This window comes from Pungitius pungitius, chromosome 13 (assembly GCF_949316345.1).
Source record: "Pungitius pungitius chromosome 13, fPunPun2.1, whole genome shotgun sequence".
NCBI lineage: Eukaryota > Metazoa > Chordata > Actinopteri > Perciformes > Gasterosteidae > Pungitius > Pungitius pungitius.
The window spans coordinates 16,956,173-17,064,873 of NC_084912.1; the positions used below are offsets into that span (position 1 = coordinate 16,956,173).

Consider the following 108,701-nt stretch of genomic DNA (forward strand, 5'->3'; position numbering starts at 1 on the left):
GGCTCATCAACAGAGCCCGGGCCCCCCCCCTGACTGACTCTTCACACTCCACATGTACATACAATTTGTCACTTTCACTCGTCACTTTCTGTTAGCTGGTGCACTTTATCTTTTGGATTTTGTTAAGCAGCCTTCCCTTGACATTTTTCATAAATGCTGATGATCCTGTTGATCCTGATCCTTCACCAGTAAAACCAGCTGATCCTGATCCAAGCATAAGGAAGTTGGAATTGGAGATAGAAATGCTCCGTCTAGAACTGCTGTTTAAGTTTGGCTGCACTCTCCTGCTCCTTAAAGAGCAGTAGCTCCGCCTTAATGTTAAAATAAAGCAGATGAAGTTAGAAGAGCGGACTAAACGAGAGATACGCTTAAAGGAATTGGAGCTTAACCAGGCTTCTCATGTCAGTAGTGCGCAATCTGATTTTTATATTAACAAATGCATCCGTATGATTCCTCCCTTCAATGTTCACGATGTGGACAAATACTTCACTGTTTTCGAGCGTACCGCCAACGCTTTGAAATGGCCTAGGAAGGTTTGGCCATTATTTTTACAGTGCGTGCTGACTGGGAAAGCCCAGGAGGCATATGCCTCATTAACCCCAGCTGACTCTCTTGATTATGATAAAGTTAAAGCTGCAGTACTGCGGAATTTGGACGAGAGAAAGAAGCCCTATTGGACCGCTGGTGTCAATCATCAAAGGTTACAACGTTTGATCAGTTGCGTGAGCCCATTTTATTGGAGTTTAAGAACTGCCTGATAGGATTGCATCCTATGTTAACGACCAAAAGGCTACTACTCTTTCAGCCGCAACTGTCCTCGCAGACGAGTATGCACTCATCCACAAGGGCAGTCTGGACAAGACTCATTTTCTCTCAGAGCATAGTTGTAATCTATGGCGTAAACCCAACTTTTCCCACTCAGACAAATCTAACCCTCCTCAAGTAGCCTCAACAGCATTCTTTGCTAAATGGGAAGGTGAGAAGCCAGTTGTGTCAGAGGGTGAGAAGGGGGTTAAGGGAAGGCCTACTTGCAACTATTGCAAAAGGTCAGGCCACACTAAATAGATGCTACGCTCTCAAAAACAAGTCTCCTCATTTCCTTCTGTTGCTGTCGAGCCAGAGTGCGTTCTGGACCCTGAATTTCAGCCATTTCTAATGAAAGGTTTGGTCTCTGGTGGAGGGAGACCAAAAGACAGGGCTATTCAATTACAAATTCAGTTGGGCCAGATTTTCAAATCGAGAAAGGTTAGTTGGGTCAGTCATTTCAACGGCAAAGCAGCTCGTAATGACACATTTTAAAACCAACACAAACAAATTTATTGAAAAACATTTATTCATTGTTTCTCTTTTGACTTTGGTCAGTTTGCACAGCAAAAGGTGCATAGAAAACAAAAGTAACTAGTAAGCTAACTGAACAGAATCTGAGGTAGCTCCTGCTTTTTCCACTTACAAAAGAAAAGAAACTGACCTAGGCACCTCTTGCCTAGGCCTACCTAGGCTACATATCTGATGACAAAGTGCATAAAACAAAAAAGTGCACAGTAAGCAATTCACAATAATATTAAGTTTCCTTTTGAAATGAAATAAACATCTTGCTCATATTTGACCCATGCGGGAAAATCTCAAAGTGCATAAAAATAAAAAGTGCACAGTATTCTAACATATACAACTATAACTAACTACATAAGTTGTACAACTGCACAATTCATTTTTATTTTTTATTTTGTATAGCCCAAAATCGCAAATTTTACAAATATGCCTCAGAGGGCTTTACAGTCTGTACACATGTAACATCCTCTTGTCACGGTTTGGGTCCTCTTCCTGTCTTATTTTGTAGTTTTCTTGTCTCTCGTGTCTCTGGGTGAACTTCACTTCCTGCCTTGTCTTGTGATTGCCTGATTGTTTCCACCTGTGTCCAATCACCTGCACCTCCCTTGTGTATTTAAGCCCCGTGTGCCTCGTCGCGTCATTGTCTTAGTCAGTCATCGTTGGTGCACGTCCTTTGGCTTCTGTTTGATTCTTTTGTGGTGAATAAATAGCACCTTCTGGAAAACTTGAATCCTGCGTTTGAGTCCTGCCTGCCTGCCTTCCGCCTGCACCAGCACCCATTGTGACACCTCTGTCCCGAAAACCCTCACATCGGCACAGGAAAAACTCCCCAAAATATGAAAAAACCCTTCAATGGGGAAAAAAGGGAAGAAACCTTAGGGAGAACGTCAGAGGAGGGATCCCTCTCCCGGGATGGACAGACTGCAATGGATGTCATGTGTACAGAATCAACAATGTAAAATATGTATCCTTTCTGGAATTGAATGTATTGTACAAGTAACTGCAAGTAGCAGAACAAGTGTACGGCAGGACCACTGCAGGGACAACCTCCATCAGATAGAACCACCATCCACAGAGGCTTCTGTGGGGAGGGAGAGCAGAAATATGTTGGTTTATGATGACAGTAATATGAATCATATTTAAAGTAATGGTGATGCCAGCAGCAGGTGTCAGCAGAGCCATGTCATGAGTCAGAACCGGGGTCCGCACGAAACTATGGTCCACGGAGACCTGCTAGGCAAGAAAGCACAAAGAACTCCCGGAAAGAAGCTTAATTAGTGATGTACATTAATAAAACATGGATGATTGTGGAAGGAGAGTTAGAGTGAGAGAGGGGCTCGTGTGTCCTAACAAGTCCCCCGGCAGTCTAAGCCTAGAGCAGCTTAACTAAGGGCTGGTCCAGGCTAACATGAGCCTGCCCTAACTCTAAGCAATATAAGCTTTATCTTAAATGAACTGACCTGCACATTGAGGGAACATATTTTAAATCACCACCATGTGTGATTATGCATGCCTTTGTTACACATACCACATTATATTGATGTAGGTCGGCTACATTTACCCTGCTGACTTAGTGGGAGTAGTGACTTTTTTTGTTTCGAACGAGAGCAGTGACTTTAGGCTCGTAAGTTGTCAATGCAATCCGGAGGCATTGATGGAGAGTAAGGTTGGTCAGGGAGCAACAAGAGTTGACTCACATAGGTACGTTGATCCCTATTTTCCCTTTTATACGGTCTATTGCGGAACTTTCCAAGTGATCCAGGATCCGGCACAAATAAAAGGTATTGGATGAATGCCCTTATCCAAGTCTTAGGTGTGGCAACCCCCTCTGGCGAATTGCTCAATGTATGTTTTTCTTTTCTAAATAAATGTTAACTTGGCTCCGCCCACTCGGCGTGCCGATGTGATGCTCGCGCCGGACTTGCCACTGTTGCCACTCACTTGCCTTTGCTTGCCAGTGCCACAAGGAAGATCTGCGGATTTGCGAGTTTGACATATGGGAATTAAGCACTCGCTTAGGCCTTGAGTTTGACACATGTGACGTAAAAGATGAATGATAAGTTAAATTCCTACTACAGAAATAATTCAATTATATAAAACATCACACATGCAATAAATTGTACCACTCTTTTTGGCATACACTATGCTCTTTTCGAATGGCATATACAAAAGTGATTATTTTTGTGGTAGACTAAAAGCCATAATGATCCAATATTATGACATACATAACCATTAAACTAACGGAAATAGGCAATTCACTACAATTCATACTTTGAACATATATTGCTATCCATGCTTCCTTCATTTTACTTTAGAATGCGTAATTATTACAAATGCAGGACATGTTATTGTGCCCACTTGTATTACTGCCTTTGCTAAAGAAAATTATAATTATTACCCTCCCTTAAAAGTACACGAGACATCTAGCTAGTTCGATTTTATTGTCAAATAATTTCAGCTCATGATTTCTGTATGAAAATGTGAGTTAGTAGCTCCAAACAAAAACTTACTACATGACAGGGCTTGTGTTACCTTAAGCAAATACTTTATTAATACTCAGGTAGCAAAATGATCTCTAAAATTACATCGAAACACAAAGTAAACCATTCTGTTGAAAAGTTTCTTGTGTATGAAGAGGTAAAGGTTCGATACGTAAAGAAACGTATTGTTTGCAAATACGTTTTACTCTCCATCTTTGTATCAGCAGCAGCATGCAGTCATCTAGGATATCCAGTTCAAACTAAATCCAGTGCCGTCTAAAACTCATTGGACTATCATCCCGAAGTACATAAAGATTTACCATAAATAATTCATTATATTGAAATATCTCCATGCAAGTAAACAAAAGACAATAGCTTTAGAGGTCTAAAACACATCAAAGGGGTGTACAAGGGAGACCTAGGATCTATGAAAATATATTCAACAGATATACAGATTGAGACAAAAAATATATAAATACATTTACATTTACACCTATCTATTTACATATATACATAAGCAATATCACCCATGTGAATATCACAAATTATTTAGAAATCTCCTCTACAAGACGCCTCTTTTCAAAATGTGAGTGCCTTTCTGGTAGTTTGGTTATTTTCAAAGACATGGTACCCTTTGTTTTTGGTGTTTGGTACATGCAGTGTATAGCAACACAGAATGTAGTCAATGAAATAATCTGTAGCATACATTGTTAGATGGAAAGTGCATGATACAGATATTTTCTGATATTTATGACAAACTGAAAAAGGCCTTGGTTATAAATGGTAACTGATATTAACATTATAGGATGATTGATGCCTTCTAACCGGTGTTTTTTTTCTTCACCAGCCTGCATGTGTATGATATAAAGTAAACATCTGTATCTTACCAAACTGAAAATGAACAGCAGCGAGGTTGTAGGTAATGATAGATTACCTAAAATCAGATCATTTGGGTATTCAAAATAAATTAAACATATGGTTCCACAAATTCCGTCAGTTTACAATATATATGAAGGAATATTTACTTGGGTTTAATGCATCGGCTTTGCTGTTTTATTTTATTTTATGAACCGGATTATTTGCCAATAAAAGAAAGAAGTATTAGAAAGCATATGGAAGAAATACTACATTGAACCTTTTTTAAAATTGTATTTAATAGTTAGATTTTAATTAGGATAGATCAAAAGATGAGGAAAATTTCCTTTTAGTTGTGACACTGGTAACATTTAGTGTATTTTTGGACTGGTGCTAATGGGCTTCCATAATATCCTTTTGAGATGAGCAGTATATAACTAGCACCATGCTACATAGTCCTATTTAGGAAAAATTTCAAATAAATCAATTGGGAAATGTGTGACGTATATAAAAGGTTTAACACTTTTGTTTTTATGATAGAGAATGATAACCTCCGATTGTAAACATCAATGCTTCCTTTCATGATATAACCGCATTAATCTATTATGCTACGTAGCAGCGATTAGGACTCTGTATGATAATAACAGTCCTGTTTTGATTGTTTGTGTTCTCATTGACCATCATATCATTTCACGACGAATGCTGCTACAGCGTGATATATTGACAAGTGGAGTATGTTAAACTATGTTAAATTCTGCTAGTGGCATATTTACAGAATTTGTATATGCCCATAAGTATTGCATTGTACAATTTTCGAAACATTTAAACCCTGTTTTCCGGTCACAGCGTAGAGTACTCCACATGTGTCTCTGAAATAAATAAATTAATATGAATATTTACTATATATATACCAAAAACAATAATTTATTTTTACATCCCAAACACATAAAATATATTTCATATTACAGATCAATAAATTAAAAATATCCCTGAAACTAATCAGAATTGATTTTTTTTTAGCAAATATCTTAAATCCACCCCCACCAAAGATCTCTTTACGGTGAATGGATGCTGTGAGAATGGATGTCCATGTCCTCCGTGCCTGGTGGACGTCTCAGAGGAATAGTGTGACTTTGGCTCGCTCCGGCAGTGGAATAACAAAATCCTCGTTGGGGTTTTCACAAACCACATTTTACATGCTCTTAAAAACTATAGGAATATTTATACCTTTTTTTTGTTTTACCACAAACCTATTTGGACAAATGTAGACATTAAAAAATGCAAAGTAAGTTGAAACCACCAACCTGAAAGTATTAGGGGTGGGATAAAAGTCCTGGTGCTTTATACTGCACCTTTACTCTACTGCTCTACTTCATCTTTTAAGACCTCCTCCAACTTACCAATATAAACGATTCAGCCACCACTTTTAAGTTTAATTGGTCAGTCACTTTCATTAGAGAGAAAAATCTGGGGCTTATTTTCTGTCCAGCTCTCCACAAATCCCCAAACGGTGACTGAAGCACTTGCTTCCTTATTAAGACCTGAACCCGATAAATTCATACAAACCTGCTTCATATTACAAGGATGCTATCCTCATAATCAGCATGAATAAAGGTAAGCAACCGTTATTTTAAGCTCTTCAGTGCATGTTTGAATTGTGTTTTTTTTCAACAAACACACACATCAACGAGACGAAAACCTTCAGAGAAAATTGTGCTTGTTTTACACGACTGGTCGTCTATGAAGATCTTGGGTGTGAATTTAAGCAAAGCCATAAATAACACCTGCCTGGGTTTTCTGTCATCTCTGGAGTAAAAATGTGCGTATGAGACGAATAAATTTTAAATATGACATCTGGGGGATATTTACACAGGTGTGCTATTTACAGAAGGGGAGCGAGGGAACACATCTCATAATTATAATAATTAATTTCCAGTACAAAACATAGAGGCTACAGCTGTGATGCTATTGAAGTTAATTCATCAAAGGTGACTGAATAATGCCCTGGTTGGAATGTGTTCTTTACAAAATCACTCAAGAAAGTTTTTATATCTATTACCACAAAATCTCTATTATCCAAGATAGAGTAAATGTACTCCTCTGCATAACGGTTGCGGTTTGAAGCTTAAAGACACTTTGTTTAAACAACATTATCTGTCCCCATGGCCTCCCCAAAAATTACATTGTTGCTCATTTAATTTATAATTATTACTCTCAGCTAGTTGAAGCCAAAAGACACGTCTCTCCTAGTAAACAATACTTTCACACCTACATACAGGCGGTTTTCAAAATAAAGGTTTTTACATGAGAAGTGTAGTTTTTTCTGTTGTTGTTGTGGCTGTTGTCCACTGCCCTGTACCATATGAGGGCTTGTGTAAAGTCAAGTCATTTACCATCTCTGCTCCACACAGACGAAAAACAGGGGTCTGGGAAAAAAGAACAGAGTGAGACCTCTTCTCGTAAAACAGGAGAGCAGCAGGAAACTGAATCGGACCAGTGTCAAATGGTTTTTGGGAATGATTGTCACTCGGATTGGATCTAGAAATACACTTTCTGACTGTCACTCTATCGTTGGACACCGCCACATCCGTATTCCGTGCTTCACTTGGGACTCATTGCAAACACCACTTTTGCAGAGTGTATGCGACGTATTTATATCAGTGTGTTTGTGTGCGCCTCATTCATCCCGACAGGTTGGCAGGTTAACAAAGGTGAAGATGTTGTACTCGATGAGGCAGGAGAAACACAGGAAGATCGAGTAGAGGAGGAGACAAATGAAACCCAGGCGCTTGTCCAACGTCCACTTGTTTAGGTGAACTCCTAGGACCTGGATGGACAGAGGGACGGACAGGGGCATCAAGGCGGGGCGGTAAACAGGTCAGTAGTCCTGATGAGTGTGGCCATCATTTACTCACAGTCAGAAACACAGACCCGAGCAGGAGCCCCACGGAGAAAATCAGTCCTTTGCTGTTCAGTTTGATCTGCAAGACGATAAAGTGTGAGGCAGCAGTACCCCCAGTACCAGTTCCCCCCCCTCCCTGTTGACCGGACCATCCGCACCCCCCAATGACCTAATGCCAGATTAGGCTTTTTGTTCAAAATACTAGTGACCTTTTTTTGGAGGGGGGGGAGGGGAGTATTTGAGAGGATTCATTTCAAAAGGCAGTTCATTATCCCAAGTGCACCAATTTTTTCGGTGTTTATCAGTGCAACTCAAGAAAACTCCAATGTGAGATATATAAGCGTGTGCATCTCTTCTACCAGATCTTAAGACATCCGAGACTTGAAATCGGATTGAGTATCTTTTCTTTAACCAAGGTAGTCTGCTAAATTTGTTTTCACCCCCCCTCTCCTAACCAACTCCACGCTACTAGAGCCACCTCTCTCTCTCCTCTGTCCTCATCCTTCTGGACCTTTCTGCAGCATTTGACACAGTAAACCACCAGATCCTTATCTCCTCCCTTCAGGAACTTTGTGTCTCAGGCTCTGCCCTCTCCGTTCTCTCTATCCTACCTTGATGGCCGCGCCTACCGGGTAACCGGGTGAGGATCTGTGTCGGAACCTTGTCCTCTTACTAGTGAAGTTCCTCAGGGTTCCGTCCTGGGTCCCCTTCTCTTTTCTATCTATACCAACTCTCTCGTCTCTGTCATCCACTCGCACTGAAGACTGAACTGGACAAATTGTGCTTATAATGGCACTTATCTATAACATGTTTTGAAACTGCTTATTTGACGAAAATTGTATTTTCTTGTTCTTCTGAGTTTGTATACTGATTGGACCTGAGCAGGGAGGGATGTGAAGTGCATACTCACCACGGAGCCGTAGTTGATAGCCAGGGTCTTCAGGGTCCAGGGGAGGCCAAGACCCACCAAGATGTCAAACACGTTGCTGCCAATAGAGTTGGAAACAGCCATGTCTCCCATTCCTGGACGGACGCAGAAAGGTAGAGGACGACAAAAGAAACAGACAGAGAGAGAGATGGAATGAAGGAAAAAGTTATTGAGCAACTAGGACTGGAAGTTAAACTCTGGATCAAATGCGATCTGATGTCGGTGCTGTCGGACTGATACCCTGCGAAAACAACACAGCTATGAAGCGAAACCAGCTACAAAGCAGAGGACGGACAACTAAACAGCGTGGCCCGGCTAGCTCCCCCTCACATCAGACCAAACACACACACACACACACACACAGCTTTTAACTATTTGATGAGGGGAAATAAAAGCAGATGCAAATAGGGGCGAAAGGGACCCTGTAGGGCGGTCTGTCCTCATCACACAAACCAACAGCTTTTCTTTAAAGCCACGCCCATCCATATCTCCCTCATCGCCTCCCCCCTTCTCTGGCGCTTTGATAGTAGCTTTCATGCTGTTTGGCTTCCAACGGTTCGGTAGGTGAGTGTTGATGTGTGTTAACAGCTCGGTGACCTGTTGGGGTGTGTGTGTGATATTACCTTGTCGTGCCACTATTAGGCTGGCCATGCAATCAGGGACGCTGGTGCCGGCCGCTAGGAAGGTGATCCCCATGATGACGTCTGGGATGCCGAGTGTGAAGCCTATCACTGTCACCTGAGGGACGGACAAAGACTATTACTGCTCGCATGTGTTGCAATTGTGTGTGCATGTTTTCTTTTTCACCAAAAGAAGCTCCTCTACCTACCTCCTTTAGCATAGGAACCACTGGACCATGCTTTATGAGAGGAAAAAAGATAATTCCTTGCTGTGGCGATATTTAAATAGTGACATCAGAAAGCCGTTCACCAGAAATAACGATCACGCAGACCGCTCGACATGAAGAAACCGTTATAACTATCTAAACATTTTCAAGTTGCTAAGATGTGAACAATTATCTGTTAAACATGCTGGCAAACTGTTGTAAACTGTAAAGTGACGTACAGTTTACGTTGTGTCTTTAATTTCATTTTCGGGGACAGCAAATGGCTCACTTACAGTGCACCTGTTTATTAGTGTGCATTGTCCCTGCAAAATAAATGAATGAATAAATTATATCAAATTGATCTGCTGTCTAACCATCTTTCCTTGACTGATTTTTTCCAACAAGATCAAGGAAAAGTGTTTAGGAATAGACTCTGGTATGTAAACTATTCCAACCCAGCCTAGCTAATACCAATTAGATGGTCTTATGGCTCAACTTTATCAACCTTTAACTGTCATTTGTGTATAAAGAAGTGAAACTAGGTATCATTATGTTTTGTAAGCTTAGAATGAGCCCTTTGAACACCGATCCTTCACACTTCAACAATAATGAAGTTTAACATATACGATTTTATCTTTATCTCTGTCAGTTCGCCTTCATCCTCTTTTCCTTGTCTCTTAGTCTCTCACCATCCAGACCATAACGTAGGAGAAGGCGGCGATCCACAGGGTGGAGCAGGCAAATGACAGCATGAAGTATTGGTCCCAGCGAGGCGTGGAGCAGTTGGGGACAGTGAAGTACAGCAGCAGGCACAGAGGCCAGGCCAACAGCCACTTCAGCTTGTTGCTCCAGCCAGCTGCAAACACACAGGGCAAGATTCTTTATCCTTCTAAAGCTTACAAATGTTGCATATCCGCTGTATGGTACCTCGTTCCAATCTGCTAGCTCCTTTTTTTTAGTCTTGATTTAAAAGTTGTGGAGTTAAACAATACTGCCGACCACTGATTGGTCAGAGAGAATCGCCACTAGCACTACTCATGACATCCTGTGCGACCCTGACATCTTGTTCTGGGCACACGCAAGACCAAAGGGGGGGTGCTCTGAAAAACTGTGCTGGACTGTATGTAAGAAGTGGGTTTGTGGACTGCCGCTTTGAAGCCTTGTGTCATGTCGTTGCCACGTGCTTTTTTCACAACCGATACGACTCTGGTAGCAGCAAGCACCTGTCAATCACAGTAGCCCAAGCCAAAAACATACTCTGCTTTACGTTCTGTTTGACTCTAAAGGGCCCGTCATTCACTAAATGAACATCATGCTACATTGAAGGATACTTGAAACTAGAGATTGAGACCATAATCTCATGTTCACTATGGTTATTGATTAGACTCATTCACAGACCACAAAATCACACTTATCTTTGTAACCAGTTCAGTAGAGAGAACAAAAGACACTTTACAAAACTAGAATTAGCATTTTTGGTGGCGGTTACATGCTGGTAAAAATGTTTGTCCTTTAAAAAAAAAAAAAAAATTCATTCACACCAGCACATCCCACAGCAAGTACCTGGGCACTGGAAGGGCACTAAAGGCCCCCCTCCATCCTCCTCCTCTTCCTCCTCGTCATTCTCGTTGTTCTCATTGTCCTCATTCTCCGTCTCACTGCCCGCCTCCCGGTCGTCACGGTGAACACCGCTGCCCCTCTCGGCTCCGGACAGCCCGTTTTCGACTCCCCGCCTGCTTCCTCCTTTGACAGGAATTTCGGAGTCACCGTTGGTCAAAGTCCGCGTGTTGATTAACCGCTGCCTCTGCGTAACACAAATTCACACAGAGTTAACCACAAAGTGCTTGATGGAACTAGGCTTTTAAAAAGAAACTGAGCTGTGGGTGATGTGTATATATACATTAGGGTTGCCACCAGTCCCTTAAAATACAGAATCGTATCCCGTCTTGAATCAATACGGGACAGGGTTTGTCCAACCAATTAGTCAGAGGAGGGTGGGGCTCTTGGCGGAGTGTCGATTTGAAAGAATGGCAGAGGCAGCTCCCGATTCCCCCCACGTATGCAAAAGTACCGCCGAGAGTGGGAGAGGAATCACCGGGGATTGCAGTCGCACACCCGTCCCGTAATGTCTGCACCCAGCCCCCCATGCCTCCGTCGGCCCGCATCGTCCGCCGCCATCTCGACCATTTTTTTTTGTACAAAAGGTGGCAACCCTAATATACATATATGTGTGTGTATATATACATGTTTAATAGAAATTTGCTTGAATTTGTTTAAAGATAAGAAGGAAATTGTAGATATGCTCTTGATAATTCCTGTTCATGTTTTTTACACGTTGTGATAGAAGTGGGGCTAACCCGTCTGTGATGCTAATGTTAACTCAGTAAGGCAAGGCACGGACAATTTAGTTGTACAGAACAGCTTTCTGGGAGTTTGTTCCAGATATGTGGAGCAGATATTGTTTTTTACAGAGACCTACTCTGTTGGACAGACAGTCATCATGGGTTTATGTCAAAGACAAAATGCACCTCAGTTGTTAAAATCTGTACAAATCCAAACCAAATCCATCAACCTTTTGAGCCATTACCCGACCCAAGACGTTCTTGGCTGATATTATTGATGTTTAGGAACAGTCAAAGTTCCAAAGTTACATAAAACATTTTTGTTGACCAGGAGTCTCCACCATGTCCTTGAGAAATACAGTGAAGAAAATAAGTATTTGAACACGCTGCTATTTTGCAAGTTCTCCCACTTAGAAATCATGGAGGGGTCTTAAATGGTCATCGTAGGTGCATGTCCACTGGGAGAGACATAATCTAAAAAAAAAATCCAGAAATCACAATAAGTGATTTAACTATTTGGAGCTGTATGATACAGCTCCAAATAAGTATTTGAACAGCTGAGAAAATCAAAGTTAATATTTGGTACAGTAGCCTTTGTTTGCAATTACAGATGTCAAACGTTTCCTGTAGTTTTTCACCAGGTTTGCATACTGCAGGAGGCATTTTGGCCCACTCCTCCAAAAAAAGGATATATTGTGATTTCTGAATTTCTTTTTTAGATTACGTCTCTCACAGTGGACATGCACCTACGATGACAATTTCAGACCCCTCCATGATTTCTAAGTGGGAGAACTTGCAAAATAGCAGGGTGTTATACTTATTTTCCTCAGTGTACATGGTGGAACTGATTTGTCGGCCGAGGGGCCACGGTGCAGCACTAGATTACCTTCTCTGCTGACCAGGAACGGCAGCAAGATCTTTCTTTTACTGTGTGTGTGTGTGTGTATCCGGACCTCGGTGATGAGCATCCGGGAGGCCATCGTGAGGCGGGTTCTCGGAGAGAAGTGGCTGGTGATCATGATCCTCATGCCGGCCTCGGAGAAGGACAGCTGGTGGGGGTAAGCCGACAGCAGCTCATCCACCATCAGCACTGACGGCTTCCTGTGGTGGTTAGCTGTAGCCCCCCCCCCCACACACACACACACGTCATCACATGAATGCACCTGTGATAGCAAGAGAAAGCATCCAAGTACCAATATGGAGACGCAGCAGGGACGTCTCACATCTAGCATAAAGACTCCGCGCTTAGTGATTAACATGCGCTTCTTTTGTGGAGTGAAGGCTGAGTCGTAGAGGAACTATTTCTTGGTAAACAACTGTACCTTTCTTCAACAGGACAGCGGTAGCATCACAGCCGTCGTCTAGCTCGCCGCTGTTAGCCGCTCCGTTCCTCAAACTGGACGAGTTCTTCTTCTGCCTCTCCAGGAAACGGACAATGTGAGAGTTCATTCTGAAACAAAAATACATAGCAACTGTTTGACAGTTTGGTTTTATTGAGCAGCTATACAACGTGAAATGATTATCTGAAAATAAAGTAAACCCTGAAGAAATGTCTTCACATTTGGCACAAAGGTTCCAGAGTTATTGCGCTCCCAAGACATAAAAAGAGCATTTTAAAAAAGAAACCACGGACGTGTAAGAAATCAAGCTGGATCACTTACTTCATAATTAAAATGTAGACGAAATACATGAGAATCAAAGTCAGAGCTTCCCACCTGTAAAACACACATTTTGGATGAATTGACAATGTGAAGTACTTTTGTAAATTACTCTTAATTCTTGAGACTCATTTGATAAAAAAAGAGAAAAACAAACTCACCAGACCACTTTTTCGTCATATATGAACTGTGAAACGGGAGAAGAACAGCACAGACAAAAGTGAATATTGTAGATGTGAATATGTTATTTCACACAGCATTCACATATTTAAAAATATATATTTTCATTTCTCGACCCGCTCCAGGATGAAAGTCAATCTAATTACAATAATAGCTTTAATTATACGGCACATTAAAAAATGCTATGAGAGAGCAGTAAAAGCAACAGTGAGTTCCAGTAAAGGTAAAAGTAAAACCAGGATCAACACAGATAAACAATAACTACGATCAATACAAAACTATAGAAATCTGAATTTGTTTGGGTTGGCTGAAGCTGTACTTACCACTAGGAGAGCAGAGATGGACAGAGTGTAATATGTCGAGTCTCTGAGCAGAGGCCAGCGGGTGAGATGTATCGTCTGGGAAAGAACCCGGCGGAAGGAGTGAGACTGCTGTATGTGTGTGCTTTGGTATTACATACACATTAACAGCAAAATACTGTCAAGTGGGTTTCTCTTTTCTTAACGTGACAGATACCATTTTTATGACACACACTTTTTCTCCAAACTACAGTTATGAGAAGAGTGAGAGCGTCTCGTTTGCCATCTGAGGTATAATGTCAACTCAACGTTAAGCTAAGATAAATGTTGGATGGGGACAGAAAGGGACATCATTGATGGGTGGATTTGTGTCTGTGTGTGTTTTGCAAATTCACCTGTACAGCAAATATCCCACACACTCCAATGATGCAGAGGATGTTGAAGACGGCCGAGCCCACAATGGTGCCGACCCCGACGTCCCCTTTTGTGATGAAAACTCCTGAACAAGAGATTACAACCACACGGAACCATCGTTGCTTATTATTACAAACAGACTTGTTGCCTCTTGTGTTTAACGACAGCAGACAGAATATTATATAAACTTTATATCTATCGATACATGTTCCTCACACGTTTTGTAGATCTGTGAAACAGCTGGGATGGAAAAACAGATTTTCAAAAGGAAATTGATGCTACAAAAACAGACTAGTTTTATTCTGAAAATGTTAATAAACGTTATTTGTTTGTTCTCACACTATTTCTGTCCAAAAATAAATCCAAGCTTTGCCAGACGTTTCAAGATATGAAAAATATTTTTTTTCTATTTTGTTCTGTCTTTTAAGTAAATGCTTTCCCCTTAAATTCCGTAAAAATGAAAGGTGATAAGGTAATACAATACCCAAAATACAATAATACACAACGCAAAAATGTATATTAATTTAGCCTTAACACAGAAAATTGGACTTCTGACTTCCTGCTTGTTCATTCCGCTTGTATGATGTTAGATGCATAGAAGTGTATGCATGTAAATGTGTGTGTTTTGTGGGTTTCTCACCAATGACGGAGGTGAACAGCTCAGGGGCGGAGCTGCCCGCTGCCATGAAAGTTGCTCCTGCGACATCCTCACTCAGTTGAAGACGCTGGTGGAGAGATTAATAGATAAATAAAGAAATATGCATGACAAAAAAAGAGAGCGTAGTATTCTTCACAGCATCATGTCCCTCACAGAGAGACTTTCTGTCAGTGACGTAATAACCTGGAGCAGTTTTCTTACCTCGCAAATCTTTTCCAGCGCCGGGACGAAATAGTCATCGCACACCAAGGCCAGGGCATAGAACATGTAGACCGCCTGCGGGTGCCACACACACACGCACACACACTCACTGATAAGGAACAATGCACAACTTCCAAGGACACTTGCTTAAAAGAAAAGGAGTTTTCTTTCTCCGCTTACAGTGGAATCACATGATGTACCTCCATCCCCCGCCATGCTCTCTCACGCCACTGGGACCCTTCACTTTGTGCACGAGGCGTATTCACGGAAGAACAAGTAGCGGCTAAAGCAACACATCAGCTTCCGGCCTTCCTTTTATGGACTCAATGGCACCCGGGTAAGAATGCTACATTACTGTATCTTTTGGATTGGAGTGTGAACAACTACCGTAAATATATAAATGCATTTACTTCCCCTGGTGGTAGTTTCACTCTCGATGCTCCCTTCAAAGCCTTCCTTTGACAAACAAAACAATGTTGTTGGTCGACATTGACAAATTAGATGAGGAATTACATATAAAAGTTTGTTTTTATGGCGTTTTGTTTTAAGTAAGCGGCTTGCTTTCTGACATATTCTAAAAATAGCATCATTTTCAAGTGATAACATTTTATGTTGATGCGGCCTTTGTTTTAGTCGTTTCCAATCTGCTCGTTTGCTGCGCTCCGTCCTCTGGAATAAGCTCCTTCCTCCCTGATTCTCCGAGCTGGGGAAAGCACCTCATGCAACCCCACATCAACTTAGAGCAGTTTCAGCGTCTGGATCTTGTCCTTGAGCACACATGAGCCTCTGGCCAACACAGTGCCACACAGGCTGCTGCCCCGGTGGGTGGGACCTTTGTGGGTGTGTGCTCTTAGTTTAGACACTGGCTTTCATTTCTAATTTCGCCTGTCTCCATCAGTTAAAGTCACGTCACACACCCAGCTCATTTTTTTAATAACTTCTCAGAATGCACCACCAGCAGGCCAGTGCAGGCTGCCCATTGGCTGGATTGGAATAGTCCTTCTTGCTGAGGAAGGGTTAGACTCGAGGGCCACAAGGGCTTCTAAAATTTGACAGAAGGGCCAAGAACAAACGGATGAAGTGTTTGTGTGAGCCAATATAAATGACATGTGAAAAATCATTACATGGAAGGATTTGCCTTTTAACAAGTAGCAAAGCATTTATTTGCAAAGATATTTTACACATATTCAAGGGTGTAAAGCTCTGCCAAACTCATGAGGACAAGGGACCTAAACGCAACACTTTATTGTCTTGCTTTTGACATGGCCAACGGAAACGTTGTGTTCCTCTATTGTTTCCACTGTGAAATTGCTTGTCCCAACAAAGAGACCTCTTAACGTCCTACAATGGGTGAAATACATTTTTTGGGTTTGATCATAAACCAACCATTCTCAACTGGACCAACAGTCTTTTCTTTTTCTCTCCTCTTGATTTTTGGGTTTTATGACCATTTCTTTATCTTGTGTCTGTCCTCCAGGTTTTCTTCCAACTGCTTTGTGCCGCCACATCCTTCACTTGCACCAAGCAGTTCTATCAAAAACCTCCACCTGTCACGTGTGCTCTCACGTTCTTTGTTGCTTAGTAACAAACATACGGTGGCCGAGACGGTTTAACACCGTCTTCTCAAGATGTGGCGTGTGAACTGGTTGAAGTGCGCGTGTCTTACGGTCAATGTGTGAGGTTTCAGAACCCTGCAATGATTTGATTATAGACGTGTTTGGAGAAGACTACCGTAACGGACTGTCTCATCCAGCCAAGGAAACACTGGCCGCCGTCGCCAGAGAACAAAGGAGCCAGGTCCGCATGAACATCTCTGCTGGCCGCCCAGCCCCGAGCTGTGAAACGGGTCTTCATCTCCACACACATGGGTCTTAGGAGTTCCACGGCTTTAGCCTGCTGACAGCCCAGCTAAACCAAGGAAGTGCACACTCACCGAAGTGTAAAATAGTCGCGGTCCGTATCGGTGCACAAGAACCACCGCTGCCCCCACAGTAACCAAGCTTTCCGGGTTTGTGGATGTTGTCATCATGACAATTATTAACCGTCTACGGGGGCCGTACTTTGCCCATGTCTGTCAACTAAAGATTTCATCACGTCTTAGTCATGGGAAAAAGTTCGTTAACGACCACTTTTCGTCATAGTTTTTGTCCACGATATTTACACTTTATTATTCAATCACCCTTGAAGACTTTAGGGTTTTGTTTATTCTTATTGTCAAGGTTTTTTTCATTTAGACTGGTATTTTTTATTAAAGCTAACATCAAAATTTGAATGAGAAGATAGAAAATAATCAGTGTCTGGTCTGAACATACTAACCCTTATTAAAGGTTTAGGGGAACATACATCTCACAATTGCCAAAAAGGTCACGTCCAGCATTCCGCTTCCTCTTCTGGTCACCTAATCACTGACTTGCACGCTCTCAGTCGGGCCCTTAAAAACATGAGGTTTTTAATAGTATTGAACATTTAAAATGAATTTTATGCATTTGAGGTTTGTGGATTTTTACTTTTTCTTGTTTTTTCCCAAAGTCCCAGTTTGTTGTTTGTGGAGCAGCTGTCTGTTATGGACAGAAGCTTGGACAAGCAGGTGAATGAGAAAAAAAATTACAGTTTGAGTCTAGATTATGTTCATTTAGTGTGAAAATAAAAGCTTTTCTAATCTTTCTAGGTGTCTTAATTGTAAGTATTTTCCATTCCGGCCTTTTGTGGTTTCTACAGAACCCACTGGACAAGGTGCTTGTCTTCTCCAGTATAAGATGGACACATCGCAGCAGAGATGAAGCCCTGATGGAGGTATCAGAGGTATTCCTAATTAAACGTTTAGCATTTTTTAATCACTTTTTGAACCTTTTTTTTTAAACTAAGCATTGTAATTTCCTTTTCCAGGGTTATCGATTCAAAGACAAAATGACAGACAGCCAGAGTTTTGGAAATGCAGCGACTCCACAACTGTATACCACCGTGCACGGCTGCTGGAAACTCACACAAAGGACGTGAAGGCCCACTGCTCCATCAGCACGTTCCTTGGGGGTGAAGAAATCTCTCGGGAACTCGTGGATGGCTGCAGAGAAAAAACACATGGGTATACTTAAAAACTGAGGAGAAAAATATGAGCAATGATACAACGACTGTGATTGAAAGATATCCTGATCCTATTGCTCATCTGGAAACGATGTGTCATCATCTAATGTCATTTTATGAACTGGGCTCTGAGTTCCCTTCACTATGTCGTTTTTCTTATGTCACAATCTAGACGTCTTTCTAGAACAAAATAGGACCTGCAGAGTATACCTCTAGAAGGCATCGCTGTCCAAACTTCAAATATAACTTCTTTTTTTTATATGTGGTTTTCTGCCGTCCTCCACGATGAAATGTAAAACTGGATGTCACATCGCTCGCATGTCTTTATTTCCTCAGCAGAATATTGTCATGCGTGTTGTGTTTTTTTTCAGCCTGCCATTGGGTAGGACTCTGTGTTTTGGCCGTGCCCTCCAGGGGGGGATGTCCATCTGCTGCATCCCTATCTGCTGCTCAATGTGGACGAAACATAAGCCCACCCACTTTTTATGGTATCCAATCAAAGGCAGAAGATTTGACTTGAGAATTCTCTCGGTACAGAAGCGTATGTCGTTCAAATTTCAATTTCATTCTGACTTTAAGTCCATCTTATGTTTTCCCCCATGTAAAACCAAAACATTATTATTTTTATATTACGTACGGAGAATTCTGCCTGTAATAAAAAAACTATTAGGAATAACTGAGGTTTTTACTGGTCTTCCATCACGTCAATGCTGTTAAACTGCATTTTAAGAGCAAGACACAAGCAAATCATTCTCATCACTCGAGTTCAGAATAAAAAGCAGAATGAAAAGAGGGAGGTCTTGTATGCATCCAGACACACTCCGCGTGTAGCGATGCACAGTGAAATCCCGTTCTGAGGTGGCGCCACAAATCAATAACTGTGCGACATCCAATCATAACACGTCAAAATATCACACGTGTTCTTCAAGCGTATTTGCTCTTGCATATGAGTCTGCATGTGAGCGGCTGTGGCTAAAAATAGCCCAAATGTGTGCACCTGTGTGTATTTTGGATGTGCCTGGCTTTGCTTGGTGTGCGTGCTCGCCCCGTCTAGGTGTTTGTCCATGCGTGCGCTTGTGTACCGCGGAGGAAACCCAATGTGTAGTGACATTCTCTCTCTCCCCAAAAGCCAAGAGAGAATGTGAGTCAGGCGTCTCCGGCTCCACTCAGCACCGCATGCACTCAAAAAAATGACTCTTTGGCATTACTTAAAAAATTCCGTAAAGGATTTCCACATCATTTTATTGGTTTCTCTCTATGCTAAACAATAACATTACTCTAACACTATGTTATTGAGTTGGGTTAATATAGTTTTATAGAGTTTAATAGATATGAATGGTTTAATCAGTTTCAACTGGATTTAGCTAATTTAGTTGAACTTAATTTAATTGAGTTCAAATTAAACACATTTAACCTATTCATTTGCATTAACTTAACTCAATGCAATTAAGTTGGCCGAACATAACTTCTTAGTGGTCCAAGAAAGCCATTCTATCAAATGGAAATCCTTTCCATGATTTTATTAAGTTAAGTCAAAGAATAAATATTAAGTGCAAACTGATGGGTCAAAAGTTATTCTCCATATACCTCCGTGTTTTTTCATGTTGCTCAACTTTGAAAAAAGTTGAGCAAATATACAGCTTACAGCCTGATACCAGACACTATCTGGCTCTCTATTCCCAACAGGCCTTCCATGACGTTTCGGAGTGGTATGTCTACACATTTTAAATGATATTACATCCAGGTACACCTCAGCTCCACCTACAAACCACCTCTCTATCACTTTTAGTCTAGCTGTGTAACCTATGACTGACGTCCATTTCTTATACACTCCAAGAATCAAATATCTACTAAGTAGTGGACAATTCCCAAATGTTTTATATGCGAGCTGTCCTCAGCTCACAACAAGACTTTTTGTGCCTGTGTTATAGTTATTACAACGGGCAGCGTCCAGGTGTCCAGAACTAGCGCATCACCACTTTCTCATCCCCACTGATCTGCCCATGAGCAAGGCCTTTAACCTGCTCAGTGCAAATCTTAACAAATGCACCACAGATCTTTACAATTCAATTTATTTAGTTCAGCACAAATTAGAGATTTCTCCCTGAGGGCTTCATAATATGTACACATGTCCCATAACCCTCATATAAGTCAAACATTTTACATTGTGCTCTCACTAAAACTTGCTACCGTAAGAGGTTCGGCCAAACGTAGCTGTCTTTAGAAGAAGGAACAGGTTCCCTTTCGCTACCGGGCCATTTCCTGCACTTGGATCAGTTTTCCCACAGGACCTTCACAGCAAGGACAGCCTGTGCCAACAAGTAGTGCAACGATTGGACACACCGGCAAACAAACGCAGAACTTGAAGAAAACAGAACAACGGGGAGAAGACAGTTAAGTTCAGTCTCATGTATGACACATATTGTTTGCATAGCAGTAAACACTCACCGCCCCCCACACAAACATGTACAGGCCTCTATTCATCGCGATGAGACTTCAAATGATGGCGTGACTGGAGCATCTACGAGGAGTCTTGGTGTTTGCGATTTACAGATTTCTTTTCCTCAACCTGGCACTCACTGTATGTGGACACCGACCAACAGAAGGATTAACCTTTCAAACTTGAAACTCATGTTTGCAATGTTTGCTGAGGGAATAAATAAAGAGAAGTAGAGTAATTTTCTCATAGAAGAGTCACCCCTGCTGAGGATGCAAGTTTCAGGTGATATGATTAATTTTCACCTTTGTTTTCCATACCAGGACATTTTATATGGTTACTGTGACAATGGCCTCTTGTGGAAAAAATGTTATTCTCCGCAACGTCTAAAGTCTATCAGATAAACTGTTACAGAGAAAAGCCAAAGGAATACCAAGACTTGTTTTCCATGTTAAATATGTGAATATTAATAAAAAAAATAAAAAAAATCTATTTTGACTAAAGAAATGATAAAAACTGATCACCACTCTGGATAAAATGCATCAGCACTGCATTGACATCCCCATCGACGGCCCAGCTCTTATTGAATCGTCTGTGAAACAAATGCATTGCATAATCGCCGGATTTAGAGAAAGAAAAAGATGCATTAAAGCTGTTCTGTCAAAAATGCATGATCTGCGTTATCTGGTACTTTGTTGGGAGTTTAAGTGCAGACCGCCGCCTCTGAACAGCTTCACACTAGAGGATGGGACGGACCAGTCCAGTCTTTAGCACACGATTGGATTTATATAACTTAAAAGCACTCCTTTAAGAAACATTTTTTATCATTCTTGCTTTGAAGCCTCACTTATTTTATTGAAATCAAATATTTCTAAGATTTATTGTATTTTGAAATTATTGTTACATCTCAATGCTGTAATTGTAGCCTTTTACTGCATACATAATGTTCATTGTTATATTTTATGTTATATATTAGTTGGACACCTTCATTATCGCCGTTTTGAAGGTATTATCAAAGACCATCCAGAAGCAAACCGCAGTGTGGTTTCGGTTATCAGAACCCAAAGGACAAGTGCGCTGAATGTCTTCTCTAGGCTTGCAAGGAAAGATGAGGAACACAGAAATACCTTGTTGCAGTTTGACAGCATGCTGTCACCATCCAGCGCTCCTCTTCCCCTGAGTACTGAGGCCTTCAAATCTGGACCTCAAATTCCCCCCGTTTACTGTGTCGTTGGTTTGTTCTATTTTGTGTCTGCCTATCTGTTATGCACGCCCACTTATCCCTACACACCTGTGTCTGGTTACCCATCAAGCTAGTCTGTATATAGATCTGATTCCTTTGTGTTTCCTGCGAAGTCTCGTGTAGTTTACCATCACATTCTGAGCGTTATTCTGATCACCTGTTTGGCCTCGTGTGGAAGACTCCTTGTTTGTTCCAGACCTCGCTGCCTCCTGCCTGATCCTTGTCGGTACCTTCACCTATCTACCTGCTCTTGGAGTTTGACCACCTGCCTGTTAACTGGATACGATTAACCTACTCCCTTTTGTACCTTTGTTGATTAAATCTGAAAATCTGAAAAAAGCTGGAGAACCAATTGTGCATCGAGGGCTCTTCAGTTTAGCAGTGATGGCCAGGTCCATTTCAAGCCGCCCTTCTGAGGACACTGCATGGAAAGCATTGCTACACAAGGTACAGGTGCCAAAGGAGCCGATAGCAGGTATAAGAATGTTTTCGTGTGCTGACCCAAGACTTTCTTGTTCTACTCCTGAATCACGTGTGTGTGTGTGTGTGTGTTTTGCTTTGGTGTGTGCAGGTCTTTGCTGAGTCAGAAGTCCTCACAACCTGGGTTATTCCATATACACTCACCGGCCACTTTATTAGGTACCCCCTGCTAGTAACGGGTTGGACCCCCTTTTGCCTTCAGAACTGCCTCAATTCTTCGTGGCATAGATTCAACAAGGTGCTGGAAGCATTCCTCAGGGAGTTTGGTCCATATTGACATGATGGCATCACACAGTTGCCGCAGATTTGTCGGCTGCATATCCATGATGCGAATCTCCCGTTCCACCACATCCCAAAGATGCTCTATTGGATTGAGATCTGGTGATTGTGGAGGCCATTTGAGTACAGCGAACTCATTGTCATGTTCAAGAAACCAGTCTGAGATGATTCCAGCTTTATGACATGGCGCTTTATCCTGCTGAAAGTAGCCATCAGAAGTTGGGTACATTGTGGTCATAAAGGGATGGACATGGTCAGCAACAATACTCAGGTAGGCTGTGGCGTTGCAACGATGCTCAATTGGTACCAAGGGGCCCAAAGAGTGCCAAGAAAATATTCCCCACACCATGACACCACCACCACCAGCCTGAACCGTTGATACAAGGCAGGATGGATCCATGCTTTCATGTTGTAGACGCCAAATTCTGACCCTACCATCCGAATGTCGCAGCAGAAATCGGGACTCATCAGACCAGGCAACGTTTTTCCAATCTTCTATTGTCCAATTTCGATGAGCTTGTGCAAATTGTAGCCTCAGTTTCCTGTTCTTAGCTGAAAGGAGTGGCACCCGGTGTGGTCTTCTGCTGCTGTAGCCCATCTGCCTCAAAGTTCGACGTACTGTGCGTTCAGAGATGCTCTTATGCCCACCTTGGTTGTAACGGGTGGTTATTTGAGTCACTGTTGCCCTTCTATCAGCTCGAACCAGTCTGGCCATTCTCCTCTGACCTCTGGCATCAACAAGGCATTTCCGCCCACAGAACTGCCGCTCACTGGATGTTTTTTCTTTTTCGGACCATTCTCTGTAAACCCTAGAGATGGTTGTGCGTGAAAATCCCAGTAGATTAGCAGTTTCTGAAATACTCAGACCAGCCCTTCTGGCACCAACAATCATGCCACGTTCAAAGTCACTCAAATCACCTTTCTTCCCCATACTGATGCTCGGTTTGAACTGCAGGAGATTGTCTTGACAATGTCTACATGCCTAAATGCACTGAGTTGCCGCCATGTGATTGGCTGCTTAGAAATTAAGTGTTAACAAGCAGTTGGACAGGTTTACCTAATAAAGTGGCCGGTGAGTGTAGAGCACATGTGTCAAACTCAAGGCCCGCGGGCCGGATGTGGCCAGCCACGTCATTTTATGTTAATTCGCATATGTCAAACTCGCAAATCCGGAGTGTGTACGGCCCGCCGGGTGAAAGCCACACCGTCAGCGAACTGTCAGCCGGTCGGACCGTCAGCGCACACCCCTGATATAGAGTGTCTTTTGTTTAAACACGGACATTTGAAACTTCAGAAAAAGGGTTTTCTGTCTTCAGCAGCTTTAATGTTCAACTTTAAAATGTTCAGTTCTGGAGAGTTTAATATATTACCAGGTTGCTTTATTCAAATTATGATGAAGCAAAAGAAACTTACCTCAAGTGGTATGAAGCTATGCAAATAGTTTTGTTTGAATTTAACACGCAATAATCAACGTGGACTATTACTTTTGTGAAAAGTGCCCCGAAAAAATAAAACCCTAACTCCCTACAGGCCCTCTGGGATTCAGAGGGTCCATTAAAATTATACAAAAATGTGAGGCACAGCTTTAGCAAAACACACACACACATTGTCAGTTGTCAATTCCCACGAGCTGTGTGAGATCAATGAGGATTTCCTGAGCTGTGACAGAGGGCTCTGCACTCCAGGACGGAAGGACAACAGTTGACCCCCTCCAACCCAACACAGGCCGCTGCCACCCCCAACACTTACATAATACCACAACCATTATATAAGCGCTCTGCTGCTCCAATAGAGAGAGAGAGAGAATCCTCCAAATCCTATCCATCATTAAAGGGATCTGAGGAGGCCTCTGTGCTCTGAAAGCAGCAGAAAAGATGCGGCTTTATGTAGATGGCAGATGGCTTTTCTTCTGTGTACGACAAAGCACGGCTAGCATCTGTTGTGATGGAGAGATGTACACACATGCAGCTTATAGAGAGAGCTCTTACAAAAAAACATTCACCACAACAATCCCGCTGCCTCTGTGCTAGCCATTTCTAAAATGATCACTTTTCTTTACTAAAAGGCTGTGTTGGGCCGTTGCCTCTAAAAGCGCCCAACACACAAGTAAGAAGTTTTCACATCGACTGAACAGACATGGACTAGGGACTGATCAGACATGTACTTGTTACTAAACGGACTAGGGACTGAACAGACATGGACTAGTTACTAAACGAACTAGGGACTGAACAGGCATGGACTAGTTACTAAAGAAAACGGACTAAGGACTGAACAGATATGGATTAGTTACTAAAGAAACATGGACTAGGGCTGGACTAGGGACTGATCAGACATGGACTTGTTACTAAACGGACTAGGGACTGATCAGACATGGACTAGTTACTAAACGGACTAAGGACTGAACAGACATGGATTAGTTACTAAAGAAACATGGACTAGGCACTGAACAGACATGGACTAGGGACTGAACAGACATTGACTAGTTACTAAAGAAACATGGACTAGGGACTGATCAGACATGTACTTGTTACTAAACGGACTAGGGACTGAACAGACATGGACTAGTTACTAAACGGACTAGGGACTGAACAGGCATGGACTAGTTACTAAAGAAAACGGACTAAGGACTGAACAGACATGGATTAGTTACTAAAGAAACATGGACTAGGGCTGGACTAGGGACTGATCAGACATGGACTTGTTACTAAACGGACTAGGGACTGATCAGACATGGACTAGTTACTAAACGGACTAAGGACTGAACAGACATGGATTAGTTACTAAAGAAACATGGACTAGGCACTGAACAGACATGGACTAGGGACTGAACAGACATTGACTAGTTACTAAAGAAACATGGACTAGGGGCTGATCAGACATGGACTAGTTACTAAACGGACTAGGGACTGAACAGACATGGACTAGTTACTAAAGAAACATGGACTAGGGACTGAACAGACATTGACTAGTTACTAAAGAAACATGGACTAGGGACTGATCAGACATGGACTTGTTACTAAACGGACTAGGGACTGAACAAACATGGACTAGGGACTGATCAGACATGGACTTGTTACAAAACAGACATGGACTAGGGACTGAACAGACATGGACTAGGGACTGAACAGACATGGACTAGTTACTAAACAGACATGGACTATTCAATTCAATTCATTTTATTTTGTATAGCCCAAAATGGCAAATTATAGATTTGCCTCAGAGGGCTTAACAGTCTGTACACATGCATCATCCTCTGTCCCAAAACCCTCACATTGGCACAGGAAAAACTCCCCAAAATATGAAAAAACCCTTCAATGGGGAGAAAAGGGAAGAAACCTTAGTGAGAACGTCAGAGGAGGGATCCCTCTCCCGGGATGGACGGACTGCAATGTACAGAATCAACAATGTAAAAAAAAAAGTACAATACAATCAAATCCTCTAACAGAAATGTAGCTTAAGCGCAAGTTCAGTCAGGAAGACAACCAGTCTGACTCTGTTCGCCTCCTTTGCAATTACTCTATCAGCTGATTGGAGGCGGGCACATTTTAGTAACCAATCAGATTCTACACACGGTTTCCTTAAGCCAATCACGTTGTCGTTGTCAATCTTTAAAAGTGTTCTCCTCTCTGTTGGCTGTCAGCTGTCATTTCAGCGTGTAGCTGAAGCGAGGCGAAGCGAAGCAAAGCAAAGCGTTCAATTAGCGGGTCCGGCACCAAAGTCTTGCGGTAAACTCCAAACTCCGATTGGACGATGATCGATTGTGGAGAAACTAAATCAATAATCTGAGCCGTCGTGCAGCCCGCCGAGGTACCGGCGTAGTAGCACTCGCCTACGAGGCGGAGCAGGAAGCAGTCATGCTAAACGTAAGAGCGCGGTACCAAGCCTCCTCTGCCCAGGTGTGAGTGGGTAAGGCTCACAGCTGGCAGACGGGCGGAGTGAATCGGAAACAGACCATTATGTTTTTATGTAACGTCATTCACCATAAGATATAATCCAAGGCACAATAAATGCATTCAGCAGAGGGTACAGAACAAGAAGCAAGAGAGTACAAATAAGTAAGAAGCCAAACTACAAGTGCTTTATTAAGAGCCAGGGCGTAAACAGTCGGGTTGTTGTTAAGGGGTTACGTTAGATCTCTCTGAGGGAACGACAAGCACCCGCTACGCGGGCTAACCGGGAGAGCGCTACGCCCCGGACGGGCTCTCCAGCTACTGCGGGACATCGAGGACGGGACTCTCCTTCATCTCCAACGCCTGGGAAACACGCAGCATAGCAGCCTCTCAAAAGGCTAACACGCGGTAAGGCAAGTCGACGCTCCCCATCCACGTTAAACTGCTAACGTAACGACACGCTCAGCTGAAGCTCCGCGATGCAAAGCTATACCCCGGTTAGCATGTATCCGGCCGTCCTCTATGTGATGCTAGCGCAGCGTCTGGTTAAGTAAAGCACTGTTTAAAGTACCGCTCCACGGGGGAGCACGTAGCTCTGGCGTTGTTTGTTGCGGTGTAATGTAATGTATACCCTGAGGGGGAGCATGAGCTAGACTCGTACGGAGCTGGGTAGCGATCTCAGCGCGAACTACGGGAGTAATCGTTCTGCCACCAGTACCGTAAAACTTTCAAAGTCCTCAGGCCCACTCCACCGCATTGACTACAAGGAAGGGATCCTCTACACGACCATAGCAGAATAACGGCTTCACCTGGACTATTCTATAGGCTATGATGTAGATAATGTATATGTCGTGAACGCAAAACAAGGACCAGATTTGAGGCTTTAATCAAAGCAATATGACAATGTTTATTTGTGACAGGAGTATTCAGTCCTGCAGTCATACGTGCACGGACCTGTTTCAATCTGTCTAGCAACAGCAATGAAAGGGCGCTCGGAATATAAAGTCTTTAAGAGCATTCTTGATTGGTTCACTATGATGGAGGCGGCTCCTTGTTTATGACCTTCGGAGAGCCCCATTGGAGCACAGGGATGTCTATCCCTTCAGGCTCTCGGATCATCACGTCTCCTGTTGTTCATGAGTTCACTGCATACTTGAGACAGTTTGTGTGTGTGAGACATGTTGGTCTCAATATTCTGTTTTATCTACATTTGACCCTGGGAGGGCGTGCAGTTCTTTAGCAACAGGTTCACTCCATTTTAAGGCTGTTTTGCGTGTGAGCCATGGTCACCCCGTCCCATGTATGGACGTGACCCTGAGAGTGTGTGCAGCCTTTTTATCAACATGTTTGTGTGCTCCGGGTCATACACAGCCTCCACTCGTTATTAGTATTCAATTATTGTTCAAGTGTAATTGCAGTCTAGCGTGAGCATGCATGATTATATTTAATCCTCAACATATAGCATAAATAAATACACTAAAGGACCACTAGCAATAGAATAGAATAAAATAAATAATGGTATGTCTGTATGCAGGTACATGGGTTTCGAGGCTTTCAAGCAAAAGAAGTTAATAACAACTTGGACAGGAAGCTTTCAAGGAACTCTACTTTCTCGACAGTCAACTGCGCTCTCTAGCCGTGCGGCATTGGGTTACCCAGCGCCGATGGCCTGTCAGCGACGCGTCAACCACCTGCTTTGGACATGGAACAGTCATTGCGGCAGCAAGAAATCTTCGGGTAGGAGGTCCTAAAGCCTAGTTTATGGTCCTGCTTTTCAGAGAAACGCATGGGCGTGCTTGGTTCCACCCTCTTGCGAACGATGTTCTTGCGGGATGCGATTGGTTGGCTAACATCCTTTCCATCCATCCTTTTCGCATAATACCGGCATTTTAAAGGATGCTAAGCGATTAATCAGATTGAATAGCTTCTGTCGGAAGTAATGTGGAAATAGGACCACTTATTCAACCAGTCATTGGCAAACTACAAGGACACCCATAGGGACTCTAATTCATGGCGGGAGATCTCTGCAAACGTCGGGTGGCTGGTTAAGGGGTCCGATAGTTCTGCAGGAGAACACGGGACAAATATGTCCGCGAACAGCGGAAACAAATGAACAAACAAACGGCTTTCACACACCAGACGTCGTTCTCTGGGTCGTCTTCAACAAGGGACGTTGCTCCACTGTGCTGGCAGTGAAGTTCTTTGAAGCACGTGCAGGCCCCTTTAGGAACACTAATTGGGACGAGTCATCGACACAAGTGCGCGTAAGATGGAGCTGCATTGCAGCACCATGCAAGCTAAACTACACTCGCAGCATGTTGACGAGAGATTGCGTTAGAGTGAGAGGCTCTTTTGCCATATGCTTCATCTCAGGCGGACCTGCGTTTCCGTTCTGCTAGCAGGACATGGCGTCTTTGCAAACTGAATCTGGCAACAGGATCGGCACGGACAGAGCGTGGATGGCAGGGGTTTCATATGATTAGGGTAACCGCCACAACAGCGGTTCTGATCAGCAACTTGAGACAATGCAGGCCATCGTTTTTTGGGGAGGTTCAGTCAGAGCCACAGCTGGCTAGACCATGGCCTCCTTTCTTCAGATGATTGCATTTAGTGTGACAATAGAGTGCAGCATTAATATCAACTAAGGTTAAAATTCTTTTCTTAGCTGGCTGAAATATTAGATGGTCCACTTAAGGAAGTTAGTATCTACAGTACGCAAGGCATTCGTTTAGGGGCAGCTACGTTAAACTATAAACAAAGGTATCTCCTCTTCATCCCTGCCACTAATGGGACGTTGAACTGCGGCAACCCCTACAGTCACAAACATCGAGGATGGTAAGTTGGGTTCAGGAAAGCTCTTTTCGTTGGGTGGTTGCCGATGTAGAAGTATTCCTCATGCAGGGTGCTGCAGCACTAAATGGTTCCCACAATATAGGCAGGGGATCTTCTCTCGTGTCCCTAGAAGTCCTTGCACGCCCGAGGGTTAGACTCTGTAATCTGGCTCAACTTGACAAGTTTGCAGTTCTAGGAAGTAGCAACTGCACTAGCACGTCGAATGGCAGCTGCTATCTGCTTTAGCTACTGTTAAGCATTTTAAACCCCCCCTATCTTCGCAGGTTGCGCACCGGCACTGGAGGTAGATCTAACCTGCGTTTTCTGAGCGCTCACCCCGGGAACGAGTCACTGGCAGGTTGCGAAATGTCGCTGCAATTTCCCGTCTCCAGACTTCCTATTGCCGCCCATGCGGCTCCGGACCTGGCCCTTGCTCAAAGCTCCACTAGAGGCTGTCCTACACACGCTCAATACAGATAAGGGCTAGAGCTGCAGCAGCTACCCAAGTGAGTGACAAGCTCACCGCTGACAGGGCGGTGGTCGGCGGCGGCGGCTGCTGCGACGTTCCTCCAGCCTGACCATAACACGGTACTTGCAAGATCCCTGAAGCGGTAAAAGAACAGGCAATCATGCATATAACTGGTGGTGGTGGTGTATTCCCTTGGCAATGTGGGGAGGTCACTTCAGCGTCCCCTTACAGTGGACCGCCGTGGTTCCTTAGTGTCCCTTGGAAGAGAGGCCGTAGGGTCCCATCAGGAGGTCATCATGCAAAGTTTGTGGGCCATGTGTGTAAGACCCACCATATGCCATGATTCAAGTGAGGGCCGTATGTGTAAGTCCCAGCAAGATGTCATCTTTACTATGGAGGGGGCCGGCTGTGTAAGACCCAGCAGATGACATCAGTCAAGTGAGGGCCGTATGTGTAAGTCCCAGCAAGATGTCATCTTACTATGGCGGGGGCCGAATGTGTAAGACCCATCAGGTGACATCAGTCTAATGAGGGCCGTATGTGTAAGTCCCAGCAAGATGTCATCGTTGCCATGTTGAGGGCCGAAGGTGTAAGTCCCAGCAAGATGACATCATCCTAAGTTTGTGGGCCGAGTGCGTAAGTCCCAGCAAGGCAACACAAGTTTCAAGGTCTGGGGCCGATTTCGTAAGACCCATCCAGGTAACCTTCTTTCTAAGTCTCAGTCTGGTAAACCCGGTGGGCGATCGGCAGTCCATTGCGACGTCCTATTCTGGGCTTTGACTCACCAGATCTCTTACCTCTGTTTTGACATCAACCCATGCAAGTTTAACTTCAGTCATGACTAACTTTTGGCGTTTGCTTAGGAATTTCACTACGGCAGTGGGTAAGGTATTTATTTATTTACTTATTCGTAGAAAATAAATGTCTTTTGGGGATTGGGCTTATTGGACCTCACTATCCCTGCCTTCGGGGATAGTACTTCGTGATGGAGTCCAATCGCCAAAGACCTTGCACAATTCATATTTTATGCTTGTGGAATAAATTATTGTATTACTATTAAACGAGTCTCTCCTGATTGAAATGTAGCTTAAGCGCAAGTTCAGTCAGGAAGACAACCAGTCTGACTCTGTTTGCCTCCTTTGCAATTACTCTATCAGCTGATTGGAGGCGGGCACATTTTAGTAACCAATCAGATTCTACACACGGTTTCCTTAAGCCAATCACGTTGTCGTTGTCAATCTTTAAAAGTGTTCTCCTCTCTGTTGGCTGTCAGCTGTCATTTCAGCGTGTAGCTGAAGCGACCCTCCTCCACCCCTGTCACCTCCAGTTGGCATCAGCGTTGTTCCTGGTTCGTCATCAGGTTGCTGCTATTGTTTACACCACCTCCACCAGTGTCTGGACTCCAGGGGGATTGGGCTTATTGGACCTCACTATCCCTGCCTTCGGGGATAGTACTTCGTGATGGAGTCCAATCGCCAAAGACCTTGCACAATTCATATTTTATGCTTGTGGAATAAATTATTGTATTACTATTAAACGAGTCTCTCCTGATTGAAATGATACAAGTAATTGCAAGTAGCAGAACAAGTGTACGCCAGAACCACCACAGGGACAACCTCCATCAGATAGAACCACCATCCACAGAGGCTTCTGTGGGGAGGGAGAGTAGAAAAATGTTGGACTAGTTGCTAAAGACACATGGACTAGGGACTAAACAGACATTGACTAGTTACTAAACAAACATGGACTAGGGACTGAACAGACATTGACTAGTTACTAAACAAACATGGACTAGGGACTGAACAGACATTGACTAGTTACTAAACAAACATGGACAGGGGAGTAAACATAGATGGACTGAACCGACATGGACTAGTTACTAAAGACAGACAAACGTGGACTAGGGACTGAACAGACATTCTGTCATTTAGGTTTTTGTCTTGTGTACTCTTTCCCAGAACTGAGCAGCTTAAGACACAGTTGGCATGCAATGAACATATGCGTGGGTCGAGGAATATGAGGTTTAAAATGCTTGACCCGGTGGCCTTACGCCTGCTAGTGGTTACCAGTTTAGTTTAGAGCGTAAAAATCCATGCACACACACACGCACGCACACACACACAGTATGTGGTTGCATTTATTTTGTGCCACATGTGCTGGGTGGTATTTCTTAACACATCTACCATTTGTCAGCAGGAAAAGAAGAAATGAGAGAAAACCAGGGAGAAGCATGAAGAGAGGTCCGTTCACTTTACACCATCTTCCTGTACATGACTTCACGGTTATTTGTGTCTGCAGTAGTGTGAAGGAAAAGGGAATTCACATGAGTTACCTTTCAAGGATGCAGCAAAAAAGGATTAACAAAGGCAAACCCCAGGCAATAGGAATAGGAACAAGTGAGGACGACGAGATCAGATGGACTGCCCTTCGCTCTGGTTCTGTATACATCGCCCCTTCAAGTGTTTGCAGCCTGGGGCCACAATTAGTGCCAGACCTTAGGTTGCCATTGAGCTACAGTAGCTGGGCAACTGACCCCTGTACCGCACAACTTGATAGGTTGCTTAAATAAATAAAAATAAAATCAGAACTTTGCTGTGGCACTGGAACAAAGTCATACAACTTCGAGAAGTGAGAATTACTGAAAAGAGTTACAAATACTATCCTCCTGTATGCCTGAACCCTTGTTATACATCTGCCAATCACTCATCAAAATGTCCACTTACAGTCATTGTTTGGAGCTGTAAATCAGGATATCATCCGTTTTCTATCAAATAAGCACAACAAAACGATGAAATTGTTAGCCTATCGTCTTGCTGCTGTTACACATCCCTCCACCTCTCCACCCAATCTTCATCAGCTTCATCACCTCATCATTCCAGTGGTGGGGGGGTAAGTAAGGAATACGTTCTGAGGTGTCAGGTGAAAGGTGGGGCTTGAAATGACAACAACCCAACTGTCTCAACAGTTCGGCCCTCAATTGTTTTTTTAATTAAGCAAGCAGATTTTTTTAGTGAAAAATATCTGGCCACAGCAAGCATTTAGCAAATCATTAGTTAGATTTAGAACCAAATAGAGATTCAAAGCTTGACAATATTAAACCCTTGATTTATTGAATGGCCTGAAAGCCAACCTCAAATATATGCTATTATCTCTCTGTTTCAATCTCATGCAATGACAATATGTCAAGTTGTGTTCATAGCTTGTTGCTGTTCAAAGAGAACAACTTAACAAATCCAGTCAGTTAAAGGAATTCATGTTAATTAGGTTCAGTTGATATCATTTTATAATAGGTTTGTTATTTTAAACCAGATAAATAACTGCCCAGAAATATGTGGCCTGCTTGTTGAATGAATTTTACATTCCTTTTCTCCAAAATTAAATAGTTCTTGTTATAACACATTTGAAGTGTATTTTAATTAGTCCACACACAACACATTACTCTCGCTTACTGGCCTTTATTTGTTAGAGTTTGTTGTCACAGAAAAATATTTTTTCACAGCCAGTGCACAGAAAAATACTGTAGCAACCTGTGGGGAAAGTGGTATTTGTATTCTAATGGTTTACATTGTTAATGGTGCTAATGCATGAATATACTGTGTTGTAAGTAAATGTCCTCTATTAAATAAGGTAGTTCCGTATAATGCAACTATTACAAGTAGAAAGATGTCCCCTACAACAGGAATAGATAGTGAAAATAATAATAAATATTATCAAAATTACAATTACCCAGAGCCCATTCATTATGGAGGACAAAAAATGACTTAAGTATAAATAAATGTGTAAATGTATGAATAAATACAGGAATAAAATAAATATGGAAATAAGTAAATGAATTTAACCATAAATAAATAAAAATTGATAATAAAACAGGACATGAACAAATACATACAATATATTTATTTCTACATTTCTGTTTTCCTACATTTCTTCATTTATTTATTTATGGGTCTGGGTTTCCACATTTATTCATGAGTGTGTATGTATGCTAATGAGGTGGGAGGTCCTAACCTCTGTCTGAAGCAGGATTGGTCAGAGGAGTGTAATCGCTGCTGGTCTACTATTTCTGTCTTGAAGTTCGCTCCTCAACAGAAGCTGTTAGCAAACGATTTAGAAAAGCACGTTAAGAAAGACGCGCTTCAGTTTTTGCTGGATGAAGTGACGGAGGACTTATCTTAGCTCAATGAAGACATGGATGTGGAACCATAGGACGATGGACATCCATTGTTTATTTTATTCTCCTTTGGGGGCAACATGGCGCAGCTGCTCTTTTAAAAGTAGCTGTATATCGTTTTGCAAATGTACGTAATGTTAACTGATGGTAACTTTTATGAACTTTTTACACAGTTGCCATGGAATAAATTCTTCAGTATATCAGATCATTTGCAACCTTGATGACCGGAGTCCACAACCTATAAACTCCATTAGATTTGGATAAAACTGGGACTCAAATTCTGCAGCAACATCCCAACACTGGATACCAAATGGTGGTTGGGCCTTGAATGCACCACACACACGTATACAAGGTAAGTGACAGTAGTAATTATCTGTTTGGTTATTTACTTGTGAACACATTCTGATCAGATGAGATACCAACAGTGCTAACTCTATACCTTCTATTTCTATTGTGAAGTCTGAAGGAGAGCTTTGCTAAAGTATATTGTAAGTGGCAGCCAGTCATCTTATCCTTTTTTATCCTAATTTACATACAGACACCGAAATACAGACATAAATAAGATGCGCGCACACACACAAATACAAAAGCGCATCTGAGCGTATGAGTGTAATCTAGTCCTCACCCCCGAGTCTCCTGCGGGTGTCTGTGGTTTGCTGTGCCAGTGAAATGAAACGAGGCGTCTCTAGTAACAGTGAATTTAATAAATGTAGAAATACAGAAATCAATTTATTTATGTTAATGTGTAAAGTTATTAATTCATTCATTAATGTTCTTTTATATGTGTATTAACATTAACATTAATATGATTCAGTGTCCATTTAGCGGCTATAGAAAATGATTATCAAATGTAAAGTTTGTACAGGACGCTTTCAAACTCAGATTCCTGAGAGTGTCCGAAGGCGACTGGTGCAGGCAAGCAGGGAGGACTCAGAGTTCCAAAATTGAGGTTTTCCTTTAATAAATCCAAAATAGGTGGCCTAAACCGCCGACAGGGACCGAGCACTTACACCAACAACATGTAACAGGAAACAATGACGCAACAAGGGGCACCAGGCACACAAGGCTTAAATACACAAGGGAGGTGCAGGTGATTGGACACAGGTGGAAACAATCATCGACACTGCAGACAATCACAGGACAAGGCAGGAAGTGAAGCTAAACCCAGGAACACGAGACATGAAACTACAAAATAAAACAGGAAGAAAACCCAAACCGTGACAGAACCCCATGAACATGACATGAAAACGAGTTCACTGTACTCCAATGGCCTCTGAGTCACCTCATCTCAATCCAATGGAGCACCTTTGAGATGTGGTGGAACGGGAGATTTGCTTTATAAATGTGCAGCCAATAAATGTGCAGCAACTGAGTGATGCTTGAATGTCAATATGGTCCAACATCTCTGAGTTTCCAACATCTTAAAGTATTCACTGAAGAATTAAAGCAATTCCGAAGGCAAAATTGGTTCCTACGTTTTACTAGCAAGTGGACCTAATGAAGTGGCCGGTAAGTGTATATTGTGCTTGAATAGCACAAGGGAACAACTGAAGGGCTGCAGGCTCCAACCTGCTGTCTGAGGTTGTGGGTTCATGCCCCTTCATGCAGACATCACTTCTGCTTTGAAAGAGTTTTGAGGTTTGAGTAGCAGTCTCAAGGTTAAATACGAGGAACAAAAATTTTATTTGTGCATGGTGAGGTAGTGCAGCACAAGAGCAGAGGAGCTACTGTCCTTACCCTGTAGGTTGTGGATTCAAGCCCAGTCTTGGGTTTGAGCCTTTGGCTTTACTTCAGGTTTGAGTAGCAATCTCAAGGTTAAATACAACAATCAAAGGGTTGGTTAGTGTGTGGTGAAGTAGCACAGCGGAAGAGCTGCTGCCACAAGCCTGCACTGCATTTGAAGGTTGTGGGTTCAGGCCCAGTCTTGGGTTTGAGCCTTTGGCTTTACTTCAGGTTTGAGTAGCAATCTCAAGGTTAAATACAACAATCAAAGGGTTGGTTAGTGTGTGGTGAAGTAGCACAGCGGAAGAGCTGCTGCCACAAGCCTGCACTGCATTTGAAGGTTGTGGGTTCAGGCCCAGTCTTGGGTTTGAGCCTTTGGCTTTACTTCAGGTTTGAGTAGCAATCTCAAGGTTAAATACAACAAACAAAGGGTTGGTTAGTGTGTGGTGAAGTAGCACAGCAGAAGAGCTGCTGCCACAAGCCTGCACTGCATTTGAAGGTTGTGGGTTCAGGCCCAGATGTGGAAATAGCGTTTTAAAGTTTAACTTACATGCTCAAGGTTAAATAGGAAAATCAAAGTTGCCAAAATGTGACCAGGACTGGTGGTGTAGGGGTGAGTGCAGGGGCCAAAAGCCTCTGTAAGCGCCAGTGGGTTCAAATCCCACTCCTGCCAAGTTGTGAGCGCACTGCCGCGGAGGTAGTTGTGGGGGCATTGTCCCCACTGGTTGTTTCAGAGAAGTGAACCCAGGGGGTTATGCAGAAACACAAGGCGCGTTCACTTGAGTTATGATGGCATTGTCAAGAATGATGAAGAATCTTTTGAATGATGATGAATTGACTAAATTTGATGTTAATTGCTAATTAAGCTTTTATCACTTATTAGCCATGCTACATAGCCTATAGGGTTCCACCTTTTTGACGGGAGAGAAGGCCGGATGAGTCAGTAAAGATGAGCAGATGTGTCTCATTCAGTGGTCACACTGACATGAAACTTATTACAGCCTCTGAGGGCATTTTTCAAGACAATCACATGTTTGTCTACTTCAGGGCATCCTGTGGAAAGCCTTAAACTGACAGTCTGGCACAGGGTGTACATTTGTTTACCCTTTTTAGTGCATCCACCCTCCAATTCTCTGTTACATTCAAATTCAACTCACTTGTGCCTTTACCAATGCAGGAAGGATGAATAGCATGGTTGATCCTCCAAGATGCACCAATCCGTCTCTGGGGCAATATCCCATTATGATTTTTTATAAATGTCAGTTACCCAAAACTAAAGGATTTAGGAAGAGCCACCATGTCCCTTGAGGGTTGAACCCAGATAAGGTTTAAAGTACAGAAATTTGGGGCATTTGGCATTAGTGACAGGGACGTGTAGGTTGCTCCATCTAAGATCATTCCAGTCATGTCATGGGAAAAAAAATTATGTGAAAAAAGTCAAAATATGTAGGGTCAAAATATAATATATATATATTATTAGGGCCGGGACTCGATTAAAAATATTAATCTAATTAGAGGCTTTGTAATTAATTAATCAAAATTAATCGCATTTTAATTGCATAAATATTTGACCTGAGAACAGTGAGAAGTAATTTTTTTCACATGGATTTTTATTTTTGTTCAACCAATTCCAGCAGACAAGTGTAGCAATAGCATATTTAGAAATGTAGTACTTTCAGAAATTCAGGTAGCCTATAGGTAAGTAGACCTTCTGTAAACTATGTTTTTTTAAGCAGACCAATACTTTCAAGTACATTCAGAACATTGGTTATTTTTTCAGACGTGGACTTAGTTACCCTGGTCCTTAAACCAGTCATCTGGTGCAGTGTGGGTTGGGTGTGGGTCCTTGTACTCGGAGTGGGGCTAACGTCCACGCTAGCTGCTAATTGTTTTGCGTTGAGGTGATACTTGAGGCTCGATGTGAATTCCTTGTTGCATAGCTTGCACACAACCATGCTCTTAGCGACGCTTCCATCCGTGTGTTTATTATAATAAGATTTCCCATTCACGGGGCCAACCGACACGGTCTCGTCAGCTTCTTCGTTCATGTTCACTGTGGTTTGTTGTTGTCTGAAGTCATGAACGCTAGTTGGTGCTCCAGTATAATCAGTCCTCCGAAACTCATCCAGTGAGAAACGTTCCGCGGTGCAAAAAATAAGTGTAAAAATGCGTAAAAAATGTTTAATGTGTTATTTTTTGTGTAATTAATTAATCTTAATTCACATTGTAATGAATTAATCGTAATTAACGCGCTAAAGTCCCGGCCCTAGTATTAACGCATTTTTTAATTATCGTCCTCCATAAATCATTACTGATGTCTTGCAGTGAATGGAAATGCAGCAATCCTCACTTTGGCGAAGTTGCAATCAGGACATTTTGTATAAAAACAATGCTGTTAACCATATTTCACAAATATAATATTTATACATGTGTGTGTGTGTGTGTGTGTGTGTGTGTGTGTGTGTAGTGATGTCGTGGGGCAGACCTACACAGTGAAGGCTCTTGGGGCCACATTCCCAATCCATCACTCTCCTCTCCACAACAACAGGTCCACCGCTATGACAAGCTTTTAACGAGCTCTGCCCAGAAATAGGTTCTCTCTCTCCACTCTGCATCAGACAAAAAACCTCCAGCGTTCTCATCTCCAAAGTGTGTGTGTCCACGCAGCTAAAAGGTTACATGCTAATGCTGGCATTTAATCAGCGAGGCAGCAAACGTGGGCAGCAACAAATCAGATTATGACCTTACGCTGACCTGCCACTCATGATTTATACAGCATAGTACAATCAATAGAGCACTTCCTTAATGTCCCAAAGACAATAATATGTATTCTATTTTGTTCAATGCATTTCCTATGTTGCGTATGTTTCAGTGTCCATTTAGCGGCTATAGAAAATGATTATCAAATGTAAAGTTTGTACAGGACGCTTTCAAACTCAGATTCCTGAGAGTGTCCGAAGGCGACTGGTGCAGGCAAGCAGGGAGGACTCAGAGTTCCAAAATTGAGGTTTTCCTTTAATAAATCCAAAATAGGTGGCCTAAACCGCCGACAGGGACCGAGCACTTACACCAACAACATGTAACAGGAAACAATGACGCAACAAGGGGCACCAGGCACACAAGGCTTAAATACACAAGGGAGGTGCAGGTGATTGGACACAGGTGGAAACAATCATCGACACTGCAGACAATCACAGGACAAGGCAGGAAGTGAAGCTAAACCCAGGAACACGAGACATGAAACTACAAAATAAAACAGGAAGAAAACCCAAACCGTGACAGAACCCCATGAACATGACATGACAACGAGTTCACTGTACTCCAATGGCCTCTGAGTCACCTCATCTCAATCCAATGGAGCACCTTTGAGATGTGGTGGAACGGGAGATTTGCTTCATAAATGTGCAGCCAATAAATGTGCAGCAACTGAGTGATGCTTGAATGTCAATATGGTCCAACATCTCTGAGTTTCCAACACGTTAAAGTATTCACTGAAGAATTAAAGCAATTCCGAAGGCAAAATTGGTTCCTACGTTTTACTAGCAAGTGGACCTAATGAAGTGGCCGGTAAGTGTATATTCTGATATTGTAAGCTTAAGGCAGGGCTGCAGTGGACCCAACGCCCCCCCTCCCTCCCCTCTCTGAGCCACCACTGGTGCTAATTGTGACCTGGGGCTGCAGACACAGACAGTTTATAGTGGTACAAATCAGGGCAGCTCAACTTTGGCACTTTTTTCATTTGAAATAACCCCCCCCACCAGTCACAATCTGTTCACCCTGTTATCCTCTGGAAAGAGAGGAAAAAGTACAACATCCCAAACCACTAGACTTACCTCAGACTGCAGCAAAGGGTTTCTTAATGAAAGGAATTCCTACCGTAATATATTTTAAAACATTACCAATATCTAGATTTAGACTCACTTTTAAAATGCTAGTTATCGCCGTTACACCCCTCTATGAAGATGACTGAACTCTATGAACATCTAATAATAATCGTAGGCCCACAATGTTGCAACTGTTGCAGCCACAAAATAGTGGATCAACGATTTTTAGCATCATAGCCCCCCTTTCAACATAAGGATCAAGTCGAGAGCCACATGATTGAATGGATTCATCCACATTACAGTTACTACCGCTCTGAAAATCCATGATTTTATATTATGAACCATAACAGTATGTGATCGTTCTTTATATACAAGACAGCATGAACAAGAATACCTATGTACAGAACCCTTCAGTCACTCGAGTAGTCAGTGGACAAGGAATAATGGGAACCAGTAGAAAGCAACGCAACACAACGTGTAGCTCAATGAGGCCTTTCATTTACAGTGTGAGCCTTCTGCTTAATTACAAACACACTTGCGTAGGTGGAATGCTTGTAAAGGAAAGATGTTGTGAGGCATTCAATGCGAACAAAGACCAAGAGAAGAATGAGAATGAAGACAATCCTTTTGACGCTTGTGTTTTTGGTCCTAAGTAAAAAGGACTACTCTGTGGATAGTATCGTGACGTTCAGAAATGGGCATCATGGTGCAGGAAGAGACACAGGTGAATTGCAATTTATATCTCGCCCTCATCTGTTAAACACGTTTGTTTGGGATCAAAGTGGCAGCTGATTCAACATATGAGACTGTAGGATTAATCTTAGTCTGCCAGTTAACCTGGTCTGGAGCAGGCTAACTTCAAAGAATAAATCGGCATGGTTATTTGGCTTTGTTTAATTTAACCTGCTTTTGTGCAACAAGTCAAAGATAATTTCATCCAGGGGAACCTGAATATCCCAGGTAAATCCTGTTCGGGTATTTTCACCAACTTCATCCAAGGTACCGGCACACAGCATCTCTCACTTCGGAGCTTAAGTCTGAATGTGCAAAGTCTGAAAGAAATGGTCTCAGGCCAGCTCGCTCTGGATGGAAAGTGGGATGATCCAGCTCCTAGCGCCCCCCTCAGTCCGTCTCTGATTCCTGCACAGGTCGGAGCTGAGCAGTCTAGTGGCAGGGGCTCTGTGTCACTCTGTGTCTCTCACTACTTGTCTGTATGAGCTGCTCTCTATCACATCATAAATGTGGATGTGATATAGTGCCCTCACTTTACAATTGTGTTTCTTATCATTGTTGGAATGCATTGATGCATTTCAAGTTTTGTTCTTCGAATATTTATTCATCTTATTATTGTTGGAATGCAGTTCTGCATTTAGCATTTTCAGCAGGAAAGGCTTTTTCCTAGTTTGATCTGATCTTGTTTTGCCAGTGAATGCTTTTACTTTGTTACAGTATTTTATTGCTAGCTCATTCAGGAGTGGGGTGCTATGACTTTTCAGCTTTCTAGCTCTTATAATTGAATTTATATTAATTAAAATCATCAACTTTTTTAACATGGTTTCCAATGGAATTCATTTTCAAATCCTCTCAAAACTTCTTCAACTTTCAACTTTTTCAGCTAGAGACACCATTTAAACTTCTTAGTTTGAATAATAAATACTCTGTCTCTCAATTCCCCCACCTCCCTCACCCAATACCATCATTTCAAAATAAAAGCTGCAATGATTATCTGTAATTTAACCATAAAGCTGTTTCGTTGAATACTTATTGCTCTTTCAAATAGTACTACAACCACTACTAATATTGCTAGTACTTCTAGTAGTACTTCTAGTATTTCAACTTGTATTAATACTAAAATGAGTTTTACTACTATTGCTAATATTACCAGTACATCAACCCCCCATGGAGGATAGTGTAATGTTTGAGGCCTATCAATTAATAACTTCTGAAAACATGCTCCCAACCACGTCCATCACCCAATTCCATTATTTCAAAATAAAGGCCTCAATGATTATTTGTACCTTAACCTTGAAGCACAGAATAAAGTCGTTTTGTTAAAATACTAACTGCTCTTTCAAATACTATTACACTTAGTACTTCTACTGCTACTACCACTAGTACCACAATTACAACTATAACTAGTACTACTACTTATATTACTACAAAAATATACTTTTTAATTCTCAACCTGTATTATTTCAGTTATTTGAAAGTCATTCATTTATATGAATGACTTCTCCCATTTCTGTTTCTTTGCAATTCTTTCAAGGTAATTTCAGCTTTTCTCAATTCTGTATTTTCAGCAACTTTGTGAAATTAATTTCAGCTTTTAGCATTCCAACGCATTTTCAGCAGGAAAGGCTTTTTCCTAGTTTGATCTGATCTTGTTTTGCCAGTGAATGCTTTTACTTTGTTACAGTATTTTATTGATGTCTTAATATCATAATAAAAACAAAAAATAATATAACCCTTAAGCCTGGTTGCGTAACACGTTTTGTAGTGTTCCTTCGACTCTCCAAAACGATGATGCCTCGTTTTTTTGGGTTTACAAAATAATTGTTGTTATAAAGGCAAAATCAGCCAATGACCGGCATTGTGACTGGGGGAGCTCGAGGTATTCAGGAAACGCTGCATTGTGTAATCCGGAGTAATTTCATCTCACTGAAGTGCTGATAATAAGGCACTGCAGTTCAGCTGAGCCTGGCCTCCTTCTGTTGCTCACAGCCCAAGAGACAGGACATGACTGTGAGAGACACAGAGAGCCAGTGCAAAACGTGCAGTGGTGCGATGCAGAAGCGAGGTACGGTGATGATACGACATTTGGGATGTAGGCGTACACAGTGTTCACAAGATGTTACTGCACACGTAATCAATCCCAGGTAGGAGGAGGAGGCAGAGTGACAGAAGTGTTGCTCATGAACACGACATCCTGTTTTACTAACCTTGGTTTTAAGCATGAGGCGGATGCGAACGGATTCAGGATGTGATTCTGCATTTACCAAAATCAATTGATGAAAAATGAAATATGTTTTCCATACTGTGGGTGAATGGGGAGCGCTGTCGTCCTCCAATCAGAGGGTGGCTGTTCGATTCCAGGCCCGGCTAACCCGCATGTGCATCGCGATGTGTCCTTGGCCAACATTGCTCCTGTACCTCCGACTACAGTTACTGATGGGCAGGTGCCACTGTTTATGGTAGCTTCTGTCATCAGTGTATGAATGGGTGAGTGATGTCATGTAGTGTCAAAGCGCTTTGATTGGTCAGAAGACTAGAAAAGCGCTGTACAAGTCCATTTACCGTAAACTCTTCAGGTCCATCAGTTGTGACTATGACGGTGTTATAAATCAGCTATTTGTCGCACACATGCTTTAAATACAGGCTCTGCTGGGAATCATGACATCATTCTGTAGACCCGGCATGGGTCTGCATGTGCACATGAGTAGGTGTGTGTGTGTGTTGCATAACTAAACTCTGACTGATCTCCAGCGCCTTTTCTCTCCACCATTGCTCTCTTCACTGATGACCCTGTATTGCAGTTTTTGTGTGTGTGTAGCTATGGCTGAAAAATAAACAATGCAATTCTTCTAGTGGCATCCCATCACAGAATGGAGTGTAAATGACCATATTTGGACTGAAAAGGAGTGACGTGTAGATAGGGTTGGGTCCGATTCCTTGTTTCGATTCCGGTTCCCAGCGATTCTCGATTCCTGTGAAACCTCACAAAAACACATTTACACATGAGTGTATGATACTGCAGGTACTTAAACGTTACCTCGCTCCCACTGATGGGCTAACCCTTGGAGCCAGAGGAAGAGGCAGCGGAGGACGGTCGGCGCAACGTGTCAAACACGGGCCACACATTTACTTCTACTCCATGACCTCAGGGGTGCTTAAACATATTTGACGTGCACCCTCTTATGCATGAAACAATTTTGCTGCAAATGTTGCATTTTGCCGAGTTTTCGGTTTGTTTCGAAAAGTGTAACCACACTTTGGACCGCCAATGCACGCTATCCATGTTTGATCGCTCTGTTATGCCAACACTTCTGGTGGACGCTTCTTCGTTGGTGTTCAGCGGTTTCTTTTTTCCGGTCGGCGCCGGTGGACTGAGAATCGAAACTAGGAATCGGATTTTAAACTTTTGAACAATACCGGGTAAATCGCAAAGCTCCCGATTCCAATCGATACTCGATACCCAAGCCTACGTGTAGACGCCGTGTACTCCTCCGGTAGCAGCACACACCGCCAGAAAGTATACTTTGCTTAATGTTCACTCGGAATGGACCATAGTTTGACACTATAAAGTCATTGTGGTGGCAGACGTGGTTTCGGCTGCAGGGGGGAAGAGAGGGGGAGTGGTTCCGGGAACGGGGCCAGGTGGAGTAAATGAGCCTCAGCTGGGGGGAAATAAATCATTAATTGTGTCCCCATATAAGACCCAGGGAGGCGGCGAGCGGGGTGCAATGAGCGAGTGGGACGCCTCACAAGTGGAGCACAAGCTTCCTAAGAACAATAAAATATATTCCAACTGTACTTTCCACTGCCTTCTTCCGGAGCCCCTCACACCCACGCGTGGCGCCCAACTCGGCGGGGGACGGACGATGGCAGACGACGAGAGCCGAAGAAATACCGGCCCAGCCAATCAATCAGCCTGGTTCGGCCCGGGGCATTGGTGGAGGCATCGCGGGTGAGGATAAGGCGTGTGCATGGGGACGTTGAGTATCCCATAGTGTCCGTGGAACTTAGGTGTATGGGAAAAAAGCATAACGTGAAGGTTGTGGTTAGCTCCCGCCTGATGCACCCCGTAATTTGGGGTACAGATTGGCCGGGGTTTAACAAGCTAATAGGGCGGACTGCCGGGGTGCGTTCATGGCCGACAGGGACATGCGGTATGTGTGCTGTGCTCAGCGGTGACGCGAGGTCATCCGACGCTGCAGACGGGGAGGGGTGCGCCCTGACGCAGCCCGGTCATATCCGCACTTTTCATTGATTAGGGGTAGACTATATCGAGTGAGTCGTGACACTCGGACGGGACAGGAAAACACCCAGTTGCTGGTGCCGAAAAAAAAGGCTCACTGTAACCCGATGGCGGGTCACATGGGGTACAAGAAAACACTAGACCGGATAATGACCCGATTTTATTGGCCAGGCACGCGCGCCGCTGGTGTGCGTCCTGTCCGGAGTGTCAGTTGGTTAATCACCTGGCCATCCCGAGGGCGCCGTTACGTCCTCTACCATTGGTGGAGGTTCCGTTTGAACGCATCGGGATGGACCTCATCGGGCCATTCCACCGGAGCGCACTTGAGCCCCTCACACCCATGCGTTATACTCATATTTACAATAAAGTCACATAGACTTCCATACAATCACTAATGTATTTTGCCACCAATTGGTTGGTAGGGAAATGGAAGTTTAAAGAAACCTCTGTAACTGGAGGCTGCCGCCTGGAGATAACACTCATATGTAAAGCATTGTCTAAATAGCTAATTTTCCTGCAGCAGGCCAGGAGATCTGAATAAAATCCCAAAGACATAACTACCCTATATTCCAGTGTCCTTGTCCTCTGTCTCTCACAGACTGAACCATCTGACTTTGGTTCAGTGAGCTCCGTCTCTTTCGTCTCCACCGGGAGAGTTTTGAAATGTAAACATCTCCAGTGGCGCTTGAGCAATGCGTAGCGGCACGAGCGATCGCCAAGTACCCCTGCACGCCTGCAGTACGCCAACAGCTGGCACTGTGCCAGAGAGAGAGAGACCCCACTAGAAGCTGCAGCATTGAAATTTGCATTGGAGCTCGGTCGATGTGTGTTCCCTTTTTACTACTTCTTCCTTTTTTCTAAAAGAACAGACACCACACTGCACATGAGGTATACTGGCAAGGTCATACAGTTCACTGGTTACTATGGCCGCAGGTGAAAGAGGGTCCATTCCCACCAGTGGGAAGAATTTGTAGATTTGCCTGAGCTGCAAAATGACAGTTTACCTCAAACACTCACACCAACATACAGCGACAGCCACCAGTGACTTGTTATTTTACTGCTTTGCCCACAGAGTTTGCTTGTACTGGCTGCAGATCTGTGGGAGCTGATATGTCATACATATCAGTAATACATTCACTGTTTCAGTCTGCTTTTAAGAAGTAGTGATGCATCTATATTTATATATCCATGTAGATGAATTACAATTTAACAGAGGGAAAGGAGAAGCTAAAAGGAGGCCTGTATACATATATAGGGAGAGTCAGTTAGACTAGCATCAACGTACCAGAGAGAGAGAGAGAGAGATAATAGTGGCACTTTCTGAGGTTTGACTGTTAGGAAAGTTGTTGTCAAGCCAACAAACACAGCTACAGGCTGCCAACTCTCCGGTTTCCCCGTGTGACACACATGCCTTTGCTTTGTTTTCACACGCTCACGCCGCACATCCAATGTCTCACGCTAAAAAAACAATCCACGCTGGTTCATCTCCAACCTCACTGACGGTAAATGGCGCATCTATGACGCTGAATGCTGCACGTAGCGTCCACCCCCCCGTTGGAGGTAGAGCACTTAATACCCAGAGATGCTTACAAGTCTCTGAGCTCGAGTCCGAGTCGAGTCTGAAGTCTTTCGAGGGCGAGTCTCAAGTCATGTCTGAAGTCACTGTGTGTGCGACTTAAGTCGCACTTGAGTCTCAAACTCGAGTCCTCATCTCTTATCATCGTCCCTTTTACCGTAAAAAACCATACCAACAACTTTTTACTCCGTTAATTTGTTTTGTGGTTTTTCCCATAAAATGAAAATACGAAGAGTAGCCGCTAATCCGTAAGTACGTAGATTTTCACAGTAAGAATCGACGCAACCGTCTGTAATGACTGCGGTTACCAGGGTAACAAGAGGAGAAAAGTTCATTAACAGATATAAATAAATAATCCTGGTCTGACGGGATGTGTTAGCAGCAGTAGTTGACTACACTCGCTGCTCTTGGCTCTGATGTTTGTTGTTCACGTATTGTTTTGCTTCAGTGAGCAGAGCAGAGACAGTTTAAGGAGATTGCAGGGTAAACGGTCCACCACTGGAGTGCATACGTCCCGACGTCAGCGAACCGTCGGTCGGACCGACGAATGGCACAGCAGCGGCCGGTGCATTCGACATTTTTGACATCAAATTGTTGTCCGCGCGTGCGCAGCCAGCAATATATGTTGCTACGTGTTACGTGGGCAGGTAACGGAGGGAGGGGTATAGCGAGCTCATTCAGATGTTTCCTAAAATTAAACATTGTCCACGAGTCCCAAAGCTCGAGTCCGAGTCGAGTCTGAAGTCTTTCGAGGGCGAGTCTCAAGTCAAGTCTGAAGTCATTGTGTGTGCGACTTAAGTCGCCCTCGAGTCCGAGTCTCAAACTCGAGTCCCCATCTCTGTTAATACCAGCAGCAATGTCTTTGTTATAACCAGCTGCTAACATCGCTAACGAGGTGTGTAGGAGCCATTTTTGAAGCAAAGTTAATTGGGTGACGCCTGCTGGTCGAAGTTGCACACCTGTGGCAATTAGTGGACAGGAAGACAAACGATCCTGGAAGTTGTCTTTTTTGCTTCGGTGTTGAGTGGTGGGAAGACGTGGACGCCAGCAGGCATATGGTTTTTCAATTGTTGTTGTTAGTTTTTGCTTGTTAATTTGTTGGTTTATTTATAAGTTTAGTGACAGTTTATTTTTGTTATTATACGTGAAAGAAACACTGGAATAAATGAACAAGCCTATTGAAACCCCTGAGGCGTCCGAAGTGACCTGATTGGAAGGCACTGCATAAGTTGAAAAACCTTCTGCAACTGGAAAATGAAACCTGCTACATTGGAATATACGGATGTCACCTGAGTTTGGAAAGTTGGATTTACAGCCATACCCTGAGGATACTTGGAAGATTGGGAGCTGCATTCCTTAAAGTTTGTGGATTATATACGTTCCCGCTGGAAATACGTGAGGATTCAACCATTATTTCCTTGGACGTTTGTGAGTAAAACGCTGAATTGAAGCGAGCCGCCGCGCTCATATAATGACTTTGAACGTGAGCTGCCGTGTTTAGCCTACACTACAAACTGAACGTTGACTTTGAAATGCTATTTATTTCGTGTGTGATGAACTCTTGAGTTAATCTTTGAAAAATGGCTGACGAAGAGCCTGAAGAGCTGGATTGGAATGAAGAAAAGGAACTGTTTAAAATAATAGCAACACGTAGGGGGAAGCTTGGTGTTTTAACACGCAAACGAAACGAAATCCATAGTTTAATTGAAGCTGGACAGGACAAAGAAACTGTTAGGAAACAAGTTAATTTGTTTGAAGGATTTTTCTCTGAGTTTATTAGTTTACAAGCAGCCGTACAAAAATTGACAAAAGACGAATACGAAAGGGAGGCTGATAACTTAGACTGGTACCAACCCAAATATCACCTTCACAAAGGCTTCTTAAAAGATGTCATGAATTGGCTCGAGGTTGATCAAGTTAATGAGGAAGAAGAAGAGCAGGAGGATATAGGGGCTGTTAAGCCACAAGATAGCGCATCTCAGGTAGCGCACAGTGACACGCATAGCCGCAAAGCAACAAGCGCTCTCAGTTGCGCGTCACGAGAATCTACGTCTCATCTAAAGGCCGAAGCTGAATGTGCGGCAATTAGAGCAAAGGCGCAGGCTTTGGATAACAAATTTGATCTTGATATTGAAGAAGCAAATATCATTGCAAAATTAAAGGCACGAAAAGAAAAAATGGTCATGGATTCCGAACTTGCTGCTGCAGAGGCAAGAGTTAAAGTATTCAGAGAAGCGGAAAAACAACGTTCAGTGTCGGGCGTATACCGATACGTTACACCAACGGAAGATGATACCCCTGCAACAGTACAAAGACCAATGAGATCCCAGAGAGAGAGATTAGCCCCTCAAACTGTAGGTGCACAACAAAATGCCAATCAGAGCGCCTCAGCACCGATAGGAAGCGGAATTCACTGGGATCATAATGATACAAACGTCACTGATGTATTAAAGAGACAAACAGAAATAACTGAAATGTTAGTGAAACAGCAAACACTCTCTTTTGCCAGATAGAGAAATTCCCATATTTAACGGTGATGCTCTTCATTACAGGACGTTCATTAAAGCATTCGAGCAATGTATTGAGAATAAAACAACTAATATGGATGACAGACTATACTACTTACAACAGTATACAAGAGACCAACCCAGAAACCTCATCAGTAGCTTTATGCATATGGATTCCTCCATTGCGTATAAAGAAGCTAAAAGGCAGCTAGAATACAATTTTGGAAACAGCTATAAAATAGCATCTGCTTACATTAGTAAAGTTGTGAACTGGCCAACCATCAGACCAGAGGATGGCAATGGGTTGCGATCATATGCTCTCTTTTTACAAAGCTGCCACAATACAATGCAAGATATTGATGGCCTAAAAGAGCTTGAAAGTTTCACCAACTTAAGACTCATCGTGTCTAAACTTCCATTTAGGCTACGAGATAGATGGCGAGCAAATGTGTGTAGCATGCAAGATAACCAGAACAGAGCAACGTTCAAGGACTTGGTAGGCTTCATTGAAAGACAGTCCAGAGCAATGCTTGATCCAATTTTCGGCGACATACACAACTCGACAGAGAGTAAAGTAACATCAAGACCTAAACCACAAAACCCATTCACCAAACTTGGTGGGAGGACCAGCTTTGCCACTACAGTTGCTCAAGCACCTGAACTAAAAAGGAACGAGTCACAATGTGGACCCAAACTGAATACAAGTAAGCGTGCACTTGAAAGGCTTTGCTTATATTGTAAAAGAGATCACACATTTGAAAATTGTGAAAAGTTTAAGTCTAAACCAAACAGCGAGAAAATAGAATTCCTGAAATTAAACGGGATCTGTTTTGGATGTTTAACCATGGGGCACGTTAGCAAAACCTGCAAAAACAGAATGAAATGCGAAACATGTTCTCTGTCTCATCCAACCATCCTCCACATTCACACTGGCAGGGAAAAGGATGGAATTAGAAATGAAGGTGTGATAACTGGAAACAAACCACTGAGTAGTGCTATGGTTTCGTTAGAAGACGATGACCTAATGGGGGTCAGTCAATCAAAACAATGCACACTTGCAATCGTGCCAGTGAAAGTAAAGGTAGCAAATTCAGATAAAGTCATAAATACCCATGCATTTTTAGATCCTGGTAGCTCAGCTACATTTTGTACAGACTCATTGAAAAGAAAGTTAAACATCACTGGTAAAAACACCACAATTCTCTTGTGCACAATGGGGCAGGAGAAAAATGTCCACAGCAGTGTAGTCTCTGGTCTTGAAGTCAGCAGTATGGAAGGCCTACTGTATCACAAACTCCCAGAAGTCTATACTCAAACAAAATTACCAGTTTCAAAACAACACATACCAATACAAGAATCAATAGACAAATGGAAATACTTACATGAGGTGAAGGTTCCACAATTGGATGCTGACATTGAGTTGTTAATAGGCACAAATGCTGCAAAGCTTATGGAGCCTTGGAAAGTAATAAACAGTAGAGGTAATGGGCCATATGCTGTTAAAACTCCTTTAGGATGGGTCGTCAATGGGCTCATGCAAGAAACAACATGTCAAACACAAGGAAGTCACTCGTGTACTGTAGTTAATCGCATATCGGTAGCAGATTTGAATGACTTGTTGATTAAACAGTATCATCAAGATTTTCCAGAACTGGCAGCTGAGGAGAAATCAGAGATGTCAGTCGAAGACAAACAGTTCATGTCTATAATGGAAAGTTCAAAAGAACTAAGAAATGGTCATTATTACTTACCGTTACCCTTTAAAGAAAATGATGTAATGATGCCAAACAACTACCAACAGGCACAGCAACGTATCATGTCTCTGAAAAGAAAATTCGAAAAGAATGAACAATTTCACAGAGAATACACTGCATTTCTAGAAGGAATGCTTGAGAAGGGCCACGCAGAAGTCGTGCCATCTGATGAACTGGAAACACAAAGTGGAAAGGTGTGGTATATTCCACATCATGGAGTGCACCATCCGAAGAAGGGCTCCCTGAGAGTTGTATTCGATTGCTCCGCATCCTTCCAGGGGGTATCCTTGAATAGCAAATTGATGCAAGGTCCAAATCTCACCAGTAACTTGGTAGGCGTCTTGTTGCGCTTTCGCCAGGAGCCAATCGCTCTTATGGCAGACGTGGAAAGCATGTTCCACCAGGTGAGAATTATGGAGAAGCATGTGGACTTTTTGCGCTTTTTATGGTGGCCAAATGGTGATACAGGTCAACCACTCAAAGAACACAGAATGACAGTGCACTTATTCGGGGCAACGTCTTCACCAAGTTGTGCAAGTTTCGCCCTCAGACAAACTGCCGAAGATTTCAAAGATCTCTTTTTGCCCGAAACAGTGGAAACAATTAAGCAACATTTCTACGTAGATGATTGCTTGAAAGCTGTGGCTACTGAAGCCGATGCTGCGAAGTTGTGCAAAGAGCTTGAAAGAGCTTGCTCAATGGGAGGCTTTCATTTGCACAAATGGATAAGTAACAGCAGAACAGTCCTAACGTCCATCCCACAAGCAGCCAGATCAAAAGAAGTCAAAGACCTTAACTTGGAATCCAGTGATCTTCCTACAGAAAGGACTCTTGGTATACAATGGCACATAGAAAGTGACAAACTCACCTTCGCAGTGAGCCCGAAACAACAGCCATGTACTCGAAGGGGAATACTGTCCATCGTATCCTCAGTATACGACCCTCTCGGCTTCATCTCTCCATTCGTCCTTACTGCTAAGAACATTCTGCAGGATCTCTGCAAACTGAATTACGCCTGGGACAAAACTGTACCAAGCCACTACATACAGCTGTGGCATGAATGGATGGCAGGCCTAAGTTGCATTGGAGAGCTCCGTGTCAACAGATGTTTCAAGCCAAAAGGCTTTGATCCGATAACATCTGCACAACTACATCACTTTAGTGATGCGTCTGAAAGTGGTTACGGCTGTGTCACGTATCTCCGTCTCACAAATTCAGAGCATGAAGTGCACACCTCCTTTATAATGGGGAAATCACGCGTTGCGCCACTAAAACAAACTACAATGCCAAGAATGGAACTTACTGCAGCAGCACTAGCAGTACAAATGGATAAACTGATCAAAGCAGAGTTACAACTTGCTCTTGAGAACTCCATGTTTTGGACGGATAGTACATCAACACTGAAGTACATTCAGAATGAGAACAAAAGATTTAAAACATTCGTGGCTAATAGAGTGAACACAATCAGGGAAATGAGCAAAGTAAAACAATGGAGATACATAAACACTAAACAAAATCCTGCAGATTGTGCATCCCGTGGTCTCAAAGCCAGTGCTCTTCTGAATTCAAAGGTGTGGCTGAATGGTCCAGAATTTCTCAAACGTCAGGAATCTGAATGGACAAATTCTGACATTGCCATACAAACACATGAAGATGATGATGATGACGCGGAAGTGAAGAAAGATGTTCTCACCATGAACTTGATTGTAAAAGAAGAAAAAAATCCTACTCACACATTCATACATTATCACTCAAAGTGGAACAACCTAACCAGAGCAGTAGCATGGCTACTTAAGTTAAAAGACGTTCTCTTGCAATTAAGTCTGAAAAGAAAGGAAATACTTACCAACATGAGTATTAAGACCTTAGATGCAGAGAAACAACGTCTGATGGAAAGTAAAATGCAAACAGTCAAAAAACGCATGAATGTGCAGCAGATTACTTTAGAAGACGTCAAAAGGGCAGAAAAGGCAATCGTACACTTTACACAAATGGAGGCATTTCCAGGAGAAATCAAAACCTTGCAAAGGGAAAACGCTCATGTCAGTCATCAGAGCCACATTCGTAAACTGGATCCTATTCTGCAAGACGGATTACTTCGTACAGGAGGAAGATTAAGCCGAATGGCTATGCCCGAGGATCGAAAACATCCTACAATTCTTCCAAAACACCATCATGTGTCCAAGCTGGTGTTAAAACACGTTCACGAACAACTAGGCCACTGTGGAAGGAACCATATGTTGGCCAAACTGCGACAGCAGTACTGGATTCCAGCAGCAACTTCCCTTGCTAGAAGGATACGATCTGAGTGTGTGTTCTGTAGACGCCTACATTCAAATTTTGGGAGAACAAAAAATGGCAGATTTGCCAAAAGAAAGAATAACACCAGATTTACCACCATTCACCTTTGTTGGAGCAGACTTCTTTGGTCCAATCATAGTGAAAAGAGGACGCAGTGAAGTGAAAAGATATGGTGTCATTTTTACGTGTTTCACAACTCGAGCAATACATTTGGAAATAGCCAATTCACTTGACACAGATTCATGTATCAACGCAATCCGCAGATTTATAAGCAGACGAGGGCAAGTACGCCAAATAAGATCTGACAATGGAACTAACCTGACTTCAGCTGATCGTGAACTAAAAAATGCCATAAAGGAATGGAACCAAAGCAACAAACTTCAAGTTGCTCTGCAACAAAATGGCATAGAATGGATTTGTAATCCACCTGCCGCTTCACACTTTGGAGGAGTATGGGAGAGGTTAATAAAACAGGTCAAACTAATACTTCTATCACTAACAAAGGATCAAATAGTAGACGACGAATCCCTTCACACTTTCATCTGTGAGGTAGAAGCCATAATGAATAGTCGCCCACTTACCTCAAACTCAGATAGTCCAAATGACCTCGAACCTTTAACACCCAACCACCTCTTACTTCTCAAAGGACAACCCACATTACCCCCTGGCTTATTTCAGAAAGCAGATGTGTATAGTAGACGCAGATGGAAGCAAGTACAGTACTTAGCTGATATGTTTTGGAAAAGATGGGTTAGAGAGTATATTCCAAACCTACAAGAAAGACAAAAATGGTTTAAAGAGAAAAGAAACTATGCAAATGGCGACATCGTGTTAATTGCAGATCCTACTGCCCCTAGGGGATCTTGGATGTTGGGGAGAGTTATTGACACAAAGAAAGATTCAAAGGGGATCGTTCGTAGCTTGACTTTAAAAACAAAGACTAGCGTTATAGACAGACCGATAACAAAGGTTTGCTTATTGTTGGAAAATCACATGTGGGTATGAATGTCCAATGTATGTGTAATGTTTACTCCACCTTGTAGGAATTGACATGTATACTGATCTTTACACACGCACAATGGACTATGGACAATTCAAGCAAGGAATCTCTTGCAACCTGCACACATGCGTACATAAATATACCAATGCACACTAACATGGACCTTTGAACGCACAACGCCTTTGTGGCATAATGGACTATTTGCGTTATACACTGAAGAAGGACTCTGAAAAAAGAGCATTGATTGCATTACTATTTCATTGATGGACTTTAATTTGAATTGAAAAGAATATGGTCACAAATGAACTGGAAGAAAAAAAAAAAACTTGACGTGTTTCAAATGAAACCAACGTATTCATGTTTGTATGAGTGACCAATCGTGATCATTGATGATTCGACAGATTTATATCTTTACTGTGTACTGTATATTGTGAAATGGCTCCATATTTTGTTTTGTTTCTTTGTTATTGTACCTATTTAGCCGGTAGCAATAAGAGGGCCGGTGTGTAGGAGCCATTTTTGAAGCAAAGTTAATTGGGTGACGCCTGCTGGTCGAAGTTGCACACCTGTGGCAATTAGTGGACAGGAAGACAAACGATCCTGGAAGTTGTCTTTTTTGCTTCGGTGTTGAGTGTTGGGAAGACGTGGACGCCAGCAGGCATATGGTTTTTCAATTGTTGTTGTTAGTTTTTGCTTGTTAATTTGTTGGTTTATTTATAAGTTTAGTGACAGTTTATTTTTGTTATTATACGTGAAAGAAACACTGGAATAAATGAACAAGCCTATTGAAACCCCTGAGGCGTCCGAAGTGACCTGATTGGAAGGCACTACAAGGTGTCTTGCTAGCAGCTAAACTTAGTGAAACCTGTTGAAATCCGCTGTTTATGACAAACCAGCACATCAACGTTGGAGATGAACTAGCGCGGATTGTTTTTGCGTGAGACATTGGATGTGTGGCGTGAGTGTGTGTGGCGTGAGTGTGTGTGGCGTGAGTGTGTGTGTCACCTGGGGAAACCGGAGAGATGGCAGCCTGTAGCTGTGTTTGTTGGCTTGAGAACAACTTTACTAACAGTCAAACATCAAGCAAGTGCAACACAAGACAGCAAATAAGTTACTGAATAGTCCAGCAGAAATATACAGACAAAATAACCTACAATTTCACTCATGTGGGTGATGTGATCATGTGATCACGAGGTCAGAATTCACACAGAATTGTAACAAATAATACACACTAGATGCAATTTTCATTGTTGTTTTCAATAAAGGGGAGAAATTGCACTTTAATTATGTGTGTATCTTGAATGTACCCAATCCACATAGCTTTCGTTTTTTTTCCACCTCAAACACATCTGTAAAATTATGTAATTCATATATATAGAAATAACTATATAGTCATATAGATACGGACAATAGGCCTACATAGCTGTGTATAATCAATGCTTCAATGATGATTTCACCAGGTCGTTTTCATTAATATCTTGCTGTGGGTTAATACTAATATGAATGAGTATCTTATTTGTGGTATCGAATCGAAAGTATCGGGTATCGTAATATTTTGGCAGGTATAGTATCGAAGTCACAATTTTGGTATCTTGACAACCCTAGCACACACACTCGGTCCCAGCTGGCCAGCAGTCCTGTTCAGTCCTAGTGAGCCTTCAAAGAGTCCAACACAGGCACACATGGAGGTACAAATAAACACGCTCACGTAATCGTCTCCTCAGCTCCGTTCCCTAGGTGAAGCTGCCCTCCGACACACAATGTGTTCAGGGGGCAGGTCATGGCCCCCCATGGGGACCCCCCAGCTTGCCTTGGACCAGGGACGGCAGTGGTGTCTGAATACTTTGTCTTTACTTCTGCAAGGTAGCTGCTGTTGGCGCTAAAAGAAAGTGCCGTATAATGAAATACCAAATACTTATATCATGAATATTGTGCAATTAGCTCCAACGGAAAACAATTGAAGGACAACAGTTTGAATTTGTCTTTCCACCGTTTATTTATAGCCACCTTGATCCAAAGGAAACGTATAAAATGTGAATGAAGATGGTAAATGGACTTGTACAGCGCTTTTCTAGTCTTCTGACCCTTGGTAACTGAGTGCTAGAAAATTTGCTTTTGAAGTAAGAGTAAACAGTTTATAGTATTTCATTATCTAACATTAAATCGCCTCCCCAAGAAATAACCGTAACCCTTACAGCAGGTCGACACACACGCCCCCTCTGCCCCCCAAAGCGGTAAACCCAGGCAAAACATTGTATTTAGTTGAGTTCCGTCTAATTAAGAGGTTTGGGTGGACTTTTCTTGATATTTTGGGATGCAATGGGACGTTGAGATATAAACATATTACATCTATAGCTGCCCCATTTTGTGGTCTGTCCCTGGTGTTGTTGACCCTTGAATCCTTGTTGTTGTTTGTGTGAGTCAACTAGACTGGTGCAGTGATGGAAACCACTCTGAGCAGTAGGTAATTAGCTGTGTTAGGAAAGGCTGCAGTACACATGTTGTCCATCGGGCTTCGCTGAGAGTTTGGCCAGCAATTTCTCATGTGTTCTGGAAAGAATTGACAGAGCATTTGACTTGAGAGGGCTGCAGCAGGCAACATTGAACTTTTTAAAGATCGTAGCAGTAATGGGGGGCCAAAGAATGTTGTTTCAGTCTGCAGATGTTCATGGGATCATAACAATCAAATGACATTAATGTGCTTTATTTGTGGGCACAATAAAACCATTTTATATCTATATTTTCATCCATAGCTCAATAAAATATTTGGAGGCGTTATGATGTTGCTGCAGTGGACTTAGGCAAAGTCCTTGCCTTTCTGGAATTTGTGTATTCAAATTGGGAAGGGTTCATCATCAAGGGAGCGTGAATTCTACTTCTATTGAATAAAGAGGGAGCAGCAGTTACCTTCCTTTGAAACCAGAGCTTGAGTGAAGGCTTAAAGCTGAGCGTGTTTTATATCATGTATTGTAATGAGAGGCCCAGGGAGGATAGATGAAAATTTGCTTGTGAGCCAATTTTGGCACATAAAAAAATTGAAACATTTTTAATCCGATGAACACGGAAGTGTCTCCAAAGATGACGCATCACAGACAAACCTTTCTCTTAGAGAGAGCACAGGGAAGAGAAACAGAGAGCAAAAAGAGCGTAACCTTGGAAATGATGGAGGCTCTAACATATTGGTTTGTTTATGGTTAATCGACATGAGAAATGGGACCTAAAGTATAACCCATCAGGTGCTGCACCTCCATCACTGCCAACTTCCAAACCTCTCCGTGCTGCTGTTCATGATGTAGCGAGATTGAATTACCAGTCTTGAATTAACTCATTGCTGCCACACACACACACACAAACGCATACAGCGTTTGTGACGAGGCTGAGGTTGTAGTTTGCGCTGCATGAGCAGAGACGGGAGAGAAGTGTAAACATGATTATCTCTAATCCCACGCGCTTCCCGCTCCTGAACGTGTGTACATGTCGATGTGCCACCTTAGTGAAGGATGGAGTGAGGAAAAGACGGTGTGTGTCCGTGTTAAGTGCAAATGATCCGCTGTATTACAGCACATAGCGAGCGTCGCCGTAGGAATGCAAAGGAGCGCCTCGTCTCATATAACTAAACTGTTACATAATCATCGAGTGCTGATGTTTGTTACTGTGTCTCACCTGTCAATCAAACACGGCAAGCACCTCTGAGGTCTGTTTGACAAACCAATGGGGGATGTCACCTATGTCCACTTCTAATATACAGTGGTATTGTACTAAAATGTGTGCTGCTGTATTCTAAGATTCATCCCTGCACATTTGAAATTAGGTCAATGCAAGAAAACGAGTCTGTTCCATGGAGCCAGAAACAAACACAAACGTGTGGCCTTTTATTGCTAGCATGAGATTTTAGCGGTGTTAGCACCATTGCTAGTGCTAGCAGCCTGGTAACAATTCAAAATCGATCCAGATACCAATGTAACTGTTCTTCTGAAGCCCTTTTGCAGTAAACATTTAACATTTACTTCATTATGATGAAACAAAAACAAAAACACGTGTCTATTGCCACTCACACATCAATAAAGCGGCAGATTAATTGACAATGAAAATACCAAATACAAATTACCAGCAGAGAATACTCATTATAATACGGGTAGATAAAAAAAGAGCGTTCTGATTGGTTGAGAGCGAGTCACGGGGGGTAACCACAACCAGACAATTAAGGTGGACGTCATGAGCAATGTGAATGAGATGGTGCGGGACCCAATGCTCCTCTAATGAGTGGCTACAACTATTTTGTGCTGATTTACCTACTATTTATCATTTTATAAATGACTATTATAAAAGCAATAAGGTCTTAAATAAGCTTATTGCTTAAGTAAGACACAATCTTTCTAATGGAATTGAGGCAGACCCACGCTGCCTTCCGCTGCCAGTAATCATGGCTACGAAGAGTATCTGTTATTGAGGTTATGTGGCGTCTCAGGTTTTCAGTTGCTGGCGATGGGGTTCGTAACAGCAGCAATCCATTCATCTCTAATATTTATTGAAGTAGCTGTGAAAACATTTTAATGTCATATTTGGCCCAAATCTAATTTTTTCTAAACCAAGGTTCTCTCGTGTGTACCTTGCGTGCCAAGTGTGTCCCTTAAACCAGGGGTCCCCAACCACCGGGCCACTTGGGAAATAGAAAAATAAAAAATAAAAGACTTTGCGCAGATGTCTCAATTAGCCCAGCTGGATCGAGCTGGCAGCAGAAGGAGCAATGCTGTATTTTGGGGCTGTGAAGTGAACAAAGCAAAAACTAAAAATAGAACCTCTCCAAATTTTGACCCCTGTCCCTTATCCTCCTTTCTCTCTTACAGTGGAGGAACCTCCTCCACCTGCGACACGCGGCGCCGCCCCTCCGGTGCTAATCTCCACGCTGCCATTTGCTCCGGCTCTAATCTGGCAGAAAGTTTGCACACAAGCTCGCACGTGTTAGCGCATCAGCAGCAGAGTGAAGAGAGACGCTTGGCGTGCCCACACTCTGTGCAGTATCCTTTGCTTTGTGCACGACAAGAATGCTCTGTGACTGAGAGAGAAAAAGAGAGGGAGGCGTAAGGACCGCAATGTGGAGCCCCCCCTTTCTGTGCAAGAAAGCAGGAATAATCCCATAAAGATAATTAGTGTTTCAGCAGACAAACTGTAATTAAACAGAAACAGACAATAAACTATGCGCGTTTAGATATAAAGTCATATTCATTCAGACTGCGGGATCCGATCGCTGCAGGCGGTAGGAGCGCACGTGTTCTCTGTGCATGTGTGTGTGTGCAGGCATTAGACGGAGGCGGTGTGTTTACAATGAGATCAAGAGAATGCTTGGCAGGACGTCAGCCTTGTAAAGCCCCAGGATTCCACATGGAAAAAACACACGCACACACCGACCAGCCCACAGAGAAAACAAACACTCAGAGGAAGAGTGGAGCAGACATGCAGGGATGCATGCACGCTCTGAAGGATTTCTACCTCTGGACTCCCCTTCTCTGTAACCAGCTCTCCTGACAGAGGAGCCTCAGTGGGTGCAGGGTTTCACGTTTTTTGGATTTTCCTTTTCTAGGATTCTGACCAAATAACCCTCTATCAACTTTGTCAGTCAATGTCTTAATAATGCTTTGTTTTCTTTAAGACCCCATTCCCTCAACTCAACAAGACCTTTTGCCATTCTTCTCATGGGGAAAAGAGAACAGTGGATGTAGAAATTGCTATTTTGATGGTGATCTAATCCCATAGATAGGACTTTAACGCCTGACCTTTTCACGGCCAATGGAATGAGAGAAGGAAGGCGGACTGTCCTACCTGGTTCAGTGCAGTTCTTTGTGGGCTCGTAGGGATTCGACTCGTTGTCGTAGACCTCCTGCAGGAGGTGACGGCTTTCCCACCTCTCCCCTTGCTCACCCACGGAGCTTGAAATTGTATATCCTAAAAGAGTCCAAGGGGGTAAAAAAAGAAAAGGAGAGAGAAAGAGACGGATGAATGGTTGGAATGGATTTAACAAAAGGACGGCAAACAAACCAGCCAGACAAACCATTAGTGGCAGGCCGCTCTATCCTGGGGGGAAGTTGTCTTGGGGAAAGTTCCTGAACGCATCACGTCACATTCCAGAAATTTGTTTTATGTAACAGTTTTAGAGATCCCACATATTTGTTACTTTTGCACATAAACGTTAGGTAACGGCTTACAAAGACGCATGTTCCTCATGCACAAACGGACTGATGGCTGTGACGCAAGAGCTCTTTAGTTCCACAGGAATCGACATTCCTGAATACCCCCTTCAGAACAAAAGGCAGAGGAGACGCCGCGCTCCCAGTGGGAGCATTAGCGGGGAGGCACGTTGAGCGCCGCCAGGCTGATCATTCCAGCTCAGTCATCTGGGTCACGGTGACCTGAAGCAGCCCCCACCTCCGACCCATCTCCTCACTTCCTCCACGCACTGAGGCGTCTATAAATAGCGCTGAGCTTGACTATACTAAAACGCAGAAACACAAGATATTTTGCCAGGTTTCTCCAGCAGCCTTGTGACGGGCGGATGGGAGAAGAGGATGAAGAGGATGCTGTGCAGTGATGGCTGTAGCTGCTGTATAATGGCTCTGATATGATCCATATGTGCTGGCATACATGTTAAATATAAACTACTGGAAAGGTTATTTGCATGTCAATAAATTCTTTGGAATTGCTTTTTTGTCATGAATAAAAAAACAAAAAACAAATAACAAAAAATTAAATAATTTAATTGAATCATGATTTCAAGCCTCAATTTCATCAAAAAGCCCTGAATGTGTGCATGCCCTGTTCAAACAGAGAAAGTATCCCTGTAGTGCCCATCCATTTTAACAGAACATATACAGCAGTGTGTCCTAGGAGCCATGAGCTTGTGGCCTGGTTGTTTTCCATCCAGGGAATAAGGTTGTACCTTGCACTTATTGGCAGACACACACACATGCACACACGCATGCACATACACATACACTCATTTTGACTTGTATGTATAAACAATTTTTGATACTTCTGCTTTACTTTTCACATGTATCTACAGTATAAAATATTTGTAACTGTGAAGACAGACGCAGCTTATCTGCTTCGTCTGGGATGTGTGGGTGTGGATCGATCCAATTTGATTGACAGTGGCTGAACAATCCACATCTTATCTCTCTGATTTGAGATAATCCCTGATTGGTGCGTGGCTCTATGCAATATCTTTCTCGATCTGACTCGCTTCCATCACATTCCATTTGCTTCCTCCCTGGTTTTGCCTGCTCATCTTGGCATATGTTTTTGTGTAACAGCCAAATGTTGGATCAGTGGAATGGTGTGTACTGTGTAGCCTGTAAAAAACAAAGATCTGTGTTCCTGTACACATACAAGAGATCGACCTCTTTCTGACAGCAAATTGAAGCCCTACGTCACTGTGTTCCAAGACACCAGACCTCATTCTTCTACAGAATGCGGGAGCTTCTGGTGCTTAGTGGGGACTTTTGGATCCGAAGCTAACGCAGCACTCACAGCATTACATTGCGTCGTTCCCATGTCATTGTTTCTCTACCCCAGGAGCAGGTCTACCTCCATCTTAGTTACTGAATGTAATACGCTGACCACTGAACAAGGGTATATACTCTAGCAACATAGTCATGCAGAAACCCTCATATTGACAACCCTTTTTAGAAGAAATTGAGGTAACAGCAATTTTGAGGCCCAAAAATGTGCATATTCCAATTAAGATACATATGGAGTACTAATGGGAAAGCTACGCAATAATAACAGCAAATTCTTCACTTGGCCACGCCTTAAAAAACACTACAAGGGTACAAGAGGTCAACTAAAAGGTACCTTTAACCTCTGTACCCCTTTTATATGGATCACTACACATTTCAATGTACTCATTTGGCTGCCGTTTAATCAATTACCCCATTCGTACAAGACTGCTTTAGGCAACACTGCATCAGTAAAGTAAAAGAATGTGTTGATATGTGAGGTATCCTATCTGCTGAAATAGCACTGTTCTAACTCAGTCCTGCTGAACAGCACGAAACGATGGCGTAGTCGCAGGTAGAGGTGGAGCAAATTCATTGTGTGTGCAGACAAGGGGAAACAACATTTCTTTATTGGCCAAATAAAAACAAAAAATCACCATTTCTCTCTTCTCTAAATGGCTTTCCCCCTTGCTGTGAGTTTAACACGGACATTTCCATTCACCACCGTTGTGTTGAGCTGGACAGGGAAGTGTGACCAAAACGATCAGCATTCATCGGCACCTTCAAAACCTGCAAAATCTCTTTTTTATATATATATATATATATGTTTTATATATACATATATCCTTATAGTCACTGTATTACCTAAAATAACTAGTAACAATCTGATTTGACCAGAAGATGTCGTATTCTGCATCTAAAATGACTGTTATTGACGATGGAGTCTTGTGGATGTGAATAGAGCAAAATGAAGGTTTCATATATTGTACCCTTCAACTGATACTGATGTTATTTGCGGAGGCTAAAACATATTTTTCTCTGTTGCAGCTCGTCCCGACAGGGAACGGTCTGTCTTCAAAACCACAGGGACTCCGTTGAAACCATTCGCCCTCCAAAAGATTTGAGTGAGTGCGCTCTGCACACATATCACACACTCACCTGAGTGAGTCTCCCACTAGGGGAACACAGGCAGACCTTGCTTGTAGGTGGATGGTGGTCCAGTGAGGCAAAATGCATCGCCCCGGCTGAGGTTACTATGGTGATGTGACGTAACTGGGGTGGAGGAGGTGCATGACATAACAGTGAATTACTCACGCACACACACACAAGGGCAAGCACATGCTATGAGATGTGCTGAGCAACGACTGTGATCAGCTGTAGCGGTTCCACATGGAAGACATGATCAGGATAAGGCCAATGCCTACAAATGCATTTCTCACATTTTCTCTCTAAAAGCTTTTTATTTATTTATTTCCTGCTTCGACATGGTTGGTGATGATCAGTCGTCATATGTTGTTTTTCTCTTGGCCTTGAATGGGCAAGAAATCTACCGTCCTGTTTTTATTTTATTTTGTTATTAAAAAAAATATTTTTTAATAAAATTGTTATTCAAACTTGTTGTCAGTATTTATACTTTTACTTATACTCTGCTGTGCCTTTTGTAATATGGTCTGATGTAAGAAGAGGACCACAATGAGACCTCATTGTGACTGCACTACCCCATTCAGCCAAAATGTGCATTACCTGGAGGAGTCCCTGTCCGCATGAACGAGGCGTGTGTGTGTGTGTCCAGGAAGCTGGAATTAACCTCAAAAGTACCGATCTATGTCTTGATACCTTTTCCTTCGAGCCATCCTTGTCCAGTTCCTCCATTCATATGTCATAAGCCATGTGGGCCAAAGTCTACACGTCAGAGCCCCATAACGTTATCCTGGCTGTCATGTTTTATAAGACACTTTGTCTTCATCAAAGAAGCAGCTGAGTCCATGTGCATGTGTGTGGGGTTCCATTAGCATAGGGCTGGGCGATATATCGGTATAAACGAATATATCGATATATTTTTTTATTGGGATATGGAATTAGACAATTTCGCATACATCGATATATTTCAATTTGCGCGCTGAAAGCAAGCTGCCGACCCGGAGCGCTCTGCACTGCTTCTCGCCCTCGCCCCGCCCATCCTCTTTCACGCGCAGAGGGGGGAGGGGCAGGGACACACACTTCAACAAACATGGAGGAAACGTCTGCGCAGCGTGCGGAGGAGGAATTGGTTTGTTAAAAAAAAAAGCAGTGGCTCAGTAATTTGGAGATGGTTCGGATTTAAAGTATCCGATGAGCAACAAAACAACGTTATATGTAGGAGTGCCATAAAGAGGTTACAGTAGGGTTGCCAACCGTCCCGTATTACCCGGGACATCCCGAATTATGGGCAACTTTGATTTGTCCCGGTCGGGACAGCGCCAGTCCCGATTACCAATCACAGCCTGCTAAGTCAATGACGCGCGAAAAACTCCCGGTTGTTGTGAAGTTGTGACCTATCTATTAAAATGAGCAGTGAGGCTGGCGCTGCTCATTGTGTGCTGCCCCCCCCCCGTAGACCGCTAGCACCCCCCCCCCTAAAACAACGGCACAAACTGCTATACGAACAGTGTGTGAAACTGCGCGCCCCATTTTGCATTGACCAGCGATATGTGGTCGAGCAAGACGTGTGAGCCCTACATGAGCGTGACAGTTCACTTCATTCAAGACTGGGAGATGAAAACATTTTTTTATTTATATGTGCACCTTATGGAGCTTTGTTTTCAAAAAATACTCCTGTTATACACTATTTATGTTTACATATTATTATTTGAACGGCTGAGCATTTGTTTATTGTTTAATTTAATTTATTATCAATTCATTTTTATTTATTTGATTTTGCAACTCCTTACTGAAATAGTTTCAATTAAACGACTGATAACATGTCATATTTGGCTTTGACTTTGCTTTGAGATTTGCGTTCAGGTTTTCTTCCCTTTAATGTGGAGAAAATATCGGGATATATACCGTATATCGATATCCAGCCAAAATATACCGGGATATGACTTTTGGTCTATATCGCCCAGCCCTACATTAGCAGTCCATATAAATGTTTGTGCATGTGTGTGCCTGTCAGTGAGTGCAAGCTACAGCCTCGTCCCTGGAGGGAAAAGAATCAGGCCACGAGCACACGGCTCCTAGTACACACTGCTGTACCGAGCTACACGTGATAGCGACATCATTGGCTCCCCATCACAGGATACTTCAATACTTCAGTGGTCTATAATGAAACACAGCAACAAATACAGTCAAATTGAGAGTACAACATTTAAAACTTCAATATTAAGAGAGAGCATAACTGACCACAATATGGTGCTAATGCTTAAAAAAAAAACATGTCTTGATGGGTAACAGATTCTATGAAATAGCTCTAATTAAAGTTGTGCAATTCATACTCACATAATATTTTACAAGATCAAGATTAAGTAGTATCTTCACTGAAGGTGGTGAAGGAGAAGGGGCTATGGGTCAAACATATCAAAAAGGGTCCATCTTCTCGGGAGCATGTATGTACAAATTTCTGCCTAATCTTCTATTGTAACATTTGTAGCACACAAAAAAAGCAAAATAGTCGTTTATGGAGAGCTAGGTGAAAGAAAAGGGTTCCTCCACCAGGGAACAGGAATGTGTTTGGTAAATTTAGAGCTACTTTTATTTGAATACATTTTATTTTATCCTCCTTCTACAGATGACTAAAGGAAGACTAGAACTAAACTCAAAATGAATTGAGTCACTGGCATGCCCTAAAATCCCAAATATTTTAACCGGTAATCAATGTTTTATACAAAAAGTAACTAAAAATGATCAACTAATACATTGGTTCATCATTTTGCCAGATGGAAGAAATATCGGTCCAGGAGATTTTTGGGAGGGGCTTTGAAATTTGTGAGTCTCCCAGAAAAATCGGGAGGGTTGGCATGTCTGCTTGCTCGTGAGGCACAATCTTATCTTAAAGAGCTTGTTACACCGTATTGCCCTACAAGGCAGCTATGCTCCATAGATGCTGGGCTACTTGTGGTTCCTAGAGTTTTAAAAAGTAGGATGGGGGCCAAAGCCTTCAGTTATCAAGCTCCTCTTTTGTGGAACCAGCTTCCACTTTCAGTCCGGGGGACAGACTCGGTCAGCTCATTTAAGATAAAGCTTAAAACGTTCCTTTGATATTGCTTATAGTTAGGGCTGGCTCATGTTAGCCTGGACCAGCCCTTAATTAAGCTGCTATAGGCCTAGACTGCCGGGGGACTTCTTAGGACACACCAAGGCCCTCTCTCTCCTTCTACAATAATCCACGTTTTATTAGTGTACATCAATTCAGGTTTTTTTCCAGGAGTTATTTGTGTTTTCCCGCCTAGCAGGTCTCCATAGATTGTAGTTCCGTCTGGACCATGGTCCTGCTGACACCTGCTGCTGCCATCATTATTTTAAATATGATTCATATTACTGTCATCATAAACCAACATCTTTCTGCTCTCCCTCCCCACAGAAGCCTCTGTGGATGGTGGTTCTATCTGATGGTGGTTGTCCTTCCAGTGGTCCTGCCGAACACTTGGCCTGCTATTTGTAATTATTTGTATCCTTTCTGATACAAATGAGTATGTATTACATCTTTTACATTGTATATTCTGTACACATGACATCCATTGCAGTCTCTCCATCACGGGAGAGGGATCCCTCCTCTGACATTTTCCCTAAGGTTTCTTCCCTTTTTTCCCCATGGAAGGATTTTTCATTTTTCCAGTTTTTCCTGTGCCGATGTGAGGGTTTCAGGACAGAGGATGTTGCATGTGTACAGACTGTAAAGCCCTCTGAGGCAAATGTGTAATCTGCGATTTTGGGCTATATAAAATAAGATGAATTGAATTGAATATTAAAAAATGAGTCTACGTAGGACTCAAAGCTCTTCAAACAACGTGTGAACATTCACGATGCTAATGGCTGCTATACAATGGAACAACCTGCCAGAAAACACCTCAGTTTTTGCTTTTGAATTAAATAAATGTACGACTCGTGCACTGTAGAATTCCTAACCATAAACTCAGGACTTGAGACATTGGGGCCGAGACAACTGGAATATCATCCTGACTTATGAAAAGGCCGTTAGAAATGGACAAAGAGAGCACCAAGCACATCCGTTCCCTATGGAAGAATAAAGGTCCCAGACGTAGGGATTGCATAACAGGGCACCAGAGGGGACTCAGAGAAGGAACTGAGCTTTGAGTGCAGCCTTGTTTCTCATGTCTCTCACTCATCGAGCCCCCGGTGTGTTAAATCCTAAGAGATAGAACCTTATTTTGGACGCAACATCCTTTTATATTCTTGTAATAAAAGAAAAAATGAGAATATCATCAGAGGCAAAAAGGATAAGGCAAGACTGATTCTGTTTTTGAGGAAAGTCTTGTTTCTTTAAATGATTAATATGACTTTTTAAGCTTTAACACAACTTTACTGAAGCTGCTCTTCCTTTTTAAGCCAGAGGCACTTGTGTGTCTATTTGGATGAGCCACTCATCCAGGACGCATGTCACACAGAATAACCAACACAATATCACTTTGATGTCACGCTGTCTGAATGTATTACATAAGTGTCATGTTCCCTGTGTCAATAAAGCACGCCCCAGTTAAGAAACATCCAGGTCCATTCTCGATTCTCCTCTACACTGCAACTCTGACCCAATAATGGATGAGAGAGGGGAAGGTTTGATGTGGAGAGATCACAAACACACATTTCTGTGGAACTTGCGAATGCAGAAACTACTTCAGACACGAGAGTTATGTAATCATCATGTATTTGACGAAATTGTCAGAAAATGCACCTCGGGGGGAGGTGTGTTTTTTGTGTTTTCCACAGAAGGTTGGAGACAAGGGCGTAATCATGGTTTAGACATTGGGGGGGTCTATACGAATACCCTTTTCAGCAGCTATTGTGCTGGTGTAGGCAGGTTTGGTGTAACAGTGATCTAGTGTGTTCTCCTCTCTGGTCGGGCATTTAATAAACTGTTTGAACTGGACAATAACCAAGGATTCTGGGTTGGTCCGCTCCACACGCCATATCTGGTCGGCGAGTGTCCACTGTGCCTCCCGCACATTGGCCGGTGGCGGCGTGTAAACACCGACCAGGATGAATGAAGCGGGGGAGTAAAAGGGTTTACAGTTGATGATGAAAGATTCCAGAGCAGGAGAACAGTGTTGCAGGTTCACTGTTGTCTTTGCACCAGCTGTTGTTGAAGTAGAAGCAGATTCCTCCACCCTTCGTCTTGCCGGAGAGCTCCGTGTCGCGGTCCGTTCTGAGCAGCATGAAGCCCGCCAGCTGGAGCTCGGAGTCCGGTATCGATCCGCAGAGCCACGTCTCCGTGAAGCACAAAACGGAGGATGAAGAAAAGTCCCTGTCTCTCCTCACCAGCAGCTGAATTTTGTCCAGTTTGTTGCTCAGTGAGAGATGTTGGAGAGAACTATGCCTGGCAGTGGTGTGCGAGAATCCATGAGCCAAGAGATATTGACAGGGTTCATAAAAGGAGAACATAGATTTTACATTTTTCTGCTGTATATTGGGGGGGACATGCCCAATATAATCTCAGTTGGACAGAGCTCAACAAAACTAAAAGGCAGTCTCATAATGATGTCACACCTGTATGTCAAGTTGCGTTTTTGTCCTGTCTCCACAATTGTTTTTTGACTTCCTGTTTTATTTTGGAAATTAACTCCCTCTCGTTTCAGGTCCCTTGCCCCCATGTGTCACCAGTCTGATTGTCTCCCCTTGTCCTGTGCCAGTGTGTCATGTCGTATTGCCCTGCACGCCAGCCTCACGTCATGAGTCCAGTCCAGTGGAGTGGAGTTTGTCCCGAACCCTCGCGGGTGTCCTGCATTCGTACGGAGCCCTTTAGTTTGTCCTTTCATTTTTTGATCCTTCCTTTATTTCCTCATTGAGAGATTTTGAGTTTTTGCTTTTTGATCGATTCCCTTATATCCTCATTAAGAGTGATTTTGTGTTTTTTAAATTTTGAACAATTCCCTTGTATCCTCGCTAAGATTTGATTTTTGAAGAATTGTCAGCTGAACCCTCACTCTGCGTCCTCCTCCTCCTCCTCTTCAGCCACTGCCCCCGTGACGAATGACATGTTTTTAATGACTAAACTATTGGATGTATGTCGCAAACTAGTCTCAAATGCTGCTCATCATTATGGTTTCTTCTCGGTTTATTGATTATTTTGTAATAAAAATTATTTTAAAAAGAAACTCAGGTCAGATGAACTTCAGAGATCCATAACCAGACGTATAACCACGGTACACTTGTGCCTATTGAACAGTTTGCTCTCTGAATGAAGAGCAGGCTGCAGACAAGGAGACAGTGCCATTCTTTATCTTACTAGTGAGGAGATGAATATTCTCAGCATATTCGTTTTATCTCGCTCATAATAGGATCTTCTCCTATGATCTCAAACTGACACAGACCCACCGATTGTTCAGTAGACTTCTGCAGCCAGATCGCAGCGTGCTTGTGTTCGTGTCGGTCAAGGGAACAAAAGGAGGCTAACCGCTGCAGGGAGAACTCAAACCTGCGTCCCACTGTGTAATCCACAGGAACCAATCAGAGAACTCAAAGCACATCTATTTAAATCAGCATATTTATTGTCTTTGTTTGTCTTATGGGGGTAATATCGCAACGTGGGCCCTCCTGCAGTGAGGCGACAGTGCTAACCATGATAACAACAATACTTATGATATTCTCACCAGCCCAGGCCCTTTGGTGCTAATTAGCCATTGTTCATCCATTCGCTGGAACTGCTTATAAACCCCAGAGGTAGGGAACACTTTGGAAAAACTGCCAGGCAATCACAGGGCCGACACAGAGGGAAATTTGAACTCCCGGCAACTCCCAGTGAAAAGAAGTCAGAGCACCTCATGAGAATGCTAATTCCACACAGCAAGCAGGCCACCACAGTGCTGACCACCTTGCCAAAAGGTTCTGTTATATTGCCAGATATTCACTTAAAATATAAGTATAATCTTAATATCATAAATAGGGGTCATTTAAGTACTCAGGAACATATTCATGTTTATGAGGATCAAGCAATATAACTGAATGTTTCAGAACAATGTTTTCACAACTATTAATAAATAACTTGTTCATGTTTTGAAACAGAAATCTCTTGCAATAGATTGTTCCTAAAAGTGCAACCTGGTATCAACAACTAAACTAGTGACACCAGTAAACTAGTGAAACCGTTTAGGTGTTTGTAACCCACGGGAAAGTAACACTACTAAATATTTTGACTCAACTGTCAGGCTGAACCCATCTGAAGGAGCCATGTATTGTTTGTGCTATTTCATACACCCTTTTTGGTTATTTAGGGTAATTAAGTTACGTGGTGCTGGGTATAGCAGGGATGAATGCATGTTTGTAGTTTTGTTCAGTAGAACGGGGGCGGGGTTCACAATATACGCTTGTTTCCAGCAAAGAACGACAAAACTCAACCACTGGATCCCTTGCATTATTCAAGGCTCGTGCATCCACAGGATAAATATCCCCTTCTTATGGCGTGTTCAAACCAAACACATGGTTTGCCTCTGCATCAACCATGGAAGACATAACGACTCTATAACTCATGTCAGAGAGCCAAGCGGCATCGTGTTTGAGTCCATAATGTCACAACGGGGGGTCCTGGGCTTGGAGGGAGGACTCAAACGCGGAGTATTCAAAATAAAAGGACTTTAATAGTCAAAAAATCACTCCAACAAAAAAGGGCAAGACGGAGGAGGAAACAATAAAGACAAAAACAGGGACCTGGACTTGAAAACCAACAGAAGACTTACATGGCATGGGGAGCTTGACGGGACATGTAACGGGGTACTCAGACCTTGACACGCAATGACGCAACACCAGACAAGGGACTCACTGGGCTTAAATACACAAGGGAGGTGCAGGTGATTGAACACAGGTGGAAACGATCATTGACACGACAGACAATCACAGGGGAAGACAGGACAAGGCAGGAAGTGAAGTTACCCAGGAACACAAGAGAGCTCAACAATGGATGATAGTGCTAAGCCTCAAACTGAGCATGATGTCAATTGTGATTACCACCACACTGTATAACAATGAGGCTACTAGAAAATGAGGATGAACAAGACATTGGGCATGGAGGGAAGCCAGAGAGGACGACGAGAAGTGATAAAGATCGGTAAACACAACGGCGGCTCTATCGGATCTCATACAATGGGATGGACCGCTCCCGTCAACTTCTCCTCCTATCATCTGTCTCTCCAAAGCTGTGCGATGATCCCAGAATACTTTCGGCTGGTGCTAAAATAGGCTGTGGGCTGGGTGATGAATTAGCCAGAGCGTATTTGGGGAGCAAGGGAGCGACACAGAGCGAGAGAGATATTAAAAAGACAGAGAGAGCAAGAAAATAGCTCTTAATGTTTAATCATTGCTAGGTCTAATAGAGCACATGGCCCACAGACAAACGCACTGACCCTTGCTTCAAATTTGTTCATCCATCATGACTGAGGTCTGACTGTGTGTGTGTTGTTGTGTGTGAGTGACTATATGATTTGATTATATGAACACGTGAGAAAAGACTCCTGAGGGTGAACGATGAAGCTGTTGTTAGGAGGACACACACACACATCCCTAAAATAAATCCAAGCTCTTCAGGTGTAGTTAATATAAGGTTTGTGAGGTCAATTTTAAGGTAATTTTTATGGGACAAACAGGTGTTTGAAGACTAAACAGTAATGGTTTCCTATGCAATGTCTATTAATTCCTGACAATTGACATCTCAAAGGGCATTACCTTGCTTATAACATGGTCACCTACCCAAGAAATTAATTAAGACCATTCGTATATATTTAAATGCATTTTGCAACTGAAATCTAATATTGACAAGCCATTCATTTGCCTGAGGGTTCAACCATTACCGCCCTGTAAGGTTCTTATGCAACCAGAAAGTTGTTTCCTTCACGACTTGGCTACAGGAGATTATTCTAGCCCTTCACCTAGTGGAACCTTTAGCCTAGCTACAAGCCATACAGTCAATGTCATGCTAGCAAGATGCAAGGTCATAAACACTGAGTGCGGTTAACAGTATTATTTTTACCTGTTAAACAAGACAAGCTAGCTGTCCCGCCATATCACCAGTAAGTAAGTAAGTTCAGAGGGGCCGTGAAGCTTTGTGTCCCATAGTCGTTTTTGTGGGACAAAGCGTTGCACTCCTATTTGCAAGTGTGATTTTCTTTTAATTTAATGAAGCTGAACAGACAGTTCAACCGGAACTGCTGAGTTGTTGTCTGTTTGTAGTAATGAAAGGATAACCCTTCTGTCAATCAGAATTGAGTATTGACCCAGGCCATGGGACGGTTCTGATATACTGCAGTGTTTCTCCTCCCCCTTTTTCTAATTTCACCATTCTGCACCGCTGTGTGCACCGATATCAACTGAAGCAAGTCTGTGAATGTGGAAAGTGTCTGTGGTTAATTCCATCCCAACGATAAAGCAGGCAGTGTCTCTCCGTCAGTCCTTTGCATATCTCAAGAACCGTTCATCCAAAGTAATTCACATTTACCAGAAACTAATTGACACACACTAGGAGACGCCCCAGACCTCAAGGGCAGATGCTCAATTCACCGTGTTGGTTATCCAGTTTCAATAAAAGGTATATTAATTGCGATTAAATTAGCGTGGGTGATCCAAGCCAAGTGGGCCCTTATTATCAGCTGAACACCAGGTTTTCCATGTTCTTTTTCTCTCCCTCACTTTCAGGCCACATTTAAATACAAACAAAGAGATGACATTATTCCCACTGTGCTTTTTAATCATTTCCTTGATTGATTTGAAATAATCTCCCAGCAGGGCGGCCTCACTACACGATCCCAAAGCGCTCTGCGGAGCTGGAATTCAAAGTCTCCCACCACAGTTCAAAGTGTCATGTGGTCTGCTGCATGGTGGATATTCGCTGCTGGGTATTCATTATTCATCTCCAGGCTTTAATTAAACATTGGGACCATCACACAATCAACAGGAACCCTATAACAGAATCCTCTTCTGAGATATATCTGTGTAAATAAAGTGGTTATCATTTTAGCTCAAGTATAAGCTCAAATATGATGATGTAAAATAATACTAAGTGAAAAAAGCAAAGGGTACTTCCACACATCTTACTAATTAGCTTGAATATGTTAGTGCCTTGTGAGAAATCCAGCTTTAGTATGTGTGTACTATACATCTGATCAACTGGACACTGCGCATGTATTGTTGGGAACCCAAGAGGGGACAGTGTCAAAATCCGTTAAACTATGGACACTTGATGGTCTATGCAGGACAATGGTCAATATTAATAAACTCCCAATGCACAAGCAGCAGCTCTCCCTGTAGCAGAGGGAGTTCACTTCCCTGATTGGTGGATATAGTACATGTACAACTCTTGTTTACTTGCTTGGAGTCAAACAGCAGCCAGAGACTGTATACACGAAGTGGACCTAGTTGCGTGACAATTGGTTCGCTAACAGCCATTTTGTAGCCTCAAGATCTATTATTTTTGCCGCCACCATTTTCGATTACTAGGCAACCAATCAACGTAATTTACCAAAATTGTAATGCACACAAGGGAAAACACTGAAATGCATTTATTGTAAGTCGCTTTTGGGTAAAAGCGTCAGATAAATTGGTGTAAAGCAGAGTGGAAAGGAGAAAGGTTCTGACATCTTACTCCATACAGGCCCAATGGTGTACCTGGCACAGTTGTTTGGTAAAAAAGGGTGGAGCTAGACTCACTGCAGAACGTTGATTGGTTGAAAGAGTGTCGTCATTTGCGTGTGCCGCAAGGGGAAAGACAACACACGAGGCAACATTTTTAAACTACAAGTGTGTGTGTGTGTGTGTGTCAATGGCACCTTATTCACTTTCCTATGCCTGCTTATGGCTAAAATTGACACTTAAAATGATCAATCAAAATGATCAATCAAAATGCCTCGCGGCCGAACGTCAGCTCGATCCCAAGATCCAACTACGAGCTTTTTAACTACAGCAACTACTAAGCGTTCTGAAAAATCCCATGGTAACGTTGTTCAAATGTTAATGTGGATATTAACAATATCTCTGTGCCTCCAACTTTCGTTCTTGATTAATGGAAACATTCTTGGTAAATGCTTTCGTCCATCTTGCGCCAAGAGGCAGCGGCTGGAACAGACGGTGGCGCCTCGCGGCGGACCGTCAGCTCGATCCTGAGATCCAACTACAGCAGCTTTAATATACGCTATTGGAGCTGATATTACTGTAGCTGCTGGCACCAAACTTTCCCTCCAATGGATCCTCGTTAACCAGTATGGATCAACCAATTGATCCTTATATATGGCGCTCCAGATTATAAAGCGCACTGTCGTTTTTTGAGAAAAAATAGGATTTTAAGTGCGCCTTACAGTCGCGAAAATACGGTAGATGCTCTCTCTTAATATTTCTTCAAAGATGCATGAACAAACTCAAGCTGCCATTTAGATTCTGAAACACAAAGGTTTGTCCCTTCTGGGTAGAAAGAAAGTCTACAACGCATCATTTCAAGGTGAGAAATTGGAATCACTTCCCTGTAATTATTTACAAAGAAAAAAACATAACTGTTATTTTCCATTTCTGCCTGTATATCCCACCATATTTAGGAATTAACGTCTGACATTTTGTACTTATATTTTCAAAATGCAGGACTTAAATCTCTTTTTTAGTCTGAGACCAATGCATCCTGGGAAGAGATTTCTAATCAAGACAATGGTTATGCACCAATATGTGAACAACCAATTTGTGTTAAAACTGATATCATGAGTGCAAACGCTGGTTATATAATGATGTATTCAGTCTTTGTTCAGTAAAAATGAGAATTAGGCTAGGTCAATTATAACACTATGTCGTATCAGCCAAATGAAGAAAAGCCAGAACCAGTAAATGTTACGCATTGATGATAAAAAGTAATGGAAATGTTTTCTGACAGTCAGCCACAAAAGATTTCATCTGTACTATCTATGATGTGTGATATTGCAGCACTTACATCAGACTCATTTCCTCCACCACGGTGAGGAGGAGATGTCCTTTTCTAACAGTGGCATGCATATGCAGCCGCCGATGGTGCACTATGGTGTTGATGAGTCACAGATAAATCCAGTTGTTTTCATATCATAATTAGATATTAGATGAAATATCAGATGTTAAAACAACCTTGAGCAAAATATAATACATCATTAAGACTAGTGGCAAGATTGATTTATTTGACGTGGGTTAAGAAACCAAACCGGGAAGTTTAACTTCAGCGCTCTATCTGCTGGTCTGTTAATGCTCTTTTCCTGCACTGACTGGGTTTGCAAAAAACATACTAAGCTTGTTTTTTCCTTCTATGTTGCTAGAAAACTAGCTGGTGACTAATATCTAATATGGCCAAGGCCAAAATGCCAAACTCTGAGCCACAAAGCACTAATTAATGAAAGGACTATTTCCACTTTTAAGGTACAGCGACGCATGTTAACTCATATCGCAATTTTGTTGTCCTAATGTCCTAGTATCAGCACATGATTTTAAAGCTAGCTTTGTTCATTAAAATCTCTCCCTCCCTTTGATTGTGCCATTAAAGTAATTTAATCTGGTTTCAAAATCAACAATTTTGTTGAAAGACCTTGCACTTCATCTTGTGTGTCCATTGTTGACAAGCTGTCTTGTGCTTTTGAATGTGCTGACTGCCTGGTTCAATAAGAGGACAATATGGGTCCCAGTAATGTCCCCCAACAGAGAGAAGACGAGCCCCATTAGATAGCTTGGCTTGTTACAATGACACAAAGCCATTATTCACAAACCGGACCTGCTGTCTCAAAGCCAGCTCCTACAATGAAGTGGTGCATGAGGGTGTGTGACAGAGAAAGAGAGAGAGACAAATCCATATGATGTAGTCTCTGATGAACATCAGCAGGCTATTTGCACCTCATGTTCTCAGTGTTTTATTCAGAAGCTGCCGAGTGCTCATTAATATAAAAACAGCGGCGAAGAAACTTAAGGCTGAGTGTGTCTTTGGATGACCTTGATGGGCCTCTTTTCATATGCACGCTGTCCAGAGTGGAGAGGTTAATCTGCTCATACAGATTACACCGTTCAGAGTATGTTGTCCCATCAAATACCTTTAACCTGATTCGAGCTTTTCCAGCCTGGATGTAGCCATTGGCCCTTTCTCAATACGTTTTATTGTGTGGACTTTAGTTCTCGTGTAACATACACAGCACGAGTACTGTTCCAATTATATATTTACAATTATAAGTCCGTATCTGGCATGTCATCTCATGTCAACCTTATTGATCACTATATTATATACATACAATACTATGAGGTTAATTCCTATTAATTTAGAGACATAAAAGAGGTTCAGGTATATCAGCAAATTAATTAATAGTGATGTTTGTGCATTCAACTGTACGATGACTGTATAATATGCACTGTTTAATTGTTGTTACTGAACTAGGGTTGGGCGGTGTACCAGTACTAGAAAAGTACCGCGGTACGATTGCGTTTAAAACGGTACGGTTCTGACTATTTTTAATATCGGTACTTTATTAAAAAAGCGCACTCAGTGTTCCGCTCTCTGTCCGGCTGCCTGCACGCATTGACTGGGTGGGCGAGGCTACCAGCTCACATGCAACAGGCAGCCGTCACTCACAGAGTCATCTCGTGCAGGAGCTGTTGCCGACCGGCCTCGGCTTGTTGAAAGAAAAGCTGCCAGAAGTGAGATCGGGAAATTCTTTAGATACGAAGTATGTCCAAGTGTGTTATAACCAGCTGCTAACATCGCTATGGAGACGTCTTGCTAGCGGCTAAACTTAATGAGACCTGCTGAAATCCGCTTACTTTTTTATGACAAACCAGCAAGTCAATGTGCAGCGTCACAGATGCGCCATTTACCGTCGGCGAGGTTGGAGACGAACCAGCGCGGATTGTTTTTTTGTGTAATAAATTCCACGTGTGGCGTGAGTGGGTGCGAAAACATGCAAAAGCATCTGTGTCACACGGAGGAACCGTGAGAGAGGGCAGTCTGTAGCTGTGTTGGTTTTACAACAACTTTCAGTCAAACTCAAGCAAACAAACAAAATCAAGCAAGTGCAACACAAGACAAAGCAAGACAGCAAATAAGTTACTGAATAGTCCCGCCGAAATATAAACTTGCAAAATGACCTCCAATTTCACTCATGTGGGTCTATGTGATCATGAGGTCAGAATGCAAACAACATTTTACAAAATAATACACACTAGATGCAATTGTCGTTTTTCAATAAAGGGGAGAAATTGCCCTTTAATTTTGTGTCCATCCTTAATGTACCCAATCCACATAGCTTTAGTTTTATTTCCACCTCAAACACACATCTGTAAAATTATGTAATTCATACTTGGAATAACGATGTAGTCATATAGATACGGACAATAAGTCTACATAGCTGTGTATAATCAATGCTATGATTTTACCATGTCGTTTTCATTCAAATCTTGCTGTGGGCTATACTAATATGAATGACATTTGTTAAGTGTGCAAAAAGCTGGGCAGGAACAAGCTGGTAAAAAAGGAACATTACATATGTTTATTTATTACTATCATAAATAAATATTCCAGTATCTTATTTGTGGTATTGTATCGAAAAGTATAGAGTATCGAAATATTTTGCCAGGTATAGTATCAAAGTTAGAATTTTGGTATCGGAACAACCCTATACTGAACCCAACGTCCTCCTTTATGAAACCATTATAAAGCTAATGCAGTGTGATGTAATACAACAGCCCTGAATCAAATTTTCACCCCAGTAACGTTTTGTGTTTCTTCCATCTAATATGAATAAAAATTAGATATACACCTGTCAGTGTAATCCAATAAAGTTCAGCAGCACCACAAACTACAGCTGCTCCTATACATCTGCTTTAAAAATAATTGTGATTTATTGAGATATTTTATGACTGATATATATATATATATATATATTATATACACCATTTCTAATTTTAAATGAAAAATAAATAAAAGCTTGATAGTAGTAAAATACTCAACAGTCAAGAACTGTATTAAAACAAATTACGCAGTGACGTCATCAATCTCAGACCCCCCTACGCGTGAGTCATCACAGCCAATCACTGAGGACTTTAAAGAACTTGCGACAACCTACAGACACAAAAGGCGCCATTTTGAAAAGAGAGGCAGATCCTTCCAGAAATCTTCACTAAACTAGTTGGTCAGGAGGTGGGGGAGGGGGGGTCTTTGTTCTGGGACTATCAATAGCGTTATGCATTTTGTAATTGTACCTGCTTCTGTTGACTTTCCCTGGCGGGATATTGAGGAGGTCTTGAACCCACAATAAACCAATGGGTGATGTAAGGCAGTGTTTCCCCTCGGGAAACAACTTTGAGGGGGGTGGTATTAGTGGGACAAACAGGGTAGTCACTTGTGCTCTCTGCCCCATTGCTGTGAGCGCCACACGGACATATTTGCGGCGTCGGTATTCATGTCAGTGTGGAAAAGCCATTTTTGTTAAATTGCCCAATTTTTCAGGGGGGGGGGGGCTGTTATAATGGTAGGGGAAACGATGATAATGATGACTACGTCCACTTCTATACATTGTGTCACTAAAACACATATTGCTTTCATTTAGTCAGGCGAGCACAGCAGGTTACCGCATATCAGAGAAACAATCACAGGGATATTAGAAGGTAAATAAGTTAACAAACAAGGCAAAGCTGCAAATACGGCAAACGCATAGCGCTATGCCAGACATGTCAACGCAAGAGTTTTGAGCGTAGGGTGGAAAACTGGAGGAAGAGGAAAAAACCTGGAGTTGCTGCAAGCCACATGGGAGACGCACCTAAATGCTGGCTGAGTGGAAGAGAGGGACATGATGAGAGCAGAGTGACTGCTGCAGATGGGGGGAGGCTTCATTAAGGGAGTATGACACAGGGAGGGAGAAAGGGATGGATAGGGAAGCGAAAAAGAGAGGAGAGGTTGTTTCTGTGAGTGTTGCTCTTTGACCACGCAAGCTGACCCAGATGCAACTGAATCAGACACAGCCCTGTGTCTGGAGTTGCGTGTGCGTGTGTGCATGTGAATGACAAAGTGGATATGAGAGCTAGAGGACTCGGGTTAGAGAGAGAGAGAGAGAGATGGAGAGCGATACAGTATTCCAGTCAGATGTCTTTCTGTATTTTTGAGGGTCAGAAGTCCACAAAAGGTGCATTTTATCGGGCTTGGTATGGAACTTCTTGCTACCAACTTGGCACAGGATACTAGAAAGCTTTTCCAATAGCCCTGCTATTGTTCTGTATTAGGGCTGCACGATATGGCAAAAATCACACTATTAAGAAACATTCTGACGGTATATCACGGTATGGCTTTTTCAAGTAAACACATTAATTCATTGACCCCTTGCCCACAACTGGCCGGCGAGTTAGCTTGTTAGTAGCGAGTTAGCATGTTAGCTTGTTGTGGCCACCAGAGGCTCGACAGACTTTTAATGAATAGTTTTCTGATATAACGTAACCTATGTCGGATTTTCCAAAACCAAAACCCCTGCAAACAGACAAAGCTCCTCTCTTGGGCACAAGTTGTGTTGGTGCATCTCTGGTCTCTCGTTGTTCCTCCTGTATCGCTCTTTTCCGTGTTTTCATGTAGCAACAGAGTTTCTTCTTGTTGTGAGCTGTACCCAGCATGCAGTTCGTCGGGGTAATTTTTATAAATGTACAATTATTAGTATTACAAAATGTTTGTGTCACAAGCTGTGGTGGTGTTTTACCCCGTTAAAGAGTTTGTTGTGGGTTATTCATTGTTGTTATTATTATTATTATTATTCAAGTTATAACCATGACACAATCTCAACACAAAGACAACTAGCTCCGACCGCCGGGCGCCTTTGTGATGATGTGAAAAAATAAAAATCTGCCGCCCTCCAAAGAGGAACTTCAGTTGTTATGGCGTACACCAGTATGAACGGTATGTGATAAATACTGTAAGCAGATCTTATACCATTAGAACCGGTATACCGTGCAGCCCTATTCTGTACCCCATTGTATTAGCACCAGTAGTTTATTTGATATAAGCACTCTAATGAGATTGTAGGTGACTAAGATATCGACCATCGGCAGACACTACTACTGTCACCAAGGTTACAAATTGTGTCTATACTATACAGAAGTTACATAATCGGCACCAACACTGCAACTCTTTATCTTTAACTCTAAGCTGCAATAAATGACGTTCTTCATATTAAAAGCCCTGGACTTTTACACTGCATTACGGCTTGGAAGCCAAACGCTAACATTCAGTATACCATCTACACCATGGCTGCGTGAATAGAAGGTACCACTTTTGTAGTCTCATTTAGCTACCTGTTAGCAACCGTCCTTTTTTCATCATCATCAATATTTAGAAGCTTGTGTTGAACCACACCCTTGAAAGCATCTAACCAGACACCCATTTCAGAAAAAGCAAATGAGCTAGTATAAAAGTATGAAACGCTGACTCATTTGAGCGTTTTATTGTCTGGCTCCTGGAGAATTTCATACATGAACCTCAACATGTTTTCTGAAAAGACTGTTTGTCTGTTGTGGAATGTAGACACAGCTTCAGGCCGAACTGAATATATATATAAAGAGCAAGAAATATCTTAAATTATGAAAAAAAAGATTTTCTTTGAAGCTTTGAAAAAACATCTGATATTATGAATCCATAACATCTGATATTATGAATCCAGCTTGAATATGTCTGCTCATATGTTTATGATTGTATTTGGTGGAAATGCAACTTCCCTACATAAAAATGATTAACCACATTTACATTTCAAAAAGTTAACTTCACTACAAACAACAGTATTTCCTCTACCATAGTCAGGGGATGTAAACCAAGGAAACACTGGCCAATTTTCAATCATTTTCTTTTAATATTCTTAAATGTTATCACACACCCATGGGACCTTGCTGCCCCAAGTTGTCATTTAATTTCTGTCATGCATGCACATATACACTGTAAACATTATTTTTGCTTTCATTAAAGGCTTCACTATTTCTTGTGAGTAACGCTGTCGGCATTCGCTCCCCCTGAATTCATTAACAAAGCTGTCGATCAGGCACTACAAAAGGTACTGCCCAGGGAGGAGCAGCGGCCCATTTAGTGGGAAACATCAGAATTTCCCCCCAGGCAACAGCAACGGAAGATGAAAAAAAAACAGTGAGGTAAGACGAATAAAGGTTTGCGGACAAATACGTAGAATACTGTAGATGTAAGGGATAGATTTCACTGGTGTATGTATATATATATCTCCCAGGTAGCCAGCGGACTGAGCCGTACTGCGGCTGAGTTCCGGCTTGATGCGGCCAGATGTGAGCCAGCTTTGGCCCATTTCATTCATGCCATATCTGGCCCAGATGTAGCTGTTACAGACATGGCCCTATTCTGGGTCAGACCTGGCCACTGGGTTTATCGGCAACCAGCACTAAAACAGGTTCTGGCCCGTTGATTCACTGTAACATGTTAGTCTTTTAGTCTTATTTTAATAACATAAAATATATGTATTATGCTATTTCATCTTATTTTGCATTTGTTCATGGTTATAAAAGCAACTTTGTTTTTATAACTTGCACAAATCAAAAACAATATGTACCTGTCTTTACTTGGTTTATGGTTTTCACTGAATATGTTTTATGGACAGAAAAATGTTATTATCACCAAACAATGTGATCATGACTGGCTTGATTTTGTAAGTAAAAGAAGTGTGTTTTAGTGACATGAAGAATCTATTCAACCCGATTCTGTGGCGCCCTTCATCCTGAGTCTCAGACAGACTCGGCGCGACGTGCCGAGCTAAAGCCGGATCGGGGCCAGGTCATTTTGGCTACCTTTAGATGTCTGATGGCTGCCTGCTCATTTGGTTTATCTGATGGTGCCTTTTCTTGGATTCTTTTTCCTTTGGAATGTTCAAATGTTCAAGAAAATAAAGAATCTGCCTTCAATGTCTAATTCACAAGGGTAATAGACTTGTTTATTTTCAGCCTCCAATCTCCAGAACCCTGAGAGACGACGCTAGCTACCATGCATTTCAATTAGATGGAGCCTGTGAATGTTTGTTTGCAGGCCATGTGGCCAAATTGCAAAATGCATTTCTTTCATATACTTTCTATTTTGTCACTTTTCAATGTGCATTTGTACCAGAGCCAATGCTTTCAGTGAAGTGATGCTGATTTTTGGAATCACACAATAAGATGCCGATTCATATTCAGTATACATCTCAATACAGTTAGAAACATATAAGAGTTGGGAATTCAGTATTGTAAATTGATGACAGAATAGTGACTGCATGACACATCGTTTTTTTTCACCTCTGTTGACAGTAGCACATGCTGCTCCCCATCAGGGAGTGCTAGCAGAAAGTCAAATGTTAACCAGAGCTAGCAAACTGTCAGCAATATAGCAGTTTTTTACAGTGAAAAATCTGTCAAAATAGATTATAAAAGAAAAGTTCCTTTTCTACATATATTGGTAGCAGAGTGTAACCTGAACCCAGCCCAATATACAGTTTCTACGGTTTGAACGGTGTTGGATTGGGCCTTGGAAAGAGAGGAGATTGTAACATCTCTTCCTTTAACTTTCCTTTTCCTTGGTTTCATGTTGTTTCGCATGAAAACACTCCCCCCTCACTTCTTCTCTCCACTGCTTCCTTCCATCACGGCTCTCCTTGCTTGCTTCCACTTTTCCTCTTCTGCTTCCTCCTCGTTTCCCTCTACTCTTGTCTCTTTCACTTTTTGTCTAAGTCGAATACCCGGGGCTTTGTTAGTGCAAAGTGCTGCTCCCCCGTCCGTCCGTCCGTCCTCTGCTGGCGTGCAGTACAGAAGGAGACCCACCTAGTTTTATATTATGTAATGAGATCATCTGGAGGCTAATGCTGTACATATATACAAAGCAGCCATTAGTGGCTGCTTTGTAGAATGACCATTTGTACGTCACAGGCTGGACAAATGGTCACACACAGCTCATTTGGGCTAACCCCCCAACATAAAGTGCTTTTACCTTGTTATTCAGGAGGTGAGATGTGGATGGAGGACAGGTCAAGGTTAAAAAAAAAAAATTCATCCTGGGATTTTATTTTGAAGGGACTTTCTCTAATGCAGCTCGTCCGTCCATGTTTTCAGTCAGCGCGGCAATTAGAACGCGGAAGGTGACACCGCTAGCGCACCCCCGCACCCCCCCCCCCCCGGCGACACCGCTAGCGCACCCCCCCCCGCCCGTCGACAGATCGAATTGGGTCGCGGCTCGTCATTAGGGGGTAAAGGTGGGTCCCGGAGCCAGACAAGTTGAGAACCACTGGAATAGAAGATACTGCAGTTGTCACGGTTTGGTTCTCCTTCCTGTTTTATTTTGTAGTGTCATGTCTTTTGTGTCCCTGGGTTAGCTTCACTTCCTGCCTTGTCCTGTGATTGCCTGATTGTTTCCACCTGTGTCCAATCACCTGCACCTTCCTAGTGTATTAAAGCCCTGTGTGCCTGTTGTCCCCTGTCGCGTCATTGTTGAGTTTTACCCGTTGTTGGAGCACGTCGCGGTTCTTTGTTTGTGAATAAAAGAGCACCTTGTGAAGACCCTGCATCTGAGTCCTCCCTCCGCACCAGCAGCTCGAACCCTGACAGAACCTTGACAGCAGTAAAACGTTTGACTGGGGTTGCGTTATGCATCCACCAGATCGTGGCTGTGCTAAATCAAACTTTATTAAGCGTTCTGAAAACTCCCATGGTAACGTTGTTCAAATGTTAATGTGGATATTAACAATATCTCTGTGCCTCCAACTTTCATTCTTGATTAATGGAAACATTCTTGGTAAATGCTTTCGTCCATCTTGCGCCAAGAGGCAGCGGCTGGAACAGACGGTGGCGCCTCGCGGCGGACCGTCAGCTCGATCCTGAGATCCAACTACAGCAGCTTTAATATACGCTTTTGGAGCTGAAATTACTGCGGCTGCTTGCACCAGACTTTCCCTCCAATGGATCCTCGTTAACCAGTATGGATCAACCAATTGATCCTTGTATATGGCGCTCCAGATTATAAGGCGCACTGTCTTTTTTGAGAAAAAAAAGGATTTTAAGTGCGCCTTAAAGTCGCGAAAATACGGTAGATGCTCTCTCAATATTTCTTCAAAGACGCGTGAACAAACTCAAGCTGCCATTTAGATTCTGAAACACAAAGCTTTGTCCCTTCTGGGTAGAAAGAAACTCTACAACGCATCATTTCAAGGTGAGAAATTGGAATTATTTCCTGTAAAAAAATGATTTTAAGTGCGCCTTATAGTCGCGAAAATACGGTAGATGCTCTCTCAATATTTCTTCAAAGACGCGTGAACAAACTCAAGCTGCCATTTAGATTCTGAAACACAAAGCTTTGTCCCTTCTGGGTAGAAAGAAGCTCTACAACGCATCATTTCAAGGTGAGAAATTGGAATTATTTCCTGTAAAAAAATGATTTTAAGTGCGCCTTATAGTCGCGAAAATACGGTATCTGAGAAATCCAGGCCCCCACCTCCCCAAAGGAAGCAGATAATGGTCGTAGTTGACAGTCATCGTAAGGTCACCCCTTGGTTTGGACGGGGGTTTTAAAGACTTATCATTTCTCATCTTGACTTTTTTGCAGAAAAGGAAATTGATAATTAATTACAGATCAAGTGAAATAATATTTGGTGCACTTTTGCTCTGGTTTTTTATTGGTTTTGCAATCATTCCAATTTGTGCAAAGCTTCACAATACTACACTTTACACAGTGTTCCAGGACTCCTCCCGAATATCATATATCCAATACAATGCGTTGATTTTCTCTTATTGCACGTTCATTTCTCACCTTCTATGCATGTCATTTGTTTGATTTTTATTGAATGCAGCACAAACGCCAAACCACAACAGTTCAAATTCCTGCAGAACCAAGGGCTTGCGTCGCCCGCTGATTGACTTCAGCATCACACAGCGCTTGCCTTTGGTGTGTATGCTCGTCTGTGATTATTGTTGCTTGACCTTCATTTTTACAGGGGCATGGCTCGACCTAAAACAACAACGTACATCACAAGGGACGTCACTTCTTTCACAACGTTGAAGTACCACAGTGGAGAAGACCAGAGGAAGATCAACACAAAATCAAATTCTCAATATCTGGACTTAGCACAGAGGCATTGCCATAATGCTTCTGTGTTCAGTTTATCTTCCCACCTTCTCAGTGCCCCCCAATATCAAAGGCCCGATCAACAAATAACAACAAATATCAGAACCCAAACACCCAGAACAAAAATCAACAACTGGAATGGGTAGGTTGTTGATTCCGGGAGACCCACCTGATAGACACCAAAACATTGGCTAAGCTCAATTTCAACTTTCTAACGATAGCAACGCGCGTGTGTGTGTGTGTGACACCGCACAGATGAACAGATGCAAAAACAAAAACCAACAACCTGCGTGTGGTGATAAGCTTGTACTATCTAAATGACTTTTCCAGTGCAAGAAGGCAGTCCTTAAGCTCGTCATTGGGTCAATATCAGCAGTGATACAAAGTCACACGTCTCACACAGCGTCTCCGCTGTCCTCTGCCTGTCCTCTGCCTGTCCTGTATCTGACAGGAAATGGTAGAGGGGGAAAAAGTGGGTTTCTGTTAAGTAATTCAAGCAGCACAGTGACCGCTACCATTTCCAGAGGATTATTAGTTACAGATGTTGAGCTACAAGAAGGCATGTAGTTATTTCTTCGGTCTTTATAAAATGTGTGCATTGACACACAAATGTGGGATTCCTCGTTATTCACTTTAGTTTACGATTCAGTTCAGGGTCTCTTTTGGTCCTCGTTGATCTCACTGTACTCAGATTACATTATTATTTAATAAGTTAAACATGTTTAACACTAAATGTTACAAATAAGCACAATTAACAATGACTAAAAAAGCCATGCCATTCGCAGTGTTTCTCGAACCGCCTGTTCCTGCTTCACAAACTCCACATGGACGCTGCCTTCTTCTTCTTCTTCCTCATCATCTAATCTAATGACATTAGAATTGTGTCTTTCCTGTTGGTTGACGGTAAAACACGTTTGCAGTGCCCCTCACCTGCTTTCTGTGCCACGGACTTGAACCCTACGACGAGCCCCAGCAGCACCCCCGCGAAGCACATCTGGATGGCGAACAACTCCTTTCGCTTCCTCCGCCTGGCTTTGCTCCTCCGTCGGTTCAGCATCACTCCTCCTTCTCCTCCTCCTCCTCCTCGTCCGGCGGCCGTCTCCGGCATCCCTTGAACCCCCGCGCCGGCCATGGCGCTCTTCTTTGGGCGAGCGTTCCGGCCCAACCCCCCCGCCGCGATGGGCGCTGAAGCAGGAGAAACGGGCGAGGAGGACGCGGACGGAGAGACGTGCTGCGCGGACACTGAAGTTGCTCGACGAGGGAAGACACGAGTGTCACCGGATTTGTAAAGCTTACCGTGCTGTTAAAAACTAAAACGTCCGTTCGGAAGTTTCAGAATAAAACCCAATAATGGTGAAATGGAAAGCATTTGGGTATCATTAGCAAACTCAACGTAGTTTACAAATTAGATAATTCATCTTGAATGGATTCTTTTTAATAATAAAATGTGTTTGTATTTTCAAATAGAAAGATGCTGAAAATGTCAACGGAAAATGTTGTTATTGACAGGCAGACCCATTTAAACAGAGGGCCTGTTAATAATGAAAGCCAAAATTATTCAGTCATCAAAATGTATATGCACATTTGTAGTATTGATGTGTTCTGGAAAATGTGATTAGAAATTAGAATATGAGTGCGTGTCTGTCAAATGGAGGAGAAATCTCAAGAATTAATAGTGTATTTCATAAAGAATCAGAATAATCCAGTCATATACCAACATCAATGTTCAATATTTACCATTATACTATAGTTAGTTGTAAAAGTCCTGAAATATAGAAACGGTTATATAAATGATTAACTGAATGCTTGTATTTTGAAATTCACATTTCCTGTTATTAGCTAACAGTCAGTGTTTTGAAGCGGTAGGTTTGGCTGTCAGCATGTATATACAGTGAAGAAAATAAGTATTTGAATACCCTGGTATTTTGCTAGTTCTCCCACTTAAAAATCATGGAGGGGTCTGAAATTGTCATCGTAGGTGCATGTCCACTGTGAGAGACATAATCAAAAAAAGGAAAATCCAGAAATCACAATATTTTTTTTAAAACTATTTATTTGTCTGATAAAGCTGCAAATATGACATGTAACAAGTTACTCTGTACAATGAAATATTTCGCTATGTCCTGATGAACTGATGTACTTTCTTGTTACTTGTTTTTCGTATATCTCTTTGATTGAAATGCACTTATTGTAAGCCGCTTTGGAAAAAAGCGTTAGCTAAATTACATGTAATGTAATGTAATTAAGTACATTCAATTTAAATGAATGAAACCAAATGTAGCTGAATTGCCTATAAAAATGTGTAAAAAAAATTAATATATTGGAATGCTTTTCTAAAAATGTTAATGTATTAATTTTTACAAATTGTCAACTTAATATTAAAAAACAGCATTCATAAATGCTTCTGAGACATAGAAGATATACATAGTTTATATGTTTGGTATTACATCACAATAACACAGCGACATGATGTCATATCTAAAACTATACTTTACTTTTGCATGATCTATTCCTTTTCCCTGGTGCATCATGAATTCATTTAATCTCTCATGCAGAGAAATTCATCAACATCTTCTTGGGAGTTCATTACTCCCTCTTTAAAAAAGCTTTTGTAGGAGAAGGCCATTATCAGCAATACCATTGGTAAAACTATGCTCAACCAAAACACAGACTACTGACCTTGAATTAAATTTGATTGGCTGGATGGTTTTATTTTGGCAGCACAGCAGAAAAAAAACATTAAAAAGAAAGTAAACACATCAAGCTTTCCATTACTGTGGAGCGTGTCACCCGACAGCACATGTCATGTGTCATGTGTAAAATGTAAACATTTTTGCTGTCCGAAACCAATATGTGTCTTTAAATGTCATCGCAGGGAGCATGGATGGAAACAGTAGATCCATAATGCCATATGAGTGATTGAAGGCAGTGTGGTAGAGCTCCCAGATTACAACCATAGGCCCTTGGCCCAAGCTCACACAAACACACAGACACTTTCATGATGGATTGGGCATAATCCTCATCCGAAGCAAACACGTCTGACAGCCATGATTCGAGACAATGACATGGAGTGCGCTGGATTAGGATGCAGTGAGGGATTTTTACTCTTTATCCTTTTGCTAAAATATCTAAAAAGATCTACAACCGTTTTTTCTAGATCTACTCTTACACACAGTCATTTGATTTGTTTCAGTTGCAGAACGAGACCACCAAGTGTATGGTTTAATTAAGTGTGTCAACAGCTGCTGACAGGGCTTTAAAGTACCTCTGCCCGTCCGACCACCTGCCCTTTTGACCCCAATCCATCTCACATTCTACAATCTATCGCTCCTGACCTTCTACCTTTCCTCACCTGTCTCATCAAAGGTCCCATCGTAAGCCAATTTTACCAAGTTGTTATGGTTCCTTGGGGTCTTGATAAAATGTCTGTAACATACTTTGGTCAAAATACCACAAGGTTCATTTAAAACAGCCGTCTTTATACCGTGTCTAAAACAGCCCGACACAGAGTGACCTGTATTGAGTGCTTGTTCCTTTAAATGATAATGAACAAGCTCCACCTTCCCCCCTCTTTCCTCTGTGCGGATCTGTGCAGCCGACCATAGTGCATCTCGATTGTGCGCATTGTGCTTTGGCAAAAATCATATTGAAGCGACCCTGTTCAGGAGTGTGAGGGTGTTAGTTCTGTGTGTCACGTCATCCAGCCAATAAGGGGGGAGTCACTGTACATGCTATGCAGGGGGCAGCCAGTGATTAGAAGAGGCAGGTATTCCCGTGTTGTTGGCTAGTCAAGTTAGGTAGAAGAGTTCCGGTAAGGTAGGTAACAGAGTAAGTAACGTTGCAGCATATAGAGATCGTGTGGGAGTGTCTTTTCACTGTGTTCCTGAACAAGAATAAAAGGATTCCTACATGTACATCCTTCCGCCTCCGTGTTGTGAGTGAGCCCATTCCACAGAGACTCCTCTCCTTACTGTCTCAGAGCCGCCCCTCTCTCCTCTGTCCTCATCGTTCTGAACCGTTCTGCTGCATTTGACACAGTAAACCACCAGATCCTTATCTCCTCCCTTCAGGAACTTGGTACCTCAGGCTATGCTCTCTCCCTTCTTTCATCATACCTTGATGGCCGCACCTACCGGGTAACCTGGAGAGGATCTGTGTCGGAACCTTGTCCTCTTACTACTGGTCTTCCTCCTGGGTTCCCTCCTCTTCTCTATATACACCAACTCTCTCGGCTCCGTCATTGGCTCGCATCGTTTCTCCTACCACAGCTACGCAGATGACGTCCGCACATGACGGCCATCTTGGTACAGTCAGCTCGCTCACCCATGATGGGGCTGATGGTGGAGAATGGAGTTGTGTGATGAACTGGGAGCCGCAAGGTTGGCGGTTCAAATCCTGGTCATGCCATGTCGCAGTGTCCCTGAGCAAGGCACCTAATCCCCTATCCCTTATATAATGCAATGTAAGTCACTTTGGATAAAAGCGTCAGTTAAATGACATATAATGTAATGATATGGTTTTGGCAGTGATACATGTACTTTTTAAATAACCATAACTTGCTCAATTTTTAAATGGTTTGGTTTGTTATAACGTCAAAGATGTACTTTGCCTTCTTTTGAATAATGTTGTTTAATGTATTTTTCGTATGAAAACCCATGGTTATAATTATAATTTTCCATAAGTATGCAGTGTCATAAATACATCTCTGTGCAGGGTGGGGATTTCAACATGCAGCATTTCTTGACGTATATTTGTAAAGGGAAATCTTGTACCTATTTTAGAACATTATTCTATTTTTTAGAACATAACATTATTATTCATAGTATGTATGCAGTGTCATAACTACATCTCTGACGTTTATAACAAACCATTTAGAAAGCCAAAATGGCCGCCAGGTGCGGACGTTCGACTCCGTTGGCTGGCAACGCGGACGAGACATCTAGCCTTTGTATATATATCTATGGAAGTTACAAATAAAAAGATTGTACGAAGAAAAGAAAGATAGCAAAATTTGAGAAAAAAGACGAGTGTGACGGAGAAAGCGAGAGAAAGGGGACGGGTGAGAAAAATGTGGAACATATGGACAGCGAAAGTAGAGCATTTAATCCATAATGTACGAACTGGTTTCTGGTCATTCTTCCCATTGCACCACTAAATAAGTCTCTCATCAAGCATGATCTCAATTGTACAAAACCTGAGTTGTGATTTATGCGATACATGAAAAACACACACACACCGTTTGTAGTGGGGCATTACTTGCCTTGGATGTGTTGTGAGGCATTGTCCTGAAAAATCATTCCAGGATTCCATGTTTATTCCTTCTCTGCGTGGACAATTGAAGCTGCTGTTTGTCCTTCTTTTGATCATCAGGCATTTTGTTGGAACCGCCAAAAGGATTGATTAGGTGTGTTTGAAATTCATTACATGAGACGGAGAGAACACTGAGACTGGTTAGGTCGGTCTGTGCGCCACGTAAAATATTCATCATAAATTAAAAACTTAAAAGCAAGGTATTAAACATGCTATCCCCCTCAACGCCAAAGGATATCAGCTCTATCTGTAGAAAAGACAAGTAGCAATGACTGAACTGTCTTTAACTTAAGTCTAATACCAAATAGTAAAGAACATGAGAGTAATCAATGTGCACTAGTATGTTCAAAGATCGTAGTAGAACGCTCATTTCACAGCAATATGGATTGTGGGAACTGGCTATGAGTCTTAAACTCAAAATGAGTCATACACTAAAAACTGAAGAAAAAAAAACAAGTAGCCCTCCAGGATCAAAACATTTTTCAAAAAGGTACCAGCATAATCATGTTTCAGTTTGAACAGTCTATCAATTATCTCTGTGGTAGTAATCCATCTACTTCAATAATCTATATTTAGTAGCAGGTGTCCTTGTTAGAGTGAGGCGGTCCAGCACAAAGTACTGAACTGGCATTCACTCTATGTTGGTCACTAATCCATGTTCGTTCTGGATTTTCTTTGGAGAATCTCAGTCAAAGACACTACAACCATCTGTGGTTGTTCCCTCTCAGGGAACTCGAGCTGCGTAAAAACGCTGTGGGAACGCCTCTGTGTGACCGCGTCATGAAGCACGTGTGGAATCTAACCAATGGGGAGAACCCTGGTCTTCTAACCAGCATGCTGCGCCTTTCTTGGCGCTCCCGTCTCTCTCGTCGAGCCCTCTTCGCCGAAGAGGGCTCGATGAGTCGTGCTCCCTGTGGCTCCAGTCCGGCTCCGGTCCGGCTCGTGCTGAAGCATGTCTTCGTGGGGATTGCAGGTGGATCTCGCGGAGGATTCCGGGATGGCTGAGGCACTTTCCCGGCCCTTCACCGCGGGACCCAGGCTCTCGTATCCGTAGTCGGAGGCACGCGCGGCCGCTTCCTCGACCCCGGACGAGACGCCGCCCTCACGATCCTCCAGCTCCGAGGAGCTGGACGTGGTGAGCGTGGAGGCAGCGGAGGCTGGGGATGTCGAGGCGCCTCATTCCCCCGCCGCCCCCCAAGAACTGATGGAGGTCCTCACTCGAGCCGCTGATAAGCTTCACATCAGCTGGCCGGCGGATAGGCAGCAGCCTACTACGACTGGTAAGCTGCACGAACGGTTTCTGCCTTCCTGTAGAGTTCCTCAGCGCTAGTGCTTTCCGTTCTTCCCGGACGTCCACGCTGAGGTGTCGGCGTCCTGGGGGAAGCCGGTGTCCGCTCGCGTGTACAACCCGCGTACGGCTTTTTACTAGTCTATAGCTGAGGGTAGGCAACATGGCTGTGAGCATGCCGGCCGCGGAGGGGGCCCTGATGGGCCATGTATCCCCCGTGGCCGTGTCGCTTAGGACACCGGTGCTGCCCACCAAGCCCCTAAGGACCACCTCGGCGCTGGTGGGCAAGGCTTACTCGGCGGCAGGGCAGGCGGCCTCCTGCCTGCATACGATGGCGCTTGTCCAAGCGTATCAGGCAGAGCTGCTTGCCGACGTGGCAGAGGGGAAGGAGCGAACTCTGGAGGCAGTTCGTGAGCTGCGGTACATGGCTGACCTCGCGCTGAGAGCCACAAAGGAGACGGCCAAGTCTGTCGGCCTCTCCATGGGACCCCTGGTGGCTACGGTGCTACGGCACCTGTGGCTGAGCCAATCCAGCCTCAAGGAGGACAAATCCTTCCTCCTTGATGCCCTCTTTCCCCAGCAACCCTCTTTGGGGGCGCCATTGGGGCCATCACGGATAAGCTCCACGCAGAGAGGCGGCAGGCTGAGGCGCTCGTCTCCTTGCTTCCCCGACAACGCCACGCCCTCGAGCAGCCACAGCCGTCGACAAGCTCGCACCAACTGGAACAGGAGAGCGTCGCCGCGTGCACCCCCTCGTCGAGGCTGGGCCCTAGCACGGCACGCTCAGGCGGGGCCCTCTCGCAGCAGGCCTGGGCTTCGTCCAAAAGGCCCTGATGCCTTAAGGGTCAGGGCCCGGAGAGTGATCCCCACCGGAGGTTCAGGGTGTTACCGCATTATTCGTCCATCCCACTCTCCATTACAAAGGAATACGGACTACGGCATGTCTTTAGCCTGCTGGCATATTTACTGAACCCCCCCCTCCATGACAACATACAGATACATTTATACAGCCCCAGGTTTTTTCTACCTCTTCACCAGGTTCATATCAGCTCCTCAATAAAGTTTACCCATGGTCATGAAAATACTCATTTAACGTTACATGGACTTCACATGCCGCTTAATACCCAACTGAGATCGGCTTGTGCCGCTCTGAAAAAGGATCCTTCCACCGACCACTTTCCGCACTCGGCGCTACTGCGGTTATTCCTGCATGTCCTGTCGGGATTATGCGTCTACACGCTCCGCTAAAGCCGCTCCCCCCCCCACTACGCTACAGCGGCTCATGTGCCTCTTCAAGTGCGTCCGTGGTTTCAAAACTCTGCCAATCACTCCTAACAGCTTGTCGAAGCATCTCAGGATCATTAAATTCATTCAAAACTAGAAGAAGAGGCGTATTCTAAGCTGTACGCTCTCGTTTAACTTCAGATTAGTTCATGTCCAATACAGTCTGTTAATGTACAAATGTCTGTCTATTACGGAATCTTACACACTCAAACCACACTGATGGCATAAAGAAGAGTTAAAGCCCCGTTATTATTGGACATGGCTCAAATCCGGTCGCCATGCTGCCGACAATCCGAAGTTGTATTGGGTCCTCGCTCCTTTTGCTTGGCGCACGCTCCTGATCTTGCATCTAGAATTGATTGCTCTTCCTTGCGGTCCCGGATGTTGTTTGTGGTTGAATTTTTTGCGGTTTAATATTTTAACGTTGAATTATTTGCGGTTGATTTTTTTTGCAGTATTTTAACGTTGAAAAACCTTCAGATACATAATTTCAATGCATAAATATTCAGTGCTAGAAATTCAATCACCTTTTTCTTTCAAAACCCGATGACACATATTTACTTCCATAGCAGAGTGTGCTTCCTATCCCCATCTGTCCATTCCGTGACAAAGTAGTTCGCTTTTGTGCTTGAGTGATTTCATGGCAGCCTGTCTACCAAAGCGACCTTTCAAAAGAGACGGAGGGCATGTGATTGGCTGAAAGACGAGAACACCGCGGTCATCGTGGGTGAAATTAAAAGTTATTAAGAAATTAATGTGCCATGAAGAAAAAAAGAAAAGATAATTAAAATAAAATGAAATTCCAAATCACAATGAACTCCTTTATCAATAAATCAATATAAATATATTCATTTCAAACAATAGACTATAATTATTTCACAAATAATTGGTGAAAAGTGGTTCCTAATCAATATGCATTTACCTAATTAATGTAAATCACTTTTTGATGAGCAGTTATATTCAGCGTCTGCCAGATTTAATGACTGTGCCCTTTACAATGTAACTAACAAAGGAACAAACCAAATATCCAGAGCCATCTTGTCGTATATTGTTGAGAAGATTTTTGTTACATTACGTAATGAATATCACCACTTCTTCAGGTCACTTGTGGGAATTTTAACGCTGTTGAGAGAGATGATATGCTTGAGGTTTCTGCCGTATGTGCAGATTAGCTCAGAAGAAGCATTGAATATGTCGCATTGAAAAAATCCTTGCTGCCTTTCGGATGAATAGTTTCTTCTTCTGAACAAAGAGGCCTGAGCGTTTTGGTACACACACACACACATCAAGTGCCAAAATGAACTCCACACAATTAAGAGATTTAATCTCAAGTTGCAGATCTTCAGTGTAAAGCCTTCTTTGCTGTGTCATTAAATATTTTAAATTCCATGGATCTACAACATCAGTTACGTTAGAGACTTCTTGAGTCGTATTCAGGTTTGTAAAGTATTTCCAGTTGTTGGTCAATGTGTGGTACAGATTTACCACACTATGATCAGCTCCCTTTGGTATCTCCCTACCCAACCCTGACGCCCCCCCTCAGAGTCAGATAGTAGTAAGTAGGCTTAATAGTATTATGGTTGGATTATTAAACAGACCCATATCCCATTATGGGATGTGAAGTGAACATGAAGAGATGCAAATGAACACAAAACGACTTCTTGAATAATAACCTTTCATTGATTTATTATTGCCAACAACCAGGTCTAAGTACCCCAAAAATAGAGCAGAGCAGATAGGGTTTGTCTGATTAGTCGCAGTCATGACATATCTGTCTTTGACATTTCTGCCTCCACCTGTATGAATGTATTAAATGTGTAACGCTTGATCAGAAGTGCTTTCCACTGCAGAAATAAAGAAATGTGTTGACGGTCTGATGCTACTGGGGGGTAAGTCAATAATGTATTTCCAACACAAGCGAAATGTTCAATTTGGTATAAAATGCAAACATTTCCTAAAGAAAACAGGAATTAAATAAAGATAATCCCCCTAATCTTGAGAATGCTGAATATAAAAGTGGTAAAAAAAAAGATAAACATGTTTGGGATGAAGTGAGCATAATAAAACAAGAATTATACTGCATGAGAAAAGATCTTATTGTTATATCGGGGACTCCCATCAAGTATTGAGGGATATGTCCCGGTGTGCATGTCTACACAAGATGTGTAACTTGTTCCTCCTGTTGGGTCTATTTTGTCTGGGTCGGCTGGGTTCTCCAGGTCATTCCAGTGGAGATTCTCCACTGCCCTAATGCCTCTACGCACGATATTCCAATATTCCAGTAGTAAGGGTTGGACTCCTCTCTCTATACATATATTTGGATGAGATCTGATAGCAAAGCCTGGCACCAAGAGAGGCTGGAAGTGTTATGATGTGGTACTTAGTTTCACCCCACTGGGTTATAAACTTGAATAAACTTAACTTAGTGTGTACGGTACATCGTGCTCGGTCCGGTTACACAGGCTGTGTTCCAACAACAACAGTCCGTATGACCCACCACAAACAATGGTTCCTACCTATAGTTCCTCATAGGACCTCCCATCAACTGGCTTCAGCACCCTGCCAAATCTCCAGACAGCGTGGGGTGGGAGTGGTTGTGTCCTCACACAGTCACCCGTGGCAAGTGTGTCCAAATCTCTAGCTGATCTGTTGTAGTATGTACTCTGACATTGCTGCATGCTCTTCAGCTTCTGGCTGACCTGAACAACTTCTGGCCTCAGCAGGGTTGCTTTCGTTGGCAGCAGTGTTTTGGTACGGCGACTGAGTAGTCGCTGTGGTGGGCTACTAGCCAGGCCCTGTGACGGTGTGTTGCAGTGGTCAAGAATTGCAAGATAAGGATCCTGTCCATACGCTTTGGCGTTCATAAGAAGTCTTTTTTCCGTCTTGACAGCTGATTCGGCTTTGCCATTGCTCTGTGGGTAGCCAGGTGACGAGGTCACATGCTGAAATCCCCACTGTTTGCCGAATTTTCGGAAGTCCTGGGACACGTAATGTGGGCCGTTGTCTGACATCACTGAATCCGGAATGCCTTGGCGGGCAAAATAAGCTTTCAGTTTCTTTATCACTGTGGTAGATCTCCCAGGTAGTCTATTTCCCAAAAGTTTGACCAATAATCCACAGTGATGAGATAGTCCTTGTTGTCAAACACAAACAGATCCGTGCCCACCTTCGCCCATGGCCTGCTTGGAACTTCATGTGACAATAATGGCTCAACCTAGCATCAGTTAACTCTCTTCCGACCGGAGAAAACTAGTACGCACTCAGACCAAGTCCTCTTCCGCTGCCACCATGTTATGACGTGGTACTTAGTCTCAAAGAAGGGTACACTCTTCTTAGTTTCACCCCACTAGGTAATAAACTTTAATAAACTTAACTTAGCGTGTACGGTACATCGTGCTCGGTCCGGTTACACAGGGGGTGTTCCAACAACAACAATCCGTGTGATCCACGGAACTAAACAATGGTTCCTACCTATAGTTCCTATTGTTACAGGAAGTACAGTGCGTAAGGTTAGGTGAGGGGAGAAGCAAATAAAAAGCTCATACTCAGTTTTGAGTATGAGCTTTTTACAGAGATAGCAAAAAAAAAATGATTTATTCATGTCATTTTGTGCTTTACTTTAGTGGAAAATCATTTTTCACATGCATTAGTTCAGAATTAGATAGGTTAAACTTTGTTTAATCTTGGCTGACCAACACAGTTCAACACCCTTAGAAATCCCAGTGTGGCAGAGTGGCTCTGCCCACTTCTATCTACCTGTTTAGTGGGTTGGTCTAACTCAGGTGGCTTGCCACCTATGCTCCTCCTCTCACGGTCGGGTACCCAGCTGCGGACAATTATTCCCTGTTGTTTCAATCACAGGGCGGGGCCAATGAGAGTATGTGTAAGAGCGCATCTACCTTTGGTGCGTCTTCTTACCGCTTCTCGGGGGTAAAACATTGGCGTCGGCAGGGCGACTGCACTGGTGGGCGGCTTGGGTACGGTGTTCATTTTAGGACATCCTCAGACTCAAGTATCAGACTCAGACCAAAAGGTGTCAGTTCTCAGACCAAAGGTCCTTAGATTCAGGCGAAACAGGATCAGGTCTCAGAAAAACCTCCATCATTCTTAGACAAAACTCCGTCAAACCAAACTGAGTCATTCTTCCTCCGTGTTGTTCAAGCTAACGTTAGCAGTTGTATCGCTAGCTTACGCACTGCCATTGGAATATAAATAACAACGTCGTAATGACAAGTAGACATTTGTACTTGCTAACTTAGTATTGTATTAAAGAGTTCTGAATCCAGTCAAGCACATATTGTGACAACAAGAAAAATAAAATATGACTTTCTTGTTTGATGCGACATTAGGGACCGTCCACCCCACCTTTCCTCAGTAAGTCATCTCTGCCAGTCTTCTGTCCCCTCTTCCTGGTTTGGTTTATTTATTTTTGTAACATGGATGACTTTTAAGCATTTCTGGTTGTTTAGGTTTAATCGTGCATCCATTTATAGATTTTATCAATCATCTCAAGACTGATGTTGTGATTATAAATAAATTTGTAAATTTGTTCTGTGGAATCACGTCTAGTACCGGTTGTCTGAATTTTTTTTTGAGACCTTCAGGGTTTTGGCTAAAGTAGTGGGATGAGGGTGTTGATTTAAATAAATTAGTAATTTACTTCCAAGCTAATCTGTTCTTTATGACCCTCATCTCCGCTCCCGTAACACAATGACATCAGCAAGTATTCATAATGGATCAAAAAGCACAGCAGGTAGACAAACGGCTGGCAACGGCTGGCTCGTCCACATTTAGTTTCCAGAGACAATGACACCTCAATACTCCCTCTGATCCCATGTAAAAATGTTGCCTTTTAAAAGATTTCCAAACAGTGTGTGAAATATGGGGACACGGTGTTGCAGGTGGTGGGAGGCAAAATGTTAAACTGCCTTCTTTGGCTTCAGCGGTCTCACACCCACCCACACAGACCCACATTTGCATTCATGTAACCGTTAATGCACAACTACACGCATTCAGCTGTTAAGGAGAACGCGATGCTCTGTGGTCAATGCATATTGATTATATGCAAAAGAACTGCATCAGCGCTGTGCTGGAACTGAACATTAAGGCCTCCTTCACATAGTTCCAAAGTTACGTATGTACTATTCAATTCATTTTATTTTGTATAGCCCAAAATCGCAAATTACAAATTTCCCTCAAAGGGCTTTACACATGCAACATCCTCTGTCCTATAACCCTCACATCGGCACAGGAAAAATGAAAAACCCTTCCTGACGATCATCGAGGATTCATAGAACCGTAGTTACATAACATTTGTTCTATTTCATTCTTACTGACTGCCACAGGCAGTGCTTCATACTGGATGACTTCTGTTGATATCAACAGTCACAAGGTTTACCTACCTTGCATTCCTTGCAGAGGAATTTGGCCAAGGAACCCTCCCCAGTGGGTGAGGGGGGGGGGCAACTTTCACTCTGCAGTGTTTTGTGAGTGTGCTCAGTGCTGCCCACATATCCTATAGGCATAAGACGAAAAATGTCAAAAAAGTGCCTCCCTGATCTAAACCCGAGAGGTAGTTTGTTATTGGACTTCAGTGCTAGTCACGGATTGTCCATAACGAACACCATTACATTTTATTTAGCTGATGCTTTTATCAAGTGACTTACAATAAGTGCATTTCAACCGTAGAGATGAACTCAGTAACAAGTAAATTTCTTTTCAAAAGCAGTTTCAAAACATGTTATAAGTGTCATTATAAGTACAGTTAAGTGCTACAATTTGTTAGTGCTACAGTTTGTTAGTGTTTTAGTCAAGGTATAGTCTGAGGTATAGTCTGAGTATAGGTGTGTCTTGAGTTATCGGCGGAAGATGTAAAGGCTCTCTGCAGTCCTGATATCATGAGAGCTCATTCCACCATCTGGGAGCCAGGACATTGATTTTGCCCAATGTTTTTTCTCAGAAAACAGATGCAGAGTGGAGTGTGCGGGTTGGGATGTAGGGTTTGACCATGTCCTGGATGTAGAGTGGACCCGATCCATTCACAGGTATGTGAGAACCAATGTTTTGAATAGATGCGGGCAGCCACTGGTAACCAGTGAAGAGAACGGAGAAGTGGAGTAGAGAGGGAGAATTTCTGAAGGTTGTAGACCAGTCGAGCGGCTGCATTCTGGATGAGCTGCAAAGGTGGAATGGCGTTTGCAGGGAGACCTGCCAGGAGAGAGTTACAATATTCAAGGTCAAGGGTCGAAGAGTGTTTTCCGGGGAACACTCAACTTAACACTAAAATTAACTGACCACTTTGAAATTGTTCTCCTCTTTACTGCTGTCATTTCAGCTCAAATCAGAATGCAACTGCTCCCTTCAGCACCACCACCAGTCCTACCTCAACATCTCTACACATTTGTTATCCTACATGAGAATGAAGTCCAAGCTTCAATGATTTTTCACAATTAATTTCCTATGCATGTGTAATAAATAAAAGCTAAGCATTAATAAAGTATTGCTTGCACTATTCAAGCAATGATTTGTCCAATCTGCTCACTTTTTCAACAATAGCTGAATTTAAATGTGTTTTTTCTTTTGACAGATTTCCCCCTTTACACTTGTCTCTGAGTATGTCATGGTGTGATACAATGTGTCTCTTCTCATGCGTGAGCCCACTGTCTAAATAATATGTCACCAAGCTTTCCAAAATCAGAGATTATGATTTTGAAAGTCATGGCTCAGGATCAGCTCAACTCTCTATTTATAGGCTTTTGCATCATCCCACCATGCCTGCCATTCTGTGCTATTTTTAGCAATGCGTACTTTTACGCAAGCATGGAGCTGATCTTTTTCTCTGTGTGTAATATTTAAAGAGCCTTATTTACTGCCCATACCATGCTTCTAAAAAGTATTGACCCGCTTTGATGTTTTACCGTTTTGTTGCTTTTATACATCAAACCATGGTCAGAATAATTTTGCTTTTTGTTATCACCATTCATCCTTGGAGAACAGCTGAACCTGTGTCAGATGGCTTTGGGAGCAGGCGGGCCACAAGTACTCTCGCCAACTGACTATGATTATCCTCGTTGATTTGGTAATATTTTCTTGCATGCACGTTCCTATCTACCTTTATAAGCCTTCAAGGCATCCCAGAGTGTGATACTGCCACCATCATGCTTCATTACGAAGACGGTGTGTTTGTGGTGAGGTGAAATGCTATCTTTTGAAAACCACCTAGTCCTGGACGTGCCTGGAAAACCTCCCTACGAAGGCGCCCAGGGGGCCTAGTTCTTTCGGTCATGACCAATCCTTCATGACCATAGGTGAGGGTAGGAATGAAGATTGACCAGTAGATCGAGAGCTTTTCAAATTAACGATGATCCCTCCTCCAGCTCCACCTCTACTAAAAAGGTAAGAGAGTAGTTGGATTCAGGAGTTCCTCAAAGTGTTCCTTCCACCGCCCAATAACTTCCTCAGTTGCGGTCAACAGGGTCCCATTCTTACTGTACACAGCTTGGATGGTTTCCCGTTACCCCTTTCTGAGGTGCCAAATGGTCTTCCAGAAGCACTTTGGTGCCGACCAAAAGTCCTTCTCTATAGTTACCACAAACTTCTCCCACACTCGCTGCTTTGCCTCTATCCCGGCAGAGGCTGCTGCTCTTCGAGCCTCTCGGAGTCCCACCGTCATCTTCATCATCTTGGTAGATGGCAGCAGATTTCTGTCAAGAATGTCTCTGTAAATTTCGCCATTCATCCTTCCTTCAATTATGTGAAGCTTGCCAGTACCGTTTGCTGAAAAGCTCTCGACCAACTTCACTGTTGGTATGGAGTTTTTTTAGGGATTTCTCCTCCAAACATGGTGTGAATTATGGCATCCAGCCAATCAATTTTTCTCTCATCGTACCACACTAAATTCCCCCAGTATTTCACTGACTTTTCCAAATGTTGTACAGCAAACTTTGAACAAGATTCAACATGTTTTTTTTCAGCAATGGAGTCTTGCGTGGTGAGCATGCATACAGGCCATGGCGGTGGAGTGCATTACTAACTGTTTTAATGGAGACAACAGTACCTGCTAATTGCAGGTCCTTGGCTCTTGGACAACTCTTCTGATTCTTCTTTTCACTCCTCTGTCAGAAATCTTGCGAGGAGCACCTGGTCAAAACAAATTTATCGTGAAATGAATGTCTTTCCACTTCCGTATTATGGCCCCAACAGTGCTCAATGGAACATTCAGAAGCTTAGAAATGCACCTATAACCAATGCCATCATTGTGTTTTGCAACAATTGTTGCAAAGGTCCTGAGACAGTTCTTTGCTTTTACCCATAATGGGATGTGTCTTGTGTGACACCTTGGCAATGAGACCTTTTTGTAGGCCATCAGTTGGGACTGAATAAGCGGATATTAATTTGCACTGACAAGGGCCTGTATTGCTTTATAATTACTGATAGTTTTCAACTGTTGTCTTTGCTTTCCATACCTTTTTGCACCTCCCTTTCTTCATGTGTTAAATACTTTTTCCCTGTGTCATTTCTTGTTATTACACATAAGTTTATTTCTGAACTTCTTTGTTTTGCTTTCTTTGTATGCATGTATTACTTGGGTTGTTACCAACATCTGGTGAGATTATCATGTCAATAGCTCCTTTGGAAATAAATCTACTGAGAAAAATGGTGACGCATTCAATACTTATTTCACCCGCTGTATATATATACGTAAAAGGGGGATATTTTGGAATGGCAGCATTCCAAAGCAAACCATTGTCACGTGTTTTCTTTTCACATTTTGAGTTTTAGGATCAGCTGACAGCCGTCTTGACATCAGCTATAGTGCTCAATTTCAATCACGCTGCTGGAATTGCAAGTCTCATTTGAATTAGCTTCAGACAACATCCCTATCATTTATTGGTGGAAGCACAGCACAAATGTACTATGAAAATGTCTGATAATCACAGAGAATCCTACAGTATGGGAATTATGGTCTTTTGTGTGGATACACATCTCCGTTGGGCGTCAGCCCCATTTCTTGACCTTGGATTGGAGAATGATGGCAGAAGGGGGGATGTGAGCTGTGTTTGTGTGTGTACACGGATGGGGATAGAGACAGAGCAAGGGAGGGAGACAGAAACAATCTGCCTCCGCGCTCATAGAGTTGACTAATTCTGCAGCAAAACCAGTGTAGACAAATTAATGCCATATAATCCATAGAGGTCCATATCAAAACTGTGTATGTCACTGCCATCCATTGCAAGTACAAAGCATTAGGGTAATGCTGAGTGATTGTGCATGCAGTGTAAACTCTTTCCACTAACACTTTAAAATCAAGCCAAACTTCTTTCATAAAAATAAGATCACAAAATCCGAATGCAATGGGTGTGATTCTGCATGCTCATATTATGCAAATATAGCACAAGCTATACACGTTACACTCAAGTGTACACATCTAGATGAGTCAGCCCAACTCTATAGTATCAGAATCAGAGCCATGTTGTTGGAGATTTGAATTTGTCATGGCGGGTAGTCAGGGGTGAAAGTAATTTTTATTTCTTGGTGGTACTATGATACAGGTTTAATGCGCGCGCATAAATTTCACTTTTTATTTATTGACTGTATTATAGTCTACTTATCAAGCATTCACTATGACTTCTTATCACTAGTACACATGTGTCAAACTCATGGCCCGCGGGCCATATCCGGCCTGTGAATGAATTATCTTTGGCCCGCATGATCAAATTTATTCACTATTAGAGCTGGCTTGCCGCTATATCGCACGCATCACCATAATACTACATATCCCACAATGCACTCTCCGTGTGTCGTCGCGCATTTGCGAGCCCGCTAAAGCGCGCCTCACAGTCTGTATTACATACCGCTTGTGTCAACTTTTGTTGTGTACCTTATCATCGTCCCTTTTACTGTAAAAAAACGTTTTACTCCATTCATTTTTTTAAAATAAAAATACAAAGTGTAGCCGCTAAACCGGAAGTAGGAAGTAGTGATAAATTATCACTTACCACTATCTTGTTTTTTATTATCCTATAACTTCCTTTCTCTTCTTTCTTTTCTGGCTTCCTGAACCATAATTCCGCTTAACGATGACTGCCGATCGACGAGGTTTTGTATTTTGTCTGCAGCACAGATCATGAGAGGGGCCCCTTGAGGGGGATCCCGATAACAGTGTCATTAAACTTTACTGCATTGACTACCAAAGGCGGCGCTCACACAGTTTGTTGTTGCATTTTATTTTTAACCAGTCGTTGTCTTGGGGCCCCAAGCCAGCTCAGCGCCCCAAGCATTTGCTTGTTTTGCTTGCCTTGTCGCGACGGTCCTGTGCGTGTGTCGTAATTTCTTCCCGGTACGGCGTACCGGCCAGTACCGGCTTACTTTCACCACTGCGGGTAGTGCATACATGGCATTGGACAAACACAATAATTTACAATTAAATTAAGATTAGAATATAAAATAAGAAAAATAAGTAGTAAGTATACAGGCAAACATAACCATTCTATAGTATACACAAGTGTGTGAAATTATCAAGGTTATTTAAATAGTGTCACTCGGTGGGGGACATTGGCTCTGTTAATGAGCCGACTGCTGAAGGGAAAGAAACTGTTTGTGTGCCGTGAGGTCTTGGTCCTGATGGTCCTACCAGACGGAAGGGACACAAACAGTTTTTTTAAACAAATCTTTCTAGCTTACTTCAGGGTACTCAAACCTGGAGGGACGGAAGATTGCAGCCAGTCACCATCTCTGCAAAGTGAATGATGTGCTACAGCCTGCCATTGTCCTTGGCAGTAGCTGCAGTAGTTATATTTTAGAAATATGTAAAATATCTCTGCGCCTATTGGACAAATTTCCGACAGTTAGACACTGATGGCGCATGGAGTGAAGAGGGTGGGCCGCCGGTTCAAAACCTGGCGGCTCCATGTCCCAAGTCAAGTGTCTCTTAGCAAGACACCCACGTACGTGCTCTCCTTGCCTGCCCTAAAGGCTGCACACTGCTGCCACTGTGGGATCGGTTGAAAATGTCTTAAGAAACCATGGGTTAACCAATGCAATGTAAGTTGCTTTGGATAAAAGTGTCAGCTAAATGGTTTAGTGGATATTGTTGTCTCACTCTCAGGAAAAGACATCAAGATCGGTCGAACCACCATTGCGGTAGTTTCAGTAAGCAGCCGGAGCATTTTGTGGTTTATTTAAAAAAAACACTTGATAGGATTGTAGATTTTCTGGCTCGATGCACTCTGGTCTTTGTTGTGACTCGGTCTCAGTTAAGTTGGTCTCAAACACTTGTGTGTATTAGTGCAAATATTATTCTGCAATGGGAATAATATATAAATTGTCACGGTTTGGGTCCTCTTCATGTCTTATTTTGTAGTTTTCATGTCTCTTGTGTCCCTGGGTAACTTCACTTCCTGCCTTGTCCTGTGATTGCTTGATTGTTTCCACCTGTGTCCAATCACCCGCACCTCCCTTGTGTATTTAAGCCCCGTGTGCCTGTTGTCCCTTGTCGCGTCATTGCCTAATGTCACTCGTTGTTGGAGCACGTCTCGTTTTCGTCTGGAGTAAAGAGCACTTGGTTTGGAAAACTCTGCGTTTGGGTCCTGCCTTCTGCCTGCGCCAGCAGCCGACCCTGACATAAATAGGTATTGGAGATTGATATTAGAGAACCATTATGGGCTCTCATAGGCGTGCACGTATGACAACTCTCGCACACACACAGCTGACTGCATTAACATTGTCTTGGAGCCCTCTCCTCCATAGAGCAAACTCTTTTAGTGGGCACCTTCCCTAAGGGCTGACACTGACTTCTATCAAACTCCACCGTCCTCATGAGGAGACACACACATACATGGTTCAAGCAGGCCTGCGTGTATGTGCGTCAGAGAAACAGAGAAAAGGTCTGCGTTAAGCAATTCAAACAGTTAGACGCTCTAATGGGGGAGATGGTGGCGTATGGAGTAGCGTGGTGCGCTGGGAGCCGCAAGGCTTGGGTGCAGTAATGACGAGAGATGACGAAGTGGGTGCGACTAACATGTGAACTGAATGCTGATTAGGTGAGTGAGAAACAGAGTGGCAGGGGAGGGGAGAAGCTGAACTGTGACACAATGGGCTTTTCCCACCTGCATAACGGGCTGTTAGACAATAGGGGTACCACAATTATGGGCTGGTTTCTTTGTTCATTTTGTGTTGTAACACCAACAGCACAAAACTTTCAATGCCAATGGTCAGAAATATCACTATATATACACACAGTAGATGCATGGATCTGCTTGGGCGTCATTCAAATACACCTGTAAAGATAAATCTGTCACAGAGACATTTGTTACCTATGCATAGACCCTCAGACATTTTGTACTTCATAATATAGTGTTTTTTTTCTGAATCACATACGTCTTTTCAAAATGCAACACATGGTTAATATGCAAGTAAAAGAGTTAGATCGGTCCATATTAAGTCATGCAGTCATACTCCCTGTACTGCGGCTTTCTATAAAAGCATTATTACATACCTGACGCACTGGGATCAGCTTCCCACTATAGTAACAGTTGCTGTGGAGACTGAGTGTGTCCTTTGAGAGAGAGAGAAACTCACTAACACTTGTGCACACATTTACATATAACTGTCATTTTATGCATGTGATGAGAACCATGAGCCAGCTCTTCAAAGTGAATGAAGCCAAAGGATCCAAAAAGCCCCCCTCCCCCCTGGTGAGGAACGGTGACGTGTTTCTGTGGTTCAAGGTTTCGGTTGAAATGTAATTGACATTGCAATTTTTTTGGAATGTAATGTTAGGGAGACCAACCTGGTACGTGGTAGGTTAGAAGGGTTAGAGGGCTACAATCATTGGTGTGCAGCCTTGGTATCTCATTCAGAATGTATACAGTCCTCTGTTAGTATTATGCCATTATATACAGATACATTCAGCATCTCTCTACTCTGACAGTACACACACAGATTCTTAGGCCTGACATGGGAAACAAAGGTTAAGATAATACTGAGAGAGAAATTGCTTTACATTTCTCTCTAAGATAGTGTTTGGCATTCATTAAGACTAATTTGTTAAGTGCACCATCTAGTGTTAAACACCAAACATCACACTCCAGTGAGGCCAGTGGTACAGGACCTCAGCAGTGTCTTTTCCCAGTTCCCTTTTCTCATTTCTAGTCTTTTATTCTGTTTTTGTAAACTTTGAACTCGCTTTAAACATCTTCAACTCGTCTTTAAAGGTAAAACTATTTTCTTTGGTTGGGAGAGGGACTATATTGGGTGAGAAAACACTGAAGAGTATACACAGATGTGGAATACACCCTCTGTAAACTGGGGACGGGTTTTGTATTCAGGTGTTGAACTTTGTGTATTGCTTGGAAAGTAATGATTTAAATGTATGATGGCCATTCCCAATATATGTATAAGTATTTGCATTAATGTTTGGGTTACTAAGATTGGTTACACAGATTGAAATAGGATAAAATAATTCCTCCAAATCACAACATTTAGACACAAGACCTCAAAGAGCACCATGGAAAGAGTCGGGGTGGGATGTGGTAATATAAAAGTTTTGAAATGGGGAGATTGGACAAAGAATTGTGTTTTTTTGGGCCTTTGGAACTGCGGTTATGTCAATTCTGAAAAAGGCTCAGAAAAAAACCCATGCGTAATCCATCCGCAGAAATAGTACCAGGAGGAGCTGACCTGGTTTTCCTTTCTTTGTAAATGTTGGTCCGTTATGTATTCAAGTTTAGAGCAGTGATGAAGTAATGGAGCCTCCGATATGTTGTCGAACTGGCCAGATACTGACCAGTTCGACCGAACGTGGGCCACTGACGATCGGTGCGAACGGCTGACGGGGTCTGCACTGGCAATCCGACCGGCGGTTCGCACGCACTCCAGTGGCGGACCGCTCTGGACGCTCCGGCGAGTTTGACATATGTAACCTAGACAAATAACATGGACAGTTCAATATAATTAAATCTATGGTTTAAATACACATTCTGCTACATGCAGGTGGAGATGCGAACACGTTTTCTCTGCGATCTCCCTGACTGTGAAGTCTCACTGAAGCAACACAGTCTGTGAACAATAGATATCAGAGCCAAGAGCACAGAGTGTAGTCAACTACTGCTGCTAACACATCCGGTCAGACCAGGACTATTTATTTATATCCGTTAATAAACCTCTCTCCTCATGTTACCCTGGTAACCTCATTGCAGACGGTTGCGTTGATTCTTACTGTGAAAATCGACGTACTTCTGATTTAGCCGCTACACTTCGTATTTTCGTTTTATCGGAAAAACCACAAAAGGAAAAAGTGGTTGTTTTTTTTACGGAGTAAAAAGTTGTCAGTCCGTCTCATTTTTTGGTTCTAAATGAAGAACAAGAAAACGGCTGCCTACTTCCGTTTTTCCGTTTTAAAACAAAAAACGAGAGTTTTTGTTTTCTGGTTTTTACGGTAAAAGGGACGATCAAAAGGTACAATACAGGACCAATACAGACTGTGAGGCTTTTGCGGGCCCGAAAATGCGCGACAACACACGGAGAGAGCATTGTGGGATTTGTAGTATTATGGTGATGCGTGCGATATACAGGCGGGCCAGCTCTAATAGTATATAGATTTGAGTGTGTCTGACTCGTTCTGTCTTTTGCCTTTTTGTTTTGCCATGTGCTCGTTTTCAGTGTGTTCTTCTTTCCAAGCTTTTGCATAACCAAGTCATACCAGGAAAGAGAATGCAGATGTCTTGACATAGTTGAGGGATTGCCTACTTAGCGCATGCTTTACGCAGGCAGCTCCTGCAGGGCTGCCCTATAGTGAACTCATCAGAGAGGGACGGATTGTAAACAAAGTTTAAACAAACTGTTTATTGTTAGTTACTGGCAGATATGTGAGTCATCAAACAATTCAAATGTGATTTGAATGTGGGAAGGATAGATGAGAATCACTGTAACATTCCTGAAACCGGTTTGTAGCCTGTAACAGAAGTTTCAAAGCAGACCGGTCTGCTGGCTGCGCCATGATGTCAGATCATAGGGACCTCAGTGAGGTGTACACAATGTGTGAGGGGAAAACAAATGGCAGTATGTCACATTCACTCAAATTTCTACCATACACCGCACATTTTACTGGGTTTTCTCGATCCAGACCTCATTGTGGTGCGTGAAGGACCAATAGCTGTCATAGCCAGCCCAAGTGTAAGTGTTAGCGCCGTATTTCCCAGCTTTGATCAAAGCGTCATAGAGAGTCTGTCTGTTGTCTTGACCTCTCTTGATGCTTGGAGTGCCATCATAGGACCTTTTATATCAAGTAGAAACAAAAAGAGAAAATTGTTTAGAATTAAAAAACACTTTGTCCAAGTCCCAGGCAAATCTGGTAACCTGGAGAAATGCTACATAATTAAAGTGTTTAATGACTTTTGAAAACACACATTGAATTAGAAAGGCACTAGGCACTGCTCACCTCACATAAACTGTGACCTCAGGTCTGCTCTGCAGTATGACTGATGGATCGGTGCTTTCAATCAACTTCGAGTTAGCGGGAACAAAGTAGGAATACGATAAATCAACGCCATTTGTGGAGTTGATCAACACCGGCCACGTGTCAGCATCAGCTGGGGGAGACAAACAGGCGTACGTTAGGGGACTGTCACAAGACGTTTGGAGGGACAAACTTGTGTAAATTAATAAGCTTCCTCGAATACACCTTACAGAACAATCAGTTGTACAACCCAGCTGCAAAAAAACTCCATTAAACCATGAGATGTGATGTGTGTCGTAATGTTTAACATAAGCCTCATATCATACTTGCAGAAGAAAGGCAAAATGTCACAAAGTTAACATTTGGTCAAGTTTGGGCACGAGAAAAAACATAAGATAATATGTCCAAGGCATCCTAACACCTTCTTTTCCTCCACCTATGCCTTCTCCACCATCCCCCCTCCCTCCTCTCTGCCTGCTCCACCACCCATTTTGTTTTGTTCTTACTGCGGTTTTAACCAGGTGTGGCAGATCTCAGATTGTCGTCCATTAACTTGAGAAACGCCTGACCTGGTGCCTTGAACTTGAGTAAAAGGATTTACTATTGAGATGAACCGTAAAAAGCTGCTATTCACTAATTACCAGTTTATTTAGAGTGATAACCCATTCAATAACTGCACATCATTACGAAGGGAAATCAAAAAAGACGCAAGAATCACAAAACCATAATGTGTTAGTGACTTTTGGTTTCACTCAACGTACTTGCGACCTTCTCCAGTCTGGATTTTGCAGCCAGTAAATCACTGATTGTAGATCCTCCCATCTGAGTGGTAAGCCATTTAGCCGGGGCATACAAACGCTCCTCAAAATCCTACAGACAACGGAAACATGAAGCAGGTTTTTTCTATGTGCTATACAAACAAAGAGCATGTCAGTGACGTGTGTGTGAACTGCTCTGAAACGTACCTGGTGCGTCTTAACCACCGTGAACGGAGGGCACTTGCCA

General features: G+C 42.7%; 1 protein-coding gene and 1 long non-coding RNA gene across 4 annotated transcripts; one reads left to right on the plus strand and one right to left on the minus strand.

Moving 5' to 3' along the window:
• Positions 1–5,422: 5,422 nt before the first annotated feature.
• slc24a3 (solute carrier family 24 member 3) lies at positions 5,423–85,637 on the minus strand. 3 transcript variants are annotated; one of them, XM_037465571.2, is made up of 17 exons: positions 85,288–85,637; positions 59,434–59,556; positions 18,057–18,133; positions 15,073–15,147; positions 14,854–14,938; positions 14,195–14,298; positions 13,824–13,898; positions 13,482–13,507; positions 13,324–13,377; positions 12,985–13,112; positions 12,616–12,776; positions 10,884–11,124; positions 10,010–10,176; positions 9,118–9,232; positions 8,477–8,589; positions 7,580–7,645; positions 5,423–7,491 (listed from the first exon to the last, which is right to left on the minus strand). In XM_037465571.2, the coding sequence occupies exons 1-17, from the start codon at positions 85,487–85,489 to the stop codon at positions 7,342–7,344; spliced, it is 1,962 nt and encodes a 653-aa protein (XP_037321468.2). In that variant the 5' UTR covers positions 85,490–85,637; the 3' UTR covers positions 5,423–7,341. The 3 variants fall into 3 exon arrangements, with proteins under 3 accessions (XP_037321468.2, XP_037321470.2, XP_037321469.2); XM_037465573.2 differs by lacking the exons at positions 59,434–59,556; positions 85,288–85,637 and adding an exon at positions 18,364–18,401; XM_037465572.2 differs by lacking the exons at positions 18,057–18,133; positions 59,434–59,556; positions 85,288–85,637 and adding an exon at positions 17,006–17,113.
• Positions 21,945–32,803, plus strand: LOC119214110 (uncharacterized). The gene is made up of 3 exons (XR_005119943.2): positions 21,945–22,055; positions 22,174–22,308; positions 31,980–32,803. It is a non-coding gene; the product is annotated as an uncharacterized LOC119214110 (long non-coding RNA).
• Positions 85,638–108,701: the final 23,064 nt, after the last annotated feature.

Coding starts and splice junctions, on each gene's coding strand:
- slc24a3 (XM_037465571.2), bottom strand. CDS start 85,489: ATGGCCGGCGCGGGGGTTCAAGGGATGCCGGAGACGGCCGCCGGACGA. Junction 12,777..12,984: donor CGCTGTCCTGTTGAAGAAAG/GTACAGTTGTTT, acceptor GGGGGGCTACAG/CTAACCACCACAGGAAGCCG. Junction 7,646..8,476: donor CTATCAACTACGGCTCCGTG/GTGAGTATGCAC, acceptor ATCGTCTTGCAG/ATCAAACTGAACAGCAAAGG.